Source organism: Ammodytes marinus (genome assembly GCF_949987685.1).
Source record: "Ammodytes marinus genome assembly, chromosome: 6".
In the NCBI taxonomy this organism is placed as follows: Eukaryota; Metazoa; Chordata; class Actinopteri; order Uranoscopiformes; family Ammodytidae; genus Ammodytes; species Ammodytes marinus.
In genome coordinates, this window is record NC_137235.1 from 31,585,716 (window position 1) to 31,729,894 (window position 144,179).

The following is a 144,179-nucleotide window of genomic DNA, read 5'->3' on the forward strand; positions in this document are numbered from 1 at the left end:
ACAGCCAAAATGATATATATAAAAAAAAATGAAATGTCCGTATTAAGGGTTAATAATGTAGGCTAAACCTTTGCAATTATTTTCTTTGATTAGAGAATACTAATTTGTGCCTCAAGATGACAATTGTTAGCCACATAAACAGATTGAGATGACCAAGCCTACGCGTAAACTATAAACCCGAACGAAATAAAGCTGTGTTTACCTTTCTCTGCTGTTGTTTCCGCTACTGGTAGAGCTGTTCCAAAGGGCTGTTTGCGCAAGACTACAGCCAATCGCAGCCAATGCGCGCTCGTTCACGTCGTTCCGTCACGTACGTTGCCAACGTCCCATCTGCGTCATTTGCACGCCGCCTTGCTCCCGATGCACCCCTTTTCCCGAAAGCATAAAGATAGATGTTTCGATTTCAGGTGAGTATTGTGCCCCCCATAATTGTATGTTCCCCTTTCCTTTAAAGCATTTCAAATGTTTTCAAAATAGTTGGTAGTAATTGCAGGTTGCGTGTGGTTTATACAGTGAATGTTGTCTATTGTTTATGCGGCTGCCAAAATTGAATGTCGTTGGCGGCCTGTGAAAGCAGCCCGCTTGCCTGGGGACTAAAGCCGTGGTGAGCACTGCCTTCCCGGACGAGCTCATTGTTTTGTCACTGAATCTTTGTTATGCATGGTCAATGTTTGGTGGTTATAAGCCCTATCCTGGCAGTATCACATTTGGTTAGTATTGGGACAGCAGTAATTGTTGGCGTGGGTCCTGCGTGATGTAACGTCAGCATTAGCATTGTGGCTAACGATCTCTTGCTACCTGCATTGTGCCAGAGGTTCCCGAGACAGAGGTGCTGGGTTGTATTTATTCCTAGTATGTACATTTGGTAATTTAATGAGGGGCTACTAACTGGTATACTTCACGTTACTGAAGTTACGAGTTAATCTGCAAGGCAAGGTGCATTGTTTTTGCCATTGAGAAACCACGCTTGGTCACCGCTGAACTGGCCAGCTAAATGTGTTGGGCTAATCTGCTATCCTGCTAAAGCATTTACAGTCACTGTTATATGTGATTTTTTTTTATAGCTTACTTGAGTTTAAATGTAAAGTTCATTTCCAGCTCAGTTATCACTTTCAATTCCACTTTGACCTCTGTGGTGCATCAGCTCAACGATGCTTGACATTTTTTTTTATCATGCTAGCACTTCCAATTTAGATCATTGCAGGACCTGATTTACTTATTTAAATAATGGTCATTGGCTCCACACCGCCATTTGTGTCGATATTAAAATAACGTCACACTTCTAACACCATGTGGCATTGGCTGCAGCAAATAGATGCATAACATTGTCTACACTAAGCCACTAAAATATACCTAGTGTAGCCAAAATTTCCATGCACTTTTATTGAGTAATTTTGCACAATAATGTATGGAACCCATAGAAAGGTACTGTTCATATTTTAAAAAACATATTTTAAAAAACAGTCACAAGCTGACAAATATGACCTAAACTGGCTAGTTCACAGTACTGATCACCTAATGGGATAATGCGGTTTCTTCATACACTGACACTACAGAACTTGCTTTTTAATAATCACAGTTCCCAAATGCCAAGTAACCAAACCATCATTCCTTTGGTGCCACTGATGGCCCATTCAACTCTAACATTATTTGGTGTTACAACTGACTGGCTGACCACAGCAGCATTTTTACTGTCTCCCTGACAGTTGGTCCAGGTGTTTAGGTGCAAAAAAACCCCAACATATATGACATTCTGAGATTATTTTTTCAACGCTGCTATCGGTAGGATTTTGCACATTCAAAGACAATTGAGGATTTCCTCTTACGTTAATGAAGTCGTTTGTGGGTTACTGCTGATATGCAGTGAAAATATCATCTAGCTATTGTGAATATTTTGTTCACTAAAGTTATTAAAAGACTGACTGAACTGCAAGGGCAGGGTTCAACATAACTTTTTTTTCCTACTGGCCCGCAGGGCCAGTGGATCCGAGTTTTACTGGCCCCTTGTATATTTTCACTGGCCCTGCACACACTTTTTTTTTCTTCATAATTTAGTGTCAATAATTATAATACCTGTATTAGAAAAATAACCAAATCAAATTTAGATTTGGTTATTTTTATTTTAGTTAATTATATGAAATATTGATATTGCTCATACACATAATATAAAACCAGGCAAACATATTGAATTTGAAGCCTACAACTGAAAGTATGTTGAAGGGGTCGGCCAGTATTTTAAAGTCCAATAGTTTGATGATTGTTTTTATTCTTGAATTTGGGCAGTTTAATGAATAGTTCACCTGCAGAAGTCATGTTCAAACATAAAATAAATAAATAAGAGATGAAGGTCTGATCATTCTTTGTGGTGTAGGCTGTTTTTATTACTTTCTCTATATGCATTAGGCAGGGTTCGACATAACGTATAGCCCGATGGCCCGGGGCCAGTAAAATCATATGCAGGGAAAGTTGATTGGCCAGTCACTGTCCCGCCCGGGCCAGTGACTGGCCAATCACAGTTCAGTATCTTTTTGTAGACTACATCATGGTTCATTGAAATGCGCGTTGAGAGTCGGAATGAAAGCAGTGTTTATTTAAGACTCAATATAATAAACCTAATATAAAATATATTTTTTTAATGAAAGGCCAGTGGACAACCGATGCGTGGGCGTTTTGACAGGCGGAGCAACAAGCGGGCGCACTCTCGCTCCGTTGGCAGAGCTGCCTACTGTCCGCCTGCGAGTCGACAAATCAGTCGACTTACTCTGCCCCCTTTCTTTCTTCCCACAGCAGAGGTTGAGGTGCAGAAAATGATAACTGCGCTTGTCCTTTATCTGCCGCCGTAATGTTGCAGTATTTGCATCCAAGCCCCAATGGTAATACAAATGAGAGGCGTTATTTAAACGCTGTGAATGCGTCTCCGGTGATTGTGTCGGTTGTAGACAGAAACCAACGAAGGGACTCCGCTCACTGTACAGTTCCTATAGTCGCGCAGTTTGGCACTGTGTTTTCAGGCTCGAGACATTCAATCAGATCGCGGAAGTCTTTCCCATTGAAATCGCTAACGGGGGGATTATCCCCGGTTATTATTTTAGCCACAAACCACAGTTCATCTGCGCGGCGGCTCACTCGCTGGCGAGATCACACGGTGAAACGCTGCTGTGATCGGACGAAGGCATTGTGTGTTTCTAAGGTGATTTAACGTCATAGTCTTAGACGAGCGTTTAACTTATGCTGCATATTTTGCACTGCATTGTTTTTTATCAATAGTTTGAAAAAATGGTCCCACACCGGACTCTTATGTGAAGCTGACACTTCATGGAGAAGTGACGCTCCTGCAGCGCGCTCACGACCAGACGTGAACTCGTACACGGTGAAATCTCCCATTAAAAAAAACGGCATAACCCACTGTTTTTCGGATTTCTATTCTATTTTTAAAGTCAACTTGAGCGCAAGTGGAAAACCGGTCATTCGGTCGACACATTCACATCCCTAATGCATATAGAGAAAGTAATAAAAGCCTACCACACCACAAAGAATGATCAGACCTTCATCTCTTATTTTGTTTTATGTTTGAACATGACTTCTGCAGGTGAACTATTCATTAAACTGCCCAAATTCAAGAATAAAAACAATCATCAAACTACTGGACTTTAAAATACTGGCCCACTCTTTCAACATACTTTCAGTTGTAGGCTTCAAATTCAATATGTTTGCCTGGTTTTATATTATGTGTATGAGCAATATCAACATTTCATATAATTAACTAAAAGAAAAATAACCAAATCTAAAGGGAATATCTATACTGTTACAGTATAGATATTCCCTTTAGATTTGGTTATTTTTCTAATACAGGTATTAAAATTATTGACACTAAATTATGAAGAAAAAAAAGTGTGTGCAGGGCCAGTGAAAATATACAAGGGGCCAGTAAAACTCGGATCCACTGGCCCGGCGGGCCAGTAGGAAAAAAAAGTTATGTTGAACCCTGATTAGGGATGTGAATGTGTCGACCGAATGACCGGTTTTCCACTTGCGCTCAAGTTGACTTTAAAAATAGAATAGAAATCCGAAAATCGGGGGGTTATACCGTTTTTTTAATAGGAGATTTCACCACTTCAGCATGAAGTGTCAGCTTCACATAAGAGTCCGGTGTGGGACCATTTTTTCAAACTATTGATAAAAAACAATGCAGTGCAAAATATGCAGCAACAGTTAAACGCTCGTCTGAGACTATGACGTTAAATCACCTTAGAAACACACAATGCCTTCGTCCGAGCATAGCAGCGTTTCACCGTGAGCCGCCGCGCAGATGAACTGTGGTTTGTGGCTAAAATAATAACCGGGGATATTCCCCCCGTTAGCGATTTCAATGGGAAAGACTTCCGCGATCTGATTGTATGTCTCGAGCCTGAAAACACAGTGCCATGTCGGCAGACAAACTGCGCGACTATAGGAACTGTCCAGTGAGCCGAGTCCCTCCGTTAGTTTCTGTCTACAACTGACACAATCACCGGAGACGCATTCACAGCGTTTACATAAAGCCTCTCATTTGTATTACCATTGGGGCTTGCATGCACATACTGTAACATTACGGCGGCAGCTAAAGGAAAAGCGCAGTTTTCACTTCATTTTCTGCACCTCAACCTCTGCTGTGGGAAGAAAGAAAGGGGGCAGAGTAAGTCGATTGATTTGTCGACTCGCAGGCGGACGGTAGGCAGCTCTGCCAACGGAGCGAGAGTGCGCCCGCTTGTTGCTCCGCCTGTCAAAACGCCGACGCATCGTTTGTCCACTGGCCTTTCATTAAAAAATATATTTTATATTATGTTTATTATATTGAGTCTTAAATAAACACTGCTTTCATTACGACTCTCAGCTCTCAACGCGCATTTCAATGAACCATGATGTAGTCTACAAAAAGATACTGAACTGTGATTGGCCGTTACTGGCCCGGGCAGCCAGTGACTGGCCAATCAACTTTCCCTGCATATGATTTTACTGGCCCCGGGCCTACGGGCCATGCGTTATGTCGAACCCTGAAGGGTGTGTGACCCATTGCATTTTCTTAATGGCAGATATAGATATATATCTAAAGATATATATATTAGGGTTGCCGCGGTGTGGACCTTTTCACACCGAGTAATACACTCGCGTCAACACCGGTATTACCGAGTACACCAACTGTAGGCTAAATTGCAACGAAAAAAAACTAAAAGGCGACACCGCACATTCAAGAAAAGACACGGGTAGGCTCTGTAGTGCGGCTTTCCCTCTTTCTGTTTCTGTAGATCCGCCTTACGTTTTGAACAAAACGAATGCTTAGAAGGTTTTGTATATATTTTTTTTATGAAAAAACACATCAACAATAAAACAGTGCAAAGACAAACTGCAGAACCTTTTTTTTAAACAAATTATGACGGCGACTTGTATGCTCGTCTTGTGCCTCGGGCCGCAGGCTGCAAGCCCAATTGCCACAACTAGCCTATTTACATTTTTTTTTAAACACAAAGGGTAAAACAAGATAACAAAATCAAACACTATCTAACCAAATTAATAAACGAATGGGCTACAATTAAATAGGCTAAGCAAAACACAAGGCCTATGGAACAAAATAAAAAGTAACAAAAAACATCGCTACAGTTAAACCGTTGAAAGGCAACAGGCTCATTTATTATTACTATTTTGCTTGGTTTACTAAAAAACAAAGAAACAATATTCAGCTACTTATTTTCAAACTCTCAAAAAACTTTTATAAAAAATAAAATATGTAAAATAAACGAACAAGCCGACAGATGACGGGCCGGCTTATCCTGTCCGTGCTGCCGCCCGCAATATTAAATATTAAAACAGTTTTATAGGGCTAAGCGAACAGTAAAAAAATGTACTCAATATATAGGCTACATGTTTTTTGCCAAGAAAACCAACATGTTAACCTTCGCCGGTTTGAGAAGGGATCTTGTGGGGGTGACGATGTTCCCTGCCGTGCTGAACACCCGCTCGGATGCGCAGCTAGTAGCACACACGCAGAGGAATTTTCTGGCGACCTTTGCCAGAAGGGGAAGCCTCATCTGGTTGGATTTCCACCAGCCAAGAGGATCCTCATCAGCATCGATGCCGGCCTCTTGACAATACTTGGCAATCTCTGCGGCTGCCTTTTCGGGGAGCGTTAATGTGGCTGAGGCAGGTGCGCAATTGTTCCTCTTCAGCAAACTTGCCAAAGTTATTTTCTTTGGCTGGGGCTCGGCAGCGGCTCCCTCCTCCTCTTCATTTTCCGCTCTCACTGGCTGCGCTGCTCGCCCGAGGATGACTGCTTCTTCCTCCACCATCTGTTTGAGCTCGTTTACATTCGAGTCGTATTCAGCCCGGTACCGCGGGTCCAGGAATGTTGCCTTACGCATTAGCTCCTGGCTTGCCTGCGGCAGTGCTCTGTATTTTTCGCAAAGGACATTGATGATGCCAGCCTTCAGGTCTGCAGTTAAACGTCTGTCTTCAGCAGAAGGGGCTAACGTTCCCTCTTTTACCAACTGCAGCACGGGGAGTAGAGAGGAGGCAGTGACGTAATTCTCCCCGGAGAGAATGTCAGTGAAGTCGCTCACCGGCTTCAGCGCTTCGTTCATTGCCATTAGCACATCCTCATCTTGCCAAGTGAGGTTCAAGTTGCTCTTACGATCCTCTGACAGCACTCTGTTTATGGCCAGCCTCTGCTCTAGCATTCTGTTTACCATCTTCTGCTTTGACCCCCAGCGTGTTGCACAATCCTGGGTGAAAAAAAAAGTAATGCTTAATATAGGCTTATTCAATTTTATTCATATTTTAAATTTTTTCCCAAAAAGAATATGAGGCTTAGTTAACTTACCGTCACCAGCGAGTGCTGTGGGAGGCCAAGCTCGACCTGGGCTTTCTGCAGCTCCCGTCTCCTCCTCCAGCTGTGAGAGAACATGCCGTTGATAGTGCGACAGACTGCAAGGGCCCGGTCTGTGCGCACTTTCTCCGTCTTCTCTATAGTGTTTGACACAGCGAGGTTCAGGTTGTGCCCGAAGCAGCTCAACCAGGGCCATCCTAGGTTCCGCACAGCTGCTTTTATGTTTGCTCCACTGTCGGTGGTGAGACAGGAGACTTTATCCGCGCTCAATGCCCACTCCCGCAGAGCCTCCTGCAGCGCATCAGCCAAATTAACGGCGGTGTGGTCCTCAGGCAAGAAGGTCGTCTGGAGGCATTTTGACACCAGCTTCCAATCCTGGTCAATAAAATGCACTGTCAGTGACATGTACGGTGCCATCGTTGCGCTCGACCACAAGTCCGTTGTGAGGGAAAACTCTTCTACCAATAAGAGGGTCCGTTGTAGCTCACTCCTGACACTGGTGTAAGCGCGCGGTATGGCAGTGGACGAGAAATATGTCCGCCCTGGAACGTCATACTGGTGGTCGAGTGTCGCCAAAAGCTCAATGAAGGACTTTTTTTCCACCGTGTTGAAGGACACCATCTCCTTGCATAGATATTTGGTGACTGCATCGGTACATGCAGTCCACCTAACACTGTCCTTTTTGTACTTTGTACATTTCGCAAACGCTCCAAAAATGGATGGCTGTGTCGGCCGCTGTGAACTCTCCGGTAGAGGCTTCGCTGCTGCAGGCCCCATCTTCACAGCCTCACTCTTGTGGTGCACCTTGAGGTGTGTGTGTAAATTTGAAGTGTTACCTCCAGTTGCTGACACCTTCATGTTGCAAAGTCTGCATATTGCCTCGCTCGTGTTCTCCGGTTCCCGATTTGCGTTGGGTTTGAATCCAAAATACTTCCAAATAGGCGCCTTTGCCTTAAACTTCGAAACTAAATCAACTGCCATCATATTCTCCATCAACTGTCCTCTCTTCCTCACGCGATTAAAACACTCGATGACAGCGTCTGGCAGCGCGCCAATTCTCGGTGACGGGGTAACGTTCCATGGCAGTGCGCCTTGGATTGCTCGGTGACAGCATAACGTTCCATGGCAGCATGCCTTTAATCTCTCGGCTGCAAACTCTCCTCCTCATAATCGAATGCTCGGTCATTGTGTCTATGATCTTCTGCACAGAACAGAACTGCGGCCTATTTTACACACATTTATTTTCTTTCTTATATTTATATTATTTAATGAACGTCTGTGCAGCAACTGAAAAAACTCGGTGTTGCCGGTGTGCACGTGACGTAATCGGTGTTGGCCTCAACACCGAGTAACACCGGTAACACCCACTACCGCGGCAACCCTAATATATATATATATATACAGTGTTTCCCACAGAATTTTTTGAAAGTGTGAGGGGGGGGGGGGGGGGGGGGGGGTATGCTCCCCCGGAAGAAAATTTTGTACCTTTTTAAATGTTAAATGCATCAATCTGGTGTACTTTGAGGAACACTATTCCTATATAAATGGTGATTAAGATGGAGTTTAACACACTTATCAATGGTTAATGAATAAATAATTTTCTATGATACACATTTGAGCCATCAAAAAAATGAAGCAAAGGTGGTGGTTACCTGTGGTTCAAAAGAGTGAACACAAGCGCCCTTTTGTTTTATTAGATTGTTGAATTACTAGTACTCAAATAACTGTGACTACAATCACGAAGGATAGCTCACAATATTCTTTCCAGCAGAGGGTGCTCAAAGAGCGCAGAATGAATTGTGATGGAAAAATTGCAGAAAATAGCTACTTATGAATACAGTCACAGCGCGTGTTGACACCGCAGGGGGAGGGGCTGATTGACTCGGGGAGATTGAAGCCTCGATCCCTCAAGCGGCGCTTTGATAATACGTCCATGATTGAAGGAAATATTGTTTCTTGAGATCACAGCGCGAATCACACGTTAAAGATTTTTATGCGGAAATGCTATTGTTTCCAAGTGAAACTTGCGCATTGCAAATGAAATGTATACATGTATATTTTTAAATAGTAAAATATACATATATCAAAAAAAAAAAAAAAAAAAATGAAAGTGAAAGTGAAAGTGTGGCGGGGTAAAATGAAAGTGTGGCGGCCCGCCACGGAATGATACATTAGTGGGAAACACTGATATATACAGTCATATGAAAAAGTTTGGGAACCCCTCTCAGCCGGCATTATAATTGACTCTGCTTTCACAAAAAAAAGATAAAAGCGGTATGTCTTTAATTTACCAGGAACAGCTAAGTACTGGGATGTTTTCCAAACAAAGATTTTTTGAAAAGCAGTATTTGGTTGTATGAAATAAAATAAAATGTGAAAAACTGGCTGTGCAAAAATATGGGTACCCTTGTGGTTTTGTTGATTGTAATGCCTGTAACAGCATGTAAAACTGATGACTTTAAACGCAAAGTTGGTTGGATTATGTTGTTAAGCCTTGAACCTCATAGAATTGTCTGTTTAATCATGAGAAAATGTATTTTAGGTGCCTAAATGCAAGTTGCACTTCTCTTTGACTCTCTGCTGAAGTGAAACAGAATGGGATCATCAAAACAGCTCCCAAAAGATCTGAAAAACAAAGATTGTTCATTGTCATGGTTTAGGGGAAGGCTACAAGAAGCTTTCCCAAAGGTTTCAATTGTCAATTTGGACTGCAGGGAACGTTGTCAGGAAATGGAAGGACACAGGCATAGTGGCAGTTAAACCCAGGCATGGCAGACCAAGAAAAAAACAGGAGCGGCATAGGTGGAGGATTGTGAGAATGGTTGCACACAACCCACAGATCACCTCCAAAGACCTGCAAGAACATCTGGCTGCAGATTGTGTATCTGTACATCGTTCAACAATTCAGCGCAATTTGCACCAAAACATCTGCTTTTTATAAAGACCAAATAACTTAATTTTTGTCTCATCAGTCCAAAGCATTTTCTTCCAATATGAAGCTGGCTTGTCTAAATGAGCTTTTGCATACTCCATGCAACTGTATCTGTGGCGTGGGCGCAGAAAGGGCTTCCTTCTCATCACCCGGCCATACAGATGTTTTGGTGCAAATTGCACTGAATTGTAGAACCATGTACAGATACACAATCTGCAGCCAGATGTTCTTGCAGGTCTTTGGAGGTGATCTGTGGGTTGTGTGCAACCATTCTCACAATCCGCCGCATATGCCGCTCATGTACTTTTCTTGGTCTGCTAGACCTGGATTTAACTGCAACTGTGCCTGTGTCCTTCCATTCCCTGACAACGTTCCTTGCAGTAGAAATTGACAATTGAAACCTTTGGGAAAGCTTCTTGTAGCCTTCCCCTAAACCATGACAATGAATAATCTTTGTTTTTAAGATCTTTTGGGAGCTGTTTTGATGATCCCATTCTGTCTCACTTCAGCAGAGAGTCAAAGAGAAGTGCAACTTGCATTTAGGCACCTAAAATACATTTTCTCATGATTAAACAGACAATTCTATGAGGTTCAAGGCTTAACAACATAATCCAACCAACTTTGTGTTTAAAGTCATCAGTTTTACATGCTGTTACAGGTATTAAAATCAACAAAACCACAAGGGTACCCATATTTTTGCACAGCCAGTTTTTCACATTTTATTTTATTTCATAAAACCAAATACTGCTTTTCAAAAAATCTTTGTTTGGAAAACATCCCAGTACTTAGCTGTTCCTGGTAAATTAAAGACATACCACTTTTATCTTTTTTTTGTGAAAGCAGAGTCAATTATAATACCGGCTGAGAGGGGTTCCCAAACTTTTTCATATGATTGTATATATATATATAGTGGGATTTAAGTCAGGTAATTGGCTGGGCCATTCTAGCAGCTTTATTTTCTTTTTTTGAAACCAATTGAGAGTTTCCTTGGCTGTGTGTTTGGGATCATTGTCTTGCTGAAATGTCCACACTCGTTTCATCTTCATCACCCTGGTAAATGGCAGCAGATTTTGGTCAAGAATGTCTCGATAAGATTGCCTGTACCATTTGCTGAAAAGCAGCCTCACATCATGATGTTTCGACCCTCAAAACTTCTCTGTTGGTATAGTGTTTTTAGAGTGATGTGCAGTGCTATTTCTCCTCCAAACATGGTGCAGGGGTTGACACTAAGGTTTCAAAAGCACTTGCCCATAGGGCAAGTACAGGTAATGTTGTACTTGCCCGAATGTTGTGTTGACTTGCCCAAAAACAAAAAAAAATGTAAACGGTGATATATGCTTATTAAAATATACATTTTAGCGAACCTTCTCTCTTAAATGCATACACTGCTTACTTGTCTCATCCTAACCACATACAACCAACAACAATTCATATAAGCCTAGATATCATGACATCACACATACAGCCAAGAGCTTGGTCCTGCTGCAGCATCGTGAAAGGGCCTCTTTTTGCCATGCACCTGGCCTGGTTTTGGGGGGCTCAGAAAACTCAGTCTAGCTCAGAGTCAAGCTGAATGTTAGCTTCCACACACATGTGTGCACCGATAAGCTCAAACGTTAGGCCTATTGATTTCTGGGTTTTGAATATAGCGGAACCAGGTCTGTATAGTCTAATAGAGCCGGTTTTCGGAACGTAGACAGCGAAACTGCACGCACACAGGCTGTTTTGTGTGTGTGTGTGTGTGTGTGTGTGTGTGTGTGTGTGTGTGTGTGTGTGTGTGTGTGTGTGTGTGTGTGTGTGTGTGTGTGTGTGTGTGTGTGTGTGTGTGTGTGTGTGTGTGTGTGTGTGTGTGTGTGTGTGTGTGTGTGTGTGTGTGTGTGTGTGTGTGTGTGTGGGCGAGTGTGATGCTGCTGCGCGCAGCTGCTCAATTGCAAATATAGCATATCTATTTTGTGTGGGTCAGCGGGAAAAAAATTGTTTTGCGGACTCTAAAACACATGAATAAATAGCCTAGACTACTGACAACTCCTCTAATATCCACTTGCCCGTCCGGGCAACCAAAAAGCAATCTCAACTTGCCCAAACATTATTTTCACTTGCCCCGGGCAAGCGGGAAACCGTTAGTGTCAATGGCTGTGGTGTGTATTATGGCATCCAAACTCTTCAATTTTGCTCTCATCTAACCACACTATATTCTCCCAGTATTTCACTGGCTTTTCAAAATGTTGTGCAGCAAACTTTAAACAAGCATCAACATCCTTTTTTTCAGCAATGGAGTCCTGCGTGGTGAGCGTGCATACAGGCTTGTTTCCTTTGATACAACAGTACCTGCTAATTCCAGGTCTTTTTGAAGCTCTCCACAAGTGGTCTTTGGCTCTTGGACAACTCTTCTGATTATTTTTTTCACTCCTCTGTCAGAAATCTTGCGAGGAGCACCTGATAGAGGCACATTTATTGTGAAATGATTGTCTTTCCACTTCCGTATTATGGCCCCAACAGTGCTCACTGGAACTTTCAGAAGCTTAGAAATGAGCCTGTAACCAGGGCTGTAAACTAACTTTTTGGCTCACCTGCCAAGGGGACCGGTAGATGAAAGAATCTACCGGCCAAGTACATTTTTTACCGGCCAAATAATAAATTGCCTCTTTTTGTTGCATATATACATCTGTTTCAGTACTTTTCATTGAGATAACAGTATTATATAGCAGTACATGCTTAGAAAAGAGGCCAAAGTAATATTTAGAAATACATTTTAATATTATATTAATTTAGTTTCATTCATTTCATTTCAAACATTGCACATTTAAAACTTTAACAGTGCAAAACTGTGACAAAGGAAACACTCATTTAGGGCTGCAACTAACGATTATTTTAATAATCGATTAATCGGTCGATTATTTTTTCGATTAATCGATGAATCGGATTAAAAAAAACAGTCAGACTGCAGTGTCAAAACACCAGGTTATTGCTCCAATGTCCCGGAACAATTAAAAGTAATATTAAATGATAAAAAATGAATAATAAACCTAACTGGGATAACACAAAAAAAACATACAATGTATGATATACATTTATACAGTATAAGGGATGTCCATGGTAAACCAGTCAACCGATAAGATTTTTAACCAGTAAATACTAACGGTTAAAACAATTAAATCATCTTAATTTCTCTCAGATGACAGGAGATCATTAATTTTTATGGATAGTGATACCATTTGAGACTCCTTAACGATTCAAGTCTTTATTGATATCACTATTGATACTTTTCTATTATTTTGTTGAAATAGAACTTGTATTATTGCTAGATAGGACATTAAACAGGTCATAATTCCATCTTTACTATCTATTTTATATTGGTGGGAAAATCGCCAAAATCTAAAATTTCTTTTTTTTTGTGTTGCATTTGAACACATCAATCATATTACTGAGCCGGCCTGAACACATCACAGTTGACATGTTTGCTACTTTTTTTAAGCTAACTAGCTATATCCTTCCGATTTTAACATGGATTTAAAAACTGGATTACTATTTTTAACTGACGGGACTTTCTACACCGTTCGGTTGTGTGATTACTGCCGCTGCTTTGAATGACTGTTGATGCGCGGATGCCGACTCTCCGAGCCCGTCTGCACACAGTCTGCAGCAGCAGCAGCTGACAGAGTTTTTTTGGACTAGACGGATACTGAGTTGAAGGAGTTTTTTTTAACCCAAATACAGCAAAGGTACAACACTTTTATATAGGCCTACAGTCCAGTGTTAGATATGACCAAAAAAATACAAGCTGTGGCCGCTCACACTACAGCTTTCCCGCACCGCTTCACGTGCGGAAGGCTCGCTGTGGGTGTGCATGAACCTGTCGGCGGCTGGATGTAAACAGTGCCGCGCCTGCAAGTGATTTATTAATCGCGCGACTCAACGAATCGATGACCAAATTCGTTGCCAACGCTTTTACTAATCGATTTTATCGATTCGTTGTTGCAGCCCTACACTCATTACTTATTACTCATCAGAACTAAAAATGGGACCAATCCGATCCAGTATCTATTTAGAGCTCCATTGCTGCGCTCGAACTGCTTTTGCTGCGCCAAAACTTTTAAAGAGCGGCGTTCTTCACATTCTATGGCGGTGACGCGCACGCTACGTTTCTTCGGGGGAACTTATTTTCTACAGCGGTGACGTCGGGGGAGCTACTTCAGTGTGACACAAAACAAATCACCAGTTTAGCTTGACGTTTGCTACCGTCATAATTTATCAGTTTACAGCTACTGCAATGTTTTGTTCTATCATGCATAATTTATCGCAAGAGCACGACCATCGGGACAAACTTTTACCCGCCCCAGTGGCATGTATCCCTCCCAAATTAAGTCGCCAGGGGAATATTTTGGTCGCATTTGGCGAGTGGCGACCGCTAGTTTACAGCCCTGCCTGTAACCAATGCCATCTTGATGTTTTGCAACAATTAGGTTGCAAAGGTCCTGAGACAGCTCTTGCTTTTACCCATCATGAGATGTGTCTTGTGACACCTTGGAAATTATACCTTTTTGTAGGCCATCAGTTGGGACTGAACCATCTGATATTATTTGCAATGACAAGGGGCTGGATTGATTTTTAATTACTGATAGACTTCAATTGTTGTCTTGGCTTTCCATGCCTTTTTGCACCTCCCTTTCTTAATGTGTTCAATACTTTTTCCCTGTGTCATTTCACATTATTACATATAACTTCATTTGTGAACGTATTTGTTTTGGTTCCTTTGTATGGATTACTTGGGTTGTTACCAACACCTGGTGAAAATTTCAAGTCAATAGCCCGTTAGGAAATATATGTACTGAGGAAAATGGTGACGTGTTCAATACTTATTTCACCCGCTGTATCTACTGTTCCTGTAGAATAAATGATTTTAAATAATTAAAAAATTATTCATACATAAACTGAGATGTGGCACTTAACGTAGTTGAGTTCACTTTTGATGGATTCCCCATATTTTTTTCTCAATAATTCCATTCTATTTTATATGTTTATTTGACAAGGACAATGAACAGGTCCTTAGCAGTTGCAGAGTTAGCTGTAAGCTGATTTTCATCTGTAGTCACTGAGTAGGAAATGGAATGAACTCTCTTTCAAAAAGTGACACCTAACACAAAGTCTCAACCTCCATAGTAGCATATAAATCTTTTTTTTTTTTATAAGATTATTTTTTGTCATTTTCAAGCTTTATTAGATTGTACAGAGTTGAAATGGGGAGACAGAGAGAGAGATGGGCGGGATTACCTGCAGTAAAGGTCGGAACCCGCGACCACTACAACGAAGTCCGGAGCCAAATGTGGTTTGCGCTCTATCCACTACGCCACCGGATCGCCCAATCTAGTTCTGCTCATTATTCCCTTTCTCTTTCCCCTCATCCGTTATGCATTGATTTATATTTTTCCCTCCCTTCTCCACTTTTCTCTCTAATTTCTATGTTTTTCCCTCCCTCACTCCCCGGCTGTCTGTCCAGTCCCTGGATGAAGACTGTACGTTGGAGGAGGAAGACGACGGGCCTGTAGAAGAGGAAGATGAAATTGATCAGTTCAACGATGACACCTTCGGAGCCGGCGCCATCGGTGAGTAATGCCTTAAATACAGTATATGTCCTGCTCAGGTCCCCTCAGAATTCAGGGTTATATTCATACCTGCAAACTCGTTGCACAAACTGCTGATTTATTTCCCTTTGCTTTGCAAATGGAGATACAGTCCCCTCCAAAAGTATTGGAACATTGAGGCCAATTCCTTTATTTTTGCTGTAGACTGGAAACATTTGGGTTTGACACCAAAATATGAATATGAGACAATAGATCAACATTTCAGCTTTCATTTCCAGGTATTTACATCTGGATCTGATACACAACTGAGAAGATAGCATTATTTGTAAAGGAACACCACATTTTTAGGTGAGCAAAAGTATTGGAACAGATACACTTAAGATAAATTAAAGTAAACAAGACTTAATATTTTGTTGCAAATCCTTCCCTTGCAATAACTGCATCAAGCCTGTGACCCATTGACATCACAAAACTTTTGCATTCTTTTATGATGCTTTTCCAGGCTTTCACCACAGCCTCTTTCAGTTGTTGTTTGTTTACTCTCTTCAGTCTCCTCTTTAGCAGGTAAAATGCATTCTCTATAGGGTTCAACTTCAATTTCTTGCCCCTGATTAACTCCTTTTTTTGTTTTTGCAGTGTGTTTTGGGTCATTATCTTGCTGCACGATGAAGGATCTTCCAATCAGTTTGGTTGCATCTTTCTTTAAATTGGCAGACAAAATGTTTCTGTAAACTTCTGAGTTCATTTTGCTGTTGCCATCATGTGTTACATCATCAATGAAGAATAATGAGCCCATCCGAGAAGAATTCATGCAAGCCCAAGCCATGACATTGCCTCCACCGTGTTTCTGTTTTTGTCTGCCATTTTAAAGAAAGATGCAACCAAACTGATTGGAAGATCTTTCATCATGCAGCAAGATAATGATCCAAAAAAACTGCAAAAACAACAAAGGAGTTCATCAGGGGCAAGAAATAGAAGGTTTTAGACTGGCCAAGTCAATCTCCAGACTTAAACCCTTTAGAGCATGCATTTTACCTGCTAAAGAGGAGAGTGAAGAGAGTAACCCCCCAAAACAAACAGCAACTGAATGAGGCTGCGGTGAAAGTCTGGAAAAACATCACAAAAGAAGAATGCAAAAGTTTTGTGTGGTCAATGGGTCACAGGCTTTATGCAGTTATTGCAAGCGAAGGATTGCAACAAAACTTTAACTTAAATTTATCTGTTCCAATACTTTTGCTCAGCTAAAAATGTGGTGTTCCTTTACAAATAATGCTTTCTTCACAGTTGTGTATCAAATCCAGATGTTAATACCTGGAAATGAAAGCTGAAATGTATATCTATTGTCTCATATTCATATGTTGGTGTCAAACCCAAATGTTTCCAGTCTACAGCAAAAATAAAGGAATTGGCCTCACTGTTCCAATACTATTGGAGGGGACTGTATGCCTTATCGGCACATTACATGTTAGTGCTTTGATTGAATGGTTTTGTCCTCATTGCCTGTTGGAAGTAGCCCACATTTAAATATAAATAGTAGGCTAAAATAATAAATAAAATACTTCTCAAATAAAAGTCCAGCCTCTCAAGCTGGATGATAAAATATATTTTTTTTCACGTTTCCACTGCACATTCCTTAGTGAGAAAAATGTACAAAGGCATATTAAATTAGTCTTTCGTTTAAAGAAATGGAACTGCCGTTTTATTTTTAAAATCACGTTGGGAATTATTTGATCGCTCTGTTTAGTGTATCTTGCATGCAAGCGTACATTGAAAATGAATGGCAGCCGTGTTGCTTTTGGTGGGGCCGTAGGGTAAAGTTAAACATTCTGACCCATTTTACTTTCATCTGAACTGAAATAAATGTTTTTTTTTTGCCTAATTCTAATAAACCAGAATGCTTCTATTACATGTTAGAATAAAATTAAAATAAACAGCCCAAATCCATTTTTTATATATATATATTTTTTACACTTGCCCCATCATTGTTTGTGGCTCATGTTAATCTTTTACCTCTTTTTGTTGTCTTTTATTGAATAGAAAAGATTTCACTTTTTTGTTGTTGTTGATTGAATCATGTTTATAGGTGTTCTTTATAAGGGTCACCCCTAATAGTGGACGATTCCATCGAAGGAGACCGATTCAATATCAGGGTTGAATAGTCGCAAAATGTGGTTATGAAAGAAGGATATATTCTAGAATATTATTTTCCTTAGGCCTTAGGGCAAGACTTCACCAATCAGATTTGACTACCGTAATTTTCGGACTATAAGCCGCGACTTTTTCCCCATTTTTCGACCCTGTTATTACACAGCACAGTACGGTATATGTTCTGTAGCTACTAGGGATGGGCTTTAGTAATCGAGTACTCCTCGTTTCAAATGAACTCGATTGGAGGATTAAAATGTTATATACGTGTACAAAACGGATAAAATAAAGTTTAACAAAATTAAATATTTTGATGCAAGTGCAATAAACTGAGCGTTGTGTCAAACAGCAACTGCAAATAACTGCCACCTCCGTGCCACCGCAGCGCAGCCTGTGTTCTCCACGGCACCGCGGAGCTGAACACGGTCTCTCCTTTCTCCAGAACATTTTCAGGAATATAACTGTCCAATTATTTCAAAGCAGATGATAAAGTTACGTTTATAAAAAGGGGAGATGACACCTGTTACTCTGTTAGTAATGAGTAGACTCCAGGACAGGTGAGCATGCAAGGTGCTCTCCGCTTGGAAAGAAAAGTAAAGAAGAAGCAAGGCTTACTTCAGGCACATTCGCTCTGAGCCAACAACAGTTAAGAAGCCTTCAATAGGGAATATGGGGATGAGATTCAAAAACCAACCGGTGTAACGTTCCGTTAATGAGGAATTAGTCGCGGTAAGTAGTCACGGACACGGAGTGAGCATTACGCGGTTGGATATAGTCTACTGCTTTAGTGAGTTATTTATATGTATTTAAATTGTAGGACAATCATTTTATATTATTTGTTGCCCTTCTTATTTTAAATGTTGACTTAGGGTTTTTTTTTTTTGTTACAACTACAGCCCATGCTTTTTTTCTCTTTTTTTCCTCCCCACCGAAGACTTACTCGATTGGTTTAAATTGTGGCCCGTCTATTTAATTACTTTCAGTGAGGAAAAGGTGTTTTAAACTTGTGGCAAAAAAATCCTTAATATCATATGGCAACTGTGACTGTTTGACAATAAGCATTGAGCGCTTTATTGCGGTGAACCGTTGTTCTGCAGACAGATGCGTTGCGTTCTAAAAATAGAAAAAACTTTAACGAGGAATCGATTGATCCTCGAGGAATGCAAGCGATCACACGAGTAGCGAAAACACTCGTGCCCATCCCTAGTAGCTACTATTGCCCTAAATGGTAACACTTGAATACGTTATGCAAATATGCAACTTGTTTGTTGAAATGTTAATAAATGGGAGCTTCCTCAAGCAGCCATCTCTTTCCCGACAATCCCCTCTGTGCACAAACTCTTACATATGGTAATTAAACATTATAACACCTGTGGCTTATAGTCCAGTTCGGCTTATAGTGTGGAAAATACGGTAGTTAAGTTCTTAGTTGGGTACACCTAGGCCTGTCACGATAACAATTTTTTCTGTGCGATTAATTGCCCCAGAAATGATTGCGATAAGCGATAATATTGCCGTTTTGAGACCATTTTCAACAAAAATAATGATAATGGCATAATAATGCAAGTACACCCTTTCGAAAATCAATAAACTTTCATTTTTAAAGAACACTGGAACTGGACGTCTGGAAGACATTTAAAATATCCAGAATAAATTAACAAAACAACCAAAAACAATAAATAAAATTGACTCAGTCTATTTGTTTTTTTCTTCCCAAGCTGGGAAAACTGCATCGGGTGATTGTGTTTAAGGTGAAGATTCAGGTGTGTTGTATTGGCGCGTTTGGTTGATATTAGAAAATGCTGTGCTCTCAGCAAGCGCATCATAATTGCGCAGGTCTGAGCAAGACGGCTCCTACTCAAACAAGGCTATTGTTTTTAAACAAATGCGGCATGTCGGCTCGCTCAGGTTAGTTGGTTTGCCCCGGCCGTTGGGTTTGAAGCCGATGTGCTACCACACGGCAGCTGTCGCGTTCGGCTTAGACACCAACTTTTTATTCCTCCACAACTCGGCCTTAAAGGCAGCGCTGCAGGAAAGGCACCATTAAACATCACCGAATGCCCTAACCCTGCGCGCTGCCTTGAAGAATTCAGTTGGGGCAAAAAAAACACCAATCCCGGCGAGAGGGCAGATACACCGGAGTAATTGATATCCAGTGTCTTTGATAGAGAGAGACACGAGGAAAACAAACAAGCAAATTATCGCAGCTGGCAAAAAATTATCGCTCATTTTAATTTATCGCGCAATTAATTGATTTATTGCATATCGCGACAGGCCTAGGTACACCCGTAGTTCTTTATTGTGTCCAGGTCACCTTCATGGACACTGCAACACCACTGATTGTGAAACCATCTTTTAGACCAGGGTTCTTCAACCTTTTTCCTCCAAGGGACCTTGGTCCGTAGAGAAACAGAACAGAGGGACCCCCAGAGAAATAATCAATTAAATAAATTGAATCCCTTTTTAAATAATTTGTCTACTACATTAAGTTTACGAGTCAATGATTCGCATTCCAGCTTTCTATTTAAAGGCGGCTAACATTACACACTTCACACACAGCTCTGGATCTATTTCTTTACTCATGGCAAACCCTATTTTTTGTAAATATTTTTTTTACAAATACAATCGTATTATTGCCTATTGGTGCTTGAAGTTTACTCAACTTTTCATCAAAAAAATAATATTTTTTTTTATGGCAATTTAAGACAACTGTTTTATTCAATTGTGAAAAGTAATAAGTGCTGCAAAATGCAGATTCTTGAATGCAACGGAACAAACAAGTCCTCTGTGTGTCTCCTCTGTTCCAGATGATGACTGGCAGGAGGAACACAAGCGTCTGGCTGGGCTTGATGACGGAACCGGGCTAGCTGTGGGGATGGGAGGAGGAGCTGAGGATTTGTCCTCCACTCGTCTCCCTTCCTCTTCTGCCCATCTCCCCCTCCCATGTGCCCTTCCCTCACTTCCATTCTCCTCCTCTGGACTGTCTCCACCAGGTCAGTCAATGATAGGTGATATTTCATCTGACTTCCATCCACTTACCATGCGCATCCCTTAAGGGTCATTCAAAGCAACAATAGGTAACTTTTTCACCTTTTAAAAACAATTCAAAGTCAGTCTCTACAGTCCAATATGTGTAAACAGGGAGAATGGTGTCTGAGCTATTCCCACAGAGCGCCCTTGTGGCCTGCTTTAGGCACTAGGTAACTTTGGCACTAGCAGCTAGGGTTGTGCACGTGTTACCGGATAGTAGGGGAGAACGGGGTAATTTGTCACATGGGTTGGATGTCACATTCGTTATATCTCGCCACCAGAGCGCGCTAGCTCTGAAATGTTGATATAAAAAAGGTCCAGAATTGGGATCAGAGGTCACATACATAGACTTCCTTGGAGTTAGACTGCTGCATTTCAGGTGAGAGGATGTTTTGTGTTTTTCATGTCAAATTCAAAATATTTTGCTTCTCAGTATTTTTCTTCTAGGCTTTTACACAATGGGTTTATAACAAAACACTTGTTACCCTCAGAAAGTGTGAAGGGTAAACTATAGTTTAGATTGTGGTTAGCAAGCTAATTAGTTGTCAGATGGTTGTTGGCCTTGATGCTAGCAAGAAATTCAAGTTGGGGTTGGTCGTCAAATTTTTTGGGGGGTTGGTTGTCACATGTTATCTCAAGGCTGCAGCCAGAAAAGGAACCCAATAACGAAAGAAATTGTCAAGCTGTATCCTCACTGACACCCCAGAGAAGGAAAGAATAGAGCAGGAAAAGGCAGCTAGCAAGCAAAAGAAAAAAGGGCAACAAAATCAAAACAACCCAGTGCATCCCAAACTAGACCAGCTGCCAAGGCTACAGAATGTTATGTAGGCCTATTTGTCAACTTGACAATGCAATTAAACATTCAAATTTGGTTCTGCCTCCTTGCCTTCTTTTTAAGATTTTTCCCATTAAGATAACATTGTGACAAACAACCCCATAGTGTGTGACAACCGACCCCTTGATGGGGTTGGTTGTCACAATGTGTCAGAGTGTCTTTGATGGTAAATTACTTCTTCATTACAATAAGTTGGAAAAAAAGAGAGACACACATTTCTAGCCAACACCTTAAGCTTCAATTTAATGTAGGAATGGCTATTGACAGATGTTTTGGTGATGAGCAATTCTCACTAGAGTAAAAAGTGTGCCTACTTACCCCGTTCTCCCCTACATCATAACCGTTAAGTAAAAATCAATAAACTAAAACCTATTTTATTTCTATAAAGTTTTGAATCATTTGAATATTCTCTGGAGACACGCATACATTAATTTCACATCACAAATAATACAAACTATTTTGAGAAGATAAATGCTAGTCTGCAGAATCTGTCTTCCCCGCTGTGTGTGTGCACCAGCACTGCGAACAAGACACACATTGATCTGTAAATGAATGAAGGCGTTATGACAGGCGAACCAACCAAACATGTGTGTGTTTGGGTGTAGTAGGTGCGTAGTTCACGTCAACTGTGTGTGTACAGAATACTGGGCACTTCCGACTGGGGGGAGGGCAGACGCCAACAATGACGTCACGGTTAACCGTGTATACTACCAAATGTACGTTGTGTAACCGTTAAGACATTTTTGTAAACGTTCACACCCCTACTAGCAGCGTTAGTCCACACACCAGCCTTCAGCGTGTATATCAGGTACAATGGAGAACAGTAACGGAGGAATTCAGGAACAAAAACAGAAAGTGACTAGGGGTGGTGAGAAAAATTGTGACTCCTATATCCTGCGATTTTAAAATCGAATTCATGATTTGTCAAATTTTTTTTATTTTTTTATTTTTATTTTTTTTATATATATATATTTTTTTTTAATATGTATTTTGCTGCCTCCGGTAATGTTGACTTTCCTTTTTAAATCACATGCACAAGCTTTACATTAAAATAGAGTTTCCAATACCCATACTTTCTGCTATTTAGTATCGTAGAAAAAAGATTTAGGATGTCCCAAAACTACGACAAAACTGAAGTAATTGTCTTTGGTGCCAAAGATGAACAATTAAAAGTCAGAGCACAGCTAAAATCTGTTGTTAGAAACCACACACCAAGCCAGAAATCTTGGTGTTGTCATAGACTCAGACTTGAATTTCAAAAAACACATTAAATCAATTAATAAGTCAGCCTACTACCATCTTAAAAACATATCAAGAATTAAAGGGCTTATGTCTCAGCAAGATTTAGAAAAACTTGTCTATGCCTTGTTGATGTCAGAGGAGGATGAGCATACTGGTTCAAGATGATAGAAAGGCAACAGTAACTCAAATAACCACTCGTTACAACCAGGGTATGCAGAATACCATCTCTGAACGCAAAACACGACCAACCTTGAAGCAGATGGGCTACAGCAGCAGAAGACCCCATCGGGTGCTACTCCTGTCAGCTAAGAACAGGAAACTGAAGCTACAATATGCTCATGCACAAAAATTGGACAATAAAAGATTGGGAAAGTATTGCCTGGTCTGATGAGTCTCGATTTCAGTTGTGAAAGCCAGTCAGAATTAGGCGTAAACAACATGAAAGCAAGGCTCCATCCTGCCGTGGACCATTACCATGCCATGTTAAAAGTCACTTAAATCCCCTTTCTTCTCCATTCTGATGCTCTGTTTTCACTTCAGCAAGTTGTTTTGACCACGTCTACATGCCTAAATGCATTGAGTTGCTGCAGTGATTGGAAGATTAGCTTTTTGTTTTTTTTAAGCAATTGAACAGGTGTACCTAATAAAGTGGCCGGTGAGTGTATACTTTTTGCTGTTGAAAATGTGTACAGTAGGTTCTTTATTGAATTAGCATTGTTTAAAAAAAATAAAGTGTTACAAATATGTCTAAACTCTGACATTAAAGCGGCAACGAGTAACTTTTAAATATCTTTTAAACAGCCTCATGTTTCCTCTCATAATCATAAATTACCTTTAACAGCAAACGAGACCATCAGTGCAAAGAAAGACGTTTTTATATAGTTTTTATTACTGCATTTGATCTGGTCGTACACCCAGTCCGATTTTCGGTTCACGCGTGCATGCTCTATGGTCACATATCCGTATTGGTCACAGATTTCAGTGAGGCGCAGGAACGCGATTTGAGAAGCCTATCCCTCCAGGTGACGGAAGGGGAGCGGGAGCCTTGTTTAAGACAGTTGTTTGTCGTCATAATGACTGATAACGGGGCTGAACCATAAAAGAAAAAAAAGAAAATGCAATGAAGAAAAGCTAAAAGGGAGAGTGATAGTCGGACGGGAGGGCGTTGCCAAGCAACATATACACAATTTCACGCAGCGAAACTAGACTGCAGTGTTTACTCCTAAATGAATGAGCGGTAGCCTACTAAAACAAAGTTTACTTTGCCTCACCAGCATCATCAGATGACCATTATTCATCGGAAATAGTCATTATTTACAACATAAACACATTACCTCATCGTGATCCATAGGCTACTAACTAACTGCCATCTCTCGTTCATTCGCTTTGTGTGAGGACACGGGGACTCGTTCAGCTCCGTACGAGGTGACAATGCATCAACTCATTGCAATCAGGTGTGTTTAGCACTTACTGGCATTAGTTGATGCTGTGTCACCCATACACTCACGAAGCCGAAAAGAGTCCGGTGCCCTCACACTTTCAACACACGGACACGCACCATATTGCTTCCTGATTATTTGAATCTTGCACGCCTGCACGAGCTACAAAACAGCTTCACGACAGCTGGCGTCGTAATAATACTACCGCTTTTGTTCAAAGGTGTCGCCAACGTGCCGACTTACTCCTAGTAGCTTTAAGCATTTATCTTACTGCACCCAACCCTCTCGAACTCCCTCCCCCAAAACATCAGCATCTCAGACTCAATAAACTCATTCAAAAGTCAAGTGAAAACTCACCTCTTTATTTATTATTATTCTTTCGGACAATTCCACACAATACACAATTATCTCTTTCACATCATACATCATACTTTGTGTTGTCCGAAGGGTGACAGAAGAAGCCAAAGGCTTATCAGGTCCCGCCCCCATTTTCATCAGATTCAGATTCAGATACACAGATACACATTTACTGTTACAGAAAAAGAAAAAACAATTTTTTTTTAATTTTTTTTATGATTTTGCTAATTTTTTTTGTTAAGCAGCTGCAGTCCAATACACAGTCAATTTCCATTCTCATTATTCATTGACACATCTGCAAAAGTATTCAAACCCATACAAGTCTGTCTGCTGACCTCTATTATTTGTTACAATAATGTTATGATAGTGACAATCACCTTGTTGTTATTAGTAAGCCCAATGTGCTCAGCTTTCAGTCTGTAATTTTCCATAATTTGAGACATATTTTTTTTTGAAATTGCGCAAACTGCAACTCCCTGTGACATTTTCATCAAGTTCATTCCATAATGTAATACAAAAACTCACCTCTTTAAGAAAGCATAATGACTCATTATGAATTGACTCTATTACAAGTCACCTTTTAGCTATTGTACTTGCCTTACGAGAGCCTTAAATTACTTAATTTGTGTTCTTAAGATGTTAATGGTGCAAATGTTTGTTTGTGTATGTTGTGAAAGAAAAAAAGATGAAGATCAAGGCGCTATGTTATGATGGAAATAAATGAGTAACTTGTATGCCTAAAGCATGCAAACTAGATTATTTTTATGGTCAGATGTAGAATAGAAAAAGGATAGAGTATGCGATTTGGTACGCAGGGATAGTTTATATTATGTATAAAAAAAACATTAACACTTTTTTCCAAAGGGGTGCTAGAATTAACACAAACTGAAAGCTCAAGCCACTTTAAGCCGTAATATGGGGAGCTATAATGCGCACCTTGTAAACGCTACATATTCCTATTGTTTCAGATGTGGAGGAGCGAGGAGGAGGGGACTTGGCTGAGTCCCTGGCCAGGCTGATCCTGGATGCTGACCCAGCCATCGCAGGGGTCGGGGCGGCTGAGAGGCCCGGCCCAGAGCCACACAGAGTCCAGCCCCCGCACCCCCATCACCCACAGCACCAGCTGCCTCCCGGGCCCTCCATCTCAGGTCCTAATCAATGGAATACAGTGTTTTGTATCGGTGACAGCCATTGTCAATTAACAACCCTTAAACGTGGAGTCAGCGACTATGATGAACAATTGTTGTCAAAATCATATTTTGTCAAAGTCAGTGAATAGCTCCTCACAATCCGTAACCTGTCCGCACTATGTGTGCTCTGTTAAAAAAAAAATGTGTTAATACACATCCTAGGGTTTGTAAACTAAGGGAATGTTAACAAAAGGGGTCCACTGTGGCTAGCAACATGCCAGTTTACAGAGCCTAGGCTGTGTGTTAACACTACTCTTTTAACGAACAAAGTGATTTTGACAAGCAAGCATTCTCCAAAATCGCTGACTACACCTTGAAATGTCATGAAACTAATAATGGACACTGCAACCATGCACGTTTGTAACACGCTAAGTCGTTTCTCAGCATACAACAAGCATATTTAGTTTTTTAAGATTATACGCAAATTAACCTTCAGACACATCAGCCTATTTTAAAATACTTCTGGGGTTAACTTATATTCTATTATATCTGCTTAGTTTTGCTGAACTCTGTTGTTCTGTGCTCCACTGTAGGCCTTTCTCCTTCGTCCATGCTCAGCTACCAACAGCAGCAGCACTTGCTGCGTAGAGGGACTGCTCCTGTTCCCCAGGTTGGTTTGGACACTGTTGTTTTATAGACAGAAGCCATTTTAAGGCAGTTTGTGAAAATGCAATCACTTATTTTTAGCCTTTGGAACATTTGAGAAACACTTTTTTATACGGGGCGCCCTTAGCTCAGTTGGTAGGGCGTCCCCCCCATGGGCCTCGGCCAGCAGTGGACCCGGGTTCGATTCCAGCCCGCGGTCGTTCTCTGCATGTCACTCCCCTCTCTGCCCATTTCAACTCTGTCTCTGCACTATAAATAAAGCATAAAAATGCAAAAAAAAAAAAAATTACTTTATCAGCTTTTAAATTAAAATAAACATTTGGACTAAAATCTGAATGGATAGGGGCGCTTGTGGCTCAGTGGTCAGAGCGTCCTCCCCCCGGGCCTCTTCGCCCTATTTCAACTCTCCAAATTCTGTCTAAAAAAGAAAATCTGAATAAATGATACAACCTGAATTCCGAAAAAGTTGGGAGGTTATATAAAATGTGAATAAAGCAGAATGTAATTATTCCCTAATCATTTTCAACGTGTATTCAATAAATAACAGTTCAAACAGATAAACTTTATTGTTTAAAAAAATATATATACACAAATTATGAATGTGGTGCCTGCAACATGTTTCGAAAATGTTGGGATGTTGTATTGGTAACAATCTGGATGGTCCTTTTCCTCTGGAGCACGGAGTACAAAACATCCATGATTTACAAAAACTATTTTAAATGTAGACTCGTCAGACCACAGCACACTGTTCCATTTTGAGTCAGTCCATTTCAGATGAGCCCAGGCCCAGAGAAGTCTGCAGCATTTGTAGATGTTGTTGATATATGGCTTTCACTTTGCATGGTAGAGTCTTAACTTGCATTTGAGGATGTAGCGAACTGTGTTTACTGACAACGATTTTCTGAAGTGTTCCTTGGACAATGTAGTGATATGCTTTATAAAATCGTGTCAGTTTTTAATGCAGTGCCCCATGAGGTCATGGGCATTACATTTAAATGTTTGTCCCTTGTGTGCAGAGATTTCTCTTGTATATATTTTAATTATATTATGGATTGTGGATGGTGAAATCCTTAAATTCTTTGAAGGAATGTTGTTTTTAAACTGTTGGACTGTTTAACTCTGCAGTTCTTCCCAAAGTGGTGAGCCTCACCCCATTATTGATTGTGACGACTGAACCTTTATCGTATGCCCCTTTTCGATCCAGTCATGATAATATCACCTGTTTTTTTTTAACATTCTACTTAAGGCTGTCAAGCGATTTAAAAAAAAAAAAAAATCTAATTAATTACAGGCTCTGTGATTAATTAATCTAAATTAATCACATACTTTTATGACACTTTTATGCCTGTTTATAAACAGCTGTATAGCCTACTACAGTTTGTTTCTCTCTCTCTCTCTCGCTCGCTCGCTCCCCATCTCTCGTAACTTCTGTCTGCTCCCCTCAGCCAGGTTTCTACATGAAATAAAATGGGGAACTAGCGCTGAATTTTCTCAAAAAAACAAGCTGACTAAATGACGACTTTCCATCTCCCATTGTATCTCCTGCCGGCTGCTGCTTAGCAGCGTTGTTGCTTTATCTAATTTTCATGGCGCTAAAAAATTGCCAGCTATGTCGGCGATAGTGTATTACAGAACAGTTAGTGGCGTTCGGAGCGCAGAATCTAGGTCTACTATACGATACTGACGAAAATCACACAACACATTGCATCTATTCATTAACAATATTTATGAATTTAGGCTAAATTTTGCTGCTCCAACTCAAATTCAGCCCTGCCAGGCATTAGTTCAGTTTCAGTTTCGTTTTCCTCTATCTGTCTATCTTTATCCCTCCACTGCACACTCAGTCACTACTATCCATGCTTAAAGGAAGCAGGATTATAACCTCATATTTTATATTCTTTTTTTTTTTCTCCCCATCTAATTTGACGATTTTTAGAAAAATGTGTTGGTTTGTAAGCGCTAAGGGAGCATGTTTAAATAAAACATGTGCACCTTACCTTTTTAAATGTATTTTATTTCATGTTTCTATGTGCTACACAGGCTTAGATATTAAGGTTTTGTTAGACGTTGACAATCCGTACTATTTTTTCAGAAAACCCTCAGGCATTAAGGCCATGTCTCCCAGATTGCCATAGTCATCAATGGGTTAAACATAAAATATATTGCCTTTGTATTGTTTTCATCTTGATTGTATGTGAAAAAGGATTACCAAAAAAGATCCCATTCTGTTTCATATATACGTTTTACATAACGTCCCAACTTTTTCGGAATTGGGGTTGTACATTATTAATAAATCATTCTTTCTTTAGATGAACTCCCACAGTATCTGGGAGAACAATATGGGATTTGGTCCGGTCAGTGTCACCCCTGGACTTGTCACCCACATGGAGGTGAGAGACACTCACTCTTCTCTTCCCCCCAAAACGCCAATGTGTAGTTTAACAGCTCCTCCTCAGCATGCATCTATGTTAATGGTGACATGCATAGCTATAACTTGTGAATAGTTGTAATGATGCTCACTGCATAACTACAAACACAGGTAACAAAATTACCCTCATAGGATATTTGGCCAAAAGACATGTGTTGTACTGTAGCAATGACAGATTCACTGTGTTTAATAACTTGTAGAAACCACTTGCCTCTGCATTGCTGAATAATTGAATAATGCAAACCATCTATTACCATGCACCTATTATTGTGAGTCAATGGTCATTTAGAAGATGGCAGAAAGTAAAAAAAGATGGACACCACTTTATGCAACACAAATGAACCACATTTCATGCCATTTAATAACAATACCTTAAATTGCAGACCAGTTGTAATTGACGCGTCCTTTTTCTCTTCAAACTTTGAAGAGATATTTTTTGAGTTATCGCCCAAAGAAATTAAATCTGCTTTTCTAATCTAATCAAATATTGCTCAAAACTTTCTCTCTAAAGTATGTCGACCATTATTAGGTGCACCAACAAAATATTAAAGATATTAATCCAAATTGTGAACAGTAGGCACAGTGTGGAAAGGGCTAAACTGAAGCTGTTTATGGTCATGGGTATTTTTTTTTGTAATTTTCTTGTCCTCCTTGTTCCCCTTCAGGATAGTCCACTAATGTCTATAATCAAAGAGGTGGGCCTTCCTAAACGCCCTCCTCAGGGAAGGACTGACGAAGGAAGGGATTTGTCTGAGAGGGTCCCGCCTCCTCGCTCTTCCTCCCCTGTGATTGGATCCCCTCCAGTGAGAGCGGTGCCTATTGGAACCCCGCCCAAACAGCCAATGAGCCACCCTCTCAATCACCAGGTCAATAACACACAGCTCTTCTGTTTGCTTACTGATTGCGGTGCAGAATGAACACCAGATCTCATATTTCCAATAGTCCCCAAATTATTGTGGATGTACACCCACAATGTTTATTAGGTACAGCGGTTCAATTTCTTGTTAACACATATAACGTATCCGCCAATCACACGGCAGAAACTCAATGAATTTAGGCATGTAGACCTGGACAGGACAACTTATTGAAGTTAAAACCGAGCAACAAAATGGGGAAGAAAGGGGGTTTAAGTGACTTGGAACATAGCAATGTTGAGGGTGCCAGAAGGGCTGGTCTACTGGGATTTTCAGTCCAAACCACCTCTAGGGCTTACAGAGAATGGCCCGAAAAAGAAAGAAATACCCAGTGAGCGGCATCTGTGTGGACGTAAAATGCCTTGTTGAAGTCAGAGGTCAGTGGAGGATGGGCATACTGGTTTGAGATGATAGAAAGGCAACAGTTACTCAAATAGGATTGCAAAGGGGTGGAAATGTTCTGGTAAATTTCGGGAAACTTTGCTCGGGAATTTTGGGAATATTCAAAATAGGGAATTAACGAAATGGCCGTTATTTAAATGATTTTTTTTCTTCATATCCAAACATAAATCTGAACATATAAACACCAGTGTTTCCCCCATGTTCACACAGCAGCAGCTCCTTTTAGAAACGGGGCAATGCCTAACGTAAACGCTGTCCATGCGTCGGAGGTGAATGTAACTTACTCGGCTGAAAACAGAAACTAACGTAGGCGAGCGGCTCACTGTACAGTCCCTTTAGTCGCGCTGTCAGTTTGCCGACATGGCTCTGTGTATCCGGGCTCGAGACATACAAACAGATCGCGGAACAGTCACTAACAAAACAGTTAGTGGTTGAGCGAAGAATGTGGACTACTGTAGGCTACTGATGCAAATTCTACGACTCATTCATTTATATTTGGCTGCTCCACCAGTCCAGACAGGACGGGATAGTTAAGTTTCAGTTTCGTTTTCATCTCTGTGTCGGACAGCTGTTCGCTCAGCTGATGGGCTCGAGCCTCACAGAGCAGACAGCGGGAGTCAGTCTAAAGTCAGCGATGATCACTCTCACAAATCAAAAAGCTAAATTATAAATAAAGCTATCTCTTCCTCCCTCTATATCTGTCTGCATATATTTCTCTCTACACTGCACACTTAGTCGCTACCACTAGTTTAAAGTAAGCAAAATGAGGATTATAACCTCATTTTGCACTTTATTATTTTTAAATATTTGAAGATTGCAGGCAAGTAAAATACCACCAGCCACTACATTCTCAATGATAGAAATGAATAATTAGGTGTACTTTTTTTTTCTTACAGTTTAAATCCAATTTTTGAACAATACAGGAGAATAAATATTTGAAAGCAATACAGAATGCATGATATTACTGCATTGTATTGTATTCTATTTTTGTCACCAGGAACCTAAATGTTGTCAATTAGCCTACTTTACATACATTTGGTGCAAACAAATTCACCAGAATGCAGGAAATGAAGTGTTGAATGCTCAAAAATGTCTGGGGGGGGCACCCCCAGACCCCAAAATTTAAATGTGTCCCAAACCAAGGTTTAATCACAACCTACACCCTTGAAATTCATGAATTGTTTTGTTTTATTTGTATCTATAGGCCTTTGTATAAGGATACTTTGTAATTTTAATCAAATTCTTTTAAATTAAAGTCTTTGGTCCTGCTTATCAATTGCTCATAATAACCAGTAGGCCTACTTCTGGACATTACTGAACCTCTTCCCATTTACAGCACCCAATGTCCCCGTCTAGTCCCATGTCCCCAAAAAAATCAAATAAAGGAAAACCCCCCCGATTTACCGAGTTGTCTAGAGGGGCCAGGTGTTTGTCACCTTTTTCACCTCTTATGAGTTTGCAGGTCTGGTTTAAGCATTAGGCAAGAACTGTAAATACATTGTGCATCATTTTCTGCATTGTGGCATTTTGTGTTTAAATATTAATTTCTATACAAAAATGTCAATCTGTAAATAAGACACAAAAGGCAAAGTTACAACACCAATAATCCCATCTATCTAAATAGTAATATGTGCATATTCTCTTTTCAAAGTGCACTAGATCCATGCATTCAAATGTAAAGGGTACAAAAAAAATTAGTCCGGGACCCCCCATTCAATAAATTAAGTAAATTGCCCCCCATGTAATGGAGCAATGCACAGTGCATGTAGGGGGCGTGGCCGCAGTACCCCTGCAGTAAGATGTGTGCTATGTGCAACTTGCCAAGTGTACTTGCATAAATTCTGGTTGTTTTAGTCAAGATTATGCTCAAATATATTATAGGAATATAATATATTTGAAGCTTCTGGTGCCTCTGGAGTCCCGCGAACCTCAAGGTGTAGGATCCAGAAGTTTGCAGTTGTGCATAAACCTATTATTTGGCCACCCCTAAACAGTGATTTGAACAGTGATTTGAACAGTGAAAGCAGAAACGGTTGCAGTGGGCTCAGAAATACATGAAGACTCATCTTCAAACAGTCTTGTTTACTGATGAGTGCCGTGCAACCCTGGATGGTCTGATGGATGGAGTAGTGGATGGTTGGTGAATGGCCACTATGTCCCAACAAGACAGGAGGTGGCGGAGTCATGTTTTGGGCCGGAATCATGGGGAGAGAGCTGGGGCCGGTTTCCCGATAACGTCATCTCTTAGCGAGCTACGAAGACTCCTACGTTATGACTTACCAAAGTTGTTTACCTCTGTAGTCGTGGTTCCCGAACGGTCTCTTAGGAGAAACACTCCATACGTCGTACGTACACTGCTGAAATCGATTGCTCAGAGTTCGATTTTCCATTTCCTGCTTATTTCAAGTCTTTGCGAATAAAATATTACTAGAAATCCTTCTAAGCCGAAACATTTATTTAACACCTCTTGCTTTATAATCTAAGTATCTTTAAGAACAATAATCACGTTTCGTGGTGGGTCAGTAAGGAAACTGAAAGTAGATATAATATCGCCAATGGCCTATATCAATAAAAACAGACGGCCCAAACAGCGTCCAAATGAGCTAAAATCCTAAATACAATAAACAGTAACATGGCACACTTATTTTAAGGTAAGCTTTAATTGATTATTCATTAATTTTTTCACACGTTTACATGTTTTGAGGCGGAGAATCCGACGCACACTGCGGAGCTGTCAGCTGAGCCGGCTCAGCTGACAGCTCCGCAGTGCGATGGTTCTAGTGTTAACCTTGGTCGAACGTATTACCATAGCCTATAGGCCTACTGATTTAAAAAAGGTAGCCTAGGCTATAGAAAAATATAGAAACAGCGGAGGAGATTAAGATTGTTTCCATCAATTATTTTCTTCATGAATGACTTGTGGCAGTTCCATGCGCAACAGGGATGTCACTCGTGTCCGTTTTACGCATGGTGCTTACGGAAGGAAATGTGGGGGTCTGTAGTAGCCAAGCCTATCTCTGGCGATGCCACAGCGATCGCAGGGACTTCACTTGTCATTAAACTTATACATCTGACTGTATTTCATATCAAAGGGACACAGCGATGACTGTATTAAATATCAAACTGATAAAAACGATCCGACTGTAGGCTGTAGTGTATCACGTATTTAGCCTATTTTCATATTGACGTACATCGCATCCAATCAGTTAATGCTGATTGTCAAGTCAGTTAGATGACTATGTAGGCTACTTATAGTTTGAACACTTTGTGAATCAGAGTGAATGGTATTCTGCTAAAATATATAGCTTACTTTAAATGTGATATGTACGCTATATACAGTTATCGTTTTTAACAGTTTGTTATTTAATACAGTCATCGCTGTGTCCGTTTGATATGAAATACAGTCAGATGTATTAGTTAAATGACACAAATGAGAGCTGAAACATCCCTACGGTAGAGCTAAGAAGGCTCTGCAGGCGCTCCAGACCAACCTTACCAACGTAGGACGTACGAAAGAGATTCGTAGCAAAGAACGTTTCGGGAAACAGGCGAAATGTTAAGTAGGAACTCTACGTAGGGGTTACGAATGACGTAGCGTTAAGAAGGCTCTACGAAGGCTTTGGGAAACCGGCCCCTGGTTGGCACCTTCAGGGTCCCTGACGGAGTTAAAATGACCTCGGCAAAGTATGTAGAGTTTCTGACTGACCACTTTCTTCCGTGGTACAAAAAGAAGGACAGTGCCTTCCGTAGTAAAACCATCTTCATGAATGACAATGCACCATCTCATGCTGCAAAGAATACCTCTGTGTCATTGGCTGGTATGTGCATAAAAGGAGCGAACCTCATGGTGTGGCCCCCATCTTCCCCTGACCTCAACCCTATTGAGAACCTTTGGAGCATCCTCAGGCAAAACATCTATGAGGTTGGGATGCAGTTCACATCAAAACAGCAGCTATGGGAGGCTATTCTGGCATCCTGAAAAGATATTCAAGCAGAAACTATCCAAAAACTCATAAGTTCAAAGGATGCAAGAACTGTGAAGGTGATATCTAAGAAGGGGTCCAAAGTTAACATGAACCTTGGCCTGTTAAGATGTTTTTGATTGAAATAGCTTTTTATTTCACTAAATATGACCTCCACATTCTGCAAATTCAACAAATGACCGTTTTTAGTTGTTTACAATCTATAAAATGTTTTGAAACACTGTTGTGCATAATGATTTGGAACAGTGCATTTGGAGTTTTTTATTTTTGAAAAAAATACTTTTATTATTGGGAGGTTTGTTCAATAACATTTTAAATATACTCTAACGGTTGATGACTTGAAAATTATACTGACTGTGATTTGCATCGACTATTTCGGAAAATCTGGGAAAATCTCATTTGCATCATAATTTGGAACGCAGTGTATTCTTCCTCTATCTCTGTCTCCCTACTGCGCTTGGTGCCGCTTTCAGTTTGCCTCACTCTGGTAACATCACGTAGCCTACAGCTGATATCACCATTGTGCTTTGAAAGGTCAGCGTCCAAAGTTCAAATAATTCGAAAATATATTTTAAATTAACGTCTAATTCGTATTTTACAATTGTTGTATAACTTGTGTATCTAAATATTATTTGCTGACAAAATCTGTTGCAGTTTGAGTTACTTTTGCAAAAAAAATAAAAATAAAAATCCGAATACTGAATTGAGCACCAAACACTAATTTAACAAACGAATACTCGGATATTCAAATATTTCGGGCCAGCCCTACTGGCTTGCATCATGGGAATACGCGGTCAATAATGGGTACAATATGGACACAAAAGACAATAGATATTGGATCTCGTATGGATTTATAAATCGCTGAAAAGATGCATGTTCCGGGATGAATTGATAATCTCCTGTAAGGGTTACGGTGACAGAGAGGCCAGCTGATTTGGAATGGAACAACAGCTGTTCGCTTCCATGGGAAAAAGGAACTCCGACTTTATTACAGTTCGAAAGTTATTAAATAATCAACAGACTATGCAGTTTACTGTCTCGTGGCTCAAGCTCGGTTTTAGGTATTACACTGGGTTTCAGTTAGTTTGATGGTGTGTTTTTTTAGAACGAGTATTTGAATACTCGCTCGGAAAATCCAACGAGTATTCGAAGCCTGTAAAATGGTATTCGGGACAGCCCTACACACTCCAGTGACGACACTCTGGCCAATCAGTGGCTGGCAGTCTGCAGACGTCACCTTAGCATCGTCTCAGCTCGCTTAGAACCTCGAGCAAGGTGATGCCAAAAAAGCAGCCGCTACCAGGTACCAGGTACCATGTTTTTGTGTTGGAAAAGCAAAAAATGCGAGTAGAGACGAGTTGAGCTGATACCACGCTGTGGAAAAGCGCCATTATAGTAGTTACCATGCTGCATCATGTTGGGATAAAACGTAACATTAGCGTTGTCTGTTAACTGTTTGTTTGTGTGTGTGTGTGTGTGTGTGTGTGTGTGTGTGTGTGTGTGTGTGTGTGTGTGTGTGTGTGTGTGTGTGTAGATGCACCATCCCACAGCGGTTCATGTTCGAGCCCCGATCCAGCACAGATACCCTCCTCCTTTCCCTGAGCGTCTGTCACCCAACACCCTCCTCAACATAGCTGTAAGTTTCTCCATCCTTCCCTCACTTTATAGAACATTCAATCAAAACCGTTCTGGGCTTCCTTATCATTCTAATGGCACAACACTAGTCAACAAACAAGTTTCTGTTGTTCTCACCCATACACCCAACAGCTTGATGTGGAGACGAACCCAAAACAACACACAGCGGATGTGGGGTTCCGGCGATAAGCAAACAGTAGCCTACACTAACGTTTAACAAGCAACTTTATTAAGACACACTTAAAATAACGATCTCTGCCCATACAAAAAGCTCTGACTTGGATAACTTGACTGAGCGCTCGATGTGTGTAAATCCATTCGGTACGTGTGTCTGATGACGGGCAGTTCTATAAATAATGAACAGCGCAACGCACATTACAACAGCATTTCATTAACGGCTTGGTAATTGTCTAGATGAAAGTTAAGTCTTGAAGGGCTCCTAAAGCGTTAACATTGTGCTTGGTATTCTCACTGTTTTTGTAATAGACTACTCGACTAGTCTAAATAAATAAAAAAAATCAGTTTAAATGTTGGGGAAATTAGTCGCTACGTGCATCCCAAGTTTACATTTAATGAGAGGTTTATGTGCCCAACTATTTCTGGACCGGCACCAGCAACTTCCTGGAGTCCCAAGTCAACTTGAGAATTAGTGTTTTACTCGGCCCCTTTTAGAGAAATTGAATAAGTGTATTTCTTGGAAGGGGAAACCTTTTCCTAAAGAAACAGGAAAATATGAGACACAAACCATTCCTTTTTGATATTTTGGTGGAATTAAGTTTGTTTTTGGCATTTTTGTTCAGAATTCTCCACTGTGTCGGGGTCCGTTCCCTCCTGGAGTTGGTCCAGTCCTGTCTCAGATTCAACGGGCCCAGCTGCTCAACTCTCAGGTTGGTACTAGGGACTGGACCTATTATTTTGACTATGAATGAAAATAAAATGTTAAGACCATAGAAATGTCATATATATAATTAGATATACAATTAATTAGATAAATCATTTTGTAATTCAAAAGTTTTGCAAATAAAAAGATCTACTGTAGTTCCATTTGGGTTGGAATGCATTTAAACCTTTTTGCTATTGTATATATTTTTTGCTCTTTTAAACTAAAATTGCTGCAGTGCTTATAGAGCACGTATTATGCTTTTCATCTTTTATGACCTATAAATGTTGTTATAAGGTTTTATGTCATGTTAAACGATACTAAAGTGTCAAATAATGACGCACATGCACCACCCCTGCCGACTGTCTGGGGTGGCAGTGCACAGCGCTGAACATTAGGGACACCGGTTGCGATTCATTTGTTCAAATTGCGTGACGTTGAGAAAAGCCGGATTTTTTACATGCTCTCAGGCAAGCTCCTGCATCGCCCCCACCTGCCTGTTCGAATCTGCCAGTGTGCGCTCAACTGCCCTTCTCAGGTCTTCCGGCAGGTAACCAATCACAACAGAGTGGGTTTGGTGGGGGGGGGGGGCAAGGGGGCGGAGAAAGACAAAGCAGAGTGTTGACAAAGAATGCAGAATGTGCCCAGATGACAGGTAGGGTACGGATATAAGCGCGCCTAACCGCTCTAAGCCGCTCCTATTTTCGGTACTCCTTTGTTGGGGTACCAGCCGCCTCAAAGGATGCTGAATAGGTGGAGCTACACATGCCGTCCATTTATTGGTCGAAATAATCATTTCCGCCATGTGTAGTCACCTCAGCAAGAGTGAAGAGAGTCTTGTGTTTTGGCGAAAATGTGAGCGCAGCACTGTTTATTGTGTGGTGTTTTTCTTCGTCATTAAATTAATCATTGGGCTACATTGTGTCCCACTGCTACGATGTCACGTAGCTGCCGCAGCCAGCGCTGTTCGCTCACTGTCTATCAGTTGCACCGAGCAGTCTCTGTGCGTTTACCGGCGTAATACGCTCTCAACAACACGGGGGGAATAAATGAAGAAGCGGTTGGTTTGACCAAGCAAAAACGAGAGACCGCTGGCTTGACGACAGTTCTTCCACAGCCCGATAGTTTGACCCATATTCTGGCGGCGGCTATCGCAGTCCAGCCTAAACCCCTCCGTACCAGTAATGGTAGGGCGGGGAAACACGGTGGAAACACCACCGAGATTCTTAAAAGTGAGCTGTCCCGCTCTGCGCCGCTCCGACCCAACCCGCTCTACTCGGTGGAAACGTGGCATCAGCAAGCCTAACCGCTCTTAAAGCTGCAGTTTTAAGAGTTTTCCCAACGCTCTACCTGCTGTAGCTCCTCCCTCCGAACGACAGCTATGCGCGTTCATGTTGCTTCTAATTTGGCGCTTCATAATTTTTTGTCAAAAATGGTTCAAAGTGCCCTACGCAGCTAGTGTCCTGTAGGCTTGCACAGAGCTGTCTCTGTATTTACCGGCGTTATACGCTCACAACACTGGGGGAATAAATAAAGAAGCGGCTGGTTTGACCAAGCAAAAACAAGAGACCGCTGGCTTGACCACAGTTGTTCCACAGCCCGATAGTTTGACCCATATTCTGGCGGCAGCTATCGCAGTCCAACCTAAACCCCGCCCTACCAGTAAGGGTAGGGTCGGTGTTTAAACACCACAGAGATTCTTAAAAGTGAGCTGCCCCACTCTGAGCCGCTCCGACCCGACCCGCTCTTCTCGGTGGAAACGAGGCATAAGACTTCAAGCAAACCTGGAAACCCTACCATTGGGGCAGAACATTGCGGGTCCAAAAAACTGCTTCTTCGATTGGTATGACCCAGCAGCTCCAAATGTTTCAGTAGTTCCCTCCTAACTCCCATGAATCATTGCCTTTCATTGTGTGTGTGTGTGTGTGTGTGTGTGTGTGTGTGTGTGTGTGTGTGTGTGTGTGTGTGTGTGTGTGTGTGTGTGTGTGTGTGTGTGTGTGTGTGTGTGTGTGTGTGTGTGTGTGTGTGTGTGTGTGTGTGTGTGTGTGTGTGTGTGTGTGTGTGTGTGTGTAGGTGGCTGGTTTCCCCCGTGGCAGTCCCTTGTTAGCAGGAGGGGGTGGTTTCATGCCGTTCTTTGGAGGTCCTCCTCCTCCACTGGCTCACAGGATGGGCCCTCCTCCCCCTCACGGACCCCCCAACCACATGCCCCCCATCAGGCACAACACCACACACCTTCACCCACAGCATCGCCGCATACTCACCCAGCGCATGCAGAACCGAGGAGGGTAAGGAACTGTTGCTTTGTATACATACAGTACAAACAAGTAACACAGCATGTTGGTCCTGCATCATTCACCAACAGATTCAGCAAGACACCAAGTTCCAGCAATAAATTAATAAAAAAAAAACTTGAGTTCCATCAGTTCACCACGAGACAAATTATCTACAAATGGAGAGCTCTAAGAGTGACTTAACCACTGCCTAGAAGTGGACTTCCTTTAAAAATATCCACAAGCGCCACAAGAGACATCCTGACTTTATACATGGCAATCTACATTGTGGGCTATTTGCACTGAATTGCAAATTATGATATTTTAGAAGAAATACACTGAATTACAAGGGTGTAGAGAATGGGTGTGAAAAGAGCATTAAAATTTGAAAAAATAATGGGACAAAAAGAAATCAAGGGACATTTAGGCTAGAATAGATAAAAATGCGATTAATCGCAAGTTAACTATGACATTAATGCGATTAATCGCGATTAAATATTTTAATCGTTTAACAGCACTAATATATACATACATACATACCGTACACACACAATTTGAATTTCCATAACAGTACGTTTATATGACGTAAGAGAAAAGCCATTTGTAGTATAATTACCAATAAAAACAGGACTTGTTAGTCCGACTGAAATTATACAAAATCAAATTTCTCAAAGTTGACCTAACACCCAGATAATGCAGTGACTCAGACTGCTCTGAGCACGCCCTATAGTCTCCCGCCCGGGCCTTTGACACTGGAAGCCGAATAGCATTCAATGTTAACAGAAGAACAACAAAGGAAAAATAGGAAAGCTGTGTGCATGTTCGGCATGTACGAAATGAACAGAGCTGTAAAGATATTCATATCACCACTCTCAACATGTAAAAAGTTAGACGCTTACTCACAAGTTAGCCGCTTGCTAAAAGGTAAACACTTGCTAGATAGTTTGACTCTTGCTTAGTTCTGTGATGTAATAGTTCAACCCGAAAATGGTCTAATGCTAACCAGATGAAATGAGGCATATCGCTACCTATCGTAGCGCAGTTGGAAATACTTGGTTGAAGAAAGCGATTCCCTTTCCTGTGCTTGTATATTGGAACAAGGACAGGAGTCCAATGAAATTGCTTTAAATGTGCATGTGAACTTACCTTCTCTGTCCATTCTGAAGGCCAGTGAGTAAACCCTGTCCTGTGTGTCTCTGCCTCCCTATAGAGATCGGATCAGACCTGGGGGGGACCGGCGCAGCAGGGACCCTTACAGTAACCTCATGACTCAGAAAGAGAAAGAATGGGTCACCAAGATCCAGATGATGCAGCTGCAGAGTACAGACCCTTACCTAGATGACTACTACTATCAGGTGGGTGTTAGCTGCCTTCAAACCACCAAGACCTTTTTAACGCTTGGCTTGCTTCGGCTAGCAGTTTGTGTTTCGATGATCCTAGTCATTTAAAGTCGGGGTCAGTAATTCTTGAGAATGCCTTTTGACAAAACGGGATTTTGATGACAAGCATCCTCCAAAATTGCTCCACCTTTATGTCAGGGATTTACTAGGGCTGGCCCGAATTAACCGAGTATTCGTTCGTTAAATTAGTATTCGGAGCTCAATTCAGTATTTGGGATATTCTTTCTTATAATTTTTTTTTTTTTTTTTTTTTTTTTACATTTAACATCAGAAAATAATTATATACACAAGTTATACAACAATTGTAAAAATACACATTAGACGTTCATTTAATATATGATCAAATTATTTGAACTTTGACCTAGTTGGCCGCTGCCAATTGCACGCTCCCTCAATGCTTGTGGCATTTGTGGCATTTTGCTGTGAGACAAAACTGCACATTTCAGAGTGGCCTTTTATTGTGGACAGTCTAAGGCACACCTGTGCACTAATCATGATGTCAGATCAGCATCTTGATGTGGCACACCTGTGAGGTGGGATGGATTATCTCAGCAAAGCAGAAGTGCTCACTATCACACATTTAGACAGATTTGTGAACAATGTTTGAGAGAAATGGTAATATTGTGTATCTGGAATGAATTTTAGATCTTTAAGTCCATCTCATGAAAAATGGGAGCAAAAACAAAAGTGTTGCGTTTGTATTTTTGTTGAGTGTAATTGAGGGTTGAATCAATAATGAAAAGAATCAAACCTTGCAGAGAGCTTTTTGCTCACTGGCACTTACTGTGTGTGTGTGTGTGTGTCCGTCCGTCCGTCCGTTTCTCCACATAGAACTACTATGAAAAGATGGAGAGACGCCAGGAAAGAGAGAGAGACAGCAGCAAGAAGGAACACACCACCAAACTGATCACTCCGCAGGTGGCCAAGGTTGAACACACCTACAGGCCAGGTAGATGACAGTGAAACACAGCTGACACATCCTCTTTACTCCAGTGTGTGATCATCATACACCACAGTGGAGAGACCTGTATTAAATATTGACATTTGTTTGTCTACAGTCCAGTTTGCAGGCTCTCTGGGAAAGCTGACAGTGTCCAGCGTCAACAACCCCCGCAAGATGATCGATGCTGTGGTGACAACACGCACAGACGACGAGGTCTGTTGGATGGGTGGAATCTAGGGCTGTCCCGAATACCATTTTTGCAGGCTTAAAATACTCGTTGGATTTTACGAGCGAGTATTCAAATACTCATTCTAAAAACAACATTAATAATCCCTATGTACTCCCTGAACCCAAGATTGTGGCACGATACAGTACGCTGCGGGTCCGGGGGCATGCCCCCCCAGCCGAAAGTGTTTTGTACCCTTTAAATTTGAATGCATGAATCTGGTGCACTTTGAGAGGAGAATGCACACTTAAATCCCATTCAAGGAGTCTTGTGTATTACTATAGATAGGATAATTGATGCTGACTCTTAAACAAGTTTAACCCTGTTAACCCCTAAGCTATTTTTTTGGTTCGCGTGGATTTATTCTCTTATTAAGATTGCATTCATCACCCCTTTACACACGGCAGTCAAGCTACGAACATCATTTATTTGGGCCACAACCTGGACTATAAGAATATGTGTGCTGCAGTGATGTCGTTTGAATGTAGGATAAATCAATTAGACCAAGGGTGTCAATCTCATTTTCACAATGGGCCACTCTACGATATGATAATCACACTAAGGGCCAGACATGTAGTTTACCGACATGCCTTCTTTTTAATCCAAAAAGTAAAAACAACAGCCCTATGAATATATTGTAAAACAACCTGCGTACAGGGCATATAGGCTAGGTTTTGTCTCAACATTTGGGGGGAATGGGGGCGTCCCCCCAGAACATTTTGAATTTAACACTTAATTTCCTGCATTCTGGTGGATTAAAATCCACCGATCTGTGCCTTTTCTAGAATCAATTTAGTGGAAATGTATTTTTTTCTGTGAAGGAGAAGACAACATTCAGGTTCATTGAGAAAGCTGTTATGGAATATCATTTTTGTTTAGGAATCATGACCCAGCACCGGTGTAAACTATTTATGACAGTTTACATTGGTAATGAAATGCAAAGCCACCACTGGAAACAAAAGGGATGGGCTATCAGTAGCTAGCTAACGTTAGCTACATAAAACATAACCAGATAATGTTAGCATTCATCCTCAGACACGTGACACAATCAAACATCAATATTAGCATGCTATTTAGCCATATAGATTGGCCTATTTAAAGCCCTTTAGAAAACTGACATATTTTCTTTGATGCAACGTGCGGATATGAAACGGCATGCAGGAAAAAAAAATTATTTATTTTTTTAACTTAAATTGATATGCAAATTATTTTTATAGCAGCCGCGGGAAAAATATAGCAGCGGCGGCCCGCCACTGCTGTGTGAACGTGGGGGAAACACTGCCTTTGGTCTGGTCGCACACCCAGTCTGATTTTCGGCTTGCACGTGCAGACTCTATGGTCACATATTTGTATTGGTCGCAGATTTCAGTGTATCGCGGCAATGCGATTTGAGTAGCCTGTCCCTCCAGGTAAGGGAAGGGGAGCCTTGTTTGAGACAGTTATCTGTCTTCATAATGGCTGATAATGGGGCTGAACCATCAGAGACAAAAAGAAAATTTAATGAAGAACAATAAAAAGCTAAAAGGGAGAGCAATAGATGGGCAGGAGGAGGGCGTTGCCAAGCAACGTGTAAACAATTTAACGGGAGTGAACTAGTCCTGCAGTGTTTAGGCTACTCCTAAGTGAATGAATGGTACTAAAACAAAGTTTACTTTGCTTCATCATCATCAGATGACCATCATTCATCTGAAATAGTCATTATTTACAACAACATAAACACTTTACCTCATCGTGATCCATACTGCCGTCTCTCGTTCATTCGCTTTCTGTGAGGACACGGAATCTTTCAGCTCCGTGAGAGGTGACACTGCATCAACTCATTGCAGTCAGGTGTGTGTGGCACTGACTGGCATTAGTTGATGCAGTGTCACTAACCACTCTCACAGAGCCGAAAAGACGCGCTAGAAAACAGCTCTACAACAGCTTGCGTCGTAAAAATACTACCGCTTTTGTCCAAAGGGGCCGCCAGCCGCCAAAGTTCCTCATTGCCTTTTTAAGGGAAACACATAATCTATTCTTCCTCCATCTGTCTCCCTACTGAGCTTGGTACCGCATTTAATTCCCCCCACTCTGGTAACGTCACATAAGCTATATCCCATTACAGAGGATGCGGTCTATGAAGGCCATAGCCTGTGAAGGCCGATTCGAAGGCCGAACGAGCGTTGTTGATCGAGACGGTCTCCGCAGGTCTCCGTTTACGAGCATTTCCGGTTTGCGTAACAAGCCGTTACCTTGCGTGACGACTCGCCGCTCCTGTGCTGCCTAGCAACCCTGATTGCTGCTAACGGAAACAGCCTTGTCAGCGGAGGAAAAAAGAAAAAGAAGTTGCCTACCAGACGAAAACAAAAAAAGTACAAGAATAAATAAAAGAAAAGACAAGAAAAAAGAAAGGAAGATAAAGTTAAGAAGATGGAGCAACACGTTGCTGTTTTGTTATTTATTTCATTTTATGCCATCTCGTTGGACCCTTCAACACCGTGAAACGAAGGCTGCATTTCTCGGCCGCATATGAAGGAGCCTTGCAAATGGAACAAGCCTTTGCGCGCCGCTATGACGCAATCGGTCTTCAAATGCAGCCTTCGTAGGCGTAGCCTATCACCGGTAGTGCTTCGAAAGGTCAGCGGGGGGGGTATTTTTTATGCTTTATTGACAGTGCAGAGAGACAGAGGTGAAATGGGGCAGAGAGGGGAGTGACATGCAGAGGACGACCGCGGGCGGGAATCTGCTGCTGGGCCCGCCCCGGGGGGGATGCCCTACCAACTGAGCTAAGGGCGCCCCTGATCATTTATCTTAAATGAGCGTTAAATGTGTATTGTTGTGTGTATATATAACTTGTATATCTGAATATTTTCTGTGAACAAAATATATTGCAGTTTAAAATGATAAAAAAAATACTGAATTGAGCTTCGAATACTAACCGAAAAAAACGGTATTGTGAAGCAGATAGAAGAGGTGTAACAGCAATTTAACTCTGTAAGCAACGGGGGGAAACAACAGTTTAAAGTTTGAATGTTCTGGAATCCCACTGATGCATGGGCATATTAGCAGAAGAGGCAGTCAGACCCCATTCGATTTGTCAGCTCAATATCATTATTTACTGGAGGGTTGTGAATTTTCACATACCTAAAGATTCACCATGATTCACCAGTCAACCATTCTATTGCAAAACCATTCTTGATGCATCTGCAAATGTGTTACGTTCTTCTTTTTTTTATATGACTGCACAGAGCCCATTCAGGAAAGACGCTTTAAGAATAAAAAGTATCAAAGTGTAACTGTATGCCATTTATGCAAAATCCACAGGGAAATGAGCGTGGTTTGTAATGTTCTGTACAGAAAACCAGAACAGTGCTATAGTTCCATTGCCAACCCTGAGGCTAGTACGGTTTCCTGGGTAAAAAACAGACACAGCAGTAAAAGTCAAAGAAAGCTTTCATGACGTCACGTCAAAAAGCCTTGGAAACCCAGAATGAATTATAAACGGTCAGCATAACGATACTGTCCTCGAGTAGCAGTTTGTTTTGTGAGGGCTGTGTTTTCTCAGCGTGAGCTCTGACAGTTACAGGAGAAAAGCTTTCAAAATATATTTGCTACTAACTGCCTCCTTCTGTCACAGCTTCCTACGTTACACTTACGTTCGAAAAAGTCACGTTGGTTTTACTCTTAAAGCTGGGGTGGAGGATTTGGTGGGGAAATGGCAGTTGGGATAGAGATTCGAATCCAAATACCTCAACCGCTTTGCTTGTTCTCTTTGGTCCCTCCCCTATGGTCCCTCCCTGACATGCTCTACACCAGGGCTATTCAACCTCCTTAACAATTGGGCCGAAAAGGAAAACCGCTGGGGGTTCATGGGCCACACATACAGTAAAACATATAATGTCAAATCGCTACAAATAAATCGTACTTAAGGTAGTGTGTTAACTCAATAGATATAGTACTGCTATATGGAATAAACTTGTCAGACGCATTCCTTTCTTCTTCACTTTTAATCGCATCATTATAACAATTGTTATTCTTACATATTTTGGACACATTCTTATGATTCAACAATGTTGTTGGAATCATTACAAAACAGAACTACTGTATATGAGACAGTTTGAGCCTGTTTCAGTCAGTAAGAGAAATTGCACTGCCTTGATTTTGCTATTTCAGCATAGTGTGGCTTATAAATTGTAAGGCCAATCCTGAGACACTCATGCAGCTTCATAAACCAGCCTCATAGGCATGTGTAAAACTGATTTACTGCATTCGTTTTATTTATCATATTACACTGTGCACACACAAACCAGATTTGACAACAATTTGCCTTGAAAAAAAATTAAATAAATGTTTTGGTCTGCAGGCAACCAGAAAAAAAAAGGAGAACCGTATTCGGCCCACGGGCCGCTAGTTGAATAGGCCTGCTCTACACCGTTAAAGTCGTGCCAAAGTGAATGGACAGTCCCAACAGCCAATAAGAACAGAGAATCGGTGCCTCGCTCTAATTGGTCAAAGTATCAGCTCATGTTAACTTTGACCAATCAGAAATCATATACCCCAGCTTTAACTTTATTGTCCCGTCAGCCTTCAGTCAGTCTATTGTTTTGTGTTGACAGCAAACCATCCATTATGCCGATGTTTCTGCACTCTTTCACGTTCACATCACAATGCATCTTATATTTGAGAAATACCTCGTGTGGTTATTGAGAATGAGACGTGGTCCATCATCACAGCTATTAGAAATGACTCATAGTTCATTTTAAAGTTGTGTGACTGTCTTCCTGTCCGTCTGTACCTCCAGGAGAAAAGAGAGAAGCAGGTTTGGAATAAGAGGCGGCAGATCCTCTACACAGTGGAGAAGGTATGATGAGGTCCAGTACAATGTTGGGTCAAACTGTTATGAAACACTCCTTGATCCTCCATCCACGTGTGAGTCTTATGTGTGTCCCTCCATCCGTCTGTCCCTGCCCGTTTAGATGTACAGTGTGCTGCTGGAGGTCCAGGACTTTGAGAAGCGTTTTGTCCAGACGCCAGAGGAGGACAGGGAGGCTCTGCTGGAGAGACACAAGACCAACACACTGCAGCTGTGCAGCGCTCTGAGGGAGAAGGAGTGGGACCACAGGTACAACACATAAAGGCTACATACAGGGAACCTGCAGGCCCTTTAAAAGCATTGAAATGAATATCCTCAAAATAAGGCCTTAAAATGTATTGAATTTGACTGCAAAGTATTGATCTTTCTTAAAGGTTGACTATGCAACATTTTCATTAAAAATATAATTATAGAGTCACACAAAAGTAATCCGACTCAATGGTCACTTCTGCCTCACTAGAATGTGTGCTGGTGTGTTTACCTGCACACCCCCCCGTCCCCCCCCTTCCCCGTCCCCCCCACTGGCTGTATTTCCTTGGTTTTGGTTGATTTTCTCCATTGGGACGTTTCTAGGCATCAACAAATTGAGCAGTGCACATGGGGAGTGTTGAACCCTCAACCAATAACAACATGAGGGCGCTCAGGTTGCTGCCACAGCGCTGCACGCTGTAGCCGAATCACTATACACTCGTCCAGCTCTCCCACAGCAGAGCACGGAGCAGCAGCCTCTACACTTCCTTTACTGGGGTTAGCTTTGGTTAGCTCAGTAATATCTACTGTATGTCAAACTGGAAAGTTTCCTCCCTCAAGCGATTTTCCCCCGAGTACGGGACTGCTCGTGCCAGTGGCTAGAAAATGTCTCTGATTAAACTTGGAGATCCCTGTGGGTTCCCTGTACATTGATGCCTCAACTACATCCTCATTCAACTCACTACAACCTGTATGATCTATTTCATTTTATTATTGTGTTATGCATAGACATTATGCCCAGCCCAAAAAGGCTTACAAGACCGCGTTATTAACACAAAAAGTAAAGTAGACGTTTAAGAATAGTAATACTAACAATACAAAATTCATGAGGGGGCAATAGGGGGGGGGGGGGGTTCACAGTCCAGTGTTCGTGGGGGGCAGAGGGGACAGGGTTAAGCTTCCTGACAGCTTGGTGTAAAAAGCTATTACCCAGTCTGGTGGAGCCGGCCTGCAGGCTGCGGTAATGCCTCCCCGATGGCAGGAGGCTGAAGAGGCTGTCAGAGGGGTGGCTGGGGTCACCCTCAATGCTGGTTGCTTTGCGGGTGAGGCGGGTTTTTGGCGACTTTGTCGCTATGTTTGCCGACATTCCGCCATAGTGATAAGGCTGGTTATAGACCAGCGACAAGAGCCGGGTAGCAACGGCTGCCGTCTCTTCCTCACCGCTGACAGCGCTCACTCACACTGCCAGTCTGATAGCAGCCCCCAAGCAGCCAGCAGACAGACAGCACCGTGTCCGCTCTGAGCAAGAGCTGCCAGGTGACATTTGTAAACACGTAAACAGTTTTATAGGTCTTCAATAGGCCACTGAATATCTATGAAAAAGCTAACCCTACAGTTGTATTGCAACAAGAAAATGTGTACAATGAGCTAGTAAATATGTTAATAGCAGTACTCGAGTTGAGGGGGGATGGCATCCCCCTTGGAAATTAAGATCGCAAAATCATCCCCCTTCTAAATCGGCCATCCCCCCTTCCCATACCCTGTTATTTCATCAACGAATGGAGAAATATTACCACTATTTCAACATTTAGTAACACCGGCACTTTGGCTGCCGTTACTCCACTGTGCCTTCGATGCCGGAGCTAGCCAAGGGCAGAGAAAATTAATTTTTATTTTTTCAGCCAATAAAAAAAATGTGTATATAATATACCAGGCCCATTATCTGCTTTTCTGTGGTCAACAGTAAATCACTTCCACAGAGCACATTCTCTCCTTTGCAAAGGCAGTTAGTAGGCTACTCTGCGACTTTTTTCACTCATTGACTTGTTCTTTCAGTTAGTAAATGCTGTGCGCAAAAGCTCATTCGCTTTCTACTTTATCCAAACCGACTTACACAACTTTTTGTGTTAGTGTGTCGCTTATTTAAGCCAGTAAACAAGCCTAGTGCCGCTTCCGCCTCTCGCAATGCTGCTGCTGCTGCTGCTAGCACATCGGGTGGTCACTGTCCCTCAGCAAGCGCTCCCCCAAAGCCTTCTCTTCTATAGGCTCAGGCTGCCTACTGTAAATATGTTTTCCGGTTGATGCAAGGGGCGATTTAAAATAAGAAACAAAAGGGTGATGTTTATAAAAACGTTTTTGTTTTTATTCATGACAAATTTGTAAACAAAACAGCAAGAATTACATTTCCCACACAGGAACAATCAAAAACGCATATTGTGTTCTACAGGTTTTATTTTTATATTTCTTTTACATAAATTTGATTTTTACCCCTTGCAATTATACTTATTGTGTCTGGAACATTCCTTAATATCAGTGTTTCTGACAGCACAAGCTGATTTTTAATTGAGAGATACTTCTGTCATCATCATTATTTATTATTTTCTAAGAAAATTAAACACTTATGCTTTTTATAAAAGGTGGCAGATGGTTGTTATACTGATTTGGAAAGCTTCTGGTAGCAGTGATATAATGGTAAACCCCCCATTCAAAATTGATGTGTTTCAAACCTTACATTACAGTAACTGTGCCCGAAAAGCAAGCGCAGAGATCTTGCAATGGCAAAAAAATCCCGCTTGCGCGCTACGCACGCTCGCATCTTAGGTATCTCTGCCCACCTGTTAGGCTATTTCTATCAGCCCAACACCTGAATGGAGCAGCTGTTGAATCTCTGCGTCTTCACTCTAAAGATTCAGAAATGTTACAATGGTTTACTGATTTGCAAGTTAATATGTGAATAAGTAGTAGGGGAGAGTGGCTCAGCTTTTAGAAGGGGTTGTGGTGAAAATTGGCAAAAAAAATCCCTTTTCCTAAAGGAATGTCTGAAGGATTACACATTACATTTTCTGCTTGTGCCCCTAAACATTTTGAGTTAGGGGCGCCAGTGCAACTAGTAAAAAAAGTGAGTCTGGTGCCCTGGTATTGATCTTTAAAAGGGTGTACTTGCATTATTATGCCATTATCATTATATGAGATGAAAATGGTCTCAAAACGGTAATATTATCGCTTATCGCAATAATTTCTCGGACAATTTATCGTCCAGCAAAATTTGTTATCGTGACAGGCCTAACAGCAGTGTGTTAGGGGGGAGTAAAGATCATTCAAAGCCATTGTTCTCTTGTGCTTTACAGAGTGAGTGACGAGCAGTGTGTGATGATCATGTCTGTGAGGAAGGGCAAGAAGCTCATCTCCAGACTCCTCCCCTTCCTGCCTTCGCCCCAGGCCGCCGCCGTTGTCATGGCGGTCGCCCGCAACCTTCCCGCCCTGGCCAAGAAGGACAAGCAGGACCAGGTAATCATTCCATCATTTACACTCAAAAATCCGCTGTGTTCCTACATCCGCCTCTGTTTACAGTTACACTCATTTATGCTCACTATGTTGGAGCAGTAGGCATTGTATCCAGTGTTTCCCTTACCATTGTCTTAGGGGGTGGGCCGCCCTCCCAACGGCACCTCCCCAAAAATAAAATGCAAAATAAATCATATATTAAATATGATTTAATGGAGAGTGGGGTGAGTTGTACAACTTTTTACTCAAAGTGACTTTAAAGTGAGGCCTTGACAGTAATGTCTCCATCTAAAATATGTGCGTATATTTAAGGATGTGGTGCCTCCCTGGCAACAATAACTTTGGATCTGAAATAAACTGTTTAAGAAATATAGCTTTCGGAAAAAAAAGTGGTCCCGTGACACAACTTGCCTGGTGTGAGGTAAGTTTTGCCTTTGGAGAGAATACGTTGGGGAAATTAGGCCATTGATATACAGTGCTGTGTGAAAGTTTGTGAACCTTTTGGAATTTTATTTATTTTTACCATTATTAATTAATTTTTATCAATACCAGTATTTTTTATATGAAATAACAGATGTTTGTTTATCAATTCAAAAATTCAATTGTTAAAAGACATAAAACAAATTATTTGCCAACTGTTGTATGTGCAAAAGTTTGTGAACCCTGAGCTGCATTGCTTAAATCTAGCAGGTGGGCCAAATTGATTGATGAAATAGACCAATGTAGTGAGAGATCTTTAGGGAAGAAATTGGGTGGCACAAGATAAAACAGAGATAAAACCAGGTCAGTTTATGCTCACCAAAGTGAACCCATACAGGTCAGACATGTTAAAAGGGAAACAAATCTCAGAGGATCTCAGGAATAGAGTTTTGATGTTGCACATTTGTCTGGGGACAGCTATAAATTCATATAAAAAAATTGAGCTCCATCGGTCCACCGTGAGGCAAATCATCTACAAATGGAGAGCTTTAAGAGTGACTTAACGTCTGCCGAGAAGTGGACTTCCTTCAACAATATCCTCAAGCGCCACAAGAAAAGTGATTTTTCTGGTAAAAGCCAACCCAAACATTACATCTGGAGATTTGCAGACAATTTGACCAAAAGGGGTTCACAAACTTTCACACAGCACTGTATATCTCATAAACTGTAATAAATAAAAGCAAGACAAATCCACCAGAAAATTACAAATTTAAGGTTTCTTTAAAGTAAATATTTTACAAAGATTGTAGGTAAATTTTCATAAACAAGGCCTAGCAGGCGACTGTGGCTCAGGTGGTTAAGCTGGTTGGCCAATGATCCTAGGGTTGGCGGTTCGATCCCAGCCCGGCCACTTGTGTCATGGTCGTTGTGTCCCTGGGCAAGACACTTCACCCACCTTGCCTCGTGTGAATGTGTATGACTGCTGTATGTTTGAGGTGGTGGTCGGAGGGGCCGATGGCGCTGAATGGCAGCCTCGCTTCTGTCAGTCTGCCCCAGGGCAGCTGTGGCTACTATGGTAGTTTACCACCACCGGTATGACTGTGTGTGAACGAATTGTCTGGAACCCTGTAAAGCGCTTTGAGTATCATGAAAGGCGCTATATAAATCCAAGCAATTATTTATTATTATTATTTAGGTTGTTTTTACCTGCAAAGCTCACAATGACAAAGTTCACCAGCAGACTCATCATCATCATTCTGGCCATCTGAACTCTCATCAGTGGTGTTGTTAAGTGGAATGGAGATGTCAGTCTCTTCTGAGCTATTGTAGACAATCACTTTCTTTTTGGTGACCAGCGTATACAGCCATGCCACTGGCACAAATCACCCCAACCCAAGCATTTTGGACAAACTAGCATGATGCAGCCTTTTAGGGCTAACATCGTGCTAACTTTATAATCTCATAGTGTAGCATACTAAAGCACTAAAACATTTGTCAAATGTTTTAAAACGTGTCTATAGTTCAGACACAATAATCTAAAAACCTTGATCGTTCTAGAAACAAGGGGTGTTGGCACAACTCACCCCACTCCCCTATTATTATTATTATTATTATTTATTTTTGTGAAATTTTGCAGGATTTTTATAGTGGAAACTGTTTGAAAGTAGGATACTGGAAAAGTGGTCTAAACACCCTGCCACCATTCAAAATTTCACCTATTGGATGTAGATCCAATAGGTGAATGAATGACATTTTGAATGGACATGACTTTGTTAAAAAAAGTAAAATGTTGAATAATTTGTTGTTAAAAAAAAAAAGTTCTGTAAAAGAAAAAGAAAGGATATATTCCAAATAAATGCTGAGTAACCCACACACAAGTTAGACAGAATGGGCGCTCCGGTGGCGTGGTGGATGAAGCGCGTACCATGTTGGCTCTGGCCTTCGTTGCAGTGGTCGCTGGTTCGGATCCGACCCGCGGACCTTTGCTGCGGTTCGTCCCCGCTCTTTCTCTGTCTCCCCATTTCAACTCTGTACTATCAAATAAAGCTTGAAAATGCCAAAAAATAATCTTAAAAAAAAAGTTAGACAGAATGAACTATCCCCTACCCTCCCCATTTCCCCTTTCCTAATTAAATGAGAATAACCAAAAAAAGCATTATAGTGGAACTACTGAGCAGTACACAACACCAACCTAGTACTAAACCTAGACACTAAACTCCAGTTCCACACCACGCTCACATAGTGAGCTAAGTATTGCATCAATGCAACAATTAACAATTGGGGGAGAGTGGCCTAAGTTGTGCAACTTTTTACTCAAAGTGACTTTAATGTGAGGCCTTGACAGTAAAGTCTCCAACTCAAATATGTACATATATTTCAGAGTGTTGTGCATACCTGGCAATAAAAACTTTGGATCTGGAATAAACTGTTGAAGAAATATAGCTTTCGGAAAAAAAGTTGTCTTGATGCACAACTTGCCCCACGGTGTGGTGTAAGTTGTGCAGTTGGAGAGAATACCATGGGGTAAATTGTGCCATTGCTATATATCTCATAAACTGTAATGCAAGACAAATCCATTAGACAATTACTTATTTAAGGTGTATTTAACCCTCTGAGGTCTAAGGGTATTTTCTCGGATTTTACATACTTCTATAAATACCTATTTTAAATGTGCAAGAAGATAAATAATACCAAAGTGTTTTATATGGAAATGTTCAGAACCCATTAGCCATTAGTTTTATGAGGTCTATTTATGTCCTAGACCACTGTGTAAATAAATAATTGGCTTGAATGCTGAAAAATGCATTGCGATTTTTGAAAAACCTGGAGATTTGTGTGAAATAATAACCTTTAGTCATCCTGAGGAGTTGTTTTGGCTCTTGAAATTGCTTCTCCCAAGCCTTAGCTTAAAAAATGCTGTGGAAATTTTCCAAAAAACAGTAGGGAAGTGCACAAAACATGACTAATATGAATTTTGGTCCAAACGCTTTTTGGTAGAAATGTTGCCTCTAACTCTACTTTCACAAAGCATGAGGAATTTAGACTGAATGAAGACTTTGTACCACATATAAAGACTCATGGGATGTATACTAATAAAAAAGGGAGCATCACAAAAAAAAATTCAAACAAACAGTTTACTATATATAACAACACGCAGGAAAAACAATAATTACAAACTATTTACACGCTATGTAGTATACACTATTTACAAGCTAAATGCCATGCCACTTTGCAAAACAGTTCCTGTCCACTTGCAGGCAGAGGGCAACATTGCAGCTGGGTGTGTGGGGGCTGGTGGTATTCGAGGTGTGGGTGGCGCTCGGGTTGGTACCTGGGGAATTTGGGCATGGGACCTATTTGATGCGGGTGATGGGGTAGCTGGAGGCCTTATACCTGTGCTCCTTTTGGACATGGACCTTGTGCTGGGCAGGGAAGAAGGTGTTGACACAGGTGGTGCTGATGCTGCAGGAGTGGAAGGTGCTGGGCTGGGTTCAGGCAGCTCTTAGTCCTGTCTGTAAAAAAAGGACAAGAAAGACTGAGTTTTCTTCTTTATAACTGAAAACCCCAACTGCTGTTTACCTTCTTCCCTCCCCAACACAGTTAGCACCTTCTAATGTGTGGGGGTAGGGACACAGTTCTTAGCATCTTAAGGCCAGGACACACCAGCCCGATAATCGCCGTCGTCAAAAAAAAAGACGAATCTGTTTGGTGTGTGCCGTGACGTCGGCCGACGTAGAGGTCATCGGGCTTGTTTTGAGCCTGTCGGCCGCCGATTGATCATGTTCAATCGGCGGCCGACCGTCTTTCATTTGGAGCAATTTGATTGGTGGAGGGCTAGCGAATCAGTGAAGCCCGGAAGTGAGGCGGGTAGCACAAACAGCTAACAACAGCTAGCCATCGTTTTAATGTGTTTGTTCGTTTCGTTTTGAGAGTACTCACATGCATCAACCCTTGTTGACTGCTCGACACCATGCTCGACACTCTCTGCTAAAAATTGTGCTCTTATGGTCCATAAATATAAATACGTATTTCTATCTACGTTTATGCTCTAGAGAGATGTCCAATCATTTCCGGCTTTCGTATTTTTTCGGGCCACAATACAGATTAGCGCCGCCTGCTGTTGTGGAGACATTACGTCCCGCGAGCGTACGGAAAATAAACAGTCGTCTCGGTGTGTTCTTTAGCAGCGACGGGAAGCTGGAGCTTCCTGAAACGGCCGACTCCATTTTTTTTGACGACGGTGATTATCGGGCTGGTGTGTCCTGGCCTTTAGATGTGTATGTAAGGGGAGGAGAGACAACTGATTTCCAACTGTCCTTTATTTTTATCTTCATTGTACAAAGCAACAGCAAGTGACCCTTGTTACATTATAATACTAATAGAAATGTTTACACTCTCTCAAATTTCACAAATTGTGTGCAAACAATAGTTGATGCAAAACTGTTTCCAAACTAGATTATTTTACTATGACACAAGGGAAAGACTTCTACACTGAATAAAAAACTATATTTGACATGCCACATTATCGTTTTTTATTTATTTGTTTATTATTAGATAAGTGTAGGCTAAGAAACTCTCTGAAACGTCGCAATGTTGTGCTAGAAGTCAAGCCTTGGAAATAAGAACCATTACGCGACAACTGACTATTGCGCACAGTAAACGCAAGTTTCAGATTACAAGAGATTTTGTAAATTCTCTTACCTGTCTTCAAACGGGTCGATGTGATCTTCATAACCACATTCGTCGCCTGAATCAAATCCTTCGATGTCAGAATGGCCATCTTCTTCATGGCTACTAACTTCTGCAAATCTCTGCAACAGCAGCGTCTGTTTACAACTTTCTTGTTGCCATTGTTTCCACTGAAAGATTCCTGTTCCCTTCAGTAAAAAAACCCAGGTACTACGGTAATAAGGTATGTCCTTAGTGTTTTACTTAGTGCTGATTGGTGGGTTTTGTTTCAGAAATATTGATAGACAAGCACATCCAACCAATTGCGCAACGAGACAAGCAGGTCCAACCAATAGCGCATGGAGTGACGCACAATGTGCTGGAGAAGGAGGCTCACTTCTCGCGTTGTTTTCTAAGCCTGTAGTGGACGGAGAGTATCGCGAGAACATACCCCGGAAACAGGAGAATTTCTAGTTTCAGACGATGTTTTCATTTAATTTCTCAGCCGTTTATTCACAGAGATATTAATAAAAATATGCGCGCCCGCGCGCATTCACGCGGGGGCGCGTGAGGCGACCTCAGAGGGTTAAAGTAAATAAAGTAAATAGTTGACAAAGATTGAAGGACAATTTTCTTAAACAAGGCCTAGCAGATCTAATGGTTTTACCTGCAAAGCTCACAATGACAAAGTCACCATCATCATCTTTCTGGCCATCTGAACTCTCATCAGTGGTGTCGTTAAGTCACTCTCTTCTGAGCTACTGTAGACAATCACTTTCTTTTGGTGACCAGCGTATACAGCCATGCCACTGGCACAACTCTCAGAAATGTACTTTGCACTAGTTGCTCCGTGCTTGTGGAACCAACTGCCACCTGACAAATGTGATTTCCCCTACATTTCTGCCTTTAAATCAAGGCTCAAAACCCATATGTACACCCTGGCGTTTCCTCCCCATTAACTATCTTACCTCTGCACTACTATCTGTGTTTATGTGGATGTATGGGCTTTAAGTCTTTTATTTTGGTTATTGTTATTTTACCTTCATTGTTTACCTACTGAATGCACTATGTACAGCACTTTGGACATTGCAAACTGTCATAAATGTGCTTTTATAAATACATTTTACTTACTTACTTACTTACTTACTTACTTACTTACTTATAACTCACCTAGGCCCTTTGGCACAAATCAACCCAACCCCAGAAATTTGGATAATAAGCATGATGCAGCAGTTTAGGGCTGACATCATGCTAACTGTATAGACTCAAAGTGTAGCATACCAAAGCACTAAAACATGTGTCAAATGTTTTCAAACTTGTCTATAATTGTTCAGACACAATAATCAAAAAACCTTGATCATGGAAATTTTACTTTGAAAGGCAAAACACAGTTTTTTGAGCTTAAATGTGTTTATATCTTATTCCTTGTGTCTCCCTTCTTTACAGGATAAGTCAAATGGATGGCTGTTCTTAAATATGTGGTCACATTTCCAATTTCTTCCACGGTTTTCTAGAAACAAGGGGTGGCACAACTTCCAAAATGCACAACTTAGGCCACTCTCCCCTATATTGTTAAAATCCCTGACACTAACAGTTTATACAGGCGTAGATTAAAATTAAAGTGCTGGTGGGAAACACCAGAGTTTAACAGCACAGACAATTTGGGTAGTTACACTTTGGATTGGCTAGTATTAAGCAACAAAAAATAAATAGTATAAATGAGTCATAATGACAGCATCCCGGGAGTTGGACCATAACTATGTTCAAATATAATATAATTCCAATCAAACAATAACACAATAACAGTATGGCATGCAATCTTATAGGCCAAGCTTACCGTGGCTCCGGGTGCAGCGGTTTGGATGTCTGTGCTGTTGTAGCTGGATGCCTCCTGTGACTAGTCGAATATTTTAGTAACACCTCTGTGTGTGTGAATGTCAGCCAGGAAGGAAACAGAAACCCATGGCGGACGTCAGCTTCTCTCAGCCTCTGCCTGGCGCCGTCACACTTTCGGAAGTCTTTGATCATTTCTGCTGTGAGATCCGGGAAGATGCTGATCACTGTCCCTTGCTGGGCTCTTGTGGGCTAACTGCATTATCTTTTCCTTCACTGGGTCGTTGTGTATTTTAGCGATCATGATGCGTGGCTTTTTGCTGCTCGGTGGCCCGATTCGGTGAGCACGGTCCACTTTGATCCTGTGGGGGAAGTTGTCAGCTCTCAGGAGTTTTGGCAACAAGTCCGACACACAAGCCGTAGCAAGCCCTTCTTAATCTACTCGGGCAGACCCACAATTTACATTAAATTACATTACATTTAATAGAAATAAAAAAATGCAATTTCAACTGTGACTCTTTACAATATTGCAATGAAATTGCAGCAAATGCTTCATAGGGAGCATCACTTTTGGTGTGAACGCACCTTAAGATGACTAGCATCAGAGCTAAAGTTAGCATCAATATCTCCGGTGTTAGATTAAGGTTGGGGTTGACGTTGCTTAATTAATTATTAATTAACTTGTTCGCTTTTGGACTTTCTTGCACCCTAACATAACGCGTGTACCGTCATTTTCGGACTATAAGCCGCGACTTTTTCCCCATTTTTCGACTCTGTTATTACACAGCACAGTATATGTTCTGTAGCTACTAGGGATGGGCGTTAGTAATCGTGTACTCGAGTACTCCTCGTTTCAAATGAACTCGATTGGTGGATGAGGAAAATCTTTTATTTTTTTTGTGTGTCTGTAGCCAGGGTTTTTCCTGGCTCAGAATGGGCCTTTGGGGGTGTCAGTACGCGACCAACTTTTTTTGGAGTCGCGACTGTGCAACAGTAAAGGCAAACGGTTTATGTATTTTAAGAGGGTGTGGAGTTGGGAGAGGGGAGTTTCTGTCCAGCTCAAGAGTATTTCAGTCAGCCTGTCAATCACTGCGTAACCATGGAGCTCACTGACGCTTATGAAATCACAATAAACAACCTGTAGATATGAAGTCAAAATACTAATGACTAGGCCTACCTATTTAATACTTTAATTGTTTCTAATTGATCTAAACCATGGAAATTGCAAGAAGAAAGAAACAATCATGATCATGATTATTTTGAGTAATCACATTGTGTTATCACGATAATTAAAGACAGTTAATCATTGATTTAAGAACATTATGCATTTATTTTACTTTTAACAAGGTTTTCTTCTATTAACACCATGACTTTGGACTTTAAACAAAGGCCTAATTGAACTGAAAACAGAGAGAATAGAAATAGGCTAAATTAGTGAAACATATTTTTAATAATTAAATAAAATAAATATGTCAAAATAAAAATAACCCGTTGTAAATGGTGTTGATAGCGCACGTCTTTTGATAGCATTAAACGTAAGGGCATGATTTATTTATGTCAAGGCAGTTGCATTGTAGTGTTGACAGTTGTGGTGGCAGGAGTCAAGGAGCTTTAAACTTCCTGTGTTTTTTATTCAGTGATTGCTTGGTCATAGACCACTATGATTCGACTTAAAGTGAATAAACAAATTGGTCGGGATGTTTAGAGGTGCAGATCAGGTCGTATACATTTTTTTCTCTCTCTCTGTCTCTCGCGGTCACGTATGTCACGTTACTCGCGTGTCCGCGCGTGACATATCTTGCACATTATTTTAGTTTGTTGTGAGTCTGAAGTGTTTTCTGACAACACAATTAGTTTTACCTTTATTCTTGTCATCTAGAAGTTTTTCAAAACACCCGGCAATGCACAACATCTCCCTCCTACTCTCTGGACCAGCCGATACAGGGTTCGACATAACGTATAGCCCGATGGCCCGGGGCCAGTAAAATCATATGCAGGGCAAGTTGATTGGCCAGTCACTGTCCCGCCCGGGCCAGTGACTGGCCAATCACAGTTCAGTATCTTTTTGTAGACTACATCATGGTTCATTGAAATGCGCGTTGAGAGTCGTAATGAAAGCAGTGTTTATTTAAGACTCAATATAATAAACCTAATATAAAATATATTTTTTAATGAAAGGCCAGTGGACAACCGATGCGTGGGCGTTTTGACAGGCGGAGCAACAAGCGGGTGCACTCTCGCTCCGTTGGCAGAGCTGCCTACCGTCCGCCTGCGAGTCGACAAATTAATCCACTTGCTTTGCCCCCTTTCTTTCTTCCCACAGCAGAGGTTGAGGTGCAGAAAATGATAACTGCGCTTTTCCTTTATCTGCCGCCGTAATGTTACAGTATTTGCATCCAAGCCCCAATGGTAATACAAATGAGAGGCGTTATTTAAACGATGTGAATGCGTCTCCGGTGATTGTGTCGGTTGTAGACAGAAACGAACGGAGGGACTCCGCTCACTGTACAGTTCCTATAGTCGCGCAGTTTGGCACTGTGTTTTCAGGCTCGAGACATTCAATCAGATCGCGGAAGTCTTTCCCATTGATATCGCTAACGGGGAGAATATCCCCGGTTATTATTTTAGCCACAAACCACAGTTCATCTGCGCGGCGGCTCACTCGCTGGCGAGATCACACGGTGAAACGCTGCTGTGATCGGACGAAGGCATTGTGTGTTTCTAAGGTGATTTAACGTCATAGTCTTAGACGAGCGTTTAACTTATGCTGCATATTTTGCACTGCATTGTTTTTTATTAATAGTTTGAAAAAATGGTCCCACACCGGACTCTTATGTGAAGCTGACACTTCATGCTGAAGTGACACTCCTGCAGCGCGCTCACGACCAGACGTGAACTCACATACACGGTGAAATCTCCCATTAAAAAAACGGCATAACCCACTGATTTTCGGATTTCTATTCTATTTTTAAAGTCAACTTGAGCGCAAGTGGAAAACCGGTCATTCGGTCGACACATTCACATCCCTAATGCATATAGAGAAAGTAATAAAAACAGCCTACCACACCACAAAGAATGATCAGACCTTCATCTCTTATTTTTTTTTAATGTTTGAACATGACTTCTGCAGGTGAACTATTCATTAAACTGCCCAAATTCAAGAATAAAAACAACCATCAAACTACTGGACTTTAAAATACTGGCCGACTCTTTCAACATACTTTCAGTTGTAGGCTTCTAATTCAATATGTTTGCCTGGTTTTATATTATGTGTATGAGCAATATCAACATTTCATATAATTAACTAAAAGAAAAATAACCAAATCTAAAGGGAATATCTATACTGTTACAGTATAGATATTCCCTTTAGATCTGGTTATCTTTCTTTATTTTTCTAATACAGGTATTATAATTATTGACACTAAATTATGAAGAAAAAAAAAGTGTGTGCAGGGCCAGTGAAAATATACAAGGGGCCAGTAAAACTCGGATCCACTGGCCCGGCGGGCCAGTAGGAAAAAAAAGTTATGTTGAACCCTGCGATAGCTAAATTATCAGGTGAGGGAGGGGCAGAGCGAGCGCACCGCTCGGCTGAACGGGTTCGCTGCATTTAACAGCCTGCATGCCCCGGCGTGCGGAACAATGATAGTTTAATAACGATTATTTTGTTTTCATGATTGAGAGAAGCCGTAATAGTAATCAAAAATGAAATTGAAGTTATTGCCCAACCCCTCAAGAAGGATGACTTAAATTGGGCTGAATTTGGAGAGGTTTTAAATAGCTATATTTATTCTCAATCTTTATCATTTTGGCGCTCCTGATTTTCCTTTGGCGCTGGATAAATCCGCTTTGGCGGGCTCCAACATTTTCTCTATGCAGGAAAAACCCTGGTAGCCTTTATGCTGGCGGGCCGCTCCTATTTGAAAATGTTATATACAGTATCTCACAAAAGTGAGTACACCCCTAACATTTCTTCAAATATTTCATTATATCTTTCCATGCGACAACACTGAATAAATGACACTTTGATTCAATGTCAAGTAGTCAGTGTACAGCTTGTATAACAGTGTAAATTTACTGTCCCCTCAAAATAACTCGACACACAGCCATTAATGTCTAAACTGTTGGCAACAAAAGTGAGTACACCCCTAAGAAAAAATGTCCAAATTGGGCCCAAAGTGTCAATATTTTGTTTTGCCATCATTATTTTCTATCACTGCCTTAACCCTCTTGGGCATGTAGTTCACTAGAGCTTCACAGGTTGCAACTGGAACCCTCTTCTACCCATTCATGACGACATCAAGGAGCTGGTGGATATTAGAGTCCTTGCGCTCCTCCATCTCCCGTTTGAGGATGCCCCAAAGATGCTCAATAGGGTTTAAGACTGGAGACATGCTTGGCCAGTCCATAACCTTTACCCTCAGCTTCTTTAGCAAGCCAGTGGTCGTTCGGAGGTGTGTTTGGGGTCGTTATCATGTTGCAGTACTGCCCTGCGGCCCAGTTTATGAAGGGAGGGGATCATGCTCTGCTTCAGTATGTCACAGTACATGTTAGAATTCAATGAACTGTAGATCCCCAGTGCTGGCAGCACTCATGCAGCCCCAGACCATGACACTCCAACCACCATGCTTGACTATAGGCAAGACACACTTGTCTTTGTACTCCTCACCTGGTTGCCGCTCCACACTCTTAACACCATCTGAACCAAATAAATGTATTTTGGTCTCATCAGACCACAGGACATGGTTGCAGTAATCCATGTCCGTAGTCTATTTGTCTTCAGCAAACTGTTTGTGGGGTTTCTTGTGCATCATCTTTAGAATAGGCTTCCTTCTGGGATGACAGCCATGCAGACCAGTCTGATGCAGAGTGCGGCGTATGGTCTGAGCACTGACAGGTTGACCCCCCACCCCTTCAAGCCCTGCAGCAATGCTGGCAGTATTCATACGTCTATTTTCCAAAGCCAACCTCTGTGTACGACGCTGACCACGTGCACTCAACCTTCGTAAACTGGGCCGCAGGGTGGTATTGCAACATGATAACGACCCCAAACACACCTCCAAGACGACCAGTGGCTTGCTAAAGAAGCTGAGGATAAAGGTTATGGCCTGGCCAAGCATGTCTCCAGACCTAAACCCTATTGAGCATCTTTGGGGCATCCTCAAACAGAAGGTGGAGGAGCGCAAGGTCTTTAATATCCACCAGCTCTGTGATGCTGTCATAAATGGGTGGAAGAGGGTTCCAGTTGCAACCTGTGAAGCTCTAGTGAACTACATGCCCAAGAGGGTTAAGGCAGTGCTGGAAAATAATGGTGGCCACACAAAATATTTACACTTTGGGCCCGATTTGTACATTTTTTCTAAGGGGTGTACTCACTTTTGTTGCCAGCAGTTTAGACATTAATGGCTGTGTGTCGAGTTATTTTGAGGGGACAGTAAATTGACACTGTTATACAAGCTGTACACTGACTACTTTACATTGTATCAAAGTGTCATTTCTTCAGTGTTGTCCCATGGAAAGATATAAAGAAAAATATGAAGAAATGAAAGGGTTGTACTCACTTTTGTGAGATACTGTATGTGTACAAAACGGCACAAAACGGATAAAATTAAGTTTAACAAAATTAAATATCTTGATGCAAGTGCAATAAACTGAGCGTTGTGTCAAACAGCAACTGCAAATAACTGCCACCTCCGTGCCACCGCAGAGCAGCCTGTGTTCTCCACAGCACCGCAGAGCTGAACACGGTCTCTCCTTCCTCCAGAACATTTTCAGGAATATAACTGTCCAATTATTTCAAAGCAGATGATAAAGTTAAAAGGGGAGATGACACCTGTTACTCTCAGTTAGTAATGAGTAGATTCCAGGTGAGCATGCAAGGTGCTCTACGCTTGGAAAGAAAAGTAAAGAAGTAGTAAGGCTTACTTCAGGCACATTCGCTCCGAGCCAACAACAGTTAAGAAGCCTTCAATAGGGAATATGGGGATAAGATTAAAAAACCGACCGGTGTAACGTTCCGTTAATGAGGAATTAGTCGCGGTAATTATTCACGGACACAGAGTCAGCATTACGCGATTGGATAACTATCTGCTTTGGTGAGTTATTTACAGGTCCTTCTCATATAATTAGCATATTGTGATAAAGTTCAATATTTTCTGTAATGTACTGATAAACATTAGACTTTCATATATTTTAGATTCATTACACACAACTGAAGTAGTTCAAGCCTTTTATTGTTTTAATATTGATGATTTTGGCAAAAAAGTTAAGAAAAACCAAAAATCCCTATCTCAAAAAAGTAGCATATTTCATCCGACCAATAAAAGAAAAGTGTTTTTTAATACAAAAAAGTCAACCTTCAAATAATTATGTTCAGTTATGCACTCAATACTTGGTCGGGAATCCTTTCGCAGAAATGACTGCTTCAATGCGGCGTGGCATGGAGGCAATCAGCCTGTGGCACTGCTGAGGTGTTATGGAGGCCCAGGATGCTTCGATAGCGGCCTTAAGCTCATCCACAGTGTTGGGTCTGGTGTCTCTCAACTTCCTCTTCACAATATCCCACAGATTCTCTATGGGGTTCAGGTCAGGAGAGTTGGCAGGCCAATTGAGCACAGTAATACCATGGTCAGTAAACCATTTACCAGTGGTTTTGGCACTGTGAGCAGGTGCCAGGTCTTGTTGAAAAATGAAATCTTCATCTCCATAAAGCTTTTCAGCAGATGGAAGCATGAAGTGCTCCAAAATCTCCTGATAGCTAGCTGCATTGACCCTGCCTTTGATAAAACACAGTGGACCAACACCAGCAGCTGACATGGCACCCCAGACCATCACTGACTGTGGGTACTTGACACTGGACTTCAGGCATTTTGGCATTTCCTTCTCCCCAGTCTTCCTCCAGACTCTGGCACCTTGATTTACGAATGACATGCAAAATTTGCTTTCATCCGAAAAAAGTACTTTGGACCACTGAGCAACAGTCCAGTGCTGCTTCTCTGTAGCCCAGGTCAGGTGCTTCTGCCGCTGTTTCTGGTTCAAAAGTGGCTTGACCTGGGGAATGCGGCACCTGTAGCCCATTTCCTGCACACGCCTGTGCACGGTGGCTCTGGATGTTTCTACTCCAGACTCAGTCCACTGCTTCCGCAGGTCCCCCAAGGTCTGGAATCGGCCCTTCTCCACAATCCTCCTCAGGGTCCGGTCACCTCTTCTGGTTGTGCAGCGTTTTCTGCCACACTTTTTCCTTCCCACAGACTTCCCACTGAGGTGCCTTGATACAGCACTCTGGGAACAGCCTATTCGCTCAGAAATTTCTTTCTGTGTCTTACCCTCTTGCTTGAGGGTGTCAATGATGGCCTGCTGGACAGCAGTCAGGTCGGCAGTCTTACCCATGATTGCGGTTTTGAGTAATGAACCAGGCTGGGAGTTTTTAAAAGCCTCAGGAATCTTTTGCAGGTGTTTAGAGTTAATTAGTTGATTCAGATGATTAGGTTAAGAGCTCCTTTAGAGTACCTTTTCATGATATGCTAATTGTTTGAGATAGGAATTTGGGGTTTTCATGAGCTGTATGCCAAAATCATCAGTATTAAAACAACAAAAGACCTGAAATATTTCAGTTGGTGTGCAATGAATCTAAAATATATGATCATTACATTATGGAAAATAATCAACTTTATCACAATATGCTAATTATATGAGAAGGACCTGTATATGTATTTAAATTGTAGGACAATCATTTCATATTATTTGCTGCCCTTCTTATTTTAAAGGGATATTAGGCTATTCTTTTTTTGTTACAACTACAGCCCATGCTTTTTTTCTCCGCACCGCAGACCTACTCGATCGGTTTAAATTGTGGCCCGTCTATTTAATTACTTTCAGTAAAGAAAATGTGTTTTAAACTTGTGGAAAAAAATCCTTAATATCATATGGCAACTGTGACTGTTTGACAATAAGCATTGAGCGCTTTATTTCGGTGAACCGTTCTGCAGACAGATGCGTTGCGTTCTAAAAATAGAAAAAAGTTTAATGAGAACTCTTACATATGGTAATTAAACATTATAACACCTGCGGCTTATAGTCCAGTGCGGCTTATAGTGCGGAAAATACGGTAGTTCTCTTATCTGCCCCTTGAGTGAGTGTGTGTGTTAGTAGTAGTAGTAGTAGTAGACACTATCTGCACATAAATAAGTTGAATAATAAGCTTTTAGTTTATTTAATAAAATGGTACCTGTTCTTAATGAAAAGAGACCGTAGAAATGACTTCTGTTGTGATTTGGCGCTATAAAAAAATAGTTTTTTTCTTCTAGAATTTAGGAGGGGACAGGCTGCCCCCCCCCCAAGACAATTATATGGGAAACATGAATGCCAATGCTTTTGCATGATTTGTAATACTGAATATGAATTTGGAAACCTTGTGTCGTCATTATGACCAGGCAAACTGACGAAATCTGACTTATTCATTCATCTTGTTTGTCTATATTCCCAACAGTATACTGATAAAGGCTGTATTAAATGCCATATAAATAGGAATACAACAAATGGCACTTGGTTTATTTACACTTTAGAGACATTGAAGGATCCAACTCTTATAACTGCATGTGCACAATGAAGTCCAGCCAGTTTATTAAAGCATGAAACGCTAGCTCAGTGGGGCTCAGACACTGTGTTAAGCAGCATTGTTACTCTGTCCTTGTGTTCAGGTGCTGTGCTGGTTAGTGGAGCCGGTGGCTGCACTCATCCAGTCTCTGTCCAGCTCGGCCCTCACTGACCTACTGCAGGAGCTCCAAGGCAACGAGGGACAACTGGCCACAGTACTGCTCAACAAGGTACACACACACACACACACTGGTTACTGACATAAAACGCACGTAATAACATCAGAGCACAGATGAAAGAATGATCCTAACAACGCTACCTGGTATCTGCATGCACCACAAATATCAAACCTAAGCCTAAAACTGATAAGGCTGTCAATCTTCATAGTTGTCCATTTGGGCTTGTTTTGATTGGCGATCGGATCGTAAATCAGGGATCGAACGGATGGATAACGATAGTTTTTTCCCCAAGACGATTGGAATGCTATGGAGGCAACTTTTACTTACTCTCATAATATTTTATATAAAAGTAATCATGCAATTATGTTGATCTAGTGCATTAACACGACTGGGTTGGAATCAAAGCCGTAATTTACGACCCTGTTTGCCTCTGTGTCTTCCCATGGCCGACATGGCCCTGCATCTCTGTTTTTAATCTGCTAGACCACATCTGTCTTTTTCCATCTAGTTTGGTGTGACACTGCTCTATCTGATCCTGAGTGAAGGAGAGAAGATGCAGAGCTCCGATCCCAACTGTCAACTCATGGATGACAATCGATGGTAAGCTGTTAACTGTCAAGTACTTTCTCTTGTCATCATAAGAACACTTTCCAAAAGGGTTTTGTTCGCTGAGACAAAACACAACCAATGAGTCATTTGTCCTTCCCATTTGCCACTAGTTTGAAAATGTGTGTATTTCTCTGCTGTCAGGACTGAGTTGGTGTTCTCAGTGACGAGGGAGTTGCTGAGCATCCCCTCCTCTTCCCTCTCTCCTCCTCTCTTCATCCCTCCCAACCTGCTCTCCCTCCTGTCACGCTACGTGGACCGCCAGAGGCTGGAGCTTTTGCAAGACAAGTTACAGTGAGTCACATCGCCACACACTTGGCACTCGATGATTGTTTGTTTGCTCTCCAATTATTTTGAATTCTTATTTGGGATACAGGTGAAACTCGAAAAATTAGAATATCGTGCAAAAGTTCATTTATTTCAGTAATGCAACCTGAATTGTGAAGCTAATATATTATATAGACTCATTACATTCAAAGTGAGATATTCCAAGACTTTATTTTTTATTATTATGGTTTACAGTTTATGAAAACCCCAAATTCAAAATCTCAGAAAATTTGAATATTGCATAAAATCAATAAAAAAAGGATTTTAAATACAGAACAGAGGTGTCCAAACTACGGCCCGCGGGCCAACTGCGGCCCGCGGCCCGCTTTTTATTGGCCCGCGGCCGATTTTAAAGATATAATGCAATATGGCCCTTTTGAAAAAAAATAATAATATTTTTTTTTTTTTTTTTTGCATTTCTAAGTTAACCCACTAGTGCAGGGGTGTCAAAACTGATTGATTGGCCCTTGGCACATTTTGAAAATATAATGTAATATGGCCCTTTTAATTTTTAAATAATCTAAATGCACTCATTATATTACAGAGAAATATGTCCCATAAAAGAAAAAGAGCACCAAGGCCATCCCAGAGGACCCTGCATAATATTTTAATTTAAATTAATATTATTATGGAAAATCCATGTGTCCTTCTCCAATAGCTTCTAATTCATCTGACACAGTGTTTACATTTTTTTTCATACTAAATTCTTCAGCTTTAGCCTCTTAATTTCCCTCTCAAAGTGCACCAGATTCATGCATTTCACTTTAAAAACTTAAAAAAAAATCTCCCGGGGGGGCATACCCCCGGACCCCCTTGGAGGGGCAGGATCTCGGCTGGCTACTATTTTCACCAAGCTGGACATTAGACGTAAAAGCAGAAAACACTGGGTGTATTAATGGCATTTAACAAGAGGGGGGATGTATCTTTTTAATGTACAAGCAAAGTGTTGCCGTGAAGAAGGATTACAATTTACGAAGACACTATGAAACTAAACATCAGAGCAGCTACATGTCCTGATAAATGTGTTATTTTTGCAAAGTGGCCCGGCCCTTCGTAGATTTTTCTGTATGTGGCCCTCAGTGAAAAAAGTTTGGACACCCCTGCTCTAGAAAGTATAATCATGCATATGTACTAAGTACTTGGTTTGGGCCCCTTTTGCATGAATTATTGCCTAAATGCGGCGTGGCATGGATGCTATCAGCCTGTGGCACTGCTGAAGTGTTATGGAAGCCCAGGTTGCTTTGATAGTGGCCTTCAGCTCGTCTGTATTGTTGGGTCTGGTGTGTCTCATCTGCCTCTTGACAATACTCCATAGTTTCTCTATTGGGTTCAGGTCAGGAGAGTTGTCTGGCCAATCAACACAGTAATACCATGGTCAGTCAACCAGTTACTAGTGGTTTTGGCACTGTGGACAGGTGTCAAGTCTTGCTGTAAAAAGTAATTCAGCTCTCCATAAAGCTTGTCAACAGACAGGAGCATGAAGTGCTCTAAAATCTCCTAGTAGACACTTGTGGTGACTTTGGACTTGATAACACAGTGGACCAACACCATCAGATGACATGGTGCCTCAAATCATCACTGACTGTTGAAAGTTGACAGTGGTCTTCAAGCCCCTTGGATTTTGTGCCCCTCCACTCTTCCTCTAGACCGTGGGACCTTGATTTCCAAATGAAACGCAACATTTCATTTGGATCAGTGATGATTTGAGGTATCATGTCATCTGCTGCTGTTAGTCCACTGTGTTAGCAAGTCCAAAGTCACCACAGCCATCTACCAGAAGATTTTAGAGCACTTCATGCTTCTGTCTGTTGACAAGCTTTATGGTGATGACAATTTACATTTCCAGCTAGACTTGGCACCTACCCACAGTACCATAAACCACTGGTAACTGGTTGACTGACCATGGTATTACAGTGCAAGAATGGCCAGACAGCTCTCCTGACCTGAACCCAATAGAGAAACTATGGACTATTGTCAAGAGGAAGATGATACACACCAGACTCAACAATACAGAGGAGCTGAAGGCCACTATCAAAGCAACATGGGCTTCCATAACACTTCAGCAGTGCCACAGGCTGATAGCATCCATGCCACGCTGCATTGAGGCAATAATTCATGCAAAAGGGGCCCAAACCAAGTACTTACTACATATGCATGATTATACTTTCTAGAGGGCCGACATTTCTGTAATTAAAATCCTTTTTTTATTGATTTTATGTAATATTCAAATTTTCTGAGATTTTGAATTTGGGGTTTTCATAAACTGTAAGCCATAATAATCACAATTATAACAAATAAAGGCTTCACATATCTCACTTTGCATGTAATGAGTCTGTATAAGATATTATTTTCACCTTTAAAGTTGAATTACTGAAATGAATGAACCTTTGCACGATGTTCTATTTTTTGGAGTTTCACCTGTATGTTTATGATGCCGGTTACACATCGATCATGTCAGACTAAACCGCTAATGCCTCGTTTCCACCGAGTAGAGCGGGTCGGGTCGGAGCGGCTCAGACAGAACAGCTCGCTTTTAAGAATCTCTGTGTTGTTTCCATCGCCAACCATAAACCCCACCCGTTTAGGCTGGACTGCGATAGCTGCCGCCAGAATATGGTTCAAACTATCGGGCTGTGGAACAAGCCAGCGGTCTCTCGTTTTTGCTTGGCCAAACCAGCCGCTTCTTTATTTATTCCCCTGTTTTGTGAGCGTATTACGCCGGTAAATGCACAGAGGCGGCTCGTTGCAAACCGACAGAGACAGTGAGCGAACAGCGCTGGCTGCGGCAGCTACGTGACATTGTAACAGTGGTAGGATACACAGTGTAGGCAATCCCACTGATTCATTTAATGACGAGGAAAAACACCACACAATAAACTGTGCTGTGCTCACATTTTTCACCAAAACACAAGACTCTCTTCACTCTTGCCGAGGTGACTACACACGGCGGAAATGATTCGTTCGACCAATAAACGCACAGCAGTGTGTAGCTCCGCCTTTTCGGCACCCTTTCGGGCGGCTGGTACCCCAACAGAGGAGTACCGAAAAATAGGAGCGGCTTAGAGCGGTTAGGTGCGCTTATATCCGTACCCTACCCAACTTTTTGCAAATGGAAAGCCAAAATAACCGGACCGAACCGCTCCGGTGCGCTCTACTAGGTGGAAACAAGCCATAAGATGTATCTGCTCCGACAGATAGATCTTATGGCTCAAACACTAGTTTGAAAATGAAAACTAATAGTTTGTTCTTTGCCTTTGTCAGGATCTCTGCTTTGTCCAGATAGAAGTTACAACAGACATCAACACGACCCCATCCCTACACGATGCAGACCTTTCTTTTTGTGTGTGTCAGAAGCGTGTGCGTGTGTATGTGTATGCTCTTGAGGTGAATCCATAGTGGATCATTTTAATCCAACAGAATCTCTAGTCACAAAGTTTTTTTTTATGTGTGTAGTCTCTGATGTTTGTGTGTGTGTGTGTGTGTGTGTGTGTGCGTGCGCACGTGTACGGCAGTGAAACGGAGTGCATGAGAAGGCGGATAGTCTGATTGATGAAAATTAAATCTGCATTTTTAAATATCTTGTTTACGATTATGCCTGTGATGAACCTTCAAATTAAAAAGTATTTCTATTATATAAAATGTCGACATTGCTTTTAATTGTCCTTTTTCTACACCTCAACATTTTGAATGTTTGAGTCCAATCTCACACTGTAAAGAGTACTCTACTTTACTTCTCTCCAGTTGTCAGGTCTGTGGACATTAAAAAATAAATAAAAAATTATGCAGCAGAACCATGGACATTTTTAACTGAATTTATGTTTCATCCATGCCAAAATATTTGCATCAATGTCTTACAGTTCAGTGGAAGATTCCAAGGAGGTCTGCTAGCATCAGCTAATGTAGCCTTTAGCATCTGGCCTCAGGCTACAGATGTGTAGTTATTTAAGATTTCTAACTTCCCTCTGGAGCCAAAGGGTTTTACAACTTTTGTTGATCTATGAATGCATGATGTGTAAAATGACTTACTTACTGCCCTTTATGCCTAGTGGCATGTAGGGCAGCAACAAATGATCTCCACTCCTGTCTGTTTTGGGCGAGCTTTTGGATAAAACTCCAGGTCTGCTTCAGGGCTTTAAGTTCTTTCTCCACTTTTCACTTTGTGTGAAATTGGCAGAGTTAAAACATGAAAGACACAGCAAGTTAACTTGCCTAGTTCATGTTTGATTAGTATTGTATCCATCTTCAAAAGGAAACATTGGGTGAGTGAGCCCATGGACCTATTATAAAAGGGTTAAGAACCCAAAATGCCACAACAACCTGAAATGTAATAAAATGTAACAAAACCCCAAATGTCGACTGGTCGGTGATTTAACAAAATACTGAGCTCTAAACATAACTCATTACATTTTGGGTCAGTTCTTACATTTCAGGCTCTTACATTACCGGGAGTAGACATTTAAATATGCCATGGCTGTGAATGCTACTTAAATATGTTATGAATTAAAAACTAGTAGACATATACCTTGCTGTTATGTTGGTTATAAAAACCAGCCGTGGAAATATAAGATGGGAGCTGCTAATGTAGTTGCTAGGTTTGTGGACATCAGCTGAATCCTCCTTGTTAATGGAGAAGTAAGCAAAATGGTCATTTTAGCTCCCTCGTCCCTATGTCACCACCAAATGAACACACAGCCGTCGTCATAAGATCTTGCAGCGAGAGAGCAGAGAGTCTTCGTTCACGGGCACAGAGACCCGCTTCTTTATAGTGTTCTGTCTCCTCATTGGCTAAAACGAGCTGGATACTTGAAATTGTATCTGGAAATTAATGCAAAGCAGGATGACTGGGAGCCCTGTGTTATGAACTGTGCATACCGCCAGTGGCGTTTCTAGGTGTAAAAAACAGGTGGGGCTCACACCAAAGAGGGGGGTCTGGGGTTCCCCCCCCAGGAAAAATTTGAGCTTCAAAGACACTGTTTCTCGCATTCTGGCGATTTTATTAACACAAAATTAGTTGTTCACATCTTGGCAAGACGTGGATAGTTGGCACCGCCTGACAGCCAATGAAATTGCAGCACTATCCCCTGCTGACTTACGGCCAAATCACTCAAAGTTTCCAGGTTCAAATCCCAGTTCAGAAAAAAGATGAAGTTTAGAACTCCAGAATAAATAACTTAAATTCATTGTGTGGACATAAAACACTAAACCAAAACTACACTGGACATTTAAATGCAGAATTACATCAAGGCTATTAAACAATAATGTTAAAAACCTTTGATATGTTTAACATGTTTAAAATGCAGCTACTTTTTAACTACTAATGCATTTAATAATCAGTAAACATTATTTACTTGACACAGACATAAATGGATCAAATGTGTTTATTAAAAAATCTTCACAACAATGACAGCTAGATTTCAACAAACAAATAGTCACACAATAAAAATACTTTTAATTAACTGCATCGAATCCTTCGACACATTCTATGAAATACTCGCTGATACATTATTAAGGGGCTATAAAATAAAGAATCCACATCAGTGTTGTGCCTACACAGAGTGTCTCATTTGAAATGTTGTAATGGGTTAAGACTGATGCCAAAGTGCATTCCAAGAGACTAAAGTCTAACGCATGTTTACATAAGTTTCTCTGTAGAGTACACCATCCCAGACCCCTGTGGAGGTCATAAACTCATTTAAGATGGGATAGTCCATTCTAAGAAGTTGGTTAATCCAACCAGACCTTTGGGGCAGGATGAAACTCTCTTTGAAGCCACTGTAAGTTGAAACCAGGCACCCTGATGTGTTTACCTTATCACATCTCTGTGACAAAGCTTCAAAGCTCTCTTTTCCTAAGGAAGGAAAAGCATCTTATTGGCTGGTTTGAATGTAAACACTGCTTGCTGATTAGACAACTAACTTCTGATTGGATGAGAATGCATTTGGACTGTTTTAATACAGGATGCAATCCTCTCATCTTTGCCATTCGCCTCCGGCTTCCAGCCGTGATAGAAGGTACGACATGCTTAACCCTGAGGCCTAGGATTAAGCAACCCCAAGTCCCAGTCGTTATACTCGCTGGACGAGTTCATGGACTGCTTGAAACATCTCCTCTGTTTTCCCGGATTCGAGAGAGTTTTCCTACAGAAACCAGAGCTGAAGCACACCTCAGCCTCTCCTCAAAACAGGACCCCCACACGCGCAAAGCATGAGCAAAGACGCAGGATCCCTTCATCAAGACGCCTGCACTGCCCGTTTCACGGACCGGAGCCAGCCAGCGGACCCGCCGAGAAGTGAAGCCGCCTTATCATCTGGGCCGTTCCTACGCTGCCCCAGATGCAGCGCCAGCAGAGAGCAAGGCCCGACGCCGAGGTAAGTTCTCCGCTTCCTCCTCTCCTCCTTGCCTATGCTGCCCATCGGACCGCAGACAGCCCGCTATTGCCAAGAAGAGCTGCTGATCCCCTGCTTTCCTTCCCTTGGCATGGTGAGGCACGCTGCCCTTATCAGCTGAGCTGGTTCCACCCCACTGTCTTCCACAAGACGCGCTCCATCAGCGCACAAGGCCCGGCAAGCGGCCTTTTTCTCCTCCTATCTCCGCCAGCTGCCTTCAACCAATCATCGCTGGACCAAGCCATTCACGTGAGGCTATTGTCTGGGCTAAGATAGTTATTTTATGTTGTTCATTAACTTGAAGTAAACGTAAGAGCTGACGAGCTCACTATTTCCTGATTTAAAGTAATTCTGACTCACTTATTTTACATAAGTGTTTTTCGCTCACAGTATTTTTCTCCCGCTAACCGGGAATGTATTGATGTGTTGTTGCTGTCACTCTTATAGCCAGTGAATTCTTTCCTCTTTATCAATTCAACTCAGTGAACGTAAATGCGCATTTGCAGTCACTGTGTGATTTAAGGAAACAGTTCACTACGCGCTGGAGCTGCAGCTACTGTCTTTTGTTTTCTCTCCTTCTCATTTCTAACTACGCACATCACACACACACACACAAACACACTGACACTCGTGATTCCCCCCTCAAGTATTCTTCATGAATACATGAGTGTTGAGTTTCTGTAATTTTAAAGTTACGATTGCGTGAAGACAAAACCAAAGTCTCCCCGCATCATTCTTTATAATTCGTATGTGTTTGATTGAAGCAGTAGGTCACATACATGCTTTGCATGCTATTTCCCCTACTGATAAAGGTAGAATATTCAACTTTCATAAGTTGTCCACCACATTGCTTTTAGCAATTGATCTACCCGTGGCTTAAAAGCCACCTCAAACCCTCGCGTGACGTCAAGGTCTCGCGTCTGCCATCTGAATTCATCTAATTCCTAGAGTGACGTTCCTCTGTCACACACACACACACACACACGCACACACACTACACGTGTGCACTCACCTGCACATAGATAGAAATACATGGCTTTATAATCTAAACTGTTCTTATTATTGCTTGTGCTATGTCTGCTTTCTTAAATTAGATTAGTTCATGGTTATTGACTTATGTGTATCGTTTTAATCAACTTGCCTAAGTAAATAAACCCTTACATTTTGATTTTAAGAAGCAGTGTCTGTGATATTTGTGTCTTGTATTTCACTAATGGCTGGTAAATAAGGTTTATGCTCGAATATTCACTCCTTCATTATCTTAAATGTACATTGTAACCAACTTTGACATTTTCAAGATAAATCCCTTTAACATTATGAGACTGTTTTCTGATTTGATTCAAAGTTCCCTTTTACAAAGGGTGGTGCTCCGTAGGTATTAATAAGCAATTTGATTAGCTGGACTAATTTAATTGATCATTAATTAACAATTTTTCTTAATATTATAATTTCCATGAAATTAATAAAATTCTTGACTTTGACCAAATCTACCCCTTATGAATTCCCAACATCAGGTTGAAATAAAGTAGCTGCACAGGAGTAATGATTCATTACATTAAAAAAGACAATTTTCGGACTTCCGGGTTACAGAGCATGGAGTAGGTGCGATCGCTTTCTAGCTCCCACTAACTATTTCAGACTTAACTGACTAAACCCTATTTTCATCGATTTTTTTTGTGCTTGTATTGCCGGTAACACTAACACTGATTCGGAAAAATGCCCAGAGGAAAGAAAAAAGAGATTCGGCAGAGTCTGATATGTCCTCGGACAGCGTTAGCATTGATGTTAGTGCTAGCTCAACGGCTTCCATTCCGGATTTGCTTGAGCAGCATAGAGCAGCCATAGCCGCTGAGTTCAAGTCATCGTTCGCCAGCATGGACACTAAGCTAGACAACATCCAGGCCGTGGTCTCAGGCCAGGGGAAACGTATAACCGATCTTGAGGAGAATGCAGAAGCTGTTTGCGGACGCCTGGAGCAACTTGAGGCTACGTGCTCCTCACTGCAGGAAGATAACAAGTCGCTGAAATCTAAACTATCGGATTTGGAAGGGAGAAGTAGGAGACAGAACGTTCGTATTGTGGGCTTACCAGAGTCACTTGAGGGCGCACGCCCCACCGCCTTTTTCTCCAAGCTTCTTGTCGAGGTTTTTGGTAATCAAGCTCTCCCTTCTCCCCCGGAGAAGGGAGAGCTTCATCGCACTTTGGCACCCAAACCTGGCCCACGTGAGAGACCACGTCCCGTCATCATCCGCTTCCACCGATACCAGACTAAAGACTTGATCATGAGAGAGGCACGTAAACAAGGCGAGCTGGAATACCACGGCCACAAGCTCCGGTTCTACGAGGATTACAGCGCGGAGGTTTTGAAGCAGCGGACTGAATACAAAGGGGTCATGGCTGAGCTTTATCAGCGCGGTCTCCGACCCTCTCTCTTCTTCCCTGCGAAGCTGCGCATTACTCTCCAGAGCGGCGAGAGAAGGTGGTTGCGGTCCGTCTCTGAAGCATCTAACTACATCTCTACATTGGGTGTGAGTCCGTAGTAAATACGATTGCCTGCTGCGAGTATACAAATGTGGACAAATGCTCTTTTCATATCCCCAGCCAATCTCTCAGACTGATGGTACTGCACGCATTCAAGGGCGTCATTCTTTCTTCAACATCAGAACATTAATGAACATAATTTATTCGACCCCAAACTCTAAAAGTCCTGAAGTTGTAATATCACTGGATGCCGAAAAGGCCTTTCATCGAGTAGAATGACTGTATTTATTTACTGCTCTTAAAAAATTTGGTTTTGGTGACCGCTTTAGCTCATGGATTCGTCTTCTATACACTGACCCCCAGGCAAGTGTTTGCACTGGGGACGCTCGGTCTGATTATTTTCCATTATCACGCGGGACCCGACAGGGCTGCCCCTTAAGTCCGCTTTTATTTGCCCTAGCTATCGAGCCCCTATCCATAGCCCTGCACTCTTCCCCCCTACTTCAGGGAATCTATCGCGAAGGAATCGAACATCGTGTGTCATTATATGCGGATGACCTCTTGCTCTATGTCGCAAATCCTGCCACGGCTATTCCGTCTGTTATCTCTATTCTTAATGAATTTGGTTCTTTTTCCGGGTATAAGCTCAATCTGCAGAAAAGTGAGTGTTTCCCTCTTAACATTCCCCCCTCTGACCTCCAGCAGTTGAATTTGCCATTTAATATTAGCCGCTCAGGGTTTAAATATTTAGGGATCAATATCACTTCGTCCATCTCAGCTCTTTTGGCTGCAAATTTCACTCCCCTACTTAACCAGACTAAATCTGATTTTCAGAGATGGGGTAACCTCCCTCTGACGCTGACAGGCAGAATTAATTCTGTGAAAATGACAATTTTACCCCGATTTCTTTACTTATTCCAATCCATTCCAATATTTTTACCAAAATCCTTCTTTCAATCATTGAATAAACTTATTACATCATTCATCTGGGCAGGAAAACACCCAAGAATTAGTAGGAACGTACTAGAATTGAGTAAATTTGGAGGGGGCCTTGCCCTGCCAAACTGTATGTACTACTAATGGTCAGCTAATATTCAAAAGCTGTTGTTTTGGTTCCACGCTATTAACACCTCTTGGGGGTCCATTGAATCAAAGTCTTGTTTGTCATCATCTCTGTCGGCGTTGTTGTGTTCCCCTCTTCCAACTGTCCCGTCCAAGCACACCAAAAACCCAATTGTGTTGGCTTCCCTTAAGATCTGGTATCAGTTCCGGCGTCATTTCAAATTCTCATCCCCGTCTATACTTGCTCCCATAGTTGGTAACCACCTATTCCCCCCTGCTTTAGATGCATCATTCTCTCTGTGGAAAGCAAAAGGCATTAATTCCCTCTTGGATTTATATGAAAGTGGAGTTTTTTCCAGCTTTACAAAATTTGGTTTGCCACGTTCACATTTCTTTCGTTACTTACAAATAAGACACTTCATTTGCACGCAGTATCCCTCTCCACCCCCCACTTTGCCCTGGGAGGAATTACTTAAATTAGGTCCCGATCAGAAGGCTCTTATATCCCGGGTATATAGCGGTCTTATGTCGCTCAATAACACACCTGTGCTCAAAGCTAAGGTTGCATGGGAGAGATAATTAAATGTGGATTTCACAGATGACTGGTGGGTTAAAGAGGACCTATGATGCTTTTTGACTTTTATGACCTATAAACGTTGTTATGATGATTCATAGTCATGCTTAACCATACTAAATTATCAAATAATGACTTACATGCATTTCGACGTATTCCCTGCTGACCGTCTGGGGTGTCTGTGCAGAGCACTAAACACTATTCTAGCCAGTCGAGAAGTCACGTCTTCAAAGCGGTCTACCCTTTCATAATTTGTGACGTCGCATAAAAATTTGTGACGTGACCACGCGGATGTTTCCATGTATGGTAATGCTGTCACTTCCCTGTTCGCGTCTGCCTCGCGCCCTTATAGGTCCATGCTCGCGCTTCCCGCCACTGAAAGTGTTCCGGAAGGAAGGTAACCAATCACAACGGAGTGGGGTTTGCAGGAGGGGGGGGAGGGTAGCGGAGATGGCCGATGCACACACACTCAAGTGTTGACAGGATGTGCTGGATCGCCAAAATAAGAGAAAGAGCTTCCCGAAAATCTACATAGTTTTTTGTGATGTGATTCGTGTCAGGTTGCTCTATAGCAGTGTAAAACAAGAAATTAAGACCAGAAAAGTAGTATAATAGGTCCTCTTTAAGGTGGTCGATAGAATGAGCTCAACATCATCCTGTGCTCGCCTTGGGCTCATACAGTTTAAGGTATTTCATAGGATCCATTTTTCTAAAGCCAAATTGGCAGAAATATACCCTGATGTAGACAATAGCTGCAACCGGTGTGGCTTTGCACCGGCTGACCACAGTCATATGTTTTTTCTATGTCCAAGATTGAAAATGTTTTGGTGTTCCGTCTTCAAAACACTGTCTGACGTCCTGCAGCTGGATCTTCAGCCATGTCCTTTAACAGCCATTTTTGGGGTCCCCCTGGTGCCTCCTGCCCACTCTAGACCGCAGGCAGATGTTATTGCTTTTTCTACTCTTCTGGCTCGGAGAAGAATACTTTTTGAATGGAAATCTCTAAAGCCTCCCCTGTTTTCTTCTTGGTTGAGCGATGTTATGTTTTTTCTTAAACTTGAGAAAATTAAATATTCTTTGAAAGGTTGTTTGCACAAATTTGATTGTAAAATTTGTAGATGGCTCACCTTTATTTCATATTTCAATAAGTTAAGTTCACTCCCTAATTTTTAAAAAACAACACTGTATTGCATTGTCTTGTACTTTTTTTTTTTTTACTTCAGAATGTCCAAGGATTGTTTGGGGTGTGGGGTGGGTTGGGGTTATACATGTTTCATGTTTGTTTGTTTGAAAAAATAAATAAAACTCAATAAAATTGTTTATGGAAGAAAAAAAAAAAGACAATTTTCAAATATAAGATCTTCTGTGTAAAGATTTAGCTTGTCCCAATACATGATGTCCTGCTACATCCTGTAGTCATTTTCAGTGTGCAAACCAGCAGCTTTATGGAGGTTCTTCTGACCTACATCCTCTACACAGCGGAAGTCTCATCACATGGCCTGAGCCTCCCAGTGAAAACCAACAGCAATTCGAGGGATATACAAGCAACAGAGTCAAGTCCAAGGCATGATGTTATAATGACATATAAAGTATGAGTACTTCCCAATTGTAGCATACTGCATGCACACTATGTACTCTTTATGGTCAGCTGCAGTATGTGGGATGGGATTTGGAAAGCAGGACATCTTCATGAGGTTGCACACAGGGATGGAGCCATCCAGAGAGCCAGGTATTCTCTACTGTTGTGAGCGGCACGGTCTGACATCACAGCCACAGGAAGGAAGTGGAGGAGGGGGACAGCCGGGACAGAAGGCGGCAGACCTAGTCGGACAGGAATCAAGACACAGCAAATGTTTAAGATGTTGTATGTGACTTCATAGCATGTCTTTGGCAACCAAATCAGAAACATGTAAATACTTACTTTGAGCTCTCTTTGCTTATGATGACAGCGGAGGTTCAGTTGTTGCTGCAGACGGCTCAGTAGAACAGACGTTCTGTATAGAATATTAAACATTTCATTATTTTTAACTGGAACATAGAGAAAAAATATTAATTGACACTTTACACAGTTTATTCTCAAGCTAACATGCTTATAAGGAAGTTTCTTCTATGTGCTCTGACTCTGTGAAGTGCTCTTTGTTTAGAATCTACATCACACCGTTATACTGCTCAGTTGTGGTTTAACTGTGAAAAAAAGAGTATGCAGAGGCTCAAGGTAGCATACTATGTTTTACGTGTCCCCTCTGAAAAGCTGCTATAAGGTTTAGACGGCATTGGTGCAATAGCCGGTTTATCCTAAAGCTCAATATGCAATTTTTATGTATTTCCTTACTGTATGATGTGTTGTATGGACCTGTGTCTGCAATAAAGCTTTATCATTATAAAGACAGTACATCAATATTTTTTAAATGTAAAAACAGGTTAAATATCACACACCTGGAGCTGTGATGACCGTCTGTGTGGACAGGAGAGCTTCTGTTTCCACCAATAGAAACAGCTGGCAGAGAGTGTGCAGAGGGAGGGAAGAACAATTAGACATCAGTGAATGGGTTAGATTTAATCTGAATATGCTTTATCTTATCAGTCATTTATATAATGGCTAAATACTGATTTTTTTTTTGTTGCTATTTTCCTATAATGAAGAAAACGATTCAGCTTTTTAATATGTTACAGGCATTATTATGTATGTATATAAAAATAAATGAGGAAGGTTTAAATCTCCGCCCAGGCACTTTTACTGTCTGCATATTATCACTATATCTGCCTAGATCTTAATTACATGCCTGCCTTTCTTTCTCCCCCATGACTTAAGTACCTACTGTAGGCCTATGTGTACATTGTCTTAACCTTTTGGGCATCTCAGATATCAGTAATGCTATTGTAGTTTTCTTTTAAAACTTGTGTTGAGATTGTCATCTTAAATTTGGAGTTAATTTACAGCAAAATATCTTCATTTATTTTACCTCTCAACATTGCCTTAACATATTATAAAAACGTAAATGGAGTAGTAAAATAAAGCATGCATGACAGGTAGGCCTGCATTGTAGGCTACATAACATGAAACAGTATGATTACCCCTGACAGAGTTGTTTGCTATTTAGGCTAAAAATGAATGATGTAGCCATTCAAAATGGGGATAAAGTGAAGACCTGCGTTCTAAGCTTTGTTCACCGTCTGATAACGTTATAAAACGGCGACTGGAAGCAGTTGACACAAACTAAAATGTAAACAGTACGGTGCGGTACAAATGAAGCACACTTGCATTAATTCACTGTCTAGTCTCTGCTATCTTCCGTTATTTTTGACAGTTTGTGTGAAGAAACACCCGGCGTTTCTAACTTTTACCGGCACATTTAAACATTTATTAACCTCAGTAAACGTCACGAAGGTTAGTCAGAGTGTTAAGAGAAACTTTCTGTGGCTAAAAGTCGCGGTTTTGTTTATGCTCCAACGAGCGACTGTTATCTCGTTCACGTCTGACATTGCCGACAGAAAGTATCACTGCACATTCGTACATCGTCCATTGTTTAATTCACCGAAGTATTACTTTAAAATGTAGATAAAAGGTGAAGTCTCTCCACACAGCGAAATCCACACGGTAGCCCTGAGCGACGTTCACTCGTCCAGCATAGACCCAACAGCATCCAGCTGACTACTGCTGCTCTCATCTCATCCTCTCAGAAAGGTTTTTAAAATCCTTGTATCCCTTCCTCGACAAAATACCTTCTCCACCGTCCACCGAACAGCAAACAAGGAAAGCAGAAGAGATAGCCGTTAGCCTTCTTTAGCATAGCTACCACTCCACATTATAGGTGGATAGTGGGCACCAAGTGGTTTTACTAGCCTACCAATTTCTCTTCTAGACTAAGGGTCTCAAACCTGTGCTCCAAAAATGATCTACTTCATTCATGTTGTCGACTCGTTTTCGTTTGTGTGCCTCTGACATCTTTGTGTAGTGTTGTGTTAGCAACGTTATCCTTCTCCGTTGTTCTCTTCTTCGGGCTACTGGACTTTTTGCGGCACTACAGCGTCACAGTAGTGGAACGAACCATGACCATGTCCATATATGTCCTTTCCAGTGCCGGAGGGGCAGCGACCGTTGGGGTAAAATAATCTCCATCCACTATAACAGAGAAATACTACACGCGCATTCGCAGTTGTTCACGTGCAATACACATTGCATTGCGTCTATATCTATCTATATATATATATATATAGATAGATATAGATATAGGGGAGAGTGGCCTAAGTTGTGCATTTTGTAAGTTGTGCCACCCCTTGTTTCTAGAAAACCGTGGAAGAAATTGGAAATGTGACCACATATTTAAGAAGAGCCATCCATTTGACTCATCCTGTAAAGAAGGGAGACACAAGGAATAAGATATAAGCACATTTAAGCTCAAAAAACTGTGTTTTGCCTTTCAAAGTAAAATTTCCATGATCAAGGTTTTTTGATTATTGTGTCTGAACACTTATAGACAAGTTTGAAAACATTTGACACATGTTTTAGTGCTTTGGTATGCTACATTTTGAGTCTATACAGTTAGCACAATGTCAGCCCTAAATTGCTGCATCATGTTTATTATCCAAATTTCTGGGATTGGGGTGATTTGTGCCAAAGGGCCTAGGTGAGTTATAAGTAAGTAAGTAAGTCAAATGTATTTATAAAAGCACATTTATGACAGTTTGCACTGTCCAAAGTGCTGTACATAGTGCATTCAGTAGGTAAACAATGAAGGTAAAATAACAATAACCAAAATAAAAGACGTAAAGCCCATACATCCACATAAACACAGATAGTAGTGCAGAGGTAAGATAGTTAATGGGGAGGAAACACCAGGGTGTACATATGGGTTTTGAGCCTTGATTCAAAGGCAGAAATGTAGAGGGAATCACATTTGTCAGGTGGCAGTTGGTTCCACAAGCACGGAGCAACTAGTGCAAAGTAAATTTCTGAGAGTTGTGCCAGTGGCATGGCTGTATGCTGGGGCCTATTTCAGGTAGCTGGTTTTACATACTCTGAGTTTAATCACTTTAATCTGCGCTCTGAGTTGGTCAACTCAGAGCGCAGATTAAAGGGGGGGCATACCCCCGGACCCCCCTAGGAAGGTCGGGACCTCGGCTGGATACTATTTTCACCCTGCTGGACATTGGACGCAAAGGCAGAAAACACTGGGTGTATCATTGGCAAACAAGAGGGGGAATGTGTCTGTTTAATGTACAAGGAAAGTGTTGCCGTGAAGAAGGATTACAATTTACGAAGACACTATGAAACTAAACATCAGAGCAGCTACATGTCCTGATAAATGTGTTATTTTTGCGAAGTGGCCCAGCCCTTCGTAGATTTTTCTGTATGTGGCCCTCAGTGAAAAAAGTTTGGACACCCCTGGTCTTGACTCTCTCGTCCGTGTGCGAGGCAAAAAAAAAAACGACTTACAGAATAGGCATGCACCTAGGCCTACTCCTATATACAATTAGAACATATTAGGGCTGGGCGATATGGCAAAAAATATTATCACGATTATTCTTTCGATATTGATCGATATCGATATTGACCAAGATATATAGTGTGATACTGCTGAAGCCTGAAGAAAAAGAGTGTTCATTAGTTAAGCTATACAATGTTGTTTATTAGCATATTGTGATAAGAGAACATTGAATCACCTTTAAATTAGGGTTGTCAAACGATTAAAAATTTTAATCAGATTAATCACAGGATTCTGTGGATTAATCACGATTAATTTTACCATTCGAAATATGCCCGAAAAATTCGAATTTTCTCTGTATATTGTTGTATGAACGGAAAGATAAAGGACAGAAAGTGGATATGTACATTTAAAATTTGTATTTTTATTAGGGCTGTCAAGCGATTAAAAATATTTATCTAATTAATTACAGGCTCTGTGATTAATTAATCTAAATTAATCGCATACTTTTATGACACTTTTATGCCTGTTTATAAACAGCTGTATAGCCTACTACAGTTTCTCGCTCTCTCTCTCTCTCTCTCGCTCTCCGTCTCTCGTAACTTCTGTCTCCTCCCCTCAGTCAGGTTTCGAACTAGCGCCGAATTTTCTCAAAAAAACAAGCAGACTAAATGACGACTTTCCATCTCCCACAACTGAGCCGATTCATTCACCATCGTCGTACTCATAGGCAAAAATATTGACACACACACATACACACACGGGGCGGGTGTCCGTTTATGCGGAGACGAGACAGCTAGCAAACAAAATTGAGACACAGAGGAAGATTGAGAGATACTGTTTTGAATCTACATTGCCGCACCCACTAAATCAATAATGCACAGACACTGCGGAGAATAAAGTAAGATGTCTTCCTACCTTCATGCTTATTTGCCCGAAGCATCCCATAAACCGTCCATAGAGCCCTCTGCCCCCCCCCCTTTCCCCTGCTTCTCTCTTTACTTTTCTCCCTTCTACCCGTGCGGGCCGTGTAAGCAATTGGCTACAGGTGCAGCTGCGCAGCACTTTTGCACCGTGTCAAAGGGCATTATAGAAATGCGATTAATCTGCGTAAATTTTTTTAATCGCGTTAATTTTTCTGTGATTAGTTAATCGAAATTAACGCGTTAATTTGACAGCCCTAATTTTTATTAATTGAAGATCCAAATGATGGTTTTAATTAGGGCTGTCAAATTAACGCGTTCATTTCGATTAATTAATTACAGAAAAATTAACGCGATTAAAAAAATTAACGCAGATTAATCGCACTTCTATAATGCCCTTTGACCCGGTGCAAAAGTGGTGCGCAGCTGCACCGAGCTAGACCTGTAGCTTGCATACACAGCCCGCACGGGTGAAAGGGAGAAAAGTAAAGAGAGAAGCAGGGGAAAGGGCGGGGCCGAGGGCTCTATGGACGGTTTATGGGATGCTTCGGGCAAATAAGCATGAAGGTAGGAAAGACATCTTACTTTATTCTCCGCAGTGTCTGTGCATTATTGATTTAGTGTGTGCAACAATGTAGGTTCAAAAGTATCTCTCAATCTTCCTCCGTGTGTCTCAATTTTGTTTGCTAGCTGTCTCGTCTCCCGCGTAAACGGACACCCGCCCCGTGTGTGTGTGTGTGTCAATATTTTTGCCTATGAGTAGGCTACGACGATGGTGAATGAATCGGCATAGGCATCTGTGGCAGTGCAGCGCTGTCTGAGAGAGAGAGAGAGAGAGAAACTGTAGCAGGCTATACAGCTGTTTATAAACAGGTATAAAAGTGTCATAAAAGTATGCGATTAATTAATCACAGAGCCTGTAATTAATTAGATACATTTTTTTAATCGCTTGACAGCCCTAGTTTTAATACTGAAAATAAATTTAAATCAAACTAAAATATATACTTACCACACCATAATTCAATTGGTCTGTCTCTTTACTATGTCTTTGGGCAAATATAGGCTATATAATGGCATTTATTTGGTGAATCTATAGGTTGTGCATTCTTGAATACAACTTGATTACAGTCCGCGGTGTGTCTGTGTGTGTGTACGCGCGAACACGTCCTCGGGGACTGTTCATTTGTGCCAGGAAGCCGACGTTATGTTGATTTCACACACCTCTGAAAACTGTAGACGTTTGTGTCCTCGCGGGCTCTGAACAGAGCGTACAGCGGTTTCTCCTCCTGTTGCTCCCGACATCAACTGTCACCCGCGGCAGTTGATTGTATAGGCCTATACTATCTATGCCCCCGACACAGACGTGACCGTTAGCAGTTTAAAAACGGCATGGGCTAGCGTGCTGCTATGTTTGGCTGCGCGCAGCTACTGATCCTGGGTCAGCCACAACGTTAGAGTGACTGTAGTGCAGAGCCGGTGGGATGCACAGGGCGAATCATTCTGCACATGCGATAACGCGTTAATTCCAGAAATTAATCACCCTGCGTTAACGCGTTAATTTTGACAGCCCTAATTTAAATATAAATATTTAACTTCACAAACATGTTTTAACTGCACCTAACTAAATAATATAACATAGCTTGCCTTGTAACCTATTGAAAATATTGTAAATAAAAATAAAAGCTCAGACTTCTTTCACATTAAACTCCTTTGGCAGGGCTACAGCAAACATCTTACATCTTGTAGAGGCACAACCATACATAAAAAGTAAGCAATTGAATCAACAAAGGCCCTGACACATTTAAGTACTGCACTTTAAGATATACAGTGGCTTGCAAAAGTATTCATACCCCTTGAAATGTTCTACATTTTGTCACGTTACAACCACATACGTACATTTATTTTATTGGGATTTTATGTGATACACCAACACCAAGTGGCGCATCATTGTGAAGTGGAATGAAAATGAAACGTGGTTTTACATTTTTTTTTATAAATAAAAAACTGAAAAGTGTGGCGTGCAAAAGTATTCAGCCCCCCTGAGTCAATGCTTTGTAGAACCACCTATTGCTGCCATTACAGCTGCAAATCTATTGGAGTATTTCTCTACCAGCTTTGCACATCTACAGACTGATATTTATTGCACATTCTTCTTTGGAAAATAGCTCGAACTACAGATTCAGCATCAGATTGGATGGAGAGTCTGTCAACAGCAATTTTCAAGTCTTTCTCAATATTCTCAATTGTTTTTAGGTCTGGACTTTGACTGGGCCATTCTAACACATGCTTATGCTTTCATTCAAACAATTCCATTGTAAATATGGCTGTATGTTTAGGGTAGTTGTCCTTCTGGAAGTTGAACCTACACCCAGTCTCAAGTCTTTTGCAGACTCTAAAGGCCGAATTCCACCGGCTGCATCTCCGGTCCTTCTCCGCTCCAGCACGGCAGAAACAGTAATACAATTAAGAGCAGTCAGTGGGTGAGTTTCCACCACGTCCGCTGCACCGTCTCCCTGCTCCGCTGCTGCTCCAGCTCTCCGGTGAAATACGCAGTGCTTCTATTTCTGCCGGATGCCGGAGCTCACCGCATCAATTTAGCACAGAACACATCGAGATAGACAGGAACACAAGCGCCGACAAAACAATAAAACCTCCGGTTAATTTTCAAAATAAGACACTCGGTGTTCACTGCAGGTGACAATCTCAAAACAGAGCCACATACAAGCATGTCCACTGTTCTTTTACTCGTTCGGATGGGAACAATAACCTTCCGTGCGTTCGTTGTTGTGTAAATACCATATAGGAGAATCATATTATCAAGAGCGATCGCCCGTCACTTTTATTACCGCGGGAACTCCTCGGTCTCGCGACTCCAGCTGTTCAGCGGAGCTGGCCGTGCCTGCTTTGAAAACGGAGCCGGTGGGTATTGACGGACGTGGGCGCACGGAGCAAAACCGTTGGACACCGCACGCGCAGCCAGTGGAATTCCGGGGTAACAGGTTTTATGCCCTGTATTTGGCTCCATCCATCTTCCCATCAACTCTAACCAGCTTCCCTGTACCTGCTGAAGAAAAGCATCCCCATAGCATGATGCTGCCACCACCATGTTTCACAGTGGGGATGGCGTGTATAGGGTGATGTGCAGTGTTAGTTTTCCACCACACATTGCATTTTGCATTAAGGCCAACAACTTCAATTTTGATCTCTTCTGAACAGAGCACCTTCCTCCAACCCTTGCCAAAAGCCATGCATAGTCAGATGAGACCAAACGTGAAGTTTTTGGCCTGAATGCAAAATGCAATGTGTGGCGGAAACTAACACTACAAACCACACTATACCATTACCACAGTGAAACATGGTGGTGGCAGCATCATGCTACGAGGATGCTTTTCTTCAGCAGGTACAGGGAAGCTGGTTAGAGTTGATGGGAAGATAGATGGAGCCAAATACAGGGCAGAAAACCTGTTAGAGTCTGCAAAAGACTTGAGACTGGGGCAGAGGTTCACCTTCCAGAAGGAAAACTACCCTAAACATACAACCAGATCTACTATGAAATGGTTTAAATCAAAGCATAGTCATGTGTTAGGATGGCCCAGTCAAAGTCCAGACCTAAAAACAATTGAGAATGTTGGGAAAGACTTGAAAATTGCTGTTGACAGACGCTCTCCATCCAATCTGATGCTGAATCTGAACCTTGCGCTATTTTGTAAAGAAGACTGGACAAAATATATCAGTCTGTAGATGTGCAAAGCTGGTAGAGAAATACTCCAATAGATTTGCAGCTGTAATTGCAGCGATAGGTGGTTCTACAAAGCATTGACTCAGGGGGCTGAATACTTTTGCACGCCACACTTTTAAGTTTTTTATTCATAAAAAAAAATCAAAACCATGTTTCATTTTCATTCCACTTCACAATGTTGCGCCACTTTGTGTTGGTGTATCACATAAAATCCCAATAAAATGTACGTGTGTGGTTGTAATGTGACAAAATGTGGCAAATTTCAAGGGGTATGAATACTTTTGCAAGCCACTGTATACATATAAGCTACTCACTCGGGCTCGCCAACATAACGCAGTAAATAGGCCTATTAGGCTGATAAAAGAGGGAAGAAGTTACTGGAACACAGACACAGTCAGTGCGTTTACATGCAGACTCATAATCGGGTAACTAAACGAATAATACTTCAACAGGACTTTTAAACTGCATGTAAACACCTTTATCCGATCTACTTCGCACACAAATCGGCACAAAAACGGACAAGAGAAGTCGGATAAGAACACCTAGATAACTCGTTCATTGTCGGCATTCTCTCTGCATGTATACAGGGATCAGACATCGCATATCGGAGTTTGCATCTGCGCCTGCTCGAGAATCCCTGTGGAGGATTTCACAAGGAAGTGGAAGGAGACGACGTAAAAAAAATAGTAGGGTTATTGCATAGAAAGTATATGAAAATATAAATATAAATACATATTTGTATATATATAATAATTTATATATATATATCTATAAAAACTATTGTCGGAAGGGAACCGGACGTGGCTCATAACCACTTGTTGAAAGGGCTACAGCGCCACCTAGTATAGTGGAGACAGCCATGCATCGGAGATTTATCCGATTTCTTAAAGGCCATGTATACTCAAACAAGTGACACGGTCGGTTCAAGTGTCTAGTTCGATATATGTCTTAATCCAATCTAGTTGTGCCATGGAAACGCGTCTCGGAGTGTCTCTATGTGACTCATTACCATAGCCTAGGAATGTTTGGAATGCACACGGCTATGTCACAGTTTGGTTTCCCATGGATTTCCTGCAGCGCTGTTGAGAGAGAACTGCTCTGGTTTTCAGCAAATGGAGTAAACCTTTCTTGTTGTTATAATTTTTAAAGATATTTAAAAGTCAATACAAGTTTAGATGAAATGTTAGATTAGGAATAAATTCAAAAAATCTTTTTTAAATTTAAATTATTATTATTATCTTATTTTACTTTTTCCTCTTACTTTTTCCTCCCTACTGGCAAATGGGCCCTGGGCACTTGCCTAGAATGCATATGCCTATCAGGCCCTGATACTATCGGAGGTGCTAGGCCGTACTAGCCGCGCTGCAGTGCTGTGTTCTTTTACTCTGGGAGCTTCTGACTCAATAGTACTGAGTTCAGACCTTTGTGCATTCCAGTACATCTGTTTGTTTTTAATTGAGTTTTATGTTTTATATACAGTCAATGGTTTGGTTTGTCTGCATTAGTGAGGTAGTAGTGTCGAAACTCTATGTAAGTAATGATAGAATTGTCTAAAGAATTATCGCCCGAACAGGGACTTGAACCCTGGACCCTCAGATTAAAAGTCTGATGCTCTACCGACTGAGCTATCCGGGCTCTAGAAAGTTACAGAATTCACTGTGAAATTTGTAGATGGTTGCACATCATATTCCCATATAACGTCATGTTTTAGTAATCAGAGAGCGGTCACTCTACAGTATAAACTTAAAGCTTGGCAATATGGCAAAGGAACCATCAGTCAGGCCAGTAAGTTATATCTGACAAACATGCTTCATAGCCTAATGCCTAGTTGTGTAATGCAGTTGTAAAAACAGGGTGTTCCCTAATAACGTGGTTCAGGCATAGACTGTGTATGAATGAGTATTCAACTCGTACTTTATAAAAGAGACCCTCCTGGTGTTGTGCCTGTGGTCCACCGTTATCCTGAGACTACAGTATATAACACTTCCAGTTATTTTCAGAATAAAAGCCAATGCAACTTTGCAATTTAACGGCACCGTGTCAAACTATACAATAACAAATTGACACAACTTTGAACAACCCTGCACTTGTGGATTTTACATTTCATTTAAATAAGATAATTCCTTTCGTACGACATATGTAAAATTTAAGTTTTAAACAAGAGGGCTGTTCAAAAATATATATTTTGAAGCGAAAACACACACACACACGGACTGCAATCAGGTTGTATTCAGGGATGCAAAACCATGGATTCACCAAATAAATGCCATTCTATAGCCTATCCTATATTTGCTCAAAGACATAGCAAAGAGACATACACATTGAAGTATGGTGTGGTAGCATATGTTTTAGTTGATTATAATTTATTTGCAGTATTTACACCATCATTTGGATTTTTAATGAATACAAAAACTATATTTAAATGTATTCACCTTCTGTCCTTTATCTTTCCATTCATACAACAATATACAGAGAAAAGGGGAGTTTTTCGGGCCTATTTGGAATGGTAGAATTAATCGTGATTAATCCACAGAATCCTGTGATTAATCTGATTAAAAATTGTAGTCGTTTGACAGCCCTAGTTTTAAGGAATTGTGATCAATTGTGTGTGTGTTGCTTTGACACTACTTTGACAGATTGACTCACCACGTTACAGCTAAGATCAGAAATAAAGAAAAAAGAAGAAGCATCAATTTCTCAGCAAAACCTATGAACCTAACCATTTACTGACTAGACAATGTGGTCCATTTAACGGCCATTCGGAGACCTGTACTGTGGTCAATTCAGCCAACACTTAATCTGAGGGCGCACTCACACTCCGTGCTCCAGTACGATTGCCCCCCCCCCCCCTCCCCCTCCCCCTCCCCCTCCCCCTCCCCCTCCCCTGCTGGCCTGTGCTCAAACTGCTCCCAAAGGCCGTGGCTTGGGCACGATTGCCCCTTCATACGTCATCACGTCGTAATACGATACGTTACAGGGCTCCAGACTAACCTTTTTTACTAGAAGCACTGGTGTCCCTAACTCAGAATGTTTAGGGGTGCAAGCAGAAAATGTAGGTGCACACATTAAAGGTGCTGTAAGCGGAATGGTTCTTTTAGTTAACTTCCTGTCAGTTACTGCAGTTAGCAGTCTCCTCGCTTGTCCCTACGTCACCACATTAATGCACTGCGGTCTTCAAGCAGTAAATTATCTAGCATCATGTCAGATCCATAAGTGTGATAAAACATGATAAAAATCATCAAAACAGACATTGGGAAGGACTTTTACCTGCTCCGCCATTGTAGGCGCATACACATTCACCCATCTGTTGCTCTGGCGTGCACCGGCAGTGAGACCATGGAATGTATATAATATTTATGAGTGAGACGAGTGTCGGTTTGTAGCGTTCTCTCTCCTGATTGGATAAAAATTTCGGGATACTTCAATACGTTTATTTGCCGATTACATGCAAAGCAGCTGACTGAGAGATCGGCTTTATGAAACGTGCACATCATGTAAGTGATCACTGTATGAATAAAGAGCGATTTAACACTTATATTAACATAAATAAACTAGGGATGGGCGTTAGTAATCGAGTACTCGAGTACTCCTCGTTTTAAATGAACTCGATTGGTGGATGAGGAATTTTTTTTTTTTTTTTAGTGTCTGCCCCTATTTTAAAATTTTATATGTGTGTACAAAACGGCACAAAACAGATAAAATAAAGTTTAACAAAATTAAATAATTTGATGCAAGTGCAATAAACTGAGCGTTGTGTCAAACAGCAACTGCAAATAACTGCCACCTCCATGCCACCGCAGCGCAGCCTGTGTTCTCCACGGCACCGCAGAGCTGAACACGGCCTCTCCTTTCTCCAGAACATTTTCAGGAATTTAACTGTCCAATTATTTCAAAGCAGATGATAAAGTTACGTTTATAAAAAGGGGAGATGACACCTGTTACTCTCAGTTAGTAATGAGTAGACTCCAGGACAGGTGAGCATGCAAGGTGCTCTCCGCTTGGAAAGAAAAGTAAAGAAGAAGCAAGGCTTACTTGAGGCACATTCACTCTGATTTAAATGTATTTAAATTGTAGGACAATAATTTTATATTATTTGCTGCCCTTCTTATTTTAAATGGTGACTTAGGCTATTTTTTTTTGTTACAACTACAGCCCATGCTTTTTTTCTCTTTTTTTCTACCCACCGCAGACTTACTCGATCGGTTTAAATTGTGGCCCGTCTATTTAATTACTTTCAGTGAGGAAAAGGTGTTTTAAACTTGTGGGAAAAAAAATCCTTAATATCATTTGGCAACTGTGACTGTTTGACAATAAGCATTGAGCGCTTTATTGCGGTGAACCGTTGTTCTGCAGACGGATGCGTTGCGTTCTAAAAATAGAAACAAGTTTAACGAGGAATCGATTGATCCTCGAGGAATGCAAGCGATCACTCGAGTAGCGAAAACACTACTCGTGCCCATCCCTAAAATAAACCGCTTACTTCACCTTTAAATAGACCTGCAACTAGGGTTGCAAAATTCCGGGAATTTTCAAAGTTGGAAACTTTCCATGGGAATTAACGGGAATTTATGGGAATTAACGGGAATTTTGGGAATTAACGGGAATAAACGGGAATTTACTAAATTTAAAGCAGCCCAAATGCATTACATTCTCCTAACTATGTTATTTCAGTCCAGGCAAATGTTCTAGACTGTAAAAAGCAGTTTTTTCAACCAAGTTTTAATATATTTATTATGAACATTTAATTTCAAATCAGATTTTTAAAAAAAGTTTATTGAGACACCCAACTTGATATAATTTATTGATTTTTACTAGACCAGGCTTACAGAGGCTTAAACAGTGATTTTAAATATAGTTGGGGAAAATATATTTTAGCATAATCTTGACTAAAACAACCAGATTTTATGCAAGTACACTTGGCAAATTGCACATAGCACACATCCTACTGCAGGGGTACTGAGGCCACGTCCCCTACATGCACTGTGCATTCCTCCATCACATGGTGGGGGGGCAATTTACTTTATTCATTGAATGGGTGGGGTCAGACAGATGAGTAATATTTAACTCAACATACATCTTTTTGTTGTTCAGTGAAATTATTGATTGTTCATAAAATAATCAAAACTTGAAAATTCTTTTTACAAATAAATCTGTTCAAATCTAATGTTTTTTAATTGTATTATTTTGCATGGATGTCTGCCTATGACCAAACATAGTGTTTAAATGTTTAGATTTATGTTTGGATATGAAAAAAAAATCATTTAAATTACCGACATTTAGTTAATTCCTATAATTTCCAATTTTGAATATTCCCAAAATTCCCGAGCGAAAGTTCCCGTGGAAAGTTTCCGGAAACTTTCCGGTAATTTACCGGAAACTTTCCACCCCTCTGCAACCCTACCTGCAACGCATCTATTCAAATGTTTCCCAATTTGATAATATCGCTAAACAGGATGAGTAGCCTATGCCTTCTCACTAGCTACAGTAGGGTTAGCGGTTGGTTAGTTAAAGGTGAAGTAAGCGCAGTGGCGGGCCGTCAGGGCCAGCGAAGCCTTCTCTGCTGGCCTAAAGACTTTCAGAAAAACGAAATTATATATTATTAATAAATTATTATATTTTTTATTAAATATATCATTTATACATTTTAATATATAAAATGTTTTCATTAATTCCATCTATTTTAAAGAGTTTGTTCACGTAAGTCTAAATACGTAATTGAGTTGTTTTTCCTTCGGCTGCGCTGTGTGCTAATATATATTAAGCCCAGTTCAGACCAAAGATTTGCCTTGCAACTGCTTGCGACGAGACGGTTTTAGAACGTCGCGGGGGATAAATCGCAGCAGTGTGAACTGCTCGTTGCAGCGCGTTGCAAGCCGTTGCAAGGCGTCGCAGAAGATTCAACATGTCAAATCGCAAGGTCCAGTTTTAGAACGTCTCAGCCGTCTCGTCGCAAGGAGTTGCAGTTGCAAGCAGTTGCAAGGCGAATCTTTGGTCTGAACTGGGCTTTAGAGCTCTTATCCAATCAGATTATTTCCCTGCGCTGTCTCCGGGTAAAAAATATCTGGCCAAGGCCTTCAGAATTCCGAGAGAATCCCCTCTCTGTTGACGCTAATGGGGACGATGTTGTGATTGACATGTTTTTTAACCAATCAGATTTCTAGTTTTCCGAGTTGGGCGTATCCTTTTACACGGCTAGGCCTTCTAGCTGGCCTTGTCGCAATCGGGAGGGAAAGTAAAGTAGCCTACTTGAACTACCGCTAGCTAGCCGACATTAGCCTACTGTCCATGGATAGAAGGCAGTATGTTAGATCTCTTCTATTTTTGATTAGATCTTTTAGATGAGACTTTGTCGAAACACACAGTGGATTACAGAGGAGAAGGAGTGGATTTAATGGCCAACTTACTGGGGAAGTTTTTTTATTGAGAAAAGGACCTTTTAAGAAAAGCTGGACATGGCATGGCAGGGTCGAACAACACCACAGCTAGCCGCTCTGACCCAGCTGGATAAAGGATCTGTGCAACACTTCCAATCAGGCAGCAATTTATGAAAGGTAGGCCTATAGTTGGCTCATTGCTAATTGTATTGCTGGATATGTCTGCTAGCCTACTTCCAACCGATCGCTGCCGTGTGTGGTGCTACGCTGGGTTTTCAAACCGGTGTTTACTAGGAGCGGTGACCACAGGACGCGCTACGTCCGCTGCCAGTGCCGTTCTGCTATTCATTCTCCATGGTATGACCCGCTAGTAGTGCGCTGCTTCCCCCAGCATAATTTTCCATCTTAAAACTTATTTGAACATGCAAATAATGTTTATTTTTCTTAGCTGCTGAGCTGTCCGGCGCTCTAAAAATGTAAACTAAAATGATAGACAGAAGATCTGACAGGTAGTTTTCATCCTGGCGCAGGGTCTGTGATTAAGCTGGGATCTGTGTGTGTGTGTTTGACATTTGCCTTGACTGGTAGTTGCTAGTGACTTGTGGCTGTTTTGAATTTGTTCTTGATTATTTTCTCATGTCATGATTTAGACTGTGTGGGGTCTTTTCGTGATGCAGCATCTTGTCAAGCTGTGTAGTGTGTAATATTAGTTGGCCTGTGCTCTTGATGGTTTAGTCAACATGTTTAGTGTCATTAGTGTACTGTAATTGTATTACACTCGTTAAAGGTTACTGTAACTGCTGCAATCGGGTGGTTAATCCAATGACAATAGCCGTGACGTCATCGTGAAGTTATTTATTTATTTATTAAGCCGTTTGATTTTCGGGATGATGGCTGTGAAGGCCTAGGTGTAAAAGGCACGTCCCGCCACAGAGTTAGCGGTTTATTTATGTTAATATAACTGTTAAATCGCTCTTTATTCATACAGTGATCACTTACATAATGTGCGCGTTTCATAAAGCCGATCTCTCAGTCAGCTGCTCTGCATGTAGGCTAATTGGCAAATAAACTTTTCGGGGATCCCGAAATTAATATCCAATCACAAGAGAGAACGCTACAAACCGAAACCCGTCTCACTCATGGTCTCACTGCCTGTGCATGCCAGAGCGACAGATGGGTGAATGTTTATGCGCCTACAATGGCGGAGCAGGTAAAAATAATTTCCAATGTTACCCAGGGGGCAAAGTGATTTTATGGACATGGAGCGTTGTAAAAGGTTGTTCACCAAAAATGACATCTATACAGAGCCCCTCTGGTGACATCCGAAAAAAAACAAAAAACTGTTTGCCCGACTTAGTGATCTGTTTGCATGACTTAATAATCTGTGGCCACAGTTTAATAATTCGTGGGAACGAGATACTTATTTTGTGGCCACGGTTTAATAATTTGTGGGAACGAGATACTTATGTTGTGGCCACGAATTAACAATTATAAAAGGAGTGCGTGCTGGGTTGTCTATTGTTGCAGCAGGGGTTAGACGCATGTCGGCTATGGACAAGATAGAAGAGATATCGTTCTATTTTAACCTCGGAATGAATTACAATGACATTCTAAAGTCACTTGCTGTTAGGCACGGAGTTATTATAAGTAAGAGGCACTTAATTAGGCTGCTAAAAATGCACGGGTACAGCCGAAGACAATACGGTGACCTCGGTGACGTGATAGACTTCATCATGCAACAGCTGAAGGGAAATGGAAACCTGCATGGATACAGATGGATGTACAACAAATGCATGAAACATGGCATCCGTGCAATATGGAATCTGCATCAATGGTTGCATAGATGGCTTTTCCCGTAAAATAATTTGGCTTTGACTGTAAAGCTGAGAACACACCGGGCGCGTTGGCGCTTTGGGCCAAAGCGACCAACGCGCCCGATCTGGCGCGTGGTCATTTTGTGTCAAAAAATGGTCCAACGCGCCCAAAAGCAACGCGCCTACGTCATGGCCTACGTAGATGAGCCCGCACGAAACTTATTTCCCCCCGCTTTTTCTATTGCTGATCAACCATGGCTGAGATAATCCCCATCGCTGCGCTCTATCTTTTGTGGGAGTCCGAGGAACGGAGCTACGCAGCTAGTCTCCCCCGATATATTTATTCCCCTAATCAACCATGGCTGCGATCAGATCCGACCCGACACAACAGCGTTCATGTCCACACAAAAACAACACCTACACGGCCAACAATTGTGCCAAAAAACAAATAAACAGCAAGTGAACGGAACAAATAGCCTTAAAACAGCATTGCAGATTCACGCCACTCGGAAATGAACACAAACAGCAAGGCAGCACCATACCAAACACATTTACAGCAGCATTGTGCACAGGGCAGTAGAAAATAAAGGCAAGTAGCCTACATTACCTGGCTGTGACGGGACCGTGGCTGGCGTAGATAGCCTATAGGGCAGGCATAAACACCGGTGCTTCGCTGTACTCGTTGTGAAAGTTCCCCGGATTTAGCCGTTATGTTTGGGTTCATTATATGGAGGTGGTGGCCGCACACAGCCGGGTGAGTTAGCTAACGCTATCCGACCGGTGCTAACTTGTTTATCGGCTTAAGCACAGCCACACATATTCACTGAATTAACCAGGAAGCCCATTCTCCTGGCTCACTTTCCCCACCCGAGCGGCTTCATATCACCAGCCAGCCGCATTAACTCCACGGTGTTTATACAGTCTCGCACACACAGCGGTGATTATTTGCTCCTGGTTCACTTTCCCCACGTCTTGTAACCCCGAGCGGCTTCATACAGCACCAGGCAGCCAGCCGTAAATACATTTCCTACTCGGTGTTTGCCTCTGTGTTGTCACGGTCTCGCACACACAGCGGTGATTATTTGCGCCTCCATTTTGTCTCAGATTTTTCTGTCCTCCGGCTCTCTGCCAGTGACGTAGGGTCAAGCTCACCGCTGATTGGCCAACGCGGCTAAACGTCACGCGCCGGAGCGTTGAAAGTTCAATATTTTCATCTTTTTTTTGACGCTTTGCCGGCGCGGTGACGCTTTTTGACGCTTTGCCGGCGCGGTGACGCTTTGGCAACGCGCCCAAAGTGCCCAAAGCAACGCTTTGCCGCGGCCAACGGATCCTCGCGCCCCAACCAATGGTTCCCTATGCAAAAATAGGATTTTTCAACGCGCCCACCACACCCAACGCGCCCGGTGTGTTCTCACCTTAAAAGCACCGTTCACAAACGCCAGAATGAACGCGTTCGCAATAACGTTCATCAGGCAGAAATACATACGTTCAGTTCACGTTCGCCCCAATTATGAACGAGTTCATGAACGACATGGCCAAATGACTCGCCCCGCTCATCCCTCCCGCTCTGCAATACAGTCACTCCCGTCCCGTTTTGGCTGATCCAGGATTATGCTAGCCTATGTTTGAAACTGCTAACCGCCACGTCTGTGTAGCAGGCGGAACACAGCTATTTGATGGAGTCATGCTAACCGGAGCTATTGCTATCAGACCATAACCTTAACCGATAACTTTAACCTGCCGTTGTTCTGACATTTTCTGCTCCCTCGTCAGATTTTGCTACCTATCAGAAAATGCTACCCTACGTCATGGTAGCGTATAGACAATTACCTCATCAAACGATGCATCCACTACAGAATCACGTTATTTTACACCACTACTCACCCTATGTAGGCCTACACACAGTGTAGCCTACACTGTAGGAATATGGGGAGCATATTTTGATGCTGTTAGTGTTTAATAGCCTATATCAAATTATGCTACCCTATCAGAAAATGCTACCTCACGTAATTGGTAGCGTATTTGATCTGTAGACCCATTAACTATCAAATAATGCTCCCACTACAGAATCACGTTACTTACAACACCACTACTCACCCCATGTAGCCTACACTGAAAGCTGTATATTTTTATGCTACTTTATAACGTTATTATAGATTTAGTAGGGTATAATGTGAGATCAATTGTCTCTATCAAATAATGCTCCCGCTACAGAATCACGTTATTTTACACCACTACCTATGTACACCCCCCTCCCACCACCACCACCGGCGAAAACTTTCTCCACTCCGAGTCTGGTAAAGTTAACACATAGAAAAGCCTATCATTTTATTTCTATATTCAGCAGCAAAGCCATCTACATGCTCACAGGTCAAAAGGCACAATTTAAACATATGTATAGCATAATTACGCAGTTAAAAACATGTTTTGAAGAAAATACTCGGTAGCAAAAAAAGGTAGCAGAATCTGACGGCTGCTCACGCAGGATTGTTATTTTCGGAATGCGCATGCGCAGAACCACTAGGGAGCAAAATCTGACGGATAGCAGAAAATGTCAAGTCACCGTGCCTATAGATACATATTGGCTTTGAAAGAAACAACGTACGCAAGTTCATGAGTTTATGGTGAATAGCTCTGTACACACAATGCAGGGCAGTAGGTCAAAAATAGCCGAATTTCTCATGGAAGTTCTGGCTAGTAATTAACTGATTATTAAACTGTGGCCACAAAATAATTATCTCGTTCCCACGAATTATTAAACCGTGGCCACAAAATAAGTATCTCGTTCCCACGAATTATTAAACTGTGGCCACAAAATAATTATCTCGTTCCCACGAATTATTAAACTGTGGACACAGATTATTAAATCATGCAAACAGATCACTAAGTCGGGCAAACATTATTTTTTTTTTTTTCGGATGTCACCAGAGGGGCTCCGAAAACCCCCTAGGTATGTGCATTAATGTGGTGAGGTGAGGTGACGTAGGGACGAGCGAGGGGACTGCTAACTGCAGTAACTCTGACATGAAGTTAGCAAAAAGAACCATTCCGCTTACAGCACCTTTAAGTTACCGTGTAAAACCTTCCTCTGTATTAAATGTCAACATAAATTAGGCCTAGTTGTCAAGTACGAAACGTTGTAATAGACTTACATTATCGTGTACCTCCGGTAGGTAAATGTCCACTGTCTCCGAATCTCCGTTGACAGACTGACAAAGGCTAAAGCCCGCCTCCTTCGCGCGATCCTGCTACTGGTGAGGCATTTCATTGGTCAATTCTTTGTATAATTATTGGTAGTGAGAGCCAATCAGACGGTAAATTCTTAGCATTTACCGTTAAGATCGTAATACGCGGTCCCCGCCCGGGACGGCAAGACGTGGATAGTTGGCACAGCCTGACAGCCAATGAAATTGCAGCATCGACCCCTGCTGACTATGGTCCTTAATCCCTCAAAGTTTTCCCTTAAGTAGTTAAGATAAATATCTGGACGCCGGTACAAACCCCGGAACGGACAAAGGTAAAGAGGTGGTTTTGAAACAAGAAATGTTAATCTCACTTTGATGGTCTTCTTCTATTATGACTATCATTTAAGTTACAGACAGAGAGGTGTGTGCTAATGTTTTCTACACTTTATATTGGTAATAAATTCAGGAGCTTAGAATAATTAACTCAAATGCAGTGTGGAAAAAAATACTAAAGCATTATGTCAAGTCCTTGACATATTTATTATGGCTAATAACCAATTATATTACATACCTTTCATACTAAGTGTATACAACATATTTAAAATGCAGCTACTTTTTCCAATACATTCAATGATCACAATTATTCACTTATTAAAATTACACAAGGACAGGGTTAAATCTTAATAATTTATTATTAACAATCTTCACAGCATCACAACTTAATATTCAAGAAACATAGTATAAATGTAAAACAGATTTTTATTTTATTTACAATATTTAAAAATGTACATTTTCCTGGCTCACATTTGAGGAAATAAAACTGCAACAGTATTATTGTTGCATTCACGTTGAACTGGGAAGACGTGAGTGGAATTAATTAGATTTTTTTTCTTCAGTTCTAGGGCCGCTGTCCATCCGGTCATGACATCATTTGCAGTGGAGATGAAAGAACAGATGGGAGTCCAAAAGAGGCCTATATCAAAGACAGAAATGTAAACTGATTAAAATATTACTTTAATTTGAACTCTTAACAGTAAATTAAAATGGACAAAAGATATGTACATACCCCCTTATTTTCTCTTTTCAACCTCCCATCTCTTCTTTTCCATTTCATACAATGGAGACTGGCAGAAGTCTTTCCAGGTCATCTCCATCTGCATGCCCTGTGTTTCGTAGATGGACAGTACTTTGGCAGGGCAGTATATGTATTTCCCAGCAAGTCCAGGGAAGCCTGTGTGGACATGTGGACTGCTGGGGCCCTGCTTTAGTTCCAGCCGACAGAACCGGCACTTGCGACCTGTCGGCTCCGTGTCGGTTCTTTTCCTCTTCTTCACCACTTTCTCCTCCACCTTTTTTTTTGTGGCATCCAGTTCCCGCTGGAAGAACTCTGTCCCAGCAAAATCTCTGAATGCCATCCTAGGGCCTATCAGACCTTCAGCACCGTATGTTTTGAAAACCTTGGTGGAGCAGTAGAAGTATCTGACAGGCCCTTGCTGATAAAAGAAATGGACTGATGAACCATCATTTTCATACCTGGACTTTGGCTGGCCACAGGAAAGACAGGTATTTTTTTTTGTGTGTGTGGCTGTTGCTGCTGCTGTTGTACTGCCATTATGCCTTGAACCATTTTTTCAAGGGACTCCTGTGTGATGGGTTCTACAGTCTGAACGGGTGAAGGTGGTTTTGTGACTTCAACTGGCATTGTGACAACTGGCACACTGGTAGTCTGACTCCCCTCTGTCAGCGCATACAACAGTTGCTGCCTGTCTTGAAGCCGTTCTGGTGTAGTGTTCAAAGATGAGCTAGTGTTCAATAGCTTGCTCAGGTGCTTTACATACTGTGCTATATGTAGCTTTGTTGTTGGGTGGAGCAAGCTATTGGGATCTTTGGCTGAGTTGTGAACCAGGGTGGCATAATCCTGGTCCACAAGCTTTAGCATGTCCTTTTGTCCGTGATATTTATTGAGGATGTTGTCGATGCATTGCCTCATAGGTGCTGGCCAGCGCTTGTGGTCCAGTGCGAGCTGCAGTCGGTGATGTCAGCAGAGGCAAAGGCGGCGGGCTTGTGGTTCCTATAACCACAAAAGACAATAAGTGTACAGGTCAGGTGAAATTAGTAAATAAGATCCCTTTGTTGTCACATCTCTAAGAAATATATAAATATAAAACACTGATACGGCTATTTAAAAAAGAAAATAATAATTTAGTAATAACATTGTTTCATTTATAATATAAGTGCTGCTGCTGACTTTTGCCACTACTTTGTCAAGTGCTTACCTGGCTCTATTTCAGGCTTGGGAGCTGCCATCAGATCTCGTTCACCTCCAAGATCAGCTGGCTGCCATGCTGAAAACTGGAAGAGCTTTGCTGGAACCATAGAGGATGCTGGAGGAAGCCCGGACTGGTCGGTGGATGGGCAGGTTTGAGGAGGTGGAGTGATGACCTGGGAGTCTGGCTTGCTCCTGTGTTTCTCCCAATCCAAAGGGACTGGGCGGCAACCAGGCTCCAAATATTCCAGGCCAAACTTCTCTCCTGTGTCTCTGCCGGAGGGATGGAAGGCAGGATACTTCCTGTGGCCCAACACCTGGTGAGAGACCGCATTGAGGTCTACAATCAATGCGGGGTCAAAAACAGCTGGGAGGCAAACCCCTGGCTGCTTTAAATCTAACAGGCGCTGGTAGTTCCACCGTGCAACCCCCGTCATCCCCTGAGCTTGAAAAAGCTCAGAGGAAACCCGTGTTCCTGTGACCCACTTTGCCTGATGAAAGTGGTACCCCTCCTGTTGTGATGTGCCTCTGATGGGAATCCAAACAGGTACTTTAGCTCCATCACCCTGAACGTGGTTCAGCTGTAATGTGCCTCCATTCCTGTACAGGATCCGACCTTCCACCTCTGGATCACTCAGGCAGCCTCGCAGGATGTGCACACGCTGAATCCGCCAGATCTTCAGCATGGAGGGCTTGAACAGAGGAGCACCATTTGGGTCTGTGGCAAGGTGGAAATGCTGGAAAACTCCCTCCAGTCTCTGGACCAGCTCTTCAGGCTTGGGAATCTGGATACGGCAGTGTTGACGGACATGTTGTTTGGTGGGGTTGCACGGTTGAATGTTGCAAAATGTGTATGCATCCTTCAGCCTCTGCAGGTCTTCTTGATCCACCACAGAAAAAGCAGCCGACAAGAATTGAGCAAATGAGCTGTAAAGAGCATAATGCTCTGAAACACACTCACGGAGGAGACGTCTCATTTATTTATTTATTATTCTTTCGGACAATTCCACACAATACACAATTTTCTCTTGCAAATATTCATACATCATACTTTGTGTTGTCCGAAGGGAGACGGAAGAAGCCAAAGGCTTATCAGGTCCCGCCCCCATTTTCATCAAATTCGGATTCAGATACACAGATTACTGTTACAAAATAAAAATAAAACAAACAAAAAACATTATTTTTTATATATATATAGCTATATATGTATATATATATATATACACACACACACACATATATATATATATATATATATATATATATATATATATACATATACTTTTTTTTTAAGAATCTGCAGTCCAATACACAGTCAATTTTAATCTAATTGCTTCAGCTTTTAAAATCAGTTCAGCACAGTTCAGTTTTTCTGTGACAATGCCAAGTGTATAAAGTGTGAAGTGGCCTTGTATTTGGCCTGTTCCATTACTAAACTGGTAGTCTAAACACTTCTGCAAAAGTATTCCAAAACAAGTCTGTCTGCTGGCCTGTATTATTTGTTACAACATTGTAATGAAAGTGACATTGACATTGTGCTCAGGTTATTAGTCTGTAATTTTCAATAATTTTTGAAACGTAATTTGCTTTGAAATTGCGCAAACTGCAACTCCCTGTGACAACTTCATCAAGTCCATTCCACAGCTTAATACCATTTACAGATATCGAAAAGGATTTAAGTGTGGTCCGTATATTTTTCTCAGTGAATTTACCTTTTCTTCTTAAATCATGCGAAACTTCTCTGTCTTCAAACATTGCTTGTAAACTGTTAGGAAGGCTTTTCTTTGAAGCCTTGTAAATAATTTGTACTGTGTGGTAATTTACCACATCACGTAATTTGAGAATTCTGCCTTCAATAAAAAAGTTATTAGTGTGTGCCCTGTAATTGGCTTGGTAAATAATTCGTATTGCTTTCTTTTGAAGAATCTCCAACGGGTGCAATGTACCTTTGTAAGTGTTTCCCCATATTTCAGCACAGTAATGCAGATGTGGGGAAACTAAACTCCAGTATAATACAAGCAAGGCCTTTTGATTGAAACAATGTTGTGCTTTCCAAAGTATAGAAATACTCCTGGCTATTTTGCCCCTGAGATGGCTAACTTGTGGTTTCCAGCTTAATTTATCGTCAATTATTACCCCTAGGACTTTGTGTTGCTTGACCCTTTGAATTTCAATCCCATTTACCTTGATTTTTACAGCGACATCTGATGCTCTCCTGCCAAACATCATGAATTTAGTTTTTTCTAAATTTAGTGATAACTTATTTCGGTTTAACCACCCATGTAACTTAGTCAATTCACTGTTTACGATCTCAACCATATTATTCATGCAGTGGAACAAGTCCAACTTGATAGTTATATCTTGGTTGAAGTCAGACCTTGAAGCACATGCATTCAGCAGGTTCCCATGAGTGGCTACAGAAACAATGGCATCAGTTGTTCTCCACGCCTCCTCTCTCCTGCTAAGGATTCTGCCACCTTGAAGGATGCACAGCAATCCCTAAAAAAAACAAAACAAAGTATATCAATGAATTGTTAAAACAGTCTTATCACTTTGTGTACTCAAATGCATTCAGCCATGACAATAATATTTGTATTAATAAAAACACCTATTATAATTGTGTGCGAAAGTCCTTCATCAAACTGTTAATATATATGATAAAGGAAGATGTAAGTTACGAATATGGGCTATTCACGTTCATCAATAATAAAATGTATATTATAAAAAAGCAAAAAAAAATGATTACCTGTCAACCCACTGGTATTGCGCCTTTTGGATGCCTGCAGCGCTGTACAGGGGCTTCAGGGATCTCTCCGTCTCAGACTGCACCATTGCCCAAGAGAGGATCATCCAGTGCTCGTTCATCACTGCATAGGATGACATGGTCCCAGATACGAAAGTGACCTTCCTGGCCACTTTGCGGGTGTGATCTGAGCGGAAAGCCTGCCCAAAGGTGCCCTGCATGAGTGTTCTGATCGCTCCCTCCTGGTGCTTGTGCTCATAGAGTAGGCAGTCAGTCAGGTAGTGTGAAGAGACAGAGATCCCGTTCCAGCCATCTGAATCTCCATACTCGCCAAAGGGAGCTGGATTTGTGCCCTGTCGAATGAACTGTGTTATTGTTCTTTGGCCAAACTTCCCTGCTTCACCATCGATGATAGTTTGGCAGCTGAGGAGGTAAGCCAGGTTAGCGCGTTCATACTTCAGGTGCATCATCTCCATGACCTGCTTAGCCATGTCAGAGGGAGAGTGGCCCGTCCGTCGTAGCTCATGCATTACTGACTTACAAATAGCCTTCTTGAATGTGAGTGCTGCTGGCAACAGGTTTGTAAACCTCTGGGGAAGTTTTTCGAGCCAGATCGGGTTGTCAGCGTACCACCTTTTCCGGCAAACTTTGCAGCACAGCCTGGATGACAGCAGGTAATACTGTCCGGTTAGTCCGATGATAACTCGAGGTCTGCCAACACCTGCAGAGGCAACTTGAGCCTGAGCGCAACCATCTATGCAAGGCAGGGTGTAATTGTTCCTCAGCCTAACCATTATGTTATCATTCTCTGGCTTCCATATAAAAAAAGGGGTGAAGTTGAAAGTACTTGGGGGATGGAAGCTCAGAGATGCTATCGATTAACTCAGGCTGAGGAGGGGAACGCCACAATGACAGCATCTTCATGGGGTTGCGCACAGGGATGCAACCTGGCCAGAGACCCAGGGATTCCAGCTCACTCTTCATCCAGATCCTCTGCTGCTGTGAGCAGTTCCACTGGCTGATGTCATGGTCATAGGAAGTAAGTGGAGCAGAGGCACGGCTGGGGACAGGTGATGGCTGACCTAGTCAGACAAGAATAAAAACACAGGAAATCATCAAGATTTTGTATGTGACTTGCTGAATCAGTATCTTTTTTTAATTCACTTCTTAAAATACATTTTAAATATTTGGTATTTGCTCCTGTTTCTTATTTCAAGTCACTTTGTAAACCATTGTTTTTAAAGTTGCTATACAAATAAAGCTATTATTATTGTTCATACACACATAAATACTTACTTTGAGCTATTGGTGCACTTAGTGGCAGATGAGGTTGTGTGGGTGCCACAGGCGCCTCAGGAGAACTCTGATGTTCTATATAGAATAGTAAACATTTCATTATTTTTAACAGGAAGATAAAGAAAAAAATATAAAAAGGTACTTTACAACATTTATGAAGGACACTACATAAATATTTTTCAAAGGTGAATACAGGTAAAATAACACACCTGGAGCTGTGATGACTGTCTCTGTTGGCGGTGACATCAGCTCCTGGGGAAGAGGGACAGGTTTCTTCACAGCTGGCAGAGCTGGGGCTGCAGGGAGGGAAGGTCAACAAAAAGCAATCAATTAATGGTCTGGGTTTGAACTGAAATAAACAAGGCATGTGAGAAAAAAAGTTTAGATGTACACAACATAAATATTTTTCAAAATTGAATACAGGTTAAATAACACACCTGGAACGGTGACGGCCGTCTTCGATGGCAGGGGAGCTTCTGTTTCTGGCATTAAAAACATCAGCTCCTTAGGAAGAGGGACAGGTTTCTTCACAGCTGGCAGAGCTGGGGCTGCAGGGAGGGAAGGTCAATAAAAAGCAATCAATTAATGGTCTGGGTTTGAACTGAAATAAGCAGAGAATATGTGAAAAATTGTTTAAATGGATAAACAAAAAGATGTAAATTGCATTTACCATCTACTTCTGAAGCCATCATCTGAGTTTCCGTGGACAGTGAAGCAGATGGTACTATGACGAAAATAGTGATGTTAGTCATTTATATTTTGGCAATATACAAAAATCGGTGTTAGTAAAGGAACAAACTACCCATCCTTTACTTCACCTTCTTTAGCAATATAGTGAAACAATACATTAATGTAATGTTTCTTACATAAATAATGTAGATTATATTTCATTCATACACATGCGTTTCATTTATTATGGATTAGAATTCAGTTTTCAGTCACTACAATTTAGCCTAAGCAGGGGAAGCAAGATGGCACACTGCAAACACATGCATTCGTCTGTTAGTAAACAAGGCGGTTTGTTATATACAGCTCCGGCAAAAGAGAGAAACCACTCCAAATTTTTAGTTTCACTGGTTGTACTATATGAAGGTATTCGTTAAAAAAAATAACAAACTGTATGTCTAACACATTCCGAATAAAAATATTGTAATTTAGATAATTTCAATAATGGATGTAGAAATGCTGATGTACTAAAATGTGTAGTGGTCTTTATTCTTGTAGGAAAATAAGGATTGGTACTTACCAACAGCATGACTGGTAGCAATTCATAGTCACTAGGACTCTTGGTAGAACACCAGAACACAAACATGATAACAGACAGGTAGAACTCATGCTTCATGTTGGGATAATAATTCATGTTCCCAGAGTTGTCTGTTGATGTGTGACATGTTTGTTCAGGAACCTCTTTGCCTTGGTGTTGCCTGTCGTCTGGTGGGGGACAATGATGATGCAGAAGTAGTTGGAAGACACACAAAAATGTTATTCATATGGTACACTGCAAAAAAGCTTAACTGTAAATTGTTTCTGAATGGTTAGGTAGTAACAACAAGGAGGCTAATGTTTACTTACAACTCTGCACATGCTGTTGAGAAGGAGAGATGGTCAGCATTGCTCTCTCCAGCTCTTCATCTTCATCCATCACTGTGATGCAACAGACAAGAAGGAGAATGGTAAACGGTGCATGATTCAAGTTCATTCCATTTGGTGCTCTTATAAACCAACATGTACTGGTACATCTTTTTGTCAAAACAAACGGAAAACAAGACCCACCCATGGATCTGGCAGGAGCTGGTGAGGTGTGTGTTGAAGAGGAGCCAGAGGCTGACTGTAGCTTCTTCTGCAGATATTTTTTTAATTTATACATTTTTGTTCCAGGAGCACAGCTTTTTTTTATTATAAAGGATGCATAGCCATCATCCCTGCTTTCCCAAATCTCTCGCCAGGTGTTTTTAGCACGAGTGCCAAAACCGACCAGCTGGTCATCCTCTCCTGTTGCTGCTGCTGCTGTCAAATCTGGCCTCTGTGATAGATAGTTTAGAAGTGCTTGGACTTGGCTAAAACTGAGGGCATACATTTCAAATGAAAGTAAGCTGTCCTTGCTGTGTCCCGCACCCATGACTACTCCTGCAGCCTCTTCCTTTTCTTTACTCCTGATTAGGTAAATTGTGTACCCGATGTCATTCTCCAGGAGCCAACGGAAAGATTTCCCTTTGTACTTTCCAAACTGTAGGATGTACTCTCCAAACACCTCTGCTCTGTCCGAGGCATCACCTCCTCTCTGACGGACCACAGTCAGGGCATTTTGTCTGACCACCTCCTCCTTCAACGGGGCAGACTTGTCCTGCAGTGCTGGGTTGTCCTTTAGTAGTTTTGCTGCTTCGGTTGGGTCCTGGCGGAGATACCCACGAGGACCAGTGCGGAATGAAACACTGATCCTCCCGGGGAAGAAATTTTGCTTTCGCATTTTTCTGTAATGAAAAAAATTATTTGGTTATTTAATATGTTAAAGAGAGGAATAGTTTTTTTTAAACACAGGTGTTGGTATGTATGGGCTCAATGGGAAGCAGGATTATTGTCAGAATATGAACACTATTTGTGTCTGGATCTTGATTTCATGTCTGCTTTTCTTTATGTCCTATATGTCCTGTGAGTGACAATGAGCTGTGTTTAGATTGACTGTTTAAAGATCAACATGGCCATTTTAAGGCGAAACCCTTTGAACGTATGTAAACAGTCTCCTTTAAAGTAGAGATGAGATGACAGAACTTGGTGTAGTGAGTAGTGATATCCTTTGAACCTACTGTCTATACCTTTAAAGTAGAGATGAGAGAACTTGGCTCACTTTGTTCCTTTGAACTATGTTTGCACCCAAATCCTACCACCCCCCCCCCTCCCTCAGCATCGTGAGACCCAAAAAGTAACACCTAGGTGTGAATTGACTTAACTTTGACATCACAGCCACTTTTTCTTTTGTTGAGATTTTCATGTCTCAATTTCAGTGTATTTTCAACAAAAAAACTAAATTTAATTACCTCTCAGCATTTCCTACATTATTAAACGTCATTAAATATAAACGTAAACGTGATTGGTGTAAAATAAAGCATGCATGACTGGTAGGTTATATAAGACGTGTAGGCCTACACAACAACATGACACAGTATGAAAATCCCTCAGGGTGGTTTGCAATGTAAAATAACGACATCAGCGTTTAACATATGACAGCTCAGTTAAACTGTCTATGGTGTGTTTTTTTTATTAATCTCAAAGACAGAATGCATGATAGCGGGGAAAGTGAACGTTCCAAGCGAGCCGTTATGAAGTTACTTTCGCCGGTAACTTTATAATGGCGACTGAACGCACAACTTTATGGCGACTGGAAGCCGTCGACATAACGTTGTAGTAAGTGTAAACAGAACGAAAGTACACGATACAAATGAAGCACGTCCATTCGTAGCTGGTTTCATTCACCGTCTAGTCTGTTATCCACCGTCATTTTGACTGTTTGTGTAAAAAAGCACCCAGCGTATATTTAACTTTAACCGCACAACGGGAACGTTTATTGACGGTGGTAAACGCCATAGTCTATGGCAGTAAAGTCGCCGTAATAGCTGTTTCATTCACCGTCTAGTTCTGCTGTCTTCCTTCATTTTGACTGTCTGAGTGAGTGAGTGTGTGTGTGTAAAAAAGCACCCAGCGTATATTTATCTTTAACCGCAAAACGGCGAGACTTATTAACGGTAGTAAACGCCATATTCCCATGTTAACCCACGAACATTTGACGGCTCTATGTGGCAGTATAGTCGCCGTAATTCATCATACATTGCAATGGGCAACTTTAATACTGTTAACGTAAACGGGAAAACTTCAGACGGCGCTGAGATAAAATATCACTACAGGTCCGTTCATCGTGCATTGTTTAATTCAACATATCATAACTTTATAATGTAAATCACTTACTTCTGAACTGTGATAGTCTCTTCAAAACTGCGCGAGCTGCAGACAATTCAAACTCCAGGCGAATACTGACCTACAGACCGAGAAGCCCATCAGAAGCCGGAGGAGGATGATAGCCCCTCCCGCCCTAACGACTCCAAAGCAAAGCGCCACGCGCGGCCAAAAATATATTACATCCGTAGTGCGATTAGATACGGTGGCGCTGAGCATTCACCAAATAAAAAAAAGTTTCACTGCAGGATCTCGTAATTACGAGATAAGTATCTCGTAATTACGAGATAATTATCTCGTAATTACGAGATAAGGATCTCGTAATTACGAGATAAGGATCGCCCTCTCATTCATCAATAACGATGTCTGTGTGTGTGTATTTGTGTGCAGACGAGGTGAACCTAGCCATAGGAAAACGTAGGCAATAGCCTTGGTTTCCGGACTACAATGGGCCCCATAATCAATAAACTTATTTTAAATATTTGTTTAGGCTACTGTTCATTCATTAATCAGCGATCGCATCGGGTAGGCTACTGAGGGACACACTTTCGGCTTTACGCCCGTGATCAGCTGCTGAGGTCCGACTGGGCTTTTCTCCTGAATAGTCCCAGTGACTGCATATCTGCACAAAGTTGACATGGCTATCATTGTCATGCCCTCCTTGTAGAAAGTTCTTATGTGTTTGTATGAGTCATGGATTACACCGAGTTTAACGACTGCATTTAATCAAAGCATTCAATAAAACTGCGTTCCGATACAGTAACAAACAGGAGGTAAAAGTGAACTAGCCCACCGGGCATTCTGATTGGATGAGGCAACACAGTACGGTGGCTCCGGTGGCTCATAATGAACAAACTGCATATACAAAGTGAAAGTGTGTCCCTCATTTCCCAATGCGATCGCTGATTAATGAATGAACAGTAAACAAATATTTAAAATAATTGTATTGATTATGGGGCCCATTGTAGTCCGGAAACCAAGGCTATTGCCTACGTTTTCCTATGGCTAGGTTCACCTCGTCTGCACACAAACACACACACACACACACACACACACACACACATCGTTATTGATGAATGAGAGGGTGATCCTTATCTCGTAATTACGAGATCCTTATCTCGTAATTACGAGATCTTTATCTCGTAATTACGAGATACTTATCTCGTAATTACGAGATCCTTATCTCGTAATTACGAGATCCTTATCTCGTAATTACGAGATATTATCTCGTAATTACGAGATCCTGCTCTGAAACTTTTTTTTATTTGGTGAATGCTCAGCGCCACCGTAATTAGACACTACCATAGAGAATGCATTGTAAAAAGTTAAGGGAGATGTAAGCGGAAAACAGCGCCCCCAAAATCCCATTAGTGGCCGAAAATATATTACATCCGTAGTGATTTAGCACTACCATAGGGAATGAATGGGAAACGGTTTAGGGAGTTTTAGCTAAAGCATCAATGGGTTACACAAGACAGTCAGCGATATATTAGCAGTCACGAAAATAGCGGGGGCCTGTTGAGGCTGCTTAGAAGTCCTGTCCTTTGCCGGTTCTGTGACTGTCTCTAACTAGCTCTGTTCGCTGTTTTGGCCGTATGAGCAGAACAGAACTATAGAAGACTTTATTAAGTATATTACACTAGCTCATCAACAGGTGGCTCCGTGGCGCAATGGATAGCGCATTGGACTTCTAGTCAAGCACTTGAGCAGTGATTCAAAGGTTGTGGGTTCGAGTCCCACCGGAGTCGAGTTTTTTTTGTCAGCGTAGGTTTGTAGAACTGAAACAATTTCATTTACATCTTAAATCCGTTGCTAAGCCCCCCCCCCCTTATTTGACATTTAATACCATCAGTTAAAAATGGATATTAAGGTCTGAAAACGATTGGCTTACTCTGAGGCTTTGTTTATAGTCTCATTGTTGGTGTCTTATTCTCCACTGTGCCGCAGTAGGCTAGCCTACAGCCTTCCTAAAAAAAAATCAAGAAGTTAAGACAATGCCTCGGCTTCAGACAGAGGAATTTGCGGGGGCTCTGGCACCCTTTTGGTGTCCTACCGTCAGGTAAAAGCAAATCCCCTTAGAAATAAAGTCTTACTGAATGAACCCATACAGCCTACACATTCACTACAGCCAGTTGTTCATTTAGGCTAATACTAGGCCTACTGCCAAAGGAATCAATCGTTCTTTCTGTTTTTATTTTCTTTATTTTCCAAGCTAGTAATTTGACTGCTTTCTCCCGTTGGTCGTAATATGTTTGTTTAGTCAACATTAGACTCCTAGCTACTTTGTCAGATGATAATTTATCATATTTGGCTCTCAGAACAGACAGACTGTGTAATTTTTCTGGATCATTATCGTTAGCCTATACATTCCAGTCTAAACTTTTTTAATTTGGGTTTCTAAAGTTCGAAACTCTTGGCTGAGCTGTTTAGTTTGAGCTTGTGTAACTTATTATCTCTCCTCTTATGTAGTCTTTGAACGCCTCCCACCGGATGATGGTCGTAGTTTCATCTGCGTTTGATTCAAAATCCTTTTTAATGTAACTCTCCACAAATTTAACAAAAAGATGGATCTTGTAAAAAATACACCTGTAATCTCCATCTCGAGCAATGTTTGAATCTACCTAGATTAATCTCCATGGAGACTATTGCATGGTCGCTAATTACAATACTATTGTTCCAGCATTTTTTAACATTAGACAATGTCCCTCCAACGCAGAAATAGTGAGAAATAATCTTTCAAAAAAAGAGGGGTTGTTTTCATTAGGACCATAAACATTTATAAGATAACATTTTTGCTTAAAAATATTATCCCTGAAACTAAGATGCATGGGTCTCGGGTAGTTTTTTAAAACTTGAAATGGGATAGCTCTATGTATTAGAATTACCACATGTAACACCTTCTTGGTTTAGCAGATTTAAATTTCAATGTAAGACAATATTCTGGGCCAGATTGTTAGGTTCGACTACTAGAGCAGGATGGATGATTAATGAGACGACACAGTAAGTTTAGTTTTATGATGTATTATTGAAAGATTTATCTATAACAGTAGAGATCTTCACTTTTCACATATATCTTTCTGACACAATAGAAAAAAAACACATATAAACAAATAAATCACATAACCTTGGGCCCAAGTAAAAAGAAAGGATAAAGAAAATGTACCCCGGGGTATTTTAACTCAGACCGTATGGTGTTAATCACACCAATAAGTTATGAAAGTTCCGTGTAGAATTCTCGTCGCAAGGTATGCAGAAGAGTAGTGGTGTGCGAATCCTACCACTAGTGCAATGCATTAGATAACTCACAGTCCAAAGAATTTCAACTCAATTTTTCATCACAGTGGATCCTGGTTCAGTAGTAGCTCGCCATCTTTGGACTGGATGTGGATTTCGAACATCAAAAGAAAACCTGACCAAAGGGAAAAAGAACACACTGGGGCTCTCCCGCAGCATCAAAATGGTGTCCGCGTGGCGGCGCGAAACAACTAAAGAAGGCAAAAGCCTCTATTAAGTACATTTATCACACAGTTCACAAAATACATCTCAATGCACTTCAAAATGCACACAACCTCTTCAACATTAATCTAACTGGTATTGCTCTCATAAAATGTGAAAAACTAATTAACTACGTCGTGTAGAAAACACCATTTTTACAGACTCATATAGACTAGACAGGCTTAAACAGCGGCCATTGCCGTTAGCATATGTTTAGCTTCACACGTTTATGATTCAGACACAGTTAAACTCACCAAAAGAAATAAGGTAACTTCACGTCTATCCAAAAAGAACAGCGTCGCTCTGATAGTTAGTTTGAGGGTATTCTGATCAAATTCTGATAAAATTCGGTAAACAGAACAGTTGCTTATTCGGTTCTAGCTCGGAGCATAAACGACAACGTGTCTCTTTCTGCGCAACTCACGGAACTCTCATGTAAACAACTACTCGCGCTTTACAGAGTTCAGAGTTCATACGTAAGAGTTTCAAAATAAAAGGCACTTATAATAGACCCCTTACCGTGTTTATCAACACGGCGGATGCGCGCGCTGCATGTTTGCAGAAAGAAAAATTGTTTGGCTGGTTGCCATGGTTACCCGTTTGGTTATATTGCAGTTGCGGTGTTTCTTTATAGGTCCATGGTGCTAAATAGCGATGTTGTCAGCTTACTAAAAACAGTTTATCAGCGAGTGATAACATTGGTGTAGCATTCCCCCGAAAGATGGTTTCACACTTGACTGATGGTTTTAAGATTTATTGAATAATCCCCAAATCCAACGTAAGAGCTGGTTGCAAAACACAAAAACAATAAATCATTAGCTTACTTTACATTTGGTTTTCACGGTCCTTTCATCACATTAAGCTAGCATCAATTAAACTTATAACAAGTGCTAATAAAGTTATCACACACGAAATTAAACATAAGCCACATGTTGCTATAACAGTATGACAGTATTACTAACCTTGTGCCTCTTCGGAGGGTGCTAAAATATCTTTAACCGTCGGCATATCTGCCGTTATATTGCCGTTTTCACAGAATCTCCTTTCAACTTATTATTGCAGTCAAAACTCCACAGGATAACAGGAAATACCAAAACGCACGCTTCAAAATAAAAGCCTTGTGCTAATAAAACAGGAAGTGAGACAATAAAAGCTTATACCAAGCGCAAATACATTATGGAGCAACACAAATACACTGTTTAACAGGGCTTTCTCTTGTTTAAAGCAAAAACACGATTTGGGTCAGTTACACTCCCACTAAAATTATGAATGTCTCATTAAATAATGTACATCATTAATAATTTTCACACAAAGAATGAAACTGTCCTTTCACAGTAATGAGCTTAAGAAGCTTCTAACAACAGAACTAGCTTCTGCACAGGCCGTTCCAACATGGACAATTGCCCAAGGCGCTCTCCTTTCTTATTCAGTCTCTTATCTCCAACTGAGATCTTCACTCTCCGTACGAGTCCATCCTTACCACTGACGGTCTCCAAGACCCTTGCAACTTTCCATTCACCTCTGGGCGATAGTTCATCAATGTCCATAACAACATCACCCACTTGGAGATTTCTCTTTGGCGCATGCCAACGCTGCCTTGCAGTAATGTCGTGAAGATATTCCCGTTTCCAGCGACTCCAGAACTGTTCAGCCAGATGCTGTACGCGGCGCCATCTTTTTACTCCATACAAGTCTTCTCTGGGGAAGGTGCCGGGTGGAGGCAGTGCTGTGCTGGATTTCATCTGGACCAGATGATTAGGGGTTAGCGGTTCCAAACTGTCAGGGCTGTGTAAGTTATCAACAGTGAGAGGTCGACTGTTGACTATGGCCATGGCTTCGTAGAGTAGAGTCCGTAGTGAAGCATCATTAAGTCTCTCCTTAGAGAGTGAAAGTGTGGCATTCAGGACACTCCTTACAGTCTTGATCTGGCGCTCCCATACACCACCTGCATGGCTGGAGTGGGGCGCATTCATGACAAAGTCACACTGCTTTTGTGACAGAAACGTACTTAGTCTCTGTGTGTCGAGCTCCTTTAAAGCTGCCTTGAATTCGTTCTTCGCACCAACGAAGTTGGTGCCTTGGTCACACTGGATTTGACGGACTGCACCTCGAATAGCAATAAAGCATCTCAGACCGTTTATGAAAGCATCAGTGGACATATCCTCTAACATCTCAATGTGGATGGCCCGTGAGCAGAAACAGGTGAAGAGTAGCCCGTATCGTTTATGCTGTTTCCTGCCTTCCGTAGTGACAAAGGGGCCGAAGCAGTCCATACCGCAATACGTGAAGGGTGGGGACGGCTCTAAGCGCTCTACAGGTAAGTCACTCATTCTTTGGCCCTCTGCGGGTCTCCTGAGCCTGCGACAAGTCACACACTGGCGGATGTAAGATGATACTGCTCTGCTCATTCCAGGAATCCAGTAGCCACTGGATCTGATCATGTTCGTGGTGAAGCCTTTGCCCTGATGCTTTGTCTTCTCATGGTTATGAGCTATTATCAACTTTGACACATGATGCTCCTTAGGAATGACAATTGGGTGCTTAAAAGACTCAGCAAGGGATGATTGTCGGAGTCTTCCTCCCACCTTGAGGATACCATCAGCGTCGACAAAGACATCAAGTTGGTGCAGTTTGTTGCCACGAAGTAGTTGACTTCCTTTGTTCAACAACTTGATTTCCTTTCCATATGCTTGACTTTGAAGGTTCTTTATGATGACTCGTTCAGCACTTTCCTGTTCACTCACTGTAGCAGGAGCGTGTGATTTGACTCTCTTTGCCCTTCGCAGAAGACGGGCTACAGCTTTGGTAGCTCGAGACCATGATGAGAACTTGGACAGACGGTCGGCAAGTCTCATTGATTCCGTGGTGTTTGTTTGCAGCGTCTGTGCCTTTTTGACTTCTGGATCTCCGAGGGGTAGGTCTACTACAATATCCGTTTGTTGAGGTAATTCCTTTTCCCAGAGAAATGAAGGTCCAGCAAACCAGTCGGATGTCAGCAGCTCATTGACAGTTTTTCCACGGGATGCGCCATCCGCTGGATTCTCATCTGTGGGGACGTAAAGCCACTGCTGAGGGTTTGTGCTTTGGCGGATCTTCTGAACCCGGTTGGCTACAAAGGTGTGAAAGCGACGGGCCTCATTATTTATGTAGCCTAACACCACCTTTGAGTCTGTCCAAAAGTACTCCTTTCCATCCGTATAGCCTAGCTCCTCCCTGAGCATGTTGCTGACGGTGACTGAGACCACTGCTGCAGTTAACTCTAATCGCGGTATTGTAATCAGCTTTGTGGGAGAAACTCGAGCCTTTCCTATCACTAGAGAACAGTGAATCTCTCCTTGTTCGTTCCTGACTCTCAGATAGGAGCATTGACCGTACCCACTGGTGCTTGCGTCGGAAAAGTGATGCAACTGTGTCTCTACGACCTCTCCGAAACTTGCAGGTATGTAACATCGAGCGATGTTGATCTTTTGTAGGTTGGCAAAATCGTGTAGCCAGCTCTCCCACCTTGGCTTCAGCACATCTGGCAGGGGGTCATCCCAGCCAGTTCCTTGACGGCACATCTCCTGCAGGATCTTCTTCCCTGTGAGGACATATGGTGCGAGGAAACCAAGAGGATCATAAATGGAGGCAACAGTAGACAATATGCCTCGACGTGTCACTGGTTGGTCATTCAGGGTGTTTTCGAACCTGAAGCTATCTCCTTCAATGCTCCATTGGATCCCTAATGCCCGCTCTGGTGGCATGTCATCAAAGGTCAGGTCCTTCGTCTTTGCTTCCATGGCACACTCTGATGACGGTATGCTCTGTAGGACAGCATGGTTGTTTGACACAAATTTGTGGAGACGAAGACCACCTTTAGCGCATATGTCTCTTGCCTCTTGTGCCAGCTGAATGGCCCTTTCCACAGTATCCGTGCTTGTGACTCCATCATCCACGTAAAAATCTCTTGTGACAAATTTGGATCCTACGGGATGAGAGTGACTGTTTTCCTTGGCTAAGTGTTTCAGCCCGTAGTTCGCACAGCCAGGAGACGACACTGCACCAAAAAGGTGCACCTTCATGCGATACTCTCGAGGTTGCGTGCTGGTATCTCCGTCTTTCCACCACAAGAAGCGCAGGTAGTTGCGGTCGTTCTCTTGGACGTGAAACTGGTGAAACATTTTCTCTATGTCACACATGAGCGCAATGGGATGCTGCCTGAACCGTATGAGGACACCTGTGAGGTTATTTATCATGTCTGGGCCAGGAAGAAGATGTTCGTTAAGGCTGGTGCCGCTGTACTTTGCAGAGCAGTCGAAGACGACCCGCAGTTTTCCAGGTTTCTTGGGGTGATAGATACCATGATGGGGGATATACCATCGTTCACCTTGAGTTCCATCATCATGCACTTCTTCCACATCACCTCTCTCAATGATTTCTTTCATGTATGTTGTGTAGTCCTTCTTGTATTTCTCATCTCTGCTGAACTTCCGTTGAAGATGACTGAGCCTGATTTCCGCAAGTTTCTTATTATCTGGTAAGTGTGGTCGTTGCTTAAAGGGCAGGGGCATCTCCAGATGTCCCTGTTCGTTTTTCTTAATGCCTTCTTTCAGTTTGCCCAGGAATACGAGATCATCTTGTGAGACAGTCTTGTCGTCTCCTTTGGTGTCTTTAAAGTCTGACTCAAGTACACTTAAGACATCCATAGGTGTAACTGGAGGGAGTTCCTTTAAAGTGACTCTATGACACAGGCTGGTTTCTGTTTCATCCAGGCATGGTGTTGAGTATCCAACAATGCTCCACCCCAAATCTGTGAGGATGGCATAGGGCTCGTGGTCTTTACCAGTAATTACTTGTCTGGGTGTTAGTGTTCTGGGACAATTATACCCAATCAGGAGTCCTACGTCACAGGTAAGGAGAGGTGGCATCTTTTCTGTAAGTGCTGTTAAGTGAGGCCACTTTCTTGCCGTTTCACATGAGGGTATGTGATCTCGATTCACAGGAATGCATTCTTTGGTGTATGATGGAGGAAGGTTGATGTGATGGCATGAATTGTAGCCTCTCACACGGAGCCCAGACACCCTGTCACTGTCAGTGATTGTGTTCTCTCCTAACAGTGTGGTAAGTTTTAGTTTCACCGGGTAGGTGTCTGCCTTTAATGTATTGCTCACTTCTTTGTCGATGAAGCAGCTGTCGCTTTGAGTGTCTAATAATGCATAGACAAGCTGTTCGTCAGATGGGTTTTTAACAGAGGACACCCACACAGGTACGATCATGGAAGTGATGCATGACTGACCTCCTTCAGTGACTGTGAGTGCCGTAGCTGTCTTGGTTTCATTCACAGTGGTTGGTTCTTTGTTCCCAAGTGACTCCGTTCTTTCTTCCTCTTTACGTCTTCTGAAGTTTTCATCATGAAGACAGGTAGGGTGCCTTCCCTTGCATGAGTCGCATGTGTGGCGGTGACGACATTCCTTGGCGCTGTGATTTGCCTTTGTGCATCCGTAACACAGCCTGTTATCCTTTATGTATGTTCGTCGATCCTCAAGGGACTTTCTCATGAAATCTGGGCACTTGGAGAGTGGATGTTTATCATCTTTGCACCACATGCAGGTGAGCCTTGGTTTTACATAGCTTGTTTTTGATTCATCACTGTTAAAGGCGGTTTGGGTGCTGAACACATTGGCTTTGTTTCCTTTTGTCTCCCTTGAGCTTCTTTTGTCCTGGGATGAGTTAGAAGAATGAAGAGCATGTAGGGACGTGACTGGGTTACATGCTATCTCTGCTTCTACTGACACAAAGTTAGCGAAAGCCTTGAAGGTTGGAAAGTCCTTATTTTGCATTAGAGCCACTGTAACCTGGCGATTCCAACGGGCTGCTAACCAATCAGGAGTTTTCTGAATTAGCTTTTGGTTTTCTTCACAGTCACTTAATATTTCTAAGCCTTTAACATGTGGCATAGCTTGCAGGCAGGCGTTCAGGAAGTCAGAAAATGTTCTTAACCCTTCTGCATCTCTGGGCTGTATTTTCGGCCATTTTGACAATTTTTCCCTGAAGGCTCTTTGGACGACAAATGGCTGTCCATAGCGATGGTTGAGCCTATTCCATGCATCCTTGTATGCCTCTTCATCACTTCGATAAAAGGTGCCTTCAAGGCATTGGAGAGCAGGGCCACTCACGTATTTCTTGAGGTAGAAAAGTTTATCAGATGAAGCAATACTCTTTTGATCCACAAGCGAGATGAATGAAGCCCTCCATTCAATGTAGAGGATGGGGTCTCCACTAAACACTGTGGGCATTGGCATTGGGAGTCTGTTTATGGCTATGCTTTCTTGGATTGCCTTGGCTAGATGGGACACATCAGTAGGGAATACTGGCGCTGCAATAAGAGGGCTTTGGTGGTTTACAGGAGGGGTGGAAGTTATCTGTCTGTTGTCTAGCTGTATAGACCGGTTATCAGTTTCCTGTTTGATCTCTCTGTTGTAGACCGCTAGCCTTGCACGCGCAGCCTCCATGTCCTTTTCTACTTTTAGACGCTCCAATTCAGACACCTGCAAATCCATTTCCTTCTTATGTTGCTCTTCCATAAGTCTTATTTTTTCCTTTTGCTTTATCTCAACTTGCATTATTTTGTATTGAGCCTCCTTTGCAGCGAGCTCTGCAGCTGCTTCTGCCCTTTTTGCACCAATGCTCGATGTGTCAGAGCGGTGGCTGGCACCTGCCTGAGAGGCTGCTGAACCATAAATGGAATGAGCATAGTCTTGGGCTGTTAGTTGATGAAGACGAAGCCTTTCATGTTCTGCGCCAAAATCTCCATCTATTGCTGCTAAACGTTCATGAACGATTTTCAGTATATCATTACTCACAGCCTCACATGCATCGGTTTTGCGTCTCAGTTCATTGGATGGCGTGGCACGCTCTCTTATGTCATTGTAAGCTTTCGTGATGTCCCTTTTTCCCTTTTCAATTGTATCTGCCATTGTAGCCAGTTCTGATTCTGAGATGTCTTTCTTTAAATTTTCCCTGCATGTTCTGATTTGAATTTTCCATTCTTTGTACAGGCTGAGAAATCTCTTTTCTTTTTTACTGAATTCCTCATTTAGGTAGGCAGCCATTTTCTCTGTGGGAATACTAGGACGCTCTGAGCGTCGTGGTAATAGTAACCCATCCGCTTCATCCATTTTGAGTTGAAGATCAGCCAATTGTTTTTCCTTACTTTCAATTATTTTCTTTAATTCCTGCCTTGCCGTGCCTTCATTCTCTTGAAGCAGAGATCCTTTGTTTTCTTCTATTTCCGTTCGTAAAATATTTATCTGATCCTTTATGTCATCCATTTTGAGCGTAGTTGTATTTTTTACCTTCTCCGTTGACCATCACGTGCGTGCTGCAACTCACTGCTTTGTTTGCCGTGCCGTTTTATAATGGATTCCGTAGGGAGTGAGATGTAGCAGGTGAAGGTGAAGCTCTTACTGTAGCATTCCCCCGAAAGATGGTTTCACACTTGACTGATGGTTTTAAGATTTATTGAATAATCCCCAAATCCAACGTAAGAGCTGGTTGCAAAACACAAAAACAATAAATCATTAGCTTACTTTACATTTGGTTTTCACGGTCCTTTCATCACATTAAGCTAGCATCAATTAAACTTATAACAAGTGCTAATAAAGTTATCACACACGAAATTAAACATAAGCCACATGTTGCTATAACAGTATGACAGTATTACTAACCTTGTGCCTCTTCGGAGGGTGCTAAAATATCTTTAACCGTCGGCATATCTGCCGTTATATTGCCGTTTTCACAGAATCTCCTTTCAACTTATTATTGCAGTCAAAACTCCACAGGATAACAGGAAATACCAAAACGCACGCTTCAAAATAAAAGCCTTGTGCTAATAAAACAGGAAGTGAGACAATAAAAGCTTATACCAAGCGCAAATACATTATGGAGCAACACAAATACACTGTTTAACAGGGCTTTCTCTTGTTTAAAGCAAAAACACGATTTGGGTCAGTTACAATTGGTTATGCGGAAACATTAACACTATTGAACGAGATACGTCTTAATGACCCATACGTGTTGCCGGCAGTTGTTGAGTAGATAAATTATGAGAAGAAATGGCCCCGAAGACTTCAGTGGCCGGACTGCTGTTGGAGAGTGACAGTAAAGACCGGCAGACAGATAGACAGAGAGAGGCAGAGATGCCTTTATTTCATAATTTAGCTTTTTGATTTAAAAGTGATCATAACTAGCCGTGATCATCTGTTTTTAGACTGACTCCTGCTTTCGGGGCCGTTGGGCTTACGAGCCGACCAGCTTATCAGACCAGCTGTTTGAGACGGAGATGAAAAGGAAAGTGAAACTTATGGTGGAGCAGTTAAATAGTTAAATGAATAAATATTATAACCAAACACAATAATGTGTTGTGTTATCTGCTTTAGTAGCCTACAGTAGGATAGCACATGTCGACCCCACTCGGTTTTCGTTTATTGATTTTTCCTAAATGGTATGATTTAGCCTACTTACCGGCTACACGTGTACACGTGCAAACCCCTACTGCCTAGTCAAACCATAGAGTCAAACACAAGGGAAGAGGACGGAGATGTATAACGTGGGTCATTAGCCTCCATTGCTATAGCCTCGTCTCCGGTCACTGTCCTTATTGTAAACATTTCACAACTCATTTAGCCTATGTAATTATACAGCGGTGCATTTGGGCATTTACTAGCTTTATCACCATTCAAACTAAAAATAAACGGTTTGTGCATCCAACAGCACAACAAGACATGATTGTGGCTCGTTTCGCTCTTGTCTCTTTCTGCAACGGACACGCGCAGTAGAGAGGGGAGTGACGCTGTGTGACGTAGACTGGTAAGGGGTCTATAAAATCAAGCTAACCTTTTCATACACTTAAAACAAAAAAGAGTTCTCTTAGTACAGCATTTTAAATAAGTATAGCTTTCATTAGCCCTACAATAAATGCTTTAGTAGCCCTTATATTGACAGGGTTACACACACCTCTTGCACAAGTAGGCTATTAGGTGAGTCAATCTAGGGAAAAAAAGGGCTTAACCCCAAAAAAATTGATACAAAAGGTTTTTCAATGGATTCCAGTAGTATTTGGTGTGCTGAATAACATACTAAAAGTCTACCAAAATCTACCCCCCAGAAAGCCCTCATTTCCAAGATGGCGGCCGAAATGGCGGCGGGGAGCTTGAAATGGCTATATCTCAAATTGAAAAAATGTTGCAAAGGAATTTTCAACTGATTTTGGTACCTCTGGACATGCTTACAAACATACTAAAAATCTAGGAAAATACACCTTCCGGAAAGGCTTCATTTTCAAGATGGCGTCCAAAATGGTGGCTGGCCAAGCTTAAAATGGCTATATATCTCAATAGAAAAATATTATTCAAATGATTTTTCACTTGATTCTGGTACCTGCAAATATGCTTATGACCATACTAACAATCTAGGAAAATGTACCTCCCAGAAAGGCTTCATTTTCATAATGGTGTCCAAAATGGCGGCCAGGAGCGTAGAATGGCTATATCTCAAATGGAAAATGTTACAAAAGAATGTTTCAACTGATTCTGGTACCTCTATACATTAAGAAAGTGCGACAAATCTAGGTAAATATAACTGCTAGAAAGGCGTCATTTTCAAAATGACTGCCTGATGGTATAGGGGAGGGCTGGGCGATTAATTGAAATTCAATTTCGATTACGATTTTGGCGTCCCTCGATCATGAAAACAAGATAATCGTAATAAATTGATTATTGTGTCGCACGCCGTGTCTTGTGTGGTAAATGCAGCGAACCCTTCTGTGCCCCCACCCAAACACTTTCGCTTTCAGCGATTGCAATGCAATGGTTTATTCAGCATAAAGTTAAAGTACTCGCCCAAGACTGATGTTAAATCGAAACACAAAAGCCTTGCGTGAGCGAAATAGCGAGTTGCCAGTTGAAACTCCGTGACGGTGGGTAACGGTGTCATTCACAGTGACACCTCGCCAGTGTGAGCCGCCGCACAGAAAAGCCCTGTGGCTTTACGGCTAAAATGAACCGGGGATATCCTGCCCGTTAACGTTGTTGATGTGGAAGGCTTCAGCTCAGATCTTGTCATCGAGACGACATTGATGAGGTCATTGAAGACGCATGGAAGTGGAATGACTGACAATCAGAGAGCCCTTTGGACCATGTCAAAGTGCATAACATCACAGTACAACACCGCAATGCAGGAGTTCACAAACCAGACATACACAACATCAGAACAGCACAAGGACTCAACAGAGGCAAGGATGAAAAGGGATGCTGCTGACCTGGAGAAGATCACTTCAAAACTTGCTATATGGTCACCTTTCTCTCCAGACTCTTCTTTAAGGAATTTTGTTACAGGTGTTGTTGCTGAGGACGGAGTGAACGTGCATGATTATGACTCTGTTGGACGCAATATCATGCACAAAATGATTGGACAGCCTGCATTCACGTTCTCATTTAGTAGAAAGGATAAAGCCATAACCCTTGGACAAAAATCGTCTATCAAGGTTGCTCCTGATCGAACAATTGATTTTGCACTTCTTTTTCAACGTTTCCTGATTGTCTCCCAAACTGGAGAGCTATCATTGGAGGAGGTTATGCGTTACGAACTCAGTCCTTTCCCTCCTGCCCTCTTTGAAGCTGGAAACATCTTCCGCAAGGCTGATAAACCACAACTTGCGCACGCAATCTGTGATCATGCAAGTGATGCAATCCTAGATTCTGTACCAGAAACAGATCATTATGTTCTTGATGGAGGTTCACTCCTTCACCGAATACCATGGAAGCACGGACAAAGCTATAGTAAAATTGTGCAGTCATATGCAGACTTCACCATCCAACATTATGGCTCAGCTACAACCATTGTGTTCGATGGCTATGGGGATGGGCCATCCATTAAAGACAACACACATCAAAGAAGAGGAAACAATATTCATCCCATTGTCAACTTCACTGCTGAGACAGAGTTCTCAGGTAAGAAGGAGGAGTTCATGTCAAGAGATCTGAATAAACAAAGGCTGATCCAAATGATAAGCGATGAACTGAAAGAAAGGGGTTGCACTGTGGTCAATTCAATTGGAGATGCTGATGTAGACATCGTAAGGGCCGCAGTGGAATCATCTCTTCTTCACACCACTACGCTGATTGGAGAAGATACAGATCTCCTTGTCTTACTACTTCACTATGCACAGAGAGATAGTAAGGGCGTATATTTCAGATCAGACAAGTCAAAAGCTGATGGCAGTTTTAAAGTGTATGCCGTAAACCATTTAAAAGAAGTACTTGGACATGATGTGTGTTCTCAGTTGATGTTCATCCATGCTCTCACTGGCTGTGACACAACTTCTCGGATCTTCGGGGTTTGCAAAAAGACTGCTTTCCAGAAGCTTGTAAAAGGGGATCCCGTCCTTCGATCTTGTGCCAATGCATTCATTGTCCCAAACCAGACCACAGAGGTGATTGATGACCTTGGGTGCCAAGTAATGGCTGTCCTCTTTGGTGGAAAGTGCACAGATTCCCTTGCAGCAATGCGATATAACATTTTCAGCAAGAAGGTTGTCTCAGCTTCATCAACTGTAACGCCTGAACGTCTGCCACCAACTGAATCGTAGAGCGTACTACCAGGTCATGGTCTGGATGGGAACAGAAGATGGTATGGATGCCCTGAACTGGGGGTGGAGCCTGCAGGACAATAGATTTGTCCCACTCATGTCAACAACGAATGTTGCTCCAGACAGTCTCTTGAAGGTCATTCATTGTAACTGTACCACTGCCTGCAAGACACTCCGCTGTTCTTGCAGAAAATATGGACTACCTTGTACTACTGTCTGTGGACCATGTCAACTTAAGGAATGTGACAATCCACTTAACAAGTTTCTTCCAGAGGAGCCCGAAGATGATGATGAATAAAGACCACAATAAGTGTGGCATTTATGTTATTCAACAACAACACCACCTTTCTAGTTTGAATAGTAACCAATTTGAACCATTTAACCAATGTAAGCTTACAGGCAGTCATTTTGAAAATGATGCCTTTCTAGCAGTTATATTTACCTAGATTTGTCGCACTTTATTAATGTATAGAGGTACCAGAATCAGTTGACATTCTTTTGTAACATTTTCCATTTGAGATATAGCCATTCTACGCTCCCGGCCGCCATTTTGGACGCCATTATGAAAATGAAGCCTTTCTGGGAGGTATATTTTCCTAGATTGTTAGTATGTTCATAAGCATATTTGCAGGTACCAGAATCAAGTTAAAAATCATTCGAATAATCTTTTTCTATTGAGATATATAGCCATTTTAAGCTTGGCCGGCCACCATTTTGGACGCCATCTTGAAAATTAAGCCTTTCCGGAAGGTGTATTTTCCTAGATTTTTAGTATGTTTGTAAGCATGTCCAGAGGTACCAAAATCAGTTGAAAATTCCTTTGCAACATTTTTTCAATTTGAGATATAGCCATTTCAAGCTCCCGGCCGCCATTTCGGCCGCCATCTTGGAAATGAGGGCTTTCTGGGGGGTAGATTTTGGTAGACTTTTAGTATGTTATTCAGCACACCAAATACTACTGGAATCCATTGAAAAACCTTTTGTATCAATTTTTTTGGGGTTAAGCCCTTTTTTTTCCTAGATTGACTCACCTATATTTAATGCAGCATGAAACACTTGACCTGGCCATCTTTTGGTCAAACGATGTATATTGGAGGCTTTTTATAATGAACCACAGCTGTTATGTAGCCTAAACAAAAGCATTCTGCTTTTAAAGATTTTTTAACAAAAGAATAAATAAAGGCCACAATTGAAAGAAAATATGTGTGTTCTCCTAGACACATAACTCAGCTGCACACATATACCGGCATCTACTAGCTTTAATTTTTATTTATTTGACATTTAATTGTGTTTTCTTTTCGTGAAGAAAAATGATCTCAAATAAAAAAAATGTAATCCCCATTCCAGAATTTTGTCAACTGCTAACATGAATGAGGTGAAATGATAGCCAAGCTTAATGAGGCCTTAAGTATCGTAGACTCTTGGGAGTGTGCCTATGTAGGTGCAGTATAAGGCATATTCCCTGCGTTCCAAATCACATACTTTTTCTTTTTACTACACTACGTACATACTAAAGTACAGAAGAGGGGAGAAAAAAATCAAATATGGAAGTTTTTTTTTCATTATGTCGAGAAATGTCAAGAAATTAGTCGAATACTCCAAAATGCTATTGGAGTTAGTGGGGCATTTATGTATTTTCAGCATACTACAATTGACGTGCATGTATTGGGACATCCTAAATCTTTTTCTGGCATACTAAATGTATTAAGCCAAGTATGGGGATTGGAACGCAGGGAATATGTATGATCAGGAGACAACAGATGTAGCCTATGTTACAACGACCAACCACTAGATGGAGTCTAGGTCCCGGTGTGTCCGTCACATAGGCCTAGATAGTATATCAAAGTTCCGTCAATGTGCTGTGTAACAATCTCCAGCCATATAGAGAGTGAGAGTGACAAAAGGCTGTCGGTGACGCTCCAACATCACACAGCCAAACTGAGCCGAGGAGAGAGGGAATCAGCCACACAGTCCAGACGGAGTGAGAGTTTGAAGCAGTCAGATTGTTGATCATGGGAATGTTCAGGACATCAGTGGCCTTTCTTCTTTACCTGGCTGCCTCTCTGGGGGTAAGACCACTACACAGAATCACTACTGTGTCATTAATGTCAATATGTTTAATAGCTCTAATCTGATGTAATTTTTAACTATACTGTCTGTCTGATACAATTTAATATTAATGCCTAGCAACCTTTTTTTTAACCTCTTTTGGATTGTTTGGAGTGTCGAACCATGATGAACTACACTTACTGAATATTTACCGTTTGAATTGGACCATTTTATTTTTATTTTTTTAAGATATTTTTTGGGGCATTTTTATGCTTCTATTGATAGTGTAGAGACAGAGTTGAAATGGGGCAGATAGGGGAGTGACATGCAGAGAACGACCGCGGGTTGGAATCGAACCCGGGTCTGCTGCTGGCCGAGGCCCATGGGGGCGAATTGGACCAGTATTTAAAAAAAAAAAAAAAAAAAAAACTCATGCCTCCACACAGACGACTGGCCTTGTGTCCTTCTATCAGCGTTGACATAATCTCAAATAAACGTGTAAGCGGTTACCTGGATTCACCTTATGCTATAGCAGTAACTGCCATGTGTGTGACAATACCACACAGCTATAAGTGCCAACCTAGAGTTTCATACACATGTCCTCCAAGCTAAAGAACCGGCGCCTGGGCCTCAGTCACTTAAATGCTGTGGATTCCTCAGCAAACCTCCCTGGAGCCATTAGGTAAAATAGCCAAAGTAAGCAGAACAAGGAAGGACAATTCAATTGAAGTTCAGGGGATTTGCGTGACATAAACATGTTCATAACTTTTACTTTCAAGTATTATTGTTGCATATAATTAATTCAAATGTGACACTAAAACAAAAAGCCCAGTATGCCAACAGTATAGAATCCATTCTGTGTTGGTGCTTTGCCCATCTGTAACATGTGTGTTTGGCTGAAACATAATATTAAGGACTGGTAATTTTTGAGATTGTTGACAATTTTTCTCCCATAAAATGTCTTCTTTCATACTCGTAGAAATAAAAGGTCCAAAATGTACATTATTAAGGTGTTAATTTGACTAAACCTTGTCTGTTTGTGTCCGTATATTTCTCACAACCATATTTAAATTTTTTTCAAAACCCTGAACCAAAAATATCAACTTCTAAAACACATCAACATCAACTAAACTTTCTCTTAATATGTTTTTAAATGAAAAAAAGGCTGTATCCAAGTTTTATGATGATATATACGTTATAATTTGACCCGTCTTCACCTGTCCCCAGGCCCCTGTCCCGTGTGAGCAGGAGGTGTTGCGTCTGCAGGCAGAGCTCCGTGGCCTGATGGAGGTGATAGAGCAGCAACACCACTACATCACAGGGCTCCACAGCAGCCAGGCCCAGCAGCTGCAGCACATTCCCAACTCACACCTCAGCCTTGATGACCTCTACAGAGGTACAGTAGACACACACACCATGGCATTCAAGTCTAATATCAGCCTTTTACCACTAAAGGGGCACTTTACACAGTGAAAAGGCAACCGTTTTCCCCTTTTAAGGTTTAAAAAGTTAACACATTTCAGACGCAAATGGATTTGAAAACTTCACTCGTGCACGTGCTTTCGGAGAAAACAGGCCAACATCATTGTCGTACGCATGCCAAGCCAATAGTCGGTGGTGACACTTAGCCTAGTAGATAGCTCTTCCGGTACAATTTGATGCATAAAACCTTACTGTAACCGAAAATGAATGCCACTAACGTTCATGAAGCGGTTGGTGTAAGCTTTGAGTTACAAGTATTGTAAATGACAAGCTTTCTGTCCTCTTATTTCACCGCGTTAAACTCGTGAAAACAGAAGACATGCTGTTAGTGGCTGCAGTGCCAGGTCTGTGAAGGGGCTGTGTCGGCAGCTACCTTCCTAATCGCTTAGACTGAATTGGCAACACTCTCCGCTGATCACAGTGATGGTGCAGCGGATACACTGTGCATGTTGTCTTCTAACATTAGAACCCGCGTGTGGGTATTTTGACAGCAAATGTAATAATATTTTAAAAAAAAGGCATTTGTGAAGTGGAGCCGTGACGTCAGCGTTACCAGAGAAACTAGGTTAGCCAGTTTACAAGATTCCAAAACAGTTGTGGTCTTGCAAGATTGCACCCTGGGAGGTGGTATCAGAAGTTTTGCGGTTTCAAGCCTGTGGTTTGCTGTTGTCATATGGTGTGATGCACCGTTTGGATTTTCAGTATAAACTGGGTCCAAACCTTTCTCCACTGTGTCTGTCTACCTGTTGGCTTCCCTACCTGTCTAGCTGTTTACGCAAACCAACTTAGTTAGGCACAAGCTTCTTCCCTACCAGTAGAGATGCACCGATTCCACTATTTTCAGTAAGATCCGATTCTGATATCTGGGTTTTGGATATCAGCTTGATACGGATACTGTCCGATATCATAATTCTCTGTTGTGCGGTGATGTTATGTGTAAGGTTAGGAAAGGCTTAAGCAACACAGCAATTCTAATTTAAAAGAGCAACACATATAGAAAAATGCATAAAGGTTTATCTTAACTGCTTTGAACAGTTTGAATGCCGAACATCAGAACTCTACTTTTGAATTGCTACATTATTTTTGATGTGTGCCATATTACATAGTTATGGTTTTAAAATTGAATTTCTCTCTTAGTCAAAATAATTTAGACAAAAAAAAAGAGACTATAGAATTTGGGTCGTACATGGATTGGAGTTGTCAATCTGTTATCCGATAAAGAAGATAAGCAGCCATATCGGAACCAGATACAGATATTGGAACGGATCGGTCCATACCCCACTGTGCACTTCAGTAGAGCTGGGTAATGGCAAGGAGTTCACAATACCTCACAGAGATGTAAAGATAATATATTATTGCTCTACCTGTTGTGAATCTTTGACATTGTGTGTGTGTGTGTGTGTGTGTGTGTGTGTGTGTGTGTGTGTGTGTGTGTGTGTGTGTGTGTGTGTGTGTGTGTGTTTTCAGACTGCTCAGAGGTGTTTGCGGACGGTAACGTTGCCAGTGGGCTGTATGTGATCCGCCCTGACGCGTCTCCCTCCGCTCTGAGGGTCTACTGTGACATGAACAACGGAGGAGGATGGACCATCTTCCAGAGGAGGACCGACGGCAAGGAAAGCTTTGACAGGTGTGTTGTCGGCTTTTTGCACACATACCAGTGGGCATTTAATTTAGCCTCTGTGCCCTGTGTGAAGAGATGAATGTATAATATAGTATGTGTGCTCTTGTGTCTGTTAACAGAGCATGGGTGGAGTACAAGCATGGATTTGGAGACCTCTACTCCCCAGAGGGAGAATTCTGGCTGGGCAATGAACATCTGCACCATCTAACCTCACCAGGTGTGTGTGTGTGTGTGTCTGCGTGTGTGTGCATGTGCGTGTGTGCGTTGCGTGATGACTCCTCAGACATTGCTTTTTCAGCATGGTTGCCAGGGTAACACAGTGTCTTGTAGGGAGGTACGAGCTGCGGGTGAACATGGAGGACTTTGAGGGGAACCAGCGCTTCGCTGAGTACAAAGACTTCAAAGTGGATGATGAAAAGGTACACTTGAAAATAAGGAAGTCAGGAGGAGTCAATTAAAGTAGAACATTATGGAGTCTCATGGGAGGGTGTTATTGTCATGCATTCAACACAATTCAAGTTATTTACTTCATACTTCCAGGAAATCCAGACTCGCCGCTAGCAAATTTCTATTTGCTCTGCAGCTTACTTACTCTGGGGACGAAACATTGGAGCTCCTTAACTATGTCGGGGAAATTCATGGACACCTATCAAATCGTATTTGATATGGGCGGGCGTAACCGGACACTTAACGATTTCGAAAGACGGACCTCAAATCTTTCATTAGCAAGAAAAAAGTTAATTTACCAATTTAACCCCGCTCGCTGTTCGCTAAACGAACGGGGCTGAATACGTCCCCTGGTTCATTGCTCTGATTGGTCCTAGTGCTATCCAATTGCGTGTAGTGGTATTTGAAATGCATGCGTAAGTGCCGCCCCTTGAATTTGGAAAAGGTCTATTGATCGTGGCCCAGACCCTATATCGTTATAGATGTGGGTCTGGATTTTCAGGCTACTTATTTCACAAGTTTTTTTAAAAATCTCCTCACACTTGATTCAATCCAAGGATGTTGTAATAATATGTCTGCCTGTATTCACACAACACTCTTATCTATCTGCTCGTCTTTAGCCTTGCTCTCTGTCTAATTCTCATAACAAGCAGGCTCTTATTTAGACTATGTATGTTCTGATTAACACCCATGTGCTATGGGAACAACGCCTGCACCTGTTCCCCAACTCATCCCTTCTGCCTTGGGCTGGGCAATTCATCATATAAAGAATCCAAACCTCTAATCGCTGTGATCTTGCTTATTTCTCGGCATCTTGTTCCTATTTTGGGCTCCGTCTCCTGCCCTTAATCAGCAGTGTTATATTGACATTTTTTTGCACTTGGCAATATTTACAAATATTTATTTTGAAGATATTCAAGTTAAAGTTTTTTTTTTCAAGTGATCCTTTGATTTCAGTTAGAACTATTAAATACATAAACATAGTAACTAGTAATTTGTGCTTCATTTTTTTAAATCACAAAAGATAGAACATACTGTATCTATACAATACACTCTTTCATGAGATCAAATATGAATTCAAATGTTCAAGCCCTACTTCTGCCCTTTACTACTCTTTCATTTTCCTCTTCCTCCATCACCCGTCTATTCTGATGTCATTCATAATCATGCAGCTCTATTTAGACCTCATCAGAGAATCACTCTATCATAGTCGAGACATGTAAAATAAACTACATTTCCTTTGTTTGTCTTCTTTATGAGGAAATCAAAGTGACTGAATGTCACTCCGGTTGCAGGGATCAGATAATACTGTTTAATGGACCAAAAGCTCTTATGGAACATCAAGGATTCATTCCATACTTTTTTATTTTTACTCCAAAGGATCAGTTCGCGTTACACTTGGGTGAGTACAGCGGGGATGCAGGCAACGCCATGGCCAACGGCCCCTCTGCTGGGCTGGAGTTCAGCACCTACGACCAGCGCAACCACAGAGAAAAGCCTGACGACGCCAGCTGTATCAGACACAGCAAGGCAGGCTGGTGGTTCAGCAGGTAATTCAAAGACACACACCCTGCGTTCCAAATCACATACTTTTTCCTTTACTACACTACATACTAAAGTACAGAAGAGTTTTAGGGCCACAGGAGAGAAAAAAAAAATCAGATAAGGAAGAATTTTTTTCATATGTCGATAAATGTCAAGAATAATGACGAATACTCCAAAATGCTATTGGAGTTTGTGGGGCATTTATGTATTTTCAGCATACTACAATTGACAAGCATGTATTGGGACATCCTAAATCTTTTTCTGGCATACTAAATAGTAGGAAAGTATGGGTATTGGAACGCAGGGTTACTGTCTGTGCCTGCAGAGTTAAGAGACACTGCAGGTGAATAGGGTCACATTTGAACGTATACATAATCATCATGTTAACCAGTGTATTACTTGTGTAAAAAAAGTAATTTTTTGTATTGTAAATTTGCATCTCTTTAAAAACCAAAACATCTAGATTTTGGATAAAGCCAAACTTTGTGTTATCAACATATTAGTGTCCAAAGTTTTTACTGAAAAGATTTGGGATACAGGGTTCCTTACTTTTTAATATCAAAAAATACTATGTAGAGGTCTCTAAACAATGCATTTTCAGCACGTTATCAAGAACCAAACATCTCATAAATCACACAATGAACAAAATATGAACAAATCCTTCAGTAATAACCTTCAGAATAGTGCTGAGAATGATTATGGAAAGTTTAGTTGATTGTGCTAACGTAAGAAGTTAAAGTGGCTACGAGGAACTTTTAAATATCTTTAAATCTTTAAAACAGCCTAAACAGCATACATTACCTTTAACAGCAAATCAGTGCAAAGAAAGAAGTTTTTATATAGTTTTTATTAATACCTTTTGGTCTGGTCCCACACCCAGTTTGATTTTCGGCTTGGGCATGCAGGCTCTATGGTCACATATTCGTATTGGTCGCAGAGTTCAGTGTAGCGCAGCAACCTGATTTGAGTAGCCTATCCCACCAGGTAAGGGAAGCCTTGTTTGAGACAGTTATTTGTTGTCATAATGGCTGATAATGGGGCAGAACTATCAAAGAAAGAAAGAAAGAAAATTCAACAACTAAAAGCTAAAAGGGAGAGTGATAGACGGGCGGGAGGAGGGCGTTGCCAGGCAACGTGTAAACAATTTAACGGGAGTGAACTAGTCCTGCAGCGTTTACTCCTAAGTGAATGAATGGTACTAAAACAAAGTTTACTTTGCTTCATCATCATCAGATGACCATTATTCATCCGAAAGTCATTATTTACAACAACATAAACACATTACCTCATCGTGATCCGTATTGCCGTCTCTCGTTCATTTGCTTTATATGAGGGCACAGAATCTTTCAGCTCCGTGAGAGGTGACACTGCATCAACTCATTGCAATCAGGTGTGTGTGGCACTGACTGGTTGATGCAGTGTCACTCTCACAGAGCCGAAAAGATTCTGTGCCCTCACACTTTCAACACACGGACATGCACTAAACTGACCTAATCATTTGACACGCGCACGTCCGGCATGCGCTAGAAAAGAGCTTTACGACAGCTGGCGTCGTAAAAATACTACCGCAAAAAAAAAAAAAAAAAAAAATTATTATTTTTTTATTAATTTGAGGCAACTAAACTATTTAATTTGACTTAAGAATGCACACTGAATTTATATTATGGCACTGTATTTACATTTCATGGCTAAATTCAAGCTCGAAACTGACTAATTTGACTTCTACGGGCGCCAGTTCACGGCGCCCCAAACCCTCGTTCACTCAGAGTGGCCCTATCAATTTCTATTACCATTCAGTTTTAACGGAGGGTTTGGGGCGCTAGGCATTGGCGCCCTGTAACTGGTTACCTGGCAACAAAAACAACAACATTCGGATCTACTACCGGTTGCTCGCGGAGTCGCGTGCAGTGTTGCCAACTTAGTGATTTTGTCGCTATATTTAGTGACTTTTCTACCCCCCTGGCGACTTTTTTTTCAAAACAGCGACAAGCGACAAATCTAGCTTTTTTCTGGTGTTATTTGGGACTTTTTCGCCAAGGCAAGTATCACTTTTAACTGTTCTCAACGAGCAGCGGGAGACTCCCCGGCCCCTCCCCGTCACAGAGCACTGATAGGCGGCGGCCCGGTCCTCGCGCAGCAGTCCCTCCCAGCTGCGGTCAGAGCAGGAGATACACCTCTCTGCTCATGTTCCGTTAGCATCCCTATTAGCAGTTGTAGTAGCAGCTCCCCCCTCTTCTACAGTCTATGAGTAGTGCAACTCAAAATATTATGCAGTGCTTTTTTAAACTTTGAGCATGTATGATATGATTACTGCTAGACTTACCATTATCACGTTGTTTATGCGATTGTCACGTTCATAACACACTAGTAGAACCTCACCTATTGCCTAAGTTTGCATCATGCTTTTAGTGTGCATATTGTATATAGTTCTCTGCAAACCTATGTTGGCATCATGCCTTTAGTGTGCATATTGTATATAGTTCTCTGCAAACCTATGTTGGCATCATGCCTTTAGTGTGCATATTGTATATAGTTCTCTGCAAACCTATGTTTGCATCATGCCTTTAGTGTGCATATTGTATATAGTTCTCTGCAAACCTATGTTGGCATCATGCTTTTAGTGTGCATATTGTATATATATATAGTTCTCTGCAAACCTATGGTGGTGTGACGCACACAAGACATATGGTCACAATTTGTGTTTATGTATTAATTTTATCAGTGATCATAATCACTTGTTTCCCAGCACTTGCTGATGATTTAAATTTCAACTTTTATTATCTCTTATTCAGTCTTTGAAGGCTTGTACTTCTGGGTGTGATACCGATTAACGCCAGAGAGAGAGAGAGAGAGAGAGAATGTTAACTTGTGTATAATTCTCAATTGTTATTTGCACTTTTAATCTTGCTGAATTCTACAAGGCAAATAAATTAAGTTAAAACCTAGTTCCCCTGCCCCATTTGTCTTTGTAAGGAAATGTTCTATTTTGTCTTTATTATTTTGTCAGAATGCACCAGAATGCTTAATTTGTATGTGAAAATCACCAAAAAATCTTCTAGGGGAGGATCCCCCCAGACCCCCCTACATGGTTTTGGTTTATAAAATGTCAGCCCCACCTAAAAGAAAATTCACCAGCCGCCACTGACATGTAGGATATACTGTATCTATACAGTGTGCACCTTTTGATTTAACCCATTGATGACGGCTGCTGCGCGATGCCACATTGTATCTCCTGCCTGATGCTGTGTAGCGCAGCATTGTTACTTTATCTAATTTTCATGGCATGCGCAACATAGTCATGGTTCAAATACACGAGGTGGGTTTTGTTGATTTTTAAGACCACGTGACCACCCAAAAGTTGTATGGTTTGCCGAAAATCACACCAATCAAAAGAATAAAAAATAAATAAATAAAAAATGTGTCGGCGATAGTGTATTACAGAACAGTTAGTGGCGTTCGGAGTGCAGAATCAAGGTCTACGAATGTCGAATATGAAACCAATCTCACCCCGGTTACTATAGGCTAGCCTACTGACGAAAATCACAGAACACATTGCATCTATTTATTAACAATATTTATGAATTTAGGCTATATTTTGCTGCTCCAACTCAAATTCAGCCCAGCCATGCGATAGTTAAGTTTCAGTTTCGTTTTCATCTCCGTGGTGTACAGCCGTTTGGACCAGCTGACCGGCTCCCGACAGCAGGAGTCAGTCTGCGTTCCAGTTGTATTGGGAAGTCGGATTTATGGTGCCAGTGATAACTGAACTAAATCATAAAATAAAGCTATCTTCTCCTTCCTATATCTGTCTATCTTTATCCCTCCACTGCACACTCAGTCACTACTATCCATGCTAAAAGGAAGCAGGATTATAACCTCATTTAGCACATTATTTTTAAATATTTTATATTATTATTTTTTTCTCCCCCATCTAATTTTGACGATTTTTAGAAAAATGTGTTGGTTTGTAAGCGCTCAGGGAGCATGTTTAAATAAAACCTGTTAACCTTTAAATGTATTTTATTTCATGTTTCTATGTGTTTCAGGCTTGGATATTAAGGTTTTGGTAGACTTGACAATTCGTACTATTTTTCAGAAAACCCTCAGGCATTGAGGACATACATCCTAGATTGCCATAGTCATCAATGGGTTAAACTAGTATGGCAGCAAAATAGGCAAAAATCAGAAAATTTACCAATGACTGAAAAACGATATTTTTGCCTGCCGTGTGTTTCAAAACACAGGGAAGTTCAAAATGGTGATATACACACACACATAGACATATATTTTACAGCAGTTACCACCCGACCACATCTCTTATCTATTGTGCATTCTTTTCCCCCTCCAGGTGTGATGCAGGCAACCTGAATGGTCATTACTACAACGGACCGTACCAAGCCATGTCTGATGACGGGGTGGTGTGGTACACTTGGCACGGCTGGTGGTACTCCATCAAATCAGTGGTGATGATGGTACGAGCCTCTGACCTGGCTGAGCATGTCCCGCCTCCGTTACCAGGACAACACGGCCCCTAGCCAATCAGCAGGTCAACAGCTTCCTCGTGGCAAATAAGCTTTCAAATGCACATTGATGAAGTGATAATAATAATAATTGATAGAATTTATATTTAGCTTTTTTAGTCACTGAAAGACGCTAGTGATGAGTTCAATTCCAAACGTTACAGGGTACATACTACTACAATACTAAACTGATGTCACACTCAAGCTGTTCCTGTATTTTTGTACCATTGCATTTATTTATACAAAACATTTTCAAAATAAAACAATGTCGCTTTGATCGTTATGTCATATGGTATTTATTCTGTGTCAAAAAAATAAAGCAGAACATGGTACACTGAGGCAATCTGGGTAGATCTGAGGTTGTTTTAAGGAGAAACACCAGACATACAAAGTCATTCCATTTTCTTTTTGGATTGAGTAAAGCAGGCCAGACTCTTTGTGAAATAAGCCAAAGTAAATTGATACGAAGTGATCGATCACTGGTTCAACTTGGCCTTGGAGTGGGGCTGTATCACTTCGTTCATAAGACATTAGGCTCGGGGGGGGGTGAACACTGTCCTGGCCAACACCATTCTTTGGCATATTTGGCTCTTGAGAGGTGTGTGTGTGTGTGTGTGTGTGTGTGTGTGTGTGTGTGTGTGTGTGTGTGTGTGTGAGAGAGAGAGCATTGGCATGCGTCAGATTAAACATCCAAGGGGTGATTACATTCCACGTAGCAGATTAAGGTAGAGGAGGTTTTGAGGTTTCTCACACACATTGGATTAAAGGTTCATGTTATTCAGGTCAGTTCCTCCAGGTTTGTCCAACAGAAGGACAACACATAACGTTTATATCCACTGCTTCCACTTGGTCCAAAGCAGGTCGCTCAGTGATTGAGTCTTCACTCTTTGGGGGGGAAAAAATAAAATAAACCTCCTCTTCTAAAAAGTAGGGAGAGCAAAAAATAATCCATATTAATCCACCAAAAGGTACCCGTCATTTCATGATCTCACAAGCACAGCGACACATCCACCTCATCCACCACATTAAAAAGAGGAACATACCAGAGCAGGTTGAGCTCAACTGTACAACAAAAGAGAAAACCAGGTACGATAGTCGTGACCAGAGTGAGGCGCTATGTACAGACCCTGAGGTGTGTGCCTGCGTTTTAGGTATTCTCTTCAGAAAAATAAAAAAAATTAAGAGACAGGCGTATTCTTCGAGAGGCTGATAAGAGAGCAAGGCCAGTCCCACGCTCACACAGTGCATCAGTGCCACCGCAACATCTTTTTTTTGTTGTTGCTCTCAAAGTAAGAGCATCTTTAATGCAATTTATTCCAACGGTTACAAGTTTCACATGAATATCCGACAAACAACGTCACCGTCAACTGAAGTCTTCCCCTGTATTTTGGACAAGGGGAAGTATCGTTTTTCCCATGAGACCATATTATAGCGTGTGGTTATCTGGGCGAGAGTGGCGCGCTGGTGGGGAAGGAGGCAGAGTTGCGTGGTGAACCAAAGGGAGATGTGGGGGAGAGTCTGCGGGGGCTGCCTCCACCCAGCAGGTCTCCGTTATGGAGCTTCCACAGCAGCTCCTCGTTCTCCATGGACAGACGCTTGTTGACCTTGGACTCTTTTTGAAGGGTCTGCTGCAGTTTGGCCTGCTCTGTGGACAGCTGCCTGCAGGGGGCCACACACACACACAAGCTCTTTACTGTCCATGGCAACAATAAGACAACCAAATGTAGGTATAGAAGCTCTCAAATTCAGTGTTGTGTTTTTTTTTAACAAAACATAGTAAGAATACATTATACTTGGTTGGTATAATGTCTTCTGGAATGTTTAAAAAGTTGAAGTCTTAAATCGATATTTTTAAATTGTACTTTTGTAACAGATTTGTTTTTTCTTTTTTAAAGCAAGACAGACAAAAAAGTAAATATAAAAATGTATTTCAATGATGCATTGGTGAAAAGGTTGGCAAAAATAAAGTTAAAACTGCAAACAAACTTGTTCAGTATTCAACCTTCGCTGAAGTCTTTCATTATTTTCATTCGGGGTGCGTCCCAATTTAAATGTGAGGTTAACACTAGAACCGCCAGCATTCTATTTATACCTAGAACCGCCAGGCGGGTCAAATTGACCCGTGCATTTCTAGTGTGGTATAAAGTCATAAATTAGTTTGTTTAATAATCATCTGTGTTTTGGACCTCTTGTTTTATAATCTAAGTATCTTTAAGAACACTAATCACGTTTCGTGGCGACTCAGTAATGAAACTGAAAGTAGATATAATATCGCAAGTATAGTAATGAAAACAGAAGGTCAAAACAGCGTCCAAATGAGCTAAAATCCTAAATACAATAAACAGTAACATGGCAAACTTATTTTTAGGTAAGCTCTAATTGATTATTCATTCATTTTTCCCCACATTGACATGTTTTGAGGCGGAGGATGCCTCCGCCGCTCTCTGTCCGGCTCACAGACAGCACTCAGCTGTCTGTCAGTTGAGCTGCGAGCCGCGGTGTGTGGAAGACAGCGCTCAGTTCTGATCTCTCGCTATCAGACTCACATCACTCATTTCACTTAGTAACTATAATGTTGTTAGGTATTTATCTTCATCTCTAATTTATTGTAAGTGTTTATGAATGACTGCACATATGCTACAGTTTTCAGATCGCGGACCCCAAACAATGCAGTTGCCTAGCAACCTGCTCGAAAATATTTCATTTTCCTGTGCGGGTCAAATTGACCCAGTGTGGCGGTTCTAGGTATAAATGCCTGTTTTTTTAATCCAGTTTAATTGTGACTTTATTTAACCATAGGGAGAGCATCACAACACAATTTTAGGAAAAGTCAAAGAGTTGGGGGCTTCAATATTTCGTAAAAGTATAGTTATGGGCAGTTGAAAAACCACCACGGGTCAAATTGACCCCGTGGCGGTTCTAGTGTTAAAGCTGGGGTATATGATTAGGGGAGAAAATGGCAGTTGGGATCGAATCCAAATACCTCTCCACTTGTTCTCTTTGGTCCCTCCCCAATGGTCCCTCCCTGACACGCTCTACACCAACAACGTTGTGCCAAAGTGAATGGACAGTCCCAACAGCCAATAAGAACAGAGAATCGGAGCCTCGCTCTGATTGGTCAAAGTGTACAGCTCATGTTAACTTTGACCAATCAGAAATCACATACCCCAGCTTTAAATCTAGCACTAATGTTTGATGTGAGGTCTGATAATGTCAGTGCATAGTGATAGATGTGGATCAATGAGGAACCTGGAGAGAGCAGCATGTTTGTCCATCCGGGCCCGGTAGTCCTCGTTCTCCTGTTGGACCTTCTTTAGACACTCCTCCAGTTTCACATTAGTCTCCACCTGACACACACACACACACGCACACACACACACACACACACACACGCGCGCGCGCACGCACACACACACACACACACACACACACACACACACACACACACACACACACACACACACACACACACACACACACACACACACTTTAACGTAAGCAAAAACTACATACAAGTGTCAATACTGTATATCCTGCACTCTCTGTCAACTCAATAAAGTCCATAACTTCCTTTAAATCACTTTTTTACATTTCTTTTTCATCTGTGAAAGCGTTTGGAAATGTTTGACTTCTACTGTTTTTACCTTCATATACAGTCATATGAAAAAGTTTGGGAACCCCTCTCAGCCGGCATTATAATTGACTCTGCTTTCACAAAAAAATATAAAAGTGGTATGTCTTTAATTTACCAGGAACAGCTAAGTACTGGGATGTTTTCCAAACAAAGATTTTTTGAAAAGCAGTATTTGGTTGTATGAAATAAAATAAAATGTGAAAAACTGGCTGTGCAAAAATGTGGGTACCCTTGTGGTTTTGTTGATTTTAATGCCTGTAACAGCATGTAAAACTGATGACTTTAAACACAAAGTTGGTTGGATTATGTTGTTAAGCCTTGAACCTCATAGAAATGTCTGTTTAATCATGAGAAAATGTATTTTAGGTGCCTAAATGCAAGTTGCACTTCTCCTTGACTCTCTGCTGAAGTGAGACAGAATGGGATCATCAAAACAGCTCCCAAAAGATCTGAAAAACAAAGATTGTTTATTGTCATGGTTTAGGGGAAGGCTACAAGAAGCTTTCCCAAAGGTTTCAATTGTCAATTTCGACTGTAGGGAACGTTGTCAGGAAATGGAAGGACACAGGCACAGTGGCAGTTAAACCCAGGCATGGCATACCAAGAAAAAAACAGGAGCGGCATAGGTGGAGGATTGTGAGAATGGTTGCACACAACCCACAGATCACCTCCAAAGACCTGCAAGAACATCTGGCTGCAGATTGTGTATCTGTACATCGTTCAACAATTCAGCGCAATTTGCACCAAAACATCTGCTTTTTATAAAGACCAAATAACTTAATTTTTGTCTCATCAGTCCAAAGCATTTTCTTCCAATATGAATCTGGCTTGTCTAAATGAGCTTTTGCATACTCCATGCAACTGTATCTGTGGCGTGGGCGCAGAAAGGGCTTCCTTCTCATCACCCGGCCATACAGATGTTTTGGTGCAAATTGCGCTGAATTGTTGAACGATGTACAGATACACAATCTGCTGCCAGATGTTCTTGCAGGTCTTTGGAGGTGATCTGTGGGTTGTGTGCAACCATTCTCACAATCCTCCACCTATGCCGCTCCTGTTTTTTTCTTGGTATGCCATGCCTGGATTTAACTGCCACTGTGCCTGTGTCCTTCCATTTCCTGACAACGTTCCCTACAGTCGAAATTGACAATTGAAACCTTTGGGAAAGCTTCTTGTAGCCTTCCCCTAAACCATGACAATAAACAATCTTTGTTTTTCAGATCTTTTGGGAGCTGTTTTGATGATCCCATTCTGTCTCACTTCAGCAGAGAGTCAAAGAGAAGTGCAACTTGCATTTAGGCACCTAAAATAAATTTTCTCATGATTAAACAGACATTTCTATGAGGTTCAAGGCTTAACAACATAATCCAACCAACTTTGTGTTTAAATTCATCAGTTTTACATGCTGTTACAGGCATTAAAATCAACAAAACCACAAGGGTACCCACATTTTTGCACAGCCAGTTTTTCACATTTTATTTTATTTCATACAACCAAATACTGCTTTTCAAAAAATCTTTGTTTGGAAAACATCCCAGTACTTAGCTGTTCCTGGTAAATTAAAGACATACCACTTTTATATTTTTTTTGTGAAAGCAGAGTCAATTATAATGCCGGCTGAGAGGGGTTCCCAAACTTTTTCATATGATTGTATATATATATACAGTATGTTTCTGTTCTTTTATACCATATGTTGGTTTCTGTACTTAGCACTTGTCTGATTGTTTTCATATTGGAAACAGGTTGTGTTTTATTTTTCCTTTGTTGTATCAGTGTGAGGAAAGGTCCCGAAGCCTACAAATATTGTATACATTGTCTCGCCCTCTGGGATAGTGAGAGGTTCTCTATCAGTGCTCTCTGTGTTTAGAGTTCCCAAGCTAACTGTTGAGTTATTTGTCTATTCTTTCAGCTGCGTGGCAGTGGTGGTTTAGTTTGTTGTTTAGTGTTTCATCTTAAAGGTAGCCTGTGTGGCCCTTTAAAGCTCCGTGTGTTTTGGTTTCCTCCCCTTCCCCATATTCGCATTTGCGATTTAGTGGTTATCCCTCCGGGGATAACTTTCAGACAGCCCTGGGTCAGTACAACTTTAGAGTGCTTGTGTGTAATAGGCCTTACTTGTTTTTTTTGTAAGGAAAATGACCTAAATCTCTTTATCATGGCTCTATTCTATATTTTATAGCATACTGATGACTTTGTTGATATTCAATTCGTTGTATGGGTATTTTAATGGTCAATTCAACAAAAACAACTGAAATGCCAAGTGTTATAATCATTTTTGCCTCCATGAAAAATAGATAGATAGATAGATAGATAGATAGATAGATAGATAGATAGATAGATAGATAGATAGATAGATAGATAGATAGATAGATAGATAGATAGATAGATAGATAGATAGATAGATAGACACCCACCATCTTTTCCATCTCCATCAGCTTCTTGTCTTTCTGGTGCAGTTGGTTGTTCTTGATCTCCAGCACCACCTTCAGACTGTCCAGCTCCTGCTCCAGGTACACTGTGTGGGAGTCCTTCTGAACCACACACACACACACACACACACACACACACACACACACACACACACACACACACACACACACACACACACACACACACACACACACACACACACACACACACACACACACACACACACACACACACACACACACACACACACACACACACACAATGGTGAATGATGAAAGCACCTGTATTTGCTTCTTTGCCCTGTTATACTATCTGAGGGGCTATGGCTTATTAATCTCGCTGCAGCGGTGTGTTCTTTTACTCAGGACATGGGAGCTTCAGACTCAGTAGTACTGCATTCCAGTACATCTGTTAGTTTTTATGTTTTATATACAGTCTAAGACATGGTCCTAGGTCCCACATTTTTAAAATTGATTAAAAAAATTATTTCTGCACAATGTGTGCGCTGCCTTGTCTGAAGTGAAGTCCCAGATTTTTTCACGTGCAATTGAACGCAGCATGCATGCCTGAGCGAGTGCTCTCACTGCGCAGTGCCAACTGCTGTAGCTATACAGACTCTCTCTGTCTGCACTTCTCATAACTTCTGGGTCAAAATGTATCAGAACACACAGAGAAAGCATTCCACAGGTAAGAACTGCCAATCTACTGACTTCATACAGTCAATAATGTTCGGTTTTGAAGGAAACTCTGGCCCAGAAATGCCTGCAACTACATTTTTAGGCCACTAGGAAATGCTGGATTAAAGCTTCAATTATTTCCGGTAAATTACATTTTTAGGACAATTTTAACCAACAAGAATTTACAAACAATAAGGCATCTACTATGATAATATCAGTTGATTAGTGTTACAATCTGGGCTAACCAAGCCGTTTTTACAGTTTTTTTTAGACAAAGTCGATTTTATTAGGCATCCCATCACCCCTCCAGACAGCATTTTATCCACCAGTCATTTGTACATATTTGACCCATTTTCAACATGTTTCACTGTCCTTTTTAATCCGAAATCTTAACAGACATGAGACCCATCACATGCAGCCTGGATATAATTCCCACCAAGTTTGTTAAAGAGGTTTTAAACACAGTCGGACCAAGTATTTGATCTATTTTTAACAGTTCTTTCACCTCTTGGTGTTCTTCCATCTGCTTTTAAAGAAAGCCAACCAATTGAATCATTTTAGACCTATTATTTCTAAACTGACATTGTTATCGCACTGCATCTGTCCTCCTCAAGGTAACCAAGGTGAGGTTTCATGTAGGTCCCTTCAGAACTGACATATGGTCAAGGAAAGGCTGCCATATTTGTTTGAACTTCTTTGCTTTTCACTGCCGATGCGGGACTGGCGGTCGGCGGCGGGGGGCCTGTACTTTTAAAATCTCCGCAGGATTTTCTAGTTAATCAATACTTGAGGGCCTGTACTTATGCCCCCAAGTATTTAGGGCCTGTACTTATTGTTATCCACCATACTTCTTCTTCTTATTATTATTATTTCTTTCGACACATTTTCTAGCTCTATCTCCTCCCACACCGTTACACTTAGAAATGCAAAAATGTTGGAGTCCCCACTCCAGCGGGTGTACTATTATTCACTTATTTGATTTTCAAATAAAATGTGAGAATGCAATTACTATTAAATAATACTTGGTTTCACTAATTTAGTTAACTAATACAATGAAGCCCATGCCTTTTGCTTTATCCACCTTGCACCTTTACTTGCAGCTTTATTTGAGAGGTAAAATTATGATAACTAGTGCAGTGCCCGTAGGAAGCAGTAGCTTATGAATGCTTAAATGTAACCCGTCTATCAAAGTGGGACACATAAACAGATGTAGCCTACAGTACACATAGGCACATAACTATACATTAACTCTATAACAGTGAAAATAGCGTAACGTGCGATCTTTAACACTAAAGCGGACAGGTTTGAGGAGTTGGTGGTGTCTGTGGAAAGTTTTAAGAACGTTTTGTTTCGAAAGTTGGGTGCATTGAATGAGGAAGTAACACCAGGCTGTGTCGGTCTGCTGTGTGTGTCCCGCTCGTAAATTCATGCTTTAGTAGCAGCGGCCAATCAAATCAGAGGGAAGCGGGGTTTAGCCGGACACTACTTCATGCCCGGCGTTACTGTGGCCTTCAGTGCGCGCATGTATTCACCGCCAGCATGATAATAATATGATAACTTCTACATATTTGGTCCAAAAAACTTCAAAATGAAGGATGCACACCTTTGTGGTGTGCACAAGCAATATCCGGAAGCTCAGGCTGATCTGACTAAAACTGAGAGAGATATGCGAGCCACAGGAACACAGACAGACAGACAGACATTTCTTGCTTTATAGATAGATAGATGCAACATTTTTCCCACAGCTATTATTACATTATGAGCTGTTATTACATTATGAGCGCTGTCAATAAGGCTAATTAATTAAAGTAATAAGTTATTAAATTATTACATTATGCGCAAAGCTCTTATTATGTTATGCGTCCGTGATTTTATTACATTATGAGCCGATTATTACATTATGAACTTTTATTACATTATTAGTTGCTACAGGGTCACAACCACTGGAAGGCATTCATACTACATTATCAAAATATCTTAAAATCCTTTAAACGTTACCATTCGCTACGTTTCAGATTGACATCTTATGCTGGGTTTACACTAAAGGACTTTAAAAAGACTTAAGACTGACACCCTCACATCTAAAGACAATCAACTCACACCTGAAGACAATTATATTAGTCATTAGTTCAACTTCTCAGTCACAGACTGAGATTTTGAAAAGACAGTGGGTCTCATATTGCAAGA

General features: G+C 41.5%; 3 protein-coding genes across 6 annotated transcripts in view; 2 read left to right on the top strand and 1 right to left on the bottom strand.

Annotated features, from left to right (window-relative positions):
- The first annotated feature begins 338 nt into the window (after positions 1–338).
- On the top strand, positions 339–70,544 carry patl1 (PAT1 homolog 1, processing body mRNA decay factor). The gene is made up of 20 exons (XM_080028985.1): positions 339–407; positions 15,289–15,394; positions 20,326–20,511; positions 25,390–25,569; positions 26,145–26,221; positions 28,527–28,607; positions 29,311–29,511; positions 35,479–35,580; positions 36,380–36,466; positions 38,533–38,744; positions 39,940–40,084; positions 40,961–41,078; positions 41,188–41,285; positions 46,079–46,138; positions 46,254–46,399; positions 49,468–49,627; positions 65,245–65,370; positions 65,828–65,919; positions 66,070–66,219; positions 69,514–70,544. Exons 1-20 carry the CDS (start codon positions 393–395, stop codon positions 69,533–69,535), a joined length of 2,364 nt encoding a protein of 787 aa, XP_079885111.1. The 5' UTR covers positions 339–392; the 3' UTR covers positions 69,536–70,544.
- Positions 70,545–125,602: 55,058 nt separating this feature from the next.
- On the top strand, positions 125,603–135,269 carry LOC307251540 (fibrinogen-like protein 1; the record flags this gene model as incomplete). Its single annotated transcript, XM_080028908.1, has 7 exons — positions 125,603–125,659; positions 126,867–127,035; positions 128,589–128,748; positions 128,862–128,959; positions 129,073–129,161; positions 130,570–130,739; positions 135,083–135,269. 7 exons carry the CDS (start codon positions 125,603–125,605, stop codon positions 135,267–135,269), a joined length of 930 nt encoding a protein of 309 aa, XP_079885034.1.
- A 274-nt stretch (positions 135,270–135,543) lies between these two features.
- LOC307251581 (uncharacterized protein) overlaps positions 135,544–144,179 on the bottom strand; it is a 124,997-nt gene continuing 116,361 nt past the window's right edge. For 3 of the 4 annotated variants that reach the window (XM_080028956.1, XM_080028953.1, XM_080028954.1), the window contains exons 17-19: positions 141,300–141,416; positions 138,504–138,601; positions 135,544–136,913 (exon numbers count right to left, since the gene is read on the bottom strand). In XM_080028956.1, the coding sequence (XP_079885082.1) occupies positions 136,694–136,913; positions 138,504–138,601; positions 141,300–141,416 (435 nt within the window). In that variant the 3' untranslated portion in view covers positions 135,544–136,693. The remainder of the gene's footprint in view (positions 136,914–138,503; positions 138,602–141,299; positions 141,417–144,179) is intronic. The other variant, XM_080028955.1, reaches the window with a different exon arrangement.

Excerpts from the sequence above, each read along its gene's own strand:
- patl1 (XM_080028985.1), top strand. Across the intron at positions 35,581-36,379 it reads ACACCCTCCTCAACATAGCT|AATTCTCCACTGTGTCGGGG; the intron begins GTAAGTTTCTCC and ends ATTTTTGTTCAG. Across the intron at positions 40,085-40,960 it reads TAGATGACTACTACTATCAG|AACTACTATGAAAAGATGGA; the intron begins GTGGGTGTTAGC and ends TTCTCCACATAG.